General features: G+C 43.1%; 4 protein-coding genes across 6 annotated transcripts; 3 read left to right on the top strand and 1 right to left on the bottom strand.

The window, feature by feature from the left end:
• Nucleotides 1-36,551: 36,551 nt before the first annotated feature.
• LOC311129976 (CD276 antigen homolog) lies at nt 36,552-59,553 on the bottom strand. 2 transcript variants are annotated; one of them, XM_084162547.1, is made up of 6 exons: nt 59,468-59,553; nt 56,506-56,545; nt 53,799-54,155; nt 53,395-53,688; nt 53,178-53,276; nt 36,552-37,434 (listed from the first exon to the last, which is right to left on the bottom strand). In XM_084162547.1, exons 1-6 carry the CDS (start codon nt 59,522-59,524, stop codon nt 37,292-37,294), a joined length of 990 nt encoding a protein of 329 aa, XP_084018673.1. In that variant the 5' UTR covers nt 59,525-59,553; the 3' UTR covers nt 36,552-37,291. The 2 variants fall into 2 exon arrangements, with proteins under 2 accessions (XP_084018673.1, XP_084018674.1); XM_084162548.1 differs by having other exon boundaries at nt 36,559-37,434; nt 53,799-53,952.
• Nucleotides 59,554-89,762: 30,209 nt separating this feature from the next.
• LOC311129090 (exosomal polycystin-1-interacting protein-like) lies at nt 89,763-93,609 on the top strand. The gene is made up of 3 exons (XM_084161359.1): nt 89,763-89,879; nt 90,011-90,146; nt 91,770-93,609. The coding sequence occupies exon 3, from the start codon at nt 91,833-91,835 to the stop codon at nt 92,580-92,582; it is 750 nt and encodes a 249-aa protein (XP_084017485.1). The 5' UTR covers nt 89,763-89,879; nt 90,011-90,146; nt 91,770-91,832; the 3' UTR covers nt 92,583-93,609.
• Nucleotides 93,610-101,204: 7,595 nt separating this feature from the next.
• Nucleotides 101,205-112,271, top strand: LOC311128911 (uncharacterized protein). Of its 2 annotated transcripts, XM_084161146.1 has the most exons (8): nt 101,205-101,576; nt 101,971-102,080; nt 104,966-105,086; nt 109,667-109,827; nt 110,059-110,207; nt 110,335-110,494; nt 110,744-110,871; nt 111,172-112,271. In XM_084161146.1, the coding sequence occupies exons 2-8, from the start codon at nt 102,032-102,034 to the stop codon at nt 112,048-112,050; spliced, it is 1,647 nt and encodes a 548-aa protein (XP_084017272.1). In that variant the 5' UTR covers nt 101,205-101,576; nt 101,971-102,031; the 3' UTR covers nt 112,051-112,271. The 2 variants fall into 2 exon arrangements, with proteins under 2 accessions (XP_084017272.1, XP_084017271.1); XM_084161145.1 differs by lacking the exon at nt 101,971-102,080 and having other exon boundaries at nt 101,292-101,576.
• A 9,245-nt stretch (nt 112,272-121,516) lies between these two features.
• LOC311129481 (uncharacterized protein) lies at nt 121,517-135,209 on the top strand. The gene is made up of 6 exons (XM_084161771.1): nt 121,517-121,660; nt 123,464-123,656; nt 123,815-123,923; nt 126,687-126,799; nt 127,479-127,742; nt 133,516-135,209. The coding sequence occupies exons 4-6, from the start codon at nt 126,740-126,742 to the stop codon at nt 133,831-133,833; spliced, it is 642 nt and encodes a 213-aa protein (XP_084017897.1). The 5' UTR covers nt 121,517-121,660; nt 123,464-123,656; nt 123,815-123,923; nt 126,687-126,739; the 3' UTR covers nt 133,834-135,209.
• The last annotated feature ends 8,970 nt before the right edge of the window (nt 135,210-144,179 follow it).

Raw genomic sequence — 144,179 nt, forward strand, 5'->3', positions numbered from 1 at the left:
CGTAACCTGGCGGCCTCCTCTGCCAATCCGCTGGGCCGCTCTGCCGCGGTCTCCTGCTGGCCCGTCGTCCACGGCGTTAGCCCCCCCCTAAAAAATTTCTGGGCTTCACTCCTACCCGTGGCCAAGGTCTCCATGTCCCTCGCCAGCCGTTCGCCCTTCTGCCACAATGTCAAGCCCTTCTCTTCCTCACTCGGCTTGACCCAGTCGAGGAGGCGAAGGAGATCTGTTAGGGATCTCCCTGGCGATGGCTCCTGGACACGCTGCTTGGTCACATCTTGGTGGTTTCTTCTGTCACGCTCGTCTAAGGAGGACCAAGGCGCAGCGTTGAATGCGTACATATTTATTAATAGAATGATCACACGATCAAAACAACGGACGATAACGTGATGTCTACGGTTTAACACAAACCAAATAAGAACAAGAAACCACAAACACAAAGTGAAAGACAGACAGTTAAATATGGCTCCCAATCAGAGACAACCAGCTGACACTCGTTGCCTCTGATTGGGAGTCACTCAGGCCAACATAGAAATACAAACTAGACCCACAACCTACAACACAAAACATAGAAACTAACACCCTGGCTCAACATACGAGAGTCCCCCGAGCCAGGGCGTGACAATTTCTCTCAAATGTTGTGCACAAATTTGTTTACATCACTGTTAGTGAGCATTTCTCCTTTGCCAATCTAATCCATCCACCTAAAAAAGGTTTGGCATATCAAGAAGCGGATTAAACAGCATGGTCATTACACAGGTGCACCTTGGTGGACAATAAAATAAGTTTTGTCACACAACACAATGCCACAGATGTCTCAAGTTTTGAGGGAGCGTGCAATTGGCATGCTGACTGCAGGCCACAATCAACAACCTGATCAATTATGGGAAGGAGATGACACATGACACTGGCACTGCACACCAGATACTGACTGGTTTTCTGATCCACGCCCCTACCTTTTAAAAAAAGTTATCTGTGACCAACAGATGCATATCTGTGTTCCCGGTCATGTGAAATCCATTGATTAGAATTTATTTCAATTGACTGATTTCTGTATATGAACTGTAAGTCAGTTCAAGAAAAAAAAATGAAATTTGACAGTAAATTGAATATCTGAATTCCTATCGAAATCCTTGAACTCCAATAATTATTTGTCTGTGCCACAAAAAAAATGTACGTGCTATAATTCAGTCAATATCTGATGGATTATAAAAATTATACAAGTTTGGAGTATCTTCATCCATTGTCCAATTGTTGCATTTCTTAGATAAAAAAAAACAAACATGACCGTTGCTAATGGGCAAGCCTTGACCCCGAACCTGAGTCACTCTCTTTGTCTGACTGACACACACACACACACACACACACACACACACACACACACACACACACACACACACACACACACACACACACACACACACACACAGAGCAACAAACTTCAGACACACACGTGTCACACACGCACATACACACACAAACACACCATTGTTATGAAATTCTAAACTCAATCACCTCACCTCACAAAGTTTGACTTAGGGGTTTATTATGTTCTTTTATCAAACCAGTATTCAGCCCCCACCAACCGGACCATAAGTAGGTGAGAAACGTTGTGTTGTTTTCTCTTTTTCACCCCCAATTCAAACACACAAAGGTCTCTCACAATATCCTGTTTCCGTGGGCTACTGCTGCTTAATGTGGGATCCCCCTGTGCTCTGTAGGAGTTGGGGAATAACACACAGACATGTGAGAGACGCCTATGGAGGGTTTACATGGATACTCTCCCCTGCTGGCGTTAGGTCAACCTGAGCTGGTCCCAGTTCCTCTGACTGTCTGACTACCCTGCTGCTAGCTAGACACTCATGTGCTTGACAGAGAAGACCTGATGTATAGGTTTGATGAAATCTGTAAGGTAGTTTACAGTTGAAGTGTGTGTGTGTGTGTGTGTGTGTGTGTGTGTGTGTGTGTGTGTGTGTGTGTGTCGCATGTGCGCATGCATGTGCACGTGCGTTTGGTCTTGATTTTGCTCCTGGTCACAGGTTATCTGTGTTCAGTTCAAATAGCGCTAATGTACTGTGTTTGGGATTGAAAGTGTAATGCTAAATGACATATGAGTGCTATTCCACCAAAAGCCAATATCAACTCCTATTATGTAGGTACTGAGCTTATCAAATTCCACTTGGGTATCACTCCTTCAAAGGGTTTCCTTTTTTTATTTTACCCCATTCTTCTCCCCAATCACGATCTTGTCTCATCGCTGAAACTCCCCAACAGGCTCGGGAGGCGAAGGTCGAGTCATGCATCCTCCGAAACATGACCCGCCAAACCACACTTCTTAACACCTGCCCGCTTAACCAATGTGTTGTAGGAATCACCATTCACCTGACGACCGAGGTCAGCCTGCAGGCGCCCAGCACGCCACAACGAGTTGCTAGAGCGCGATGAGGCAAGTAAAGCCCCCACGACCAAACCCTCCCCTAACCCGGACGACGCTGGGCCAATTGTTCATCACCCTATGAGACTCCTGATCACAGCCTGTTGTGATACAGCCCGGGATTGAACCCGGGTCTGTAGTGACGCCTCTAGCACTGCCAAGCAGTGCCTTAGACCGCTGCGCCACTCGGAAGACCCAAACGGTTCACTTTCTAACATCAAATCTCCTCAGTACAGTGGGGAAAAAAAGTATTTAGTCAGCCACCAATTGTGCAAGTTCTCCCACTTAAAAAGATGAGAGAGGCCTGTAATTTTCATCATAGGTACACGTCAACTATGACAGACAAATTGAGGAAAAATTTTCCAGAAAATCACATTGTATGATTTTTTATGAATTTATTTGCAAATGATGGTGGAAAATAAGTATTTGGTCACCTACAAACAAGCAAGATTTCTGGCTCTCACAGACCTGTAACTTCTTCTTTAAGAGGCTCCTCTGTCCTCCACTCGTTACCTGTATTAATGGCACCTGTTTGAACTTGTTATCAGTATAAAAGACACCTATCCACAACCTCAAACAGTCACACTCCAAACTCCACTATGGCCAAGACCAAAGAGCTGTCAAAGGACACCAGAAACAAAATTGTAGACCTGCACCAGGCTGGAAAGACTGAATCTGCAATAGGTAAGCAGCTTGGTTTGAAGAAATCAACTGTGGGAGCAATTATTAGGAAATGGAAGACATACAAGACCACTGATAATCTCCCTCGATCTGGGGCTCCACGCAAGATCTCACCCCGTGGGGTCAAAATGATCACAAGAACGGAGAGCAAAAATCCAAGAACCACACGGGGGGACCTAGTGAATGACCTGCAGAGAGCTGGGACCAAAGTAACAAAGCCTACCATCAGTAACACACTACGCCGCCAGGGACTCAAATCCTGCAGTGCCAGACGTGTCCCCCTGCTTAAGCCAGTACATGTCCAGGCCCGTCTGAAGTTTGCTAGAATGCATTTGGATGATCCAGAAGAGGATTGGGAGAATGTCATATGGTCAGATGAAACCAAAATAGAACTTTTTGGTAAAAACTCAACTCGTCATGTTTGGAGGACAAAGAATGCTGAGTTGCATCCAAAGAACACCATACCTACTGTGAAGCATGGGGGTGGAAACATCATGCTTTGGGGCTGTTTTTCTGCAAAGGGACCAGGACGACTGATCCGTGTAAAGGAAAGAATGAATGGGGCCATGTATCGTGAGATTTTGAGTGAAAACCTCCTTCCATCAGCAAGGGCATTGAAGATGAAACGTGGCTGGGTCTTTCAGCATGACAATGATCCCAAACACACCGCCCGGGCAACGAAGGAGTGGCTTCGTAAGAAGCATTTCAAGGTCCTGGAGTGGCCTAGCCAGTCTCCAGATCTCAACCCCATAGAAAATCTTTGGAGGGAGTTGAAAGTCCATGTTGCCCAGCGACAGCCCCAAAACATCACTGCTCTAGAGGAGATCTGCATGGAGGAATGGGCCAAAATACCAGCAACAGTGTGTGAAAATCTTGTGAAGACTTACAGAAAACGTTTGACCTGTGTCATTGCCAACAAAGGGTATATAACAAAGTATTGAGAAACTTTTGTTATTGACCAAATACTTATTTTCCACCCTAATTTGCAATTAAATTCATAAAAAATCCTACAATGTTATTTTCTGGATTTTTTTTTCTCATTTTGTCTGTCATAGTTAACGTGTACCTATGATGAAAATTAAAGGCCTCTCTCATCTTTTTAAGTGGGAGAACTTGCACAATTGGTGGCTGACTAAATACTTTTTTTCCCCACTGTATGTCTTCAGTATCTTCACAATGGCAGGTTGTGACGCAAACAGCAGAAGGGCTGAAATGCATCAGCACAATATAGCCAGATCATTAATCAATAGACAGAGACCCAATGTTATCAGTGTTCCCTATGTGCTTGGAGCCAACATGGCATTGTAGCATCTGCCTCTGATGTTCCACTGGGATGGTTATTCAGCCTAAACGTAAACAGGGGTGTTTGTGGAGATGACTCTTTCACTGGTGACTCTGTGTCTTGTAACAGAAAGCAAAGAGGGGTTGGAGAAGGTGTGGTTGCACGTGTTAAGGGGAATCGTTAAACTGTTACAAATGTTACAATTGCTTTTACTGTTACTGTACGGGTGAGCAGGTGAGCAAATACCTTGTTTTACTGGAGAGTATTTCTGTCCTAGCTCTGAGAGAGAGAGAGAGAGAGAGAGAGAGAGAGAGAGAGAGAGAGAGAGAGAGAGAGAAGGACAGAGGGAGAGAGAAAGAGAGAAAGATGGAGATGGAGAGACACACACAGATATATATATATATAGTACCAGTCAAAAGTTTGGACACACCAACTCATTCAAGGGTTTTTCTTTATTTTTACTATTTTCTACATTGTAGAATAATAGTGAAGACATCAAAACTATGAAATAACACATATGGAATCATGTAGTAACCAAAAAAGTGTTAAACAAATCAAAATATATTTTATATTTGAGATTCATCAAATTGCCACCCTTCCAACAGTCTTGAAGGAGTTCCCACATATACTGAGCACTTGTTGGCTGCTTTTCCTTCACTCTGCCATCCGACTCATCCCAAACCATCTCAATTGCGTTGAGGTCGGGGGATTGTGGAGGCCAGGTCATCTGATGCAGCACTCCATCACTCTCCTTCTTGGTAAAATAGCCCTTACACAGCCTGGAGGTGTGTTGGGTCATTGTCCTGTTGAAAAACAAATGATAGTCCCACTAAGCCCAAATCAGATGGGGTGGCATATCGCTGCAGAATGTTGTGGTAGCCATGCTGGTTAAGTGGAATTCTAAATAAATCACAGTCAGTGTCAACAGCAAAGCACCCCCACACCATAACATATCCTCCTCCATGCTTTACGGTGGGAACTACACATGCGGAGATCATCCGTTCACCCACACCACGTTGTTTCTGTATGCTAAGTTGGATTAAGGAATAAAGACAGACACCAATGTTCAGTTCAATAGCCTTGTTAAGCCTTGTACAAATCCCTACGCGTGGAGTCTGGGGAACAGTCCAACTAGTCGATTACCTATCAACTAGACTCCGTAACATCATCCTTTTCAATAGAAAGTGCAAACATAACGGCATAACATTGCGTTCTTAACAGTCAAGTCATAACAATTGAAAAGCATGACATTTTCTTTTTACTTCAGCTGTCATCTTCCTTTTTTAAATTTTTTGAAATATTTTTTTTTTAAATTAACAGACAACAAGTTAAGTCTCTTGTTTACAGAGTAAGCCTGTCCGGTGGCTTGCACAGCCGACCCACCCGTGAGTACGTATTGGCTCTGACAGGGGTAGGATTAGGGCCACGAGCTGGAGAGTTTGGTGGGGTAGAAGCTTCACCTTCAGTTGGCTCATGTCTCAATTCTGCACCCCTTACCCTTAGGCCTGGACTGTGATCCAGCTCATCTAAGTGAGTGTATGGCATGTTCTGGTTTGTCTGCTCTGCTACGCGCAGATCCACCCGATTGCGACGATAGAGGGAGCCACCAACATCCAGCAGGTAAGAACGTGGTGCAACTCTCTGTAGGCATGTGCCCAGCCTCCAAAGTCCTGTGTGGTCTCCCGGCAGCGGTTTCATCCTTATAGTTTCACCCACCTCCAGCTCTGGTAGGTCTCGAGCAGTCCGGTCGTAGAAGCACTTAGCGAGCTGCTTTCTGTGACGCAGTTTGTCCGTGACGCCAACCATGACGCAGGGCTCAAGTAGCTTGTTAGCTACGGGGATAGTAGTCTTCAGACGTCTGGACAGAAGGCGTTGTGCTGGGCTGCTGTCCATGTTTTCGGTGGGTGTGTTCCTCCACTGTAAGATCGCTTTCCATGGGTCGTTGCTGTCGCGCAAGGCCCTGCTTAACAGGTTTTTTGCAATCTTGACAGCTGATTCTGCCTTGCCATTTGCTTTTGGGTGTCTTGGAGAGGAGGTCACGTGGTCAAACTCCCATTCTGAGGCGAAACGCTTGAACTGTGCAGTGAATTGTGGGCCATTGTCCGTGATTACCTTGTCAGGCTGACCTTGCCTTGCAAACTGCGCCTTGCAGCGCTTTATGACCGTCTCTGCGGACAAGTCAGGGAGCAGTTCAATTTCCCAAAAGTCAGAGTAATGATCAACGAGGAGAAGATAGTCCTTTTGTCTGTGGCTGAATAAGTCCATGCTGATGATTTGCCAGGCCCTTGTGGGCAGTTCGTGTGACATCATGGTTTCCTTTTGCTGTTCATGAGCGTACTCGTTGCATGTGGTACAGTTGCTGACAAAGTCTTTAATTTCTGCTTGCATGTTTGGCCAGTATAATGTTTCACGAGCCTGACGGTAGCATGCGTCACCTCCGACGTGACTGGAGTGTATGCGGGTAAGCATCTCTGGACGTAGTGATTTGGGAATAATGACCTTCTGACCTCTGAACAAGACGCCATTTTGCACACTGATCTCATCTCGAAAGGTCCAGTATTCTCTCACTGTGAAAGGTGTCTCCTCTTTCAGATATGGCCAACCTGCTAGAGCCATGGACTTCAGTGACTGTAGGTGTTCGTCCTTGTCAGTATGTTGCCTGATCTGGGCTAGGCGGTGATCTGTCACGTTTAAGTAGTCTGCCTGATTGATCTGTTGAACATCTTGTTGTTCCTGCTGTAGCGAACAGATGGCCTGCCGCTGATAGGCAGTGCCTCTACCTGTACATTGTGCTGTTGCCCTGCTCAGTGTGTCGCTGATGTACATCTCAGGTCCTGGCTTGTAAATGACCTTCAGGCTGTAGTTTTGCAGAGTCAGGAGCATACTTTGAAGCCTCTTGGGCGCGTTGAGGAGAGGTTTACTGAATATGGCAATGAGTGGTTTGTGGTCAGTTTCAGCGGTGACCAGCTCTCGACCATATAAGTAGTGATGGAATCGCTGGCAGGAGAAGACGATGCTGAGGCACTCTTTCTCAATTTGTGCATAGTTTTGTTCGGTGGGGGTGAGCGCTCTCGAGGCAAACGCAACGGGCTGGCCTTCCTGCATAAGGCAGCATCCAAGTCCCCTTTGGCTAGAGTCGCTCTGGATTGTGACAGGCTTCGTGACGTCGTAGTAGCGCAACACTGGCATGGATGAAGCCAGAGATTTCATCTCCTGCACTGCGGCCTCGTGCTTGGGTAGCCAGTGCCATGGTGTGTCTTTGTCCAGCAACCGGCGCAGAGGCTCACAGACTGCTGATAGGTGTGGCATGAACTTTGCAAGATAGTTTGCAAAGCCGATGAGACGCTGTACTCCTTTTGCATCAGACGGGTTTGGCATGTCGAGGATCGCTTGGACCTTGTCTGGGTCCGGCTTCAGGCCTTTTGCCGAGAGAATGTAGCCATGGAAGTGGACGTCTTTCACCTTGAACTGCAGCTTCTTCAGGCCAAGACGAAGCTTAACTGATCGGCAGCGCTCCATCAGTGCCAGGAGCTTCACATCGTGGTCGCGTTCTGCTTCTTCGTCTGTTTCACCACAGCCTACGATCAGGATATCATCGGCGAAGGGTTCAATGCCCTTGAGCCCAGCCAGTAACTCGTGCTGCTTGCGTTGGTATACCTCAGGCGCCACTGAGACACCAAACGGGAGCTTGAGCCAGCGTTTCCGACCCCAGGGGGTCCAGAAGGTAGTCATGAAGCTGCTTTCTTCGTCCAGCTTGCATTGAAGGAATGCATCTCGGGCATCCACCAAGGTGAAAATCCTGGCCTTGGGAAGCTTATAGAGGACATCCTCTAGTGTCGGCATGATGTAGTGGGATCGTTTCAGTGCTTGGTTCAGATGCTTTGGGTCGATGCAGACCCTCAGCTTCTCTGTTTTTTTCACTATGACCATATTGCTGATCCAGTCAGTTGGTTCAGTCACAGATGTCATGTGGCCATCGGCCTCATACTTGTCCAGCTGGGCCTTCACAGCCACTTTCATTGCAATGGGCACATTGCGAGGAGCACACTGGACTGGAGTAATGCTCTCATCCACTTCAAAGTGTACCTCCCCAGGCACTGATTCAACGGGCATGTTGAATACATCGTCATATCTGCTGAGTAGTTGTTCTTTGGACAGGGGTCCATGCTGGACATGATCCACAATGTGCAGGTCATTTGGTACAGTGAACTGCATCAGTCCCAGGCGTTCGCATGTAGAGCCTGAGAGGAGAGGATTTTGACTGGTTTTCACAATCTCGAACTCCAGCTTGTGTTTGCGTCCCCGAATAACACATTCGGTCTCAAAGGTGCCCATAGAGCTCATTAGTTCTCCTGAGTACAGCTTTAGTCTAGTATCGCTGGGAAATAGATGTGTGTCAGGTGCCAGATTGATTTTGTCTTTGTAGCTCATTACGTTGCATGTAGCACCCGAATCCAGTTGACATTGTTGTTGCTTGTTGTGTAATCGTAGTGTCACAAACCATTTCTTCCCTCTTGAGTGTACAGCCCCAATGGATTCATGCATGTAAATGTCACTTTCACTGTTCAGCTCTGAACATTGAGTAACATCATCAACACAGTGAATCTTGCCCTCACTCACCCTTCTTTTGCTTTTGAGACACACTTTTGCAAAGTGATTATTAGTTCCACAAGCTCTGCATGGTTTTCCATAGGCCGGGCAGTGCTCTTTGCCACGTGTGTGTGTATTCCCACAGTATTTACATGCTACGGAGCTCTCTGTGTTCACCGTTCGTGGTGAATTACTCTGCCTCGATTGGTTTTGTCTGAATGTCTGCCTAGCAACAGCGTGAACAGTATCAACGTCGGAGCGTGGGGTTTCCGTTTCCATTGCTCTCATTCTCATGTCAGTGACTTCAGCAGTGCGGCACATTTCGATGGCAGTTACTAATGTTAAGCCTCTCTCTCTCAGTAGACGCCGGCGCGTATTCTCATTTGCAATTCCCAGTACTATTTTGTCACGAATCAGTTCATCTTTCAATCCCCCGTATTCACAAGTGGCGGATTTCTCTCTCAAACGGGTTACAAAGTTGTGTACTGACTCACCCTCTTCCTGTTTGCAGCTTCCGAAAACGAACCGCTCGTAAATTACGTTTCTGGCGGGTTTGAAGTAATTCTCCAATGCATCCAATATAGCCTTTGCATCACACTGTTGTCGTGCCGTGAGGGTGAGATTGTGCCGGTAGATATGCCTGCATTCGCTGCCCATTAAACTCCTCAGAGTTGCCGCTTGTACCTCGTTGGGTTTCTCATGTAGACCGGTCGCCAGCGCATAGTCCTCGAATTCATCCCTGAAGTTGTCCCAATTAGTATTCCAGTCCCCTGTGAGAACCATGTGATTTGGTGGCGGAATGTTCGCTGCCATAGCAATGGAATAGGAGATTTCTTTGTCTTCAGTCATGGAGGTAGGTAGTGATGCTAGCTAGCCAGCTAACACGAGTTGATCAGTGTTGTGAGTAGGAAACGGCTTGTGTTCGCATATGGAACGTAACTGCGCCTATACTGTACTTAGCTACAAAAATAACAAACGTGTGTTTTCCGAGCCACTTCTGATACCATGTTTCTGTATGCTAAGTTGGATTAAGGAATAAAGACAGACACCAATGTTCAGTTCAATAGCCTTGTTAAGCCTTGTACAAATCCCTACGCGTGGAGTCTGGGGAACAGTCCAACTAGTCGATTACCTATCAACTAGACTCCGTAACACACGTCTCACAAAGACACGGCGGTTGGAACCAAAAATATCCAATTTGGACTCCAGACCAAAGGATACATTTCCACCAGTCTAATGTCTATTACTCGTGTTTCTTGGCCCAAGCAGGTCTCTTCTTATTATTGGTGTCCTTCAGTAGTGGTTTCTTTGCAGCAATTCGACCATGAAGAACTGATTCACACAGTCCCCTCTGAACAGTTGATGTTGAGATGTGTCTGTGACTTGAACTCTGTGAAGCATTTATTTGGGCTGCAATTTCTGAGGCTGGTAACTCTAATGAACTTATCCTCTGCAGCAGAGGTAACTCTGGGTCTTCCATTCCTGTGGCGGCCATTGTGAGAGCCAGTTTCATCATAGCGCTTGATAGCTTTTGCGACTGCACTTGAAGAAACTTTCAAAGTTCTTGAAATGTTCCGTATTGACTGACCTTCATGTCTTAAATTAATGATGGACTGTCGTTTCTCTTTGCTTATTTGAGCTGTTCTTGCCATAATATGGACTAGGTCTTTTACCAAATAGGGCTATCTTCTGTATACCTTGTCACAACACAACTGATTGGCTCAAATGCATTAACAAGGAAAGAAATTCCACAAATTAACTTTTAAGAAGGCACACCTGTTAATTGAAATGCATTCCAGGTGACTACCTCATGAAGCTGGTTAAGATAATGCCAAGAGTGTGCAAAGCTGAAATATAAAATATATTTTGATTTGTTTAACACTTTTTTGGTTACTACATGATTCCATATGTGTTATTTCATAGTTTTGATGTCTTCACTATTATTCTACAATGTAAAAAATAGTAAAAATAAAGAAAAATCCTTGAATGATGTGGTGTGTCCAAACAGACAGACAGACAGACAAACAGAAAGACAGACAGACAGACAGACATACAAAGAGAGAGAGAGAGAGAGAGAGAGAGAGAGAGAGAGAGAGAGAGAGAGAGAGAGAGAGAGAGAGAGAGAGAGAGAGAGAGAGAGAGAGAGCGAGAGAGAGTGAGAGAGAGAGAGAGAGAGAGAGAGAGCGCTGTTTATGTCATGGTCAGTAAAGGGCAGGCCCCTCACCAAGTCTGGTATTTACTACATCCTGGGTCCACAGCAGGTGCAGCGTACAAAGGCCTTGTTTTATTGATCCCTCGATCTGTCTGTGTGTGTGTGTGTGTGTGTGTGTGTGTGTGTGTGCTCCTGTATTTTCTCATCATTGCTATTATACTGACATAAGATATATATGATGATGTTAACTCTACAGACCTACTGTCAACCTATCATTTTAGAACACTGTTTAATTCTAGATAATAACATAAATCAAACAGGAACGGTAGCTTAAAACATTATCTCAAATTTAGAAGCTTCCGTATATACTAAACAAAAGTATAAACGCAACATGCAACAATTTCAATGATTTGACTGAGTTACTGTTCATATAAGGAAATCAGCCAATTGAAATAAATTCAATAGGCCCTAATCTATGGATTTCCTGGCAGGGGCACAGCCATGGGTGGGAGGGCATAGGCCCACCCACTTGGGAGCCAGGCCAACCTACTAATTTGAAGGCGTGTCCACATACTTTTGTATATATAGTGTATTTATATTCTCTTTCTTCTATCTGTAGCCTTTTAGATACTACACATCCTAGGATTGAACCTCCTTAGAGCTATCTGCTAATAACAACATTCTGATTGCTAAATCAACAGCTGTGTAGTCTTGTCATGTTTTATGTAGGTATCTATTTTCAGTACAACAGAGGATGTAAACAGAACACACACTCAGTGTCAGTGCACCGCTCATTAAGTAATCTGAGAGGTGTCGCTTCTCTAAAGACTTACATTATAGCTTTACTGGCCTCCACACCCTGGCCTGCTCATAAAACACCACTGTTCCTTAATGGCTAAGCCTGGAGTTAACATAAGCAGGCTGTAATATGTAAATCCGCACACACACACACACACACACACACACACACACACACACACACACACACACACACACACACACACACACACACACACACACACACACACACACACACACACACACACACAGCCAGGGGTAGAGAAGGAGCAGAGGGGAGAAAGGGGGGTGGGTTGCCCTCCAACCCCACACCTGGAGAGAGACACCTGCCTTCCCTCCTCGCTTTCACCTCAGTTTCACCTCCTGCATCTACAAAGTGACCGACAAAATACTTTCCTCAATCTCTTGGCCCCATCTCACACTTACTCTGCCACACAAACACATCAATACCCTCACACAATCATTTATTACATTCTTTAGAAACACATCAGTTCAGCCTCATGCATCTCTCTCTCTCTCGCTCTCGCTCTCTCTCTCGCTCTCACTCTCTCTCTCTCTCACACACACGCATACACACACAAACACACCTTACACACACACACACACAGTGCCCAAGCCAGCTTTAAAATGGCCTGTAAACTGTGGCTTTTCTTTCTTTGTTATTCATGGTTTCAGCCAAAGCCACAAACAGTAACAGTAACTGGGCTTGTGTTTAGACAGATGTGTCCCCAACAGAGCCAGTGGTGGACACCCAGCCTGCTTCTGTGAACCTTGAACCCTAAACTCAGAACCCAGGGTTAGCCACAGTCCAATGTCACATTACACAGCCCCCATACCTCACTATAACCTTGGTCCTGGGAAGAACTTACTAACTGGGCATTCCAATTGTATATGCCCTCCATGTCCTCTGTTTGTCTTTAAATGGGTTTCTCTGTTGGAGATAGTCCCCTACCTCTAAAATGAGTATATTCCCACACTACAGTACAATTAGTTGGACTCCATTGTGTGGATCCATTATTCTAGTTTCCTATTAGTTTCCTATTGTCCCAAGGCTATATTTCCCTCTTCTCATGGATCAGGTGGGAATAGAGTCAGTCTCTGCTCTCAGCTCTTCTCCACTGTGACCCATCCGTGAGAAAGTCCCCTGTGTCTTCATTTCCATAACTACAGGTTCTCACACACACACACCAACAGCTACACACACACACACACACGCACACACACACAGTATTGCGCAGCTAACCTTGTAGGGACATACAATTCAGTTCCATTCAAAATCATTTTTTCCCTAACCCCTAACCCCAAACCTAACCCTAACCCGTACCTTTACCCTAACCCTAACCTTAACCTTAACCTTAACCCTAACCATAACCTTAACCCAAAAACCTAACCTTTACCCTTACCCTTAACCTAACCCTAGCTCCTAACCCTAACCCTAAAACTAACCCCATCTCCTAACCCTAAGCCTAATTCCAACCCTAACACTAATTCTAACCTTAACCCTAAACCCCTTGGAAATAACGTTTGAACTTGTGGGGACAAACAAAATGTCCCCAGTTGGTCAAATTTTTCTTGGTTTACTATTCTTGTTTACTTCTGGTCCCCATATGTATAGTTAAACACGTCCACACACACACACACACACACACACACACACACACACACACACACACACACACACACACACACACACACACACACACACAGTCTTCCCAACTGTCACACAAAAGGCCACCCCCTGAGCCACAGGAAAGAGTCACTACATGAGGATAAGAGACCAGAAGAACCTTGTCTCTCTCACACACACACTCTGACACACACACTTCCCTTCTCCAGCCCTCTAACAGCCACTTTACTCTTTACGATGGGACGTCCCTGTCCTAGACCATCTTATACCCCCTGCTGCACACCCTTTCTCTCCACACACACACACAAACACTGCACCACCCCATCCCCGCAGCTTGTGAGTAAGCGTCAGGCCCAGGGGCAAGCTTTGTTTGTATATCGGCCGGACAAAAAGCTTCTCCTTCAAGTTTTTCTTTCTTTTGTAAAGGAAGGGTGAAAGTTCAACCGTGGAGGGGGGGTCAGTGCCATCATTTTGGCCTTGTGACATGGGGACCCCGGAGAAGCAGAGTGACCTCTCTCTGTCACTGTGGAGTTCTGTCACTTGGTAGTGCACTACATAAGGAATAGGGTGCCATTTGGGATTCAGCCTAACAGTGTTTACTGAAGGTCTGAGAAGAAGACTATCAGCTTACCCGTGCTAACCCGGCAGCTTCCCATTCAGCTAACTCTGTCAGTCAATATCTCTCCCATTCACAGAAAGGTCACTGGCTGAATCCTCGGGCCCCTGTCCACTGACTCAGTGGGGATTGACATGTTGTTTAGTTATACTATTGTAAAAGCACAGAGCTTGGAGTGTCCTCTTAAGTCCTTTTTAATCAACTAGCTCATAGCTAAACTGAACGAACCTGAAGTGTCTGTCTGTGTGTGTGTGTGCGTGCGTGACTCGTTCACACACACAGCGACACACTGATTCAACTTGCCCAGCTCTTACCCGTTGTGTTCACTGATGTATAACATGTGTCCTATGTCTGAGTTTGTGTGTGTGTGTGTGTGTGCGTGCACACGTGTGCATCCATGTGTGTGTGTGTGTGAAACTCAAGTTGACAGGCCAGCTGGGAGGATATATTAACACACAGAGCAGTAGTGTGTGAACTGTCCTCCCTAGCCTGGACCCCTAACGCTGATCATCCAGCCACTACAGGGCAAGGAGGGCAGTCAACACTGTCTCATGTCCACTAGTAGCCCACTGCATGGCTCCTCAGCCAAACAAATAGAGTCCAATAATTCCTTACTAATTAAACACAGTTCATAACAGTAGTGGGGAGTCTCTATCTTTAGACAGAAAGAGGCTGTGAGATGAACGTTATCTCAGCTGAAGAGAGCCATGGTGGTTGAGGTGGTGAGAATGTGGCCTTTGGATAGCTGTAGCTGTCTGGGGAAGGAAAAGGGGATTGCATGGGGTGTGCTGCCCCCTAATGGATATTGAAGTAAATGCAACTTCTTTAGTTGGATTTTCAAGGCCCTCTCTTACACATATACACACATAATACGCACATACAATATACACACATACATTACACACACACACACACACACACACACACACACACATACACATATGCGCACACACCATTGTTATCAGGAAGTGTTGTTTGTTTGTCTCCTCTGTGTCCTCTCGCATCCCTGGAGAGAAGCAAAAGTAATTCCACTCCCAAGAATACTGGCAAAAATAGCCGGCCAATAAGCCTGTTACCAACCCTTATTCAACTTTTGGAAAAAATTGTGTTTGACCAGATACAATGCTATTTTACTGTAAACAAATTGACAACAGACTTTCAGCACGCTTATAGGGAAGGACATTCAACAAGCACAGCACTTACACAAATTACTGATGATTGGCTGAGAGAAATTGATGATAAGAATATTGTGGGAGCTGTTTTGTTAGACTTCAGTGCAGCTTTTGACATGATCAATCATAGTCTGCTGATAGAAAAATATTATGGCTTTACACCCTCTGCTATATTGTGGATAAAGAGTTACCTGTCTAACAGAACACAGAGGGTGTTCTTTAATGGAAGCCTCTCCAACATAATCCAGGTAGAATCAGGAATTCCCCAGGGCAGTTGTCTAGGCCCCTTACTTTTTTCAATCTTTACTAATGACATGCCAATGGCCTTGAGTAAAGCCAGTGTGGCTACAGTTGAAGTCGGAAGTTTACATACACTTAGGTTGGAGTCATTAAAACTCGTTTTTCAACCACTCCACAAATGTCTTGTTAACAAACTATAGTTTTGGCAAGTCGGTTAGGACATCTACTTTGTGCATGACACAAGTAATTTTTCCAACTATTCTTTACCGACAGATTATTTCGCTTATAATTCACTGCATCACTGTGGTCCTCTATAGCTCAATTGGTAGAGCATGACGCTTGTAACGCCAGGGTAGTGGGTTCGATCCCTGGGACCACCCATACGTTAAAAAAATAAATAAAAATGTATGCACACATGAATGTAAGTCACTTTGAATAAAAGCGTCTGCTAAATGGCATATTATTATTATATTATATTATCACAATTCCAGTGGGTCAGAAGTTTACATACACTAAGTTGACTGTGCCTTTAAACAGCTTGGAAAATTCCAGAAAATGATGTCATGGCTTTAGAAGCTTCTGATAGGCTAATTGACATCATTTGAGTCAATTGGAGGTATACCTGTGGATGTATTTCAAGGCCTACCTTCAAAATCAGTGCCTCTTTGCTTGACATCATGGGAAAATCAAAAGAAATCATCCAAGACCTCAGAAAAAAATTGTAGACCTCCACAAGTCTGGTTCATCCTTGGGAGCAATTTCCAAATGACTGAAGGTACCACGTTCATCTATACAAACAATAGTACGCAAGTATAAACACCATTGGATCACGCAGCCGTCATACCGCTCAGGAAGGAGATGCGTTCTGTCTCCTGGAGATGAACGTACTTTGGTGCGAAAAGTGCAAATCAATCCCAGAACAACATCAAAGGACCTTGTGAAGATGCTGGAGGAAACAGGTACAAAAGTATCTATATCCACAGTAAAACGAGTCCTATATCGACATAACCTGAAAGGCCAATCAGCAAGGAAGAAGCCACTGCTCCAAAACCGCCATAAAAAGCCAGACTATGGTTTGCAACTGCACATGGGGACAAAGATCTTACTTTTTGGAGAAATGTCCTCTGGTCTGTTGAAACAAAAATAGAACTGTTTGGCCATAATGACCATCGTTATGTTTGGAGGAAAAAGGGGGTCGCTTGCAAGCCGAAGAATACCATTCCAACCGTGAAGCACGGGGGTGGGAGCATCAAAAATGGCTTAAAGACATCAAAGTCAAGGTATTTGAATGGCCATCACAAAGCCCTTACCTCAATCCTATAGTAAATTTGTGGGCAGAACTGAAAAAGCGTGTGCAAGCAAGGAGGCCTACAAACCTGACTCAGTTACACCAGCTCTGTCAGGAGGAATGGGCCAAAATTCACCCAACTTATTGTGGGAAGCTTGTGGAAGGCTAGCCAAAAAGTTTGACCCAAGTTAAACCATTTAAAGGCAATGCTACCAAATACTAATTTCTGACCCACTTGGAATGTGATGAAATAAATAAAAGCTGAAATAAATCATTCTCTCTACTATTATTCTGACATTTCACATTCTTAACATAAAGTGGTGATCCTAACTGACCTAAGACAATGAATTTTTACTAGGATTAAATGTCAGAAATTGTGAAAAACTGAGTTTAAATGTATTTGGCTACGGTATATGTAAACTTTCGTCTTCAACTGTATGTATGCGGATGACTCAACACTATACACGTCAGCTACTACAGCGAGTGAAATCACTGCAACACTTAACAAAGAGCTGCAGTTAGTTTCAGAATGGGTGGCAAGAAATAAGTTAGTCCTAAGTATTTCCAAAACTAAAAGCATTGTATTTGGGACAAATCATTCACTAAACCATAAACCTCAACTAAATCTTGTAATAAATAATGTGGAAATTGAGCAAGTTGAGGTGACTAAACTGCTTGGAGTAACCCTGGATTGTAAACTGTCATGGTCAAAACATGTTGATACCACAGTAGCTAAGATGGGTAGAAGTCTGTCCATAATAAAGCTCTGCTTTGCCTTTTTAACAACACTATCAACAAGGCAGGTCCTACAGGCTCTAGTTTTGTCGCACCCGGACTACTGTTCAGTCATGTGGTCAGGTGCCACAAAGAGGGACCTCGGAAAAATACAATTGGCTCAGAACAAGGCAGCACGGCTGGCCCTTAAATGTACACGGAGAGCTAACATTAATAATATGCATGTAAATACTCCTTTGGCTCAAAGTGGAGGAGAGATTGACTTCATCATTACTTGTTTTTGTAAGAAGTGTTGACATGCTGAATGCTCCGAGGTGTCTATTTAAACTACTAGCACACAGCTCGGACACCCATGCATACCCCACAAGACATGTCACCAAAGGTCTCTTCACAATCCCGAAGTCAAGAACAGACTATGGGAGGCACACAGTACAACATAGAGCCATGGCTACATGGAACTCTATTCCACATCAGGTAACTGATGCAAGCAGTAGAATCGGATAAAAAAAAAAACGGATATAAATACACCTTATGGAACAGCGGGGACTGTGAAGAGACACACACAGGCACAGACACACATACACATGATAAGACATGCACTCTACACACACGTGCACATGGATGTTGTATTGTAAATATGTGGTGGTGGCGTGGTGGCCTGAGGGAACACACAGAATGTGTTGGATAAGGTGTTATGAAATGTAATGTCATGTAGTATTTTAAACTGTATGTAACTGTCTTATGTTGCTGGACCCCAGGAAGAGTAGCTGCTGCCTTGGCAGCAGCTAATAGGGATCCATAATAAATACAAATACAAATACACACACAGGAGTGTGTGGTTCCAGTTATGTAACAGGCCTATAGACTGACACGACTCTCACTATCATATCACTTCCAGACTCAGCCCTGCCTGGGGTCAAACACACATACACACACACACACACATACCCACACACACACACATAAACACACATACAAACACACACACACACACACATCCACTCCCAGCCAACCAAGCAGGAAGGGCTAAACATAGTTACATAATCAGCCCTCTCACCTTTTCACTGTCAATACTGTTACTGTCATATAACCACTAAAGCAACCCACTAAAGGGGTCTACACACTATATTCATTGCTTATCTCATCTCTTATCCACGTTCTGGTACGTTATATGCTCACTGTCAAACAGTCAGTAGAGAGATGGTGTTCTGGATATCAATGTATGTTGAATGGACTTTATAGTACACTTAATATAATAATAATAATAATAATAATAGTAATAGTAATAGTAATAATATATGCCATCCTCTATTGAACTCCATTTTGTTCCTCCACACTAAATGGAAGTACATCAGTTTTACAGATTGTGAACTGTTTGATTTTATGTAGGAATGGACATTTGATACATCTTCTTAGTTTCCAAGCAGGTGCCATTGAAGCTCTCCATGGTAACTAGGAAAACCCACACCTCCTGACCATCTCACTTTTCATCATGTGAGATTTTATTTCTCCATCAGCAACAGTTGAACCAGATAAAGTGGCATGATATTGAATTTGACATTTTGGGGGGTTCCCCAGGGGTACGTATATGTCCCTCTGCATTTTGCAGTTGTTGTATTGTTATAATCTTTATTAACATTTTGACATTTACATTTTAGTCATGTAGCAGACGCTCTTATCCAAAGTGACTTACAGTTAGTGCATTAATCTTAAGGTAGCTAGGTAATACAATCACATATTACAGTCATGGTAAGTAAATAAAGCCGCTATCAGCAACATGTTGCTGACTCACGAGAGGCTCTTGTTCTATAGACTCCAGAGCAGTGAGTGTGCTGCTTTCCTGTGACTGATGGGCTGATTGTTGATGGATGGAGAGTGATGTAGGCACTGAGTGCTCCACTTGCACTTTTCTCACGCCGCTCTGGAGACGGCGCTGGGGCTGCCATGGGCCCCACATCCTGCCATTGAAATGGCCGCTGTGACGGCACGTAACCTCCTCCTCCTCCCTTTTCCCCTCTTTCCCTTTCCCCCGCTCCACTCTGCTCCCACCACTGTTTGTCAGTTGGTCCGTGTCGTTATGGCTAAGTGCAGTGGTGATGCGACTTCCTTCCTGCCCGCCCACTAGAGTGACACTTAGGTTATCCATGTCTCCCATTGGCTGCGCTGAGCTGTCGATCACACTGACCTCCAGGTCCACTGGTGTCCTATTAATATTCCACAGTGACCCTGATTCCTGCCACCAACAACCAGAGTAGTGGGCTGAAGTACAGACAGTTTGTGTTGTATGATTCTCTATAGACTTTTGATAGACATGTTTTGGAGTGAACCATGAGTCAGACAGATACTACCCCCATCCTCCACCCACACCCCAGACCTCTGCCCTATATTATGCGTGTACTCCCATTCCCTACTGTTTCTCTGGGCTGGGCCATGCTTGGTTTGTGGATTAAAGCGTAGCGCAGCTGTTGTCCCTGTGATCAAAGCGGATTGGGGCCCTGTCACTGTCAATCCCTGTGTTCAGCAGGGCCGTTCTGTTTGGGATTATCACACCTGTGGTTCAGGGATTAATCCCACCAGAGACATGGGAACCAGGGACAGGGGGCCCAGAGATCTGGGGGCAAGGGATTGAGGGGCGGACCACACCCCTAGGCCTTGCCCTTGTGGCCTGGGTGAATTTTAATGTGTGGGGGGCAAAGATGATAAAAGTGGGGTCCGGGTACCCCCAAAACACACACTAAGATAATTATTAGAGTATATGGAGAGAAAGTTAGTGAGTATGATAATAAAATGGGTCAGAAAGCAGTAAGATCTATCAAACAAAACATATATATATCAAAGATAAAAGCCAACATGGGCAAGTTAATTCAACATGTTGGAGATGAATGTAACAACTCGCGATCTTCAGTTGCATTCAGTAATGTACAGTACCCACATAGGCTACTGTAACATTTGATCCGTAGCATGGTACTTAAAGTGAAGAGCACACCCATGTGGTCATAAACAGAGCTGTTGTATCAACATCTGTATCAGTGACAGTTTGTGTCTCAATCCAGTGTTATATTTCTGAGTGGATCCCAGTTTCCTCTGATGCAGAGGATCATGATGCAGAAAATACCCTGTTGTTGTTTGTGTTTGATTCGCCTCTCATGTTTGCATCCCATTTGCTTTGGGCAGTTTGTCTTACAGCTTAACGTCGCTTCCCCCTTTTCCCCCGGAAAAAAAGAAAGAAAAGAAATCTCTTAAAAGCTGCTGTCCATCGAGCACTTCTCCATTTGCAAAGAGGCCAAATCCTTGCTGATGGTTTTAGTTCCCATCAGTCAGTCTTAGCCGCGGCCCTGACAGCCCCCAAACACATGAAATACCGCCGGAGCGCCAGCGTGGCTTGGGCGCCCATTCTCCCACTGTGTTTCATAAACACGGACTTAACCCAGCGCTCCCCTGAAAGATACACTCACTGTCACGGACACGGCACATCCCTAATGGAACTTGACACTGTAACATTCCTCTCTCTCTCTCTCTCTCTCTCTCCCTCCCTCCTCACAGAACGTGCCATTTGGAATCTGAAAAATATCCACTTCCACTATCTTGGCTCTGTCACAGGTGCAAAGTGTGTTATGTGGTGGTTGTATGTAATCAGGGATGGTCAAAAATTACAAAATACAGATACAAAATACCACAAAGATCAATGTATCAAAATAAACAACAAAAAACATGTATTTTGTAATGTTTGTATTTTAAAATCCCAAAATACATTTGCAAGTAGCTGGCCCGAACAGCAACATTATTCTCAGTAACGGTTACAAAAACATTTTACTTGCTATGACTGTGATATGTTGTTGTTTATCTACCTTAGTTGAGCAAGTCACTCTGGATAAGAGTGTGAAAATTAACATACCAAAATGAACTGCAAAGCACATTGGGTATTACTATTGGCCTTATTTCGGGGCAGAGCTCATTAGAATAATACTCACCATGCTTTACAATGGTTATTTTCATATACATGTACTGTATATTTAGTTCATTTAGCAGACGCTTTTATCACACCATAGTGCTATCAGACTTCTGATACCAATGCAGGGTGAAAGGAGGGCCACAAAATGTGAACCGCTATAAAACAAATGGTATAGAATGCTTTATTTTATTTTGAAAATACAAATTACATTGGAGAGTAGTTCAGCCCAGTGTTATTCAAATTACAAAGTACTCAGAAGTAATTGAAATACTGCCCATCTCTGCATGTAATACACAAGGACAAGTGTTATACACGGAGTTAAGATACATTAGTCAGTTGCATAAAAGATAGAACTTGGCTAGATGGTTACATATTGTGATGTATTACATTGACACATCCAGATTAATACAAAGATTAATTAGAGAAGCAGGTACAATGTTATTTTTCAAAGCAAGTAAAGATGTTTATACAATCTTTATTGACATGTTTGACATTACTATTATGTTTCATTTAGAGTAGACTGAAGGATGGAGATAATTATGCACTCATGTAAAGTTTAAGGGCTCGATTCATTCCGTATCCCGGAAGTTCAGCGCTACAGCCCAATTTAAATTTAAAGAAAATGTTCCCACATTCGCTGGAGACTGCATTCATATTCAACGGTGCTGCATATCGGCTTAATCGGACATTACCTTTACATTTCAATCGCGCTATAGCACTAACCAAAGAGGAAGAGGTGAAGAGAGGGATAACTGGACCCAAAATCTGTCTTCTCCAGCATGTGGCGGTAATTATCATTTTTTTTGCGTACCAAGCGAGAAGTTTTTTTATGGAGGTCAATGAGAGTATTGCATTTGGTTAATAAAAAATAACAAAAATGGCTTATTTGCTAGTTGTGGCTTATTTGATCTAATATAAGTTTTGTAATGATAGGTTGTTACGAGGTACGGTATTAGTAGGACATGTGCCATCCCGGCAACTTTGAGAAAAAACACTTTATATTGGAGTTGTGCCTGGTCGTCACTACTTACCGCAGCCACAAAATCATAAACCCCGCCTATTTCTACAATTTCTCTTCTTAAAATGTGATTTTAAACCTAACCTTAACCACACTGCTAACCTTATGCCTACACTAACCTTAACCACACTGCTAACCTTATGCCTACACTAACCTCAAATTAAAACCAAAAAGCACATTTTTGTTTTAACAGCTGTGGTAACTAGTGGAAACCTTTGTGCCTGCTGTTCACATACATATCTGCCCTTTAATTAAATGGTCCCACATAATCTTGCCTCCTCTCGACTGCCTTCCATTTATGAAGACGTTTATTTTCATTGATATAGCGGCCACTAGAGTATCTGGTCAATATAATGGATAATCTGTGCACTGTCACTCTGGGCACACAACTTCATTTCAACATGGAGAATCAATGAGATTCCAACCTATTTTCAACCACTCAAAAAGACAGCCAAAAGTATGTTGAATTCCCAATGTGTTATTACTATGCTTTCAACAATTTAAAAGCACCTCAAGTTCAAATGGGAATACAATGTCAAAAATTTTGTTTATTTATACAACATAATGTGTTATCACAGTGCTTGATCTAAATAAAATGTTATTTAAAGTGCATTTAGAATCGCAACACACTTTATATTAAAACAATAATAAAATAACATAGAAAGCAAAACAATCACTTGTTAAAAGCCTGGCTAAAAAGGTGAGGTTTTAAAAGTGATTTAAAAACCTCAATGGTTTTTAAATCATGTATTTAGATTGTAGTTAGGTATTGTAGGTAGTTTATCTAGGTAGTTATCGTAGGTTATCGTAGGTTATTGTAGGTAATTATTGTAGGTAAGTACTGTATTCGGCTGAGCCCGGTGAAGCACTAGGCTAGCTAACCCACTACCTGGACTAGCTAGCGGGTAGCTACTGGTAACTATTAGCAACTGTGGATAGTTGTTTCCAATGTTATTTCATGCTTAAGAGTACCTGTAATTATGCCAGCTAGCTGCCTACCATTCAGCTGTTTTTCTAACCTCATTATCTGAAGCGTTAACGTTAGGTAGTTAGTAGCTACTGTACTCGAAATGTAGCTAGCTTGTTGCTACCTGGATAGCTAACTAGACAATAGCTGGAACGACCTAGCGAACAGACGCGAACTGGCTGAATCAATTCAGTGGCTAGCTTTGCACTTAACTGGCTAACAGTAGCTACTAAGGGTAAGTTATAACTTACATTTGTGTTTGGTTTTTACATACTGGTAACCAGAGTCGTTCAAGGGAATTCGGGACATGGGTGACTAGTTAACGTTAGCTTGGCTCTCTCTGTGTGTTCGTGCCGTGGGAGGAGTGTTTTTTTCGTTGGCAGAGAGCAATGGCTAGCTAGTATGCTAACTATTCTAGCTAACTAACTGGCTGAATAAGTTGACGACGGACTCACTCAAACTGTCAAAACTAACCCAAAACGTTACACAACGTTAGACACGGACACTAATGATCTGCTTGGCGTGTTAACACACTGGTGGTTTGTTGTAACCGAGTATTGGTGCTAAACCGTGTTATTTGAGCCTGGCATGCTAGTTGGCTATGGCATCATAGGATTCTGTGCCCTGGACGGTTTTCACAGAAGAATACTGTACCAAGTTAGCTTCCTGAATAAACTAAGTTAGTCTATTCCTAGAAAACATTGAACCGCTGTAGTTTACAACAATTATAATTTCTAAAGTGGAAGTTGGGAGAGTTATATTTGAGTGTTTCAGTGAAACGTAAGTGAGGGAGGCCCCGCTCTCTCGCTTTCCCAGATGTTTAGTTCATTTCATTCCGATCTCCTTTGCATTATTGTAGCCATTTTCTGTAGCCTGTCAACTATGCGTCTGTCTATCCCTGTTCTCTCCTCTCCGCACAGGCTATACAAACGCCTCACACCGCATGGCTGCTGCCACTCTAACCTGGTGGTCCCTACACGCATGACCCACGTGGAGTTCCAGGTCACCGGCAGCCTCTGGAACTGCCGTTCTGCGGCCAACAAGGCAGAGTTAATCTCAGCCTATGCTACCCACCAGTCCCTCGACTTCTTGGCGCTGACGGAAACATGGATTACCACAGAAAACACTGCTACTCCTACTGCTCTCTCCTCGTCTGACCATGTGTTCTCGCATACCCCAAGAGCATCTGGTCAGTGGGGTGGTGGCACAGGAATCCTCATCTCTCCCAAGTGGACATTCTCTCTTTCTCCCCTGACCCATCTGTCTATCTCCTCATTTGAATTCCATGCTGTCACAGTCACTAGCCCATTCAAGCTTAACATCCTTATAATTTATTGCCCTCCAGGTTCCCTTGGAGAGTTCATCAATGAGCTTGACGCCTTGATAAGTTCCTTTCCTGAGGATGGCTCACCCCTCACAGTTCTGGGTGACTTTAACCTCCCTACGTCTACCTTTGACTAATTTCTCTCTGCCTCCTTCTTTCCACTCATCTCCACTTTTGACCTCACCCTCTCACCGTCCCCCCCTACTCACAAGGCAGGCAATGCGCTTGACCTCATCTTTACTAGATGCTGTTCTTCTACTAATCTCACTGCAACTCCCCTCCAAGTCTCCGACCACTACTTTGTATCCTTTTCTCTCTCGCTCTCCTCCAACACTACTCACTCTGCCCCTACTCAGATGGTAATGCACCGTCGCAAACTTCGCTCTCTCTCTCCTGCTACTCTCTCCTCTTCCATCCTATCATCTCTTCCCTCTGCTAAATCCTTCTCCCTCCAATCTCCTGATTCTGCCTCCTCAACCCTCCTCTCCTCCCTTTCTGCATCCTTTGACTCTCTATGTCCCCTATCCTCCCGGCCGGCTCGGTCCTCCCCTCCGGCTCCGTGGCTTGACGACTCATTGCGAGCTCACAGAACAGGGCTCCGGGCAGCCGAGCGGAAATGGAGGAAAACTAGACACCCTGCGGACCTGGCATCTTTTCACTCCCTCCTCTCTACATTTTCGTCCTCTGTTTCTGCTGCTAAAGCCACTTTCTACCACTCTAAATTCCACAAGCATCTGCCTCTAACCCTAGGAAGCTCTTTGCCACCTTCTCCTCCCTGCTGAATCCTCCTCCCCCTCCGCCTCCCCCCCCCCCCCCCCCCCTCCCTCTCTGTGAATGACTTCGTCAACCATTTTGAAAAGAAGGTTGACGACATCCGATCCTCGTTTGTTAAGTCAAATGACACCGCTGGTCCTGCTCACACTGCCCTACCCTATGCTTTGACTTCTTTTTCCCCTCTCTCTCCAAATGAAATCTTGCGACTTGTGACGGCCGGCCGCCCAACAACCTGCCCGCTTGACCCTATCCCCTCCTCTCTTCTCCAGACCATTTCCGGAGACCTTCTCCCTTACCTCACCTCGCTCATCAACTCATCCTTGACCACTGGCTATGTCCCTTCCGTCTTCAAGAGAGCGAGAGTTGCACCCCTTCTCAAAAAACCTACACTTGATCCCTCCGATGTCAACAACTACAGACCAGTATCCCTTCTTTCTTTTCTCTCCAAAACTCTTGAGCGTGCCGTCTTTAGCCAACTCTCTTGCTATCTCTCTCAGAATTACCTTCTTGATCCAAACCAGTCAGGTTTCAAGACTGGTCATTCAACTGAGACTGCTCTTCTCTGTGTCACGGAGGCTCTCTGCACTGCTAAAGCTAACTCTCTCTCCTCTGCTCTCGTCCTTCTAGACCTATCTGCTTCCTTTGATACCATCAGATCCTCCTCTCCACCCTCTCCGAGTTGGGCATCTCCGGCGCGGCTCACTCTTGGATTGCGTCCTACCTGACAGGTCGCTCCTACCAGGTGGTGTGGCGAAAATCTGTCTCCGCACCACGTGCTCTCACCACTGGTGTCCCCCAGGGCTCAGTTCTAGGCCCTCTCCTATTCTCGGTATACAACAAGTCACTTGGCTCTGTCATATCCTCACATGGCCTCTCCTATCATTGCTATGCAGACGACACACAATTAATCTTCTCCTTTCCCCCTTCTGATAACCAGGTGGCGAATCGCATCTCTGCATGTCTGGCAGACATATCAGTGTGGATGACGGATCACCACCTCAAGCTGAACCTCAGCAAGACGGAGCTGCTCTTCCTCCCGGGGAAGGACTGCCCGTTCCATGATCTCGCCATCACGGTTGACAACTCCGTTGTGTCCTCCTCCCAGAGTGCAAAGAGCCTTGGCGTGACCCTGGACAACACCCTGTCGTTCTCCGCTAACATCAAGGCGGTGACCCGATCCTGTAGGTTCATGCTCTACAGCATTCGCAGAGTACGACCCTGCCTTACACAGGAAGCGGCACAGGTCCTAATCCAGGCACTTGTCATCTCCCGTCTGGATTACTGCAACTCGCTGTTGGCTGGGCTCCCTGCCTGTGCCATTAAACCCCTACAACTCATCCAGAACGCCGCAGCCCGTCTGGTGTTCAACCTTCCCAAGTTCTCTCACGTCACCCCGCTCCTCCGCACACTCCACTGGCTTCCAGTTGAAGCTCGCATCTGCTACAAGACCATGGTGCTTGCCTACGGAGCTGTGAGGGGAACGGCACCTCCGTACCTTCAGGCTCTGATCAGTCCCTACACCCAAACGAGGGCATTGCGTTCATCCACCTCTGGCCTGCTGGCCCCCCTACCTCTGCGGAAGCACAGTTCCCACTCAGCCCAGTCAAAACTGTTCGCTGCTCTGGCACCCCAATGGTGGAACAAGCTCCCTCACGACGCCAGGACAGCGGAGTCACTCACCACCTTCCGGAGACACTTGAAACCCCACCTCTTTAAGGAATACCTGGGATAGTATAAAGTAATCCTTCTACCCCCCCTTACCCCACCCCCAAAAAATAAAAATAAAAATATACAAAAAATAAATATTGTAAAGTGGTTGTCCCACTGGCTATCATAAGGTGAATGCACCAATTTGTAAGTCGCTCTGGATAAGAGCATCTGCTAAAAGACGAAAATGTAAAATGTAAATGTGTCTGCCCCTCTTATCTGACAGGGCAAGCTGTTCCACAACTGCGGCGCTTTAAGAGAGAACGCTCCTCCACGTGCCTCGGTTCACCATCTTAGAACCGTAAGCCCAGACCATCTCCTTGAGAGCGGAGCATCCTGACTCGAATGTATGGAACGAGCACAACCTAATACCACAACCAAATGACCTAGATTGCGGCTAATTGAGTCCAAGTGATCAATGCCATTTGAGGGTGGCTATTTGAAGAATCTCAAATATAAAATATATTTAGGTTTGTTTAACACTATTTTGGTGACTACATGATTCCATATGTGTTATTTCATAGTTTTGATGTCTTCACTATTATTCTACAATGTAAACATTTTTTTACTAATAAAAAAAAAACCTTGAATGAGTAGGTGTGTCCAAACTTTTGGCGGGTAGTGTATATACATTTTGTTTACAGGCACTTACATTTTTCAAATTTCTTTAGTGAATAATGTCACCAAAGCATTGTCAGATACAGGACCTTTTCTTTGGATTTAACAGTGTTAAACAGTACTGTTAATGCCATTACTGATCTTCATTATTACAAAATCATCTTCTTACCTTTTTGTAATTTAGCAGACACTCTTATCCAGAGCGATTCAGAGGAGCAATTAAGGTTAAGTGCCTTGCTCAAATCGACCGATTTTTCAACTAGTTGATTTGGGGATTCAAACCAGCAACCTGTCAGTTATTGGCCCAATATTTTAACTGCTAGGCTACCTGCTGTAGCTGGTAACCATTAACTGTGTTAACCATGAACTATGACAGAGAAGATCCAGGTACTAACCGCTCCAGAACTTGTCCACCTTGGACTGAAACGCCTCCGGAAGCCTCTCCCAAACTTCCTCACTGTTCACCAGATATGTTTCTGGATCCAGGACCACACTGCCTGCTGGGACAAGCCTGGAACACTTCTGCACAGCCTGGTAAACCTGGAGATATTAAGGGTTTATCCTAAAACTGGACCAAAGTCTGACTCCTGGAGAGCCAAAGTGTATGCTGACATTTGTTCCAGACCAAAAAAAGTGCTATTAATCAGGTAAAATGTTGGTCTTTAGATTCACCTGGAGCAGCTGTTTCTGGTCTCTCTGCAATGCTAGCTCTATGCAGAACATTTCCTCCTCTAAGGCCATATGGACGTCCTCCATCTTCCCTATCTGACTCCTTGCTTGCTGCAGGATCCCTTTCTCCTTCTCGTCCATGGAGGCCATCACTCGCTTCTGCACCTCTGTGATGGCTGACATCAGCATGGTGAAATCTGTCAGCTGCTCTTCTTTTTGCAGCTTGACAGACGTCTGACAGCAAGAGGTGACGGAATGAATTCTAATTTCATACCAAAGAGCTTTTGTATGACAAATCATATTATTATTATTATTTTTGTTTATTTTTGACACAATATACACTACCGGTCAAATGTTTTAGAACACCTACTCATTCAAGTGTTTTTCTTTATTTATACTATTTTCTACATTGTAGAATAATAGTGAAGACATCAAAACTATGAAATAACACATAAAGTGTTAAACAAATCAAAATATATTTGAGATTTGAGATTCTTCAAATAGCCACCCTTTGCCTTTATGACAACTTTGCACAGTCTTGGCACTCGCTATACCAAACACTTATAAGTCTTATTGTCACGCCCTGACAAAGAGTTCGCTAGTTGGTTTGGTCAGGGTGTGAATATCTATGTATGTGTATTTCTATGTGGACATTCTATGTTTGGTATTTCTATGTTGGCCGGGTGTGGTTCCCAATCAGAGGCAGCTGTCGATCGTTGTCTCTGATTGGGGATCATACTTAGGTAGCCATTTTGCCTACCTATGTTGTGGGATCTTGACTCTTGTTTGGCTTGTTTGTGTGTAGCCATTGTGAGCGTCACGTTACGTTTGTTGTGTGTTTACTTCATAAATAAACATGTAGGCATTCCACGCTGCACCTTGGTCCAATCCTGTACTCAACGAACGTGACACTTATAAGTGTTTGGTATAGTGCCTTAGAGATGTATCAGTGATTTTGGTTGTCCGGTGATGTCATCAAACAGGTGTGTTGCCTGGAAAAGTATGCCAGTTGGCCTAATACTAGTGTCGTTAAGCTAACTGGTATGTGTATTTTGTTTGGGAGAAAACGTGGAGTTAGGGTTTTGATCAACTCTGTAGGTGCTTTGTTTGCATCTTTTGTTACAGCTTTTTTGATTTTCACTGTTTGGTAGGCCCAGTGTTGGTTGCCTTTGTTTGTTTTTCTGGTAAACATGCCACTGCGGTGGATAGTTGGTTGTGTGTTTCGTTGGAGAGAGGAACATTGGTTAGTTTCCAGGTCCCTGCCCAGGCTGGAAACTCTTGCTCTACTCGCTGTTGGGACATTGGTCCGAGGAGGTGAGTACAATCTGGTGTCTAGCTCAGTGGAAGATTTGGGTATGGGAGTGCCATTTGCTACCGGGAGCTATAGCCTTTCTTTTCCGCTGTTAGGCTTAGCGACATGTTCCACTTTGGAATACGTTGGGCATGGTTATTTTTGTGTGGTGTCCGTGGACAGAGCAGTTGTCTCGGGGCACTTCCGTGGCTCGGGGGGAATCTGCCAGCGTGCTGGGGGATTTTCCATGCCAGCGGGCTACAGTGCATAATTACCCACCGGGAATCCACACAAAGACTAGGGTTGAGCTATTGTAGGATTTGGGGAAGCTCCTTATATCTCATCTCTCTCCTGTGGTGTCCGGTGTAATTGGCGCTTCTCTTGTTGTGGTCCGGTCTGGTGTGCTCAGCAGAGGGGAAGAGCGAGATTTTTTGTTGTTGCTGCAGTTACTTGTGACTATGGCGTCTAATGTAGACGAGTTAATTCACGTTCCATCAGAGGAACTGTTAGTTATGTACTAAAGAACAGCCGTTGAAGATCGCTGAACACTACCAGGTTGAAATTAGTGACAAACATCTAAAATTCTGTTAGGTTGATATTGAAGGCCAATCTGATGGAGAGTGGTATGCTCGTAGTTACCACTGGGGCAGCCTCTGCCGAGGACTCGTCAACCCCCCAGCCGTCTCCCCGTTTTGATACAATGGCCGCTCCGTCTGTTAGCCATAGTGGTCTTCCTTTTTAACAGCAGAAATAACTGCTTCTGTTAAAGCTAGAGCATGATCGTGTTAAGAATGATAAGAAATTGGAATTTAAAAAGGATTTTGAGCGCGCCAAAATCAAGCTGCAACAAGAGTGGCTAGAATTGGTTAGGGATAGAAAGCTCTTGGGAGAGTTTGCTTAGGGAAGGTCGCTCCTCTCTGTCGTGCTCCGGACACATTTTATATTTTTGTAAACTTACGGCTGTTGCCAAAATTTAATGAGAAGGACCCTGAGACGTTATTTTCGTTGTTTGAGCGCGTTGCTGATGCTAGGAGTTGGCCTGATTCTGATCGCACTTTAATGTTGCAGTGTGTGTTGACTGGTAAAGCGCAGGAAGCATATTCAGCTCTTGGTGTAGCCGACAGTGTCAGCTATGCTAAGGTTAAAATGGCTGTTACAGATTTACGAATTGGTTCCTGAGGCTTACCGCCAATGATTTAGAACTTTAAAAAGGGCTGATAAAAAGACTAATGTTGAGTTTGAGAGAGTTATCTTCACAGTTTAATTGCTGGTGTTCCGCCTCTGTGGTTAAGACTTTCCAGGTGCTGTGTGATCTGATTATGCTAGAGCAATTTAAGGACACAATCCCTGATTGAATAGCCACGTACATTAACGAATGAAAAGTGAAGACGGTCTCTGAAGTTGCGGTTTTGGTGGACGAGTATGTTTTGACTCACAAAGGTGGCCCCGTATTCGGAGTGAGTGGGGGTGTTCGGAGAGATTTGGGCCTCACCCACCGAGACACTGGTTCACGGGCGGAGTTTCATTCATCTAGGGTTTAGCCTGGCTCCCGTGGTAAAGCTGACTTCAGTCAAGAGTGTCACTACTGTCAGGGTTCAGGTCACCGCAAAAACGAATGTCCTGTTCTCAGGGTTAAGGGTAAATTCAGTACTTGTGCTAACGTTAAACCTAAGCTTACTGCGTTAGCAGCACCTGTCTCACATCCGTTCACTCCTGTCACTTCGTCTCATGCCCAGGTGCATGTGAAAGTCCCAATTGACCCAGATTATTTACCTTACATTACGGAGGGTTTTGTGTCTCTGTTAGGAAGTAACGACCCGGTGCCAGTGACGATCCTGAGGGACACAGGTGCCTCTGAGTAATTTGTGTTAGAGTCTATGTTACCCTTCTCTGTTGAGACTGATTCTGGGAATAGTGTTTAATCAGGGGAATCGGATTGAACACTCTGTCAGTTCCATTGCATAAACTGATGTTGGATTCTGAACTGGTGAAAGGTGAGGTTGTTGTAGGGGTGCGTCCTTCATTGCCTGTTGAGGTTATCGACGTTATCCTTGGGAATAACTTGGCTGGTGAGCATGTATGGCCTGTCGTGTCTCCACCTCTAGTGGTTTCCGCTAAGCCGTCGTTTGTAGGGATTCCCGATGAGAGCGCGTGGAGTTTCCCAGAGGTGTTCTCTGCATGTGCGGTGATGCGTTCCATGAGCCGTGGCGACCTGGTCACTGCGCCGGCTAACGATAATGTTACAAAATCTGTCACTACTTTCCCTGTTATCCCGTTATCTGTGCCCCGCTCCGATCTAATCAAGGAGCAGTGGGCTGACCCCACATTAGAAGAGTTGCATAACCAAATTGTGCCTGTGGAATAGTTGGGAGATGTCACCAATGGCTATTTTAATAATTTAATTTAATATTTTCTCCAGGATGATGTCCTGATAAGAAAATGGGTGCCTCATAGTTGTTGTTTTGTGGGGGAGGCTATTAGTCAGGTTGTTGTACCAGTTACATTTCGTGAGTTGGTGTTGAAAACTTCCCACAACGATATTACTGGACATCTGGGCGTGAGGAAAACCTACAATCTCATACTAAGACATTTATTTTGGCCTAGGTTAAAGAGGGATGTTTCCGTGTTCATCAAAACCTGTCACACCTGTCAATTAATGGGTAAACCTAAACAAGCTATTAAGCCGGTACCGCTATTTCCTATTCACGTTGTCAGTCAGCCATTTGAGTGTCTGACTGTTGGCCCTCTGCCTCGCTCTAAGAATGGTAGTAGTTACCTGTTCACTGTGATGTCAGACCACTAGGTTTCCTGCTGCCTATCCTCTCCGGTCTATCACGACTAAGTCTGTGCTAAAAGCTTTGACTCAATTTCCCGCTGTTTGGAATCCCTACATTTATTCAGTGACCAAGGTTCTAATTTCACCTCTAATCTGTTTGGTCAGGTTCTCCAACAGCTCCATATTAAACACAATTTGGCTAGCGCCTATCACGCGCAGAGTCGAGGAGTGCTGGAACGTTTCCATCAAACACTTAAGTCTTTGTTGAGAGCTTATTGTACGGAGATGGATAAGGATTGGGAGGAGGGGTTGCCATGGTTACTGTTAGCCGCCAGGGAGATTTCACAGGAGAGCACAAGTTTCAGTCCAAATGACCTAGCATTCGGACATAGTGTGCATCGGCTTCTAGTGGTACTCCAGGATGACTGGAAGTCTCCCAAGCCACCTCAGTCCCTGTTATCTTATGTGTGTGATTTCCGGCGACGCCTGTACACTGCTGGTGAGATTGCTAAAGAGAAGCTGTCATCTTCACAGGGGAGGATGAAAGGAATATTTGATCGGCATGCACGTTGTCTCCGAGTGTTGTAATGTATGCGTGTCGTTCACATGACCGGCCACTGTTTATTTTTGTTGTTTTGTGTTGTCCTGTCGCTCCTGTCATCTGTTCCCTGCTGTCCTCGTTTTCTTCATTCCTCTTAAAGGTTGCTTCCTGTGCGCAAAGGTTGCTTAGGTCTGGGGAGGACAAGATTGGTTGGGGCAGCTTTAACCAGGGCAGTATGTTTGTTTATGTATATATTTTTGGCCTCCCTCCCTCCCTCCCTCCCTCCCTCCCTCCCTCCCTCCCTCCCTCCCTCCCTCCCTCTCTGTCTGCCCCTCCCTCTCTGTCTGCTGAATTCTTTCTCTGCTCTTGTTTTCCTTAATAGGATGTCGGTGGGCGGAGCTGGGAGGGTCGTCAGTGAAATGGGACACACCTGGGCTCGGGTTTTCCCAGGGATAAATACACCTTTCCCCATACAGAGGAGACTCCCTCCACACAGACACACTATTGTTTTTTTGTTATGGCATTTTGGGGCTTCTTTTGTTTGTTTATTTTGGCATCTCTCAACACACCTCATTATCACCATCTATGCATGCATCCACTCACTTACACTACTGACTACTCACACCATTGTTACTTGTATATAGTTTACTTTATTTAATACATATATTTTTGTTATTCCTTTATATCCGCGTTGTCTCCCTCTATGTTATGGGCTACGAGCCGGTTCGTAACATATGACAGTCATAGACTGTTTCGGCAACATGAAAGAGAGGAGGATATCATTGGCGTTTCTCTACAAGTAGGGTGAGTCAACATGTTTTTTCTTCTTGCACGACTGCACACACAAATCAGTACCATGGACAGCCACGACATATTTAGCTTACGTTGATTGCACTAAATCGTTTTTGGTATCTTTTAGTTGTCACTGTGTTAAACTAAGCATGGTTGTTTAGTAGTCCGAAAATGTCGGAAACATTAACTGTAGGTTATGTAACTGTTTGTTACATGCAAAATGCTTTGTAGACTTCAAGGTTTTGTGATGAAACAAAGGTGTGGTTGTATTTATTCTGCCACTGTCTTCTTATTGTCTCGGACTTTAGGCCTATATATCATGGTGGTAAGGCCTATAACTAACAGGATATAGAGCAAACAACGCATTTATCACAACACATAGGTTGCAATATGGCTTTTTTCTAGCTTGGCTTCCTCAGTGATTTTATCCACGCACTGCTACTGGATTGGATCTCTTAACTTTTGACCATTCATAAAACACATTCACTGACATTTCTGTTAAGTTAAAGATGCATCTATTATTAACATCATGTTAGTGTCTTTGGGCCACTGCACCTATCTGAAGTATACAACAAACAGTAAGTGTCACGCTACATGAATCCAGGAGAGGGGGCTCTCTACCACATCTCCACATCTAGGACGTTTCCAAACACAAATATAACATGATGGCCAAACTGAATTACATCTACTTTAAAGAAATCAATGTTTTGTGTATTCATTTCAGTATATATTATAAGAAAACAAAATGTACAAATGATGGATATGGTGTGGGTGAACGGACGATCTTCGCATGTGTATTTCCCACCGTAAAGCATGGTGGAGGAGGTGTTATGGTGTGGGGGAGCTTTGCTGGTGACAGTCTGTGATTTATTTAGAATTCAAAGCACACTTAACAAGCATGGCTACCACAGCATTCTGCAGCTATACGCCATCCCATCTGGTTTGGGCTTAGTGGGAGTATAATTTGTTTTCAACAGGACAATGACCCAACACACCCTCTAGGCTGTGTAAGGGCTATTTTACCAAGAAGGAGAGTGATGGAGTGTTGCATCACAATCTCCCGACCTCAACCGTATTGAGATGGTTTGGGATGAGTCGGACTGCAGCGTGAAGGAAAAGCAGCCAACAAGTCCTCAGCATATGTGGGAACTCCTTCAAGACTGTTGGGTAAGCATTCCAGGTGAAGCTGGTTGAGAGAATGCCAAGAGTGTGCAAAGCTGTCATCAAGGCAAAGGGTGGCTATTTGAAGAATCTCAAATATAACAAATATTTTAATTTGTTTAACACTTTTTTTTTTGGTTACTTGTGTATATACTTGCATACTATTGTTTGTACAGATGAACGTGGTACCTTCAGGCGTTTGGAAATTGCTCCCAAGGATGAACCAGACTTGTGGAGGTCTACAATTTCTTTTCTGAGGTCTTGGCTGATTTCCTTTAGATTGTCTCATGATGTTAAGTAAAGAGGCACTGAGTTTGAAGGCACAGTCAACTTTAGTGTATGTAAACTTTTGACCCACTGGAATTGTGATACATTGAATTATAAGTGAAATAATATGTCTGTAAACAAACAAACTTGTGTCATGCAGAAAGTAGATATCCTAACCGACTTGCCAAAACTATAGTTTGTTAACATGGAATTTGTGGAGTGGTTGAAAAACGAGTTTTAATGACTCCAACCTAAGTGTATGTAAACTTCCGACTTCAACTGTAAATACCCCAAAACTGTCAAATGCCTATTATGTCCAATTTCTTGGTTTCCACAGGGCAGGTCTGTCCACTGAACATGAGCACCAAATTAAGAGATTCCTTATACACAGTTACTCAATCACCACCTAATCACCCCTGGTTCATAATTAGCATAATTCCCTCCTTATCTCTTAACTGTGATCGCTGAGGTGTGGTGAGCTTCGGATGCAGAATAGCTGCCGTAGCATCACCCAGGTGGGTGCTACAAATTGCGGGTGAATGGGTAGATGAAACTTGGCTATGGTACTATATAGCTTTACTACTGTTCAGCATGTCTATCTCAACTATGTATACTGCTACCTCATTAACCTAAAGTAATATATGGTTATTGCTGTATTCATCTTCATTTACATGATGTAACTTCAAACAACAAGTCACAAGAAAGGTATTACAATAGTTTGTTCAACTAAACCCCTTAGCTAATTAAAAACAGAAATCTACATTTTAAGTGAGAATAGGCTTGGTCTGAAACCCGAAAAAGAAAGAATTCACATGAGCACCACAATGCCTATTCCACCCATGCTCTACCAAGGTTTTCCAGCACACAGCTTTTACCTACTACAGTAGCTTCATTGGTAATGTACTTCAAACTATGTGTAGGCAGGTTGCTTAGGATTCAAACCTGGTGCAGTGTGTGGAGCCCCCTGACTACGTTTTACTTGTGGATGGCGATTTCAGATTTTCTGTGAACACACAGTCATTTGACACTGTGTTGATCAGTCAGCACACATTTGGATTATAAATGTCAAGATGGCAGGAGAGGAAGTTTATGCTGGAGCTGGAATTTATTAGACATGTGAAACAGCGACGCTGTCAGTCTTAAGCAATAGCATACACAATTGTTTACATGTGCATTTGCGGTTCAACCATTTACTATATGCAGTTCAGGCCATCATTGTTAATAAGAATTTGTTCCTAACTGACTTGCCTAGTTAAATAAAAAAATTAATCAACATAGCTAACTTACTATTTCTTAACAAAGCAATTTGTTTTCTCGACTCTGGTTTGGGTTGTGGTCTTGGTTGTTCTTAGTCGAGAAAATGTAGCGTAGCTAACTGCAGTGTTTGTCCTGTCTGAAATCTGGCTACTTCATCTTAACGTTATCGTACATTGGTCTGTGCAATGCAAATGAACGTGATTAGCTTAGCAGTTTCCCAATGTTTGGTGGTTTTAAACTTAAAGTAACTGTAAACTAACTAGTTTTGTTTAAGAAAGTATGATATTGTGGTGCATGAACTGGCCATACATGTTAGCTAACATTACAGTCTTACGTTGGCTAAGGTTACTTAGCTAGCTAGAGTTAATTGGCTATCATAGCAGCCAATTAGTTAAGGCTAAGACCTGTCTGAAAGCACTATTGTCTCACCACTACCTTTGTCCAGTTGCATGGTTACCATGTCATCCACTGGTTCTGTAACATCTTTTGTGGCAGCACTGTTTGCTGTAGCACCATTAGTGTTAACTGTGGCTTCACCACCATTGATTGCTGTAGCTCCATCACCTTAAACAAAACTACTATTTTCCAGAGCCTGGCTTGTTGTGGAAGCCATTAGATTGCTGCGCTCCTCATCACCTCCTGTGGCAAACCCGCTGGATCCTGCAGCAACACCGTTTTCTGTATCTTCACCTCCACTGGTTCCACAACCTAGATCAACATGGATCAGTGTTTTAGTCATAATGAACAATACACTGCAGCCCATCAAACTAAGTACATAGGGAAAACAGATTGAGAGGCCAGGATATACAGTACATTTTTATATTTTAGTCATTTAGCAGACGCTCTTATCCAGAGCGACTTACAGTTAGTGAGTGCATACATTTTCATACGTAGTAATGTACATTCATCCAGACCTGGGCATAAAATAGTTGTATTTTATTTGAAAATACAAACTTTTTAATTACTCAAGGTAGTTGAATATACAGTACATTACATAGAGTTTCAACTAAAATACAACTTTATTTTTTTGTATTCAAATATGGGTAGAAGTATTTTGAATACCCCTCAGAAAACAAATAATATTTGAAGGTATTATGCAAGTTATTTGAAAACTAATGCCAAGGGTGTGCAAAGCTGTCATCAAGGCAATGGGTGATTCCATATGTATTATTTCATAGTTTTGATGTCTTCACTATATTATTCTACAAAGTAAAAATAAAGACAAACCCTTGTATGAGTAGGTGTCCAAACTTTTGACTGGTACTGTGTGTGTGTGTGTGTGTGTGTGTGTGTGTACATACACATACACAGTACCAGTCAAAAGTTTGGACACCTACTCATTCAAGGGTTTTTATATTTGACTGCCAAATATCTACAACAGTTGAGCACGTGGTTTGGAGGGCTTGTAGATAGGAATCTTAATATAGCCTATAGCTAGATGAACTACATTAGAATAGACCACTTTTGCAGCTTCAAAATGACGTAACATCTATTTTCATAATAAGTGAGACACAAGGTAATACAGTAACACTTGACATAAAGTTCTTACACATGTGGTAACGTTGATTATTACAATAGCAACATTTTTGTTACATAAAACTTTGGAAATTGCTTTATAATTCCATAATGGCGTTATTGCATAAGATGTGTGGATTATATTTACCTAAGGCATTTAAACTGGAACAGACATTTCAGTAACGGGTGCAAAATATCTAACTGATTGGATTATTTTAGGAAAATGTATGCATGTTATTTATCTTTGCGTAGCATAATATTAATCAATCAATATACAGTACATGCACAAACAGATATTGAAACTTTTTAAAAAGTATGTATGTATATCTCAACCTACGATAGAGCATGCTGGGAAATATAATGATAGACGTGGTTTTGGTTCAAATATGTATGAGTTTCAGGCCCCTGTATTAGGGTCAAACTAGGTGCTCAAAATAAGGCCTCATGAAATACGTATGGTATTGTGTTAAAGGTCATGAACAGTCAAAATCATGTTTTGTCATGAAATTGTATGATATTTGAAGGAAACCAGAAGTATGATAACCAAAGTATAAAAATGACAGTTGCTTCTACATTGATAAAGTTTGACCATAAAGCTACTGGTCCCCTCCCCCCTGTCAAACACTTGGATTCATTATTAATGGGACAAGGTGACATCACCTTAACTCATTTTAATACACCAATTGTATTCTCTTTCCTAAATTAAATAAGTACCACATTCTAACCAACATCGGAGAAGATGTGTATGCAGAGGGGCGTGGTTTATATAGTTAGATCGCTACTCTACTGGTGACAAAATTTGACTGTAGGGTGTCAGCAAATATAATTAAAAGTTTGCCCTATTCATCTATGGCAAATATACTTATTATATTAGGTTTTGAGCCAGCAATTAGTAATTTCGCAGTCAATACTCCATATAATGGAAGGACTGTTGGGTAAGCATTCCAGGTGAAGCTGGTTGAGAGAATGCCAAGAGTGTGCAAAGCTGTCATCAAGGCAAAGGGTGGCTATTTGAAGAATCTCAAATACTGTATAAAATATTTTGATTTGTCATTTGTGTCAGTGCAGTGCATGTTGAGTGCCCTTCCCTATAAGTATGCTGAAAGTCTGTTGTTAATTTGTTTGCAGAGAAATAGCATTGTATTTGGTCAAACACAATTTTTTCCAACAGTTTGCAAAGAGCTGGCAGCAAGTTTATAGGTCTGCTGTTAGAACGAGTAAAGGCAGCTTTACCATTCTTGGGTTGCGGAATTACATTGGCTTCCCTCCAGGCCTGAGGACAAATACTTTCCTCTAGGCTCAGATTAAATATATGAGAGATAGAAGTGGCTATAGTCAGCTACCATCCTCAGTAGCTTTCCATCTAAGTTGTCAATGCCAGGAGGTTTGTCATTATTGATCGATAACAGTAATTTCCACACTAACTTCACAAAATTCAAACTTGCAATGCTTTTCTTTCATTATTGTTTTTTTTTAAGCATGAATATGATGGCTAACTGTTCATTGTTGGCATTTCCTGCCTAAGTTTGCCCACCTTGCCAATGAAGTAATCATTAAAATAATTGGCAACATCAAATGGTTTTGTGATGAATAAGCCATCTGATTCGATTAAAGATGGAGTTGAATTTGTCTTTCTGCCCATCATTTCATTTAAAGTACTCAAGTTTTTTTTATATCATTGATCTAGGCTTCATAATGGAGTTTATTCTTCTTTTTGTTGAGTTTTGTCAGATAATTTCTCAATTTACAGTAAGTCAACCAGTCAGATGTGCAGCCAGACTTATTAGCCACTCCTTTTGTCTCTTTCAACCATACAGTTCTTCAATTCCTCATCAATCTATGGAGCCTTAATAGTTCTAACAGTCAGTTTCCTAACAGGTGCATATTTATCAATAATTGGAAGAAGCAATTTCATAAATTCATCAAGTGCAGCGTCTGGAGGCTCCTTATTAATCACATCAGACCAACAAATATTTTTTACATCATCCACATGTGAGTCACAGCAAAATATTTTGTATGATCTCTTATACACTATTTTAGGCCCAGCTGTTGGAACTTTGGCTTTCCTGGATATAGTCACTATATTGTGACCACTGCTTCCAATGGGTACGGATACAGCTTTAGATCAAAGTTCTACAGTATTAGTAAAAATGTGATCGATACATGTGGATGATCTTTTTCCTGTAATGTTTGTAAACACCCATGTAAATTGATTAATAACCTGAACCAGATTACAGGCACTGGTTACCATAAGAAGCTTCCTCCTGAGCGGACAGCTTGATGAAAACCAGTCAATATTCAGGTCCCCAAGCAAGTAGATCTCTCTGTTTACATCACATACACTATCAAGCATTTCACACACATTATTTAGATACTGACTGTTCGCACTTGGTGGCCTATAGCAACACCCAAAAAGAAAAGGCTTTAGATGTGGCAAGTGAACCTGCAACCACAACACTTCAATAACACTTGACATAAGATCTTCTCTAAGCATTACAGGGATATGGCTCTGAATATATATATATATATATGCAACACCTCCCCCATAAGCATTTCTGTCTCTTCTATAGATGTTATTTTCTTGTATTGCTACTGCTGTATCATCAAATGAATTATCTAAGTGAGTCTCAGAAATGGCTAATATATGAATGTTAGCAAGTTATTGATTTCATGAACCTTATTTCTAAGGCTACATAGAGTAATATGGGCTATTTTCAGCCCTTTCCTGGCTTGCCAACCAGATGTAATGATGAGTTCAATGTACAATGTCCTAGGCACAACCAAGCAAACACTACCTCTTCCTTCCTAATCTGACCTTTGAATCTTGGTCCACTGACATTTTTTAGGAAGGCATATAAATGCTGGCCCTTGGGTTCGCTTTCCCACCTCTTCTGCCACACATCTATCATTTACATTTAAGTCATTTAGCAGACGCTCTTATCCAGACTGGTGCATTCAACATAGGATAGCCAGTGGGACAACTACCCTTTTTGTTTTTTGGGGGGGGTGTAGAAGGATTACTGTTATACAGTACTATCCCGGTCGTACTGTCTGACCTAATTTCACTGTGTATCAGGATTATCCAAATGTTTACGTATTTATATCATTATATAGTTCATAAACTAGTTTATTTTTGAAAAGCAACCAGGCTGCGATGTTGTTCTATGCCATTTCAAATAGTTATAGTGCACAGTAATAATGTTTGGTGGCAGGATGTGTGCTATTATTAGACCTTCCTGGAAAAAACCCTGGAAATTAATACAAAAAACTACGATTTTAAGTTAAATATTAGCTTTTGTCTGAAGCTGAAAAAGACAGGAAATTCAAAAACGACTTTTACCTATGCACTAACAAAGCTTTTCAGCATAAGCAGCTTAACTACTGCAAGTGTACTGTAGCTTTATTGATCTACTGTACTTCAACAACAGATGTATTCACACTGGATGGGTTGATTAGGAGTCAAACCTTCGCTCAAAAAGCCTAATGCATACTCTTAGAGAAGTTTACCCCATTAATGTACACTCATGCAATCGGCCATCTGGGAATCTGTTCAATGTTCCTAGTGTTGATATAGACCCATTGGTTCTTAAAGGGGCAATCTGCAGTTCAAACAACAAAGTTGTCAACCCACCACTGTTTTGGTAAAAAGTTGAAGAATTGGGGGTGGAGAAATGTAACTACTCTCAAATTCGATAGAGCTTTGGATACAAAATGAAAATTGTAACCATATTCAGAGGCTAAACAGTGTTTCAAAATATGTACTTGTTCAACTCAATTGTTTGTAAAATTACATTGTTTACAAACAATTGAGTTGAACAAGTAAATATTTTGGGTTCTGATGGGGTATGACAATTGGACTAAGCTCATGAGGCATTTATTATATAAATTATATTCTTCAAGAATCAATGGGTGTGTGTAAATCATTAAAGTAAAAAAAAATTTGACGCAATCACCGATTGACCCTTTTAAATCAGAGCTGCCGAAAAACGTGTGGCAAGACCGCATTTGCCCAGTACTTCTCACCACTTTCAAAGAAAGCACCAGCACCGTCCGGGCCAGTTCTCAGCGCATTTTTGCATTCCAGTTCAACATTTACCTGCTCTGTCGAAGTCAACCATTGAAGACTACATGCAGAAAAGTTGTGCTATTTGTATTTGAGCAATATGATTGGCCATTCATTCAAGCACCACTACACTCCCGCGAGTGACAACTTCTCGAGCAGTACAGAAATTGATATGTTCACACAGCATGAGCAAAAAGAAGCGCCCATCAACCTACTCGCTGAGTTTATTTATTTTAGGGAAAGTGATTTATAAAAGGTTAGAGCATTGGGCCAGTAACCAAAAGGTTACTTATTTGAATCCACGAGCCGACAAGGTAAAAAATCTGATGTGCCCTTGAGCAAGGCACTTAACCCTAATTGGTCCAGGGTTGCTGTTAATAATGGTAGACCCTGGCTGTGACCGGACTCTCCGAGGGTATCTCAGGGAGAGATGGTATATGCAAAAAAACTCATGTTCAATTCACACGTGTATTAATACACATTTGTACATGTGTGAAATTGGACAAATATAAGCACCACCAATTGTTACATTTTTTGTTATTATAAATATAGCCTATTAATAGCTGCATATAGAGAGAGAACATGCCGACCTATAGGCCCTGCATGACCCCAACGCATTCAAAACTACAACATGTCCGGGCCAGTAGATTTTGGTCAACTGGCCCGGTCGTGACAGTGAGAACAAGTTCGCATTGGATCCTGTGATAGCCTACGAATAGGACCCAGAGTTTTACTTCACCAGGTCATGAGATCAGGAAAAACTCCAGGCCCCAGAAAAGACATGTACGAATTTTGCCACACCACTTTTGAACCTGTGTTGCCACCTCTACTTTAAATACTATAATTAATAAATGTCTCGAGCATAGCGAAACTGTCTTACGCTATCATAACCCAAAATATAAGGTTGCATTACTCCATTGTTTATAACAGGAATATAAACCATGTATAGCTCCAAAATATGTTCAAAAGATGTCAACTACCTTGTCCATTTCTCATCTGAGTAGGCTTATGTGTTAGGCTAGGTAAAATGTAGGGTTAAGGAGCGGTTTCGTGGACACAGATTACACCTAGTCGTGGATTATGAATCATTTTGGCTGGAGAATTTCTGATCTTGCTTTTTAGGCCAGGACTAGGCTCAATCTGTGTCTGGGAAATAATAATAATATAATAATATGCCATTTAGCAGACGCTTTTATCCAAAGCGACTTACAGTCATGCGTGCATACATTTTTTTTGTGTATGGGTGGTCCCGGGGATCGAACCCACTACCTTGGCGTTACAAGCGCCGTGCTCTACCAGCTGAGCTACAGAGGACCACATCCTCCCCATAATGGTGAAATGTGATGACGTCTTACATGAAAAAAACATGTATACTCTAAGAGTAAAATTTAGGCTGTTTCAGAGAAGGTTTGAATCCTAATCAACCGATACAATGTGAGAACATCTATTGTTGAAATACAGTAGATCAATAAAACTGCAGTAGTCTCTGCTGCTTATCCCGAAAAGCCTTGTTAGTGCATAGGTCAAATTTAGCTTTTGAATTTCCTGTCATTTTAGGCTTCAGCCGGAACACAAATTTCACTCAACACAGTTTTTTGTATTAATATGTTTCCCCTTTCATCCGTGTCTGGTGTTAGCTAGTTACTGGCTAGCTACGTCGTCAGCCAGTATGAAACAAAATGGGGGGAAGGGTCGTTCAAAACTCTGATGCAGTTGTCAAGTCAACACATCTGTCAGTGCTATTGTGAACTGCATTACAGGAGACATGCCAAACAAGAGGTGTGTGTGTGTGGTACCAGTCAAAAGATTGGACACACCTACTCATTCCAGCGTTTTTCTTCATTTGTACTATTTTCTACATTGTAGAATAATAGTGAAGACATCAAAACTATGAAATAACACATATGGAATCATGTAGTAACCAAACAAGTGTTAAACATATCAAAATATATATTATATTTGAGATTCTTCAAAGTAGCCGCCCTTTGCCTTGATGACAGCTTTGCACACTCGTGGCATTCTCTCAACCAGCTTCATGAGGTAGTCAACTGGAAAGCATTTCAATTAACAGGTGTGCCTTGTTAAAAGTTAATTTGTGGAATTTATTTCCTTCTTAATATGTTTGAGCCAATCAGTTGTGTTGTGACAAGGTAGGGGTGGTTTACAGAAGATAGCCCTATTTGGTAAAACACCAAGTCCATATTATGGCAAGAACAGCTCAAATAAGCAAAGAGAAACGACAGTCCATCATTACTTTAAGACATGAAGGTCAGTCAATGCGGAACATTTCAAGAACTTTGAAAGTTTCTTCAAGTGCAGTCGCAAAAACCATCAAGCGCTATGATGAAACTGGCTCTCATGAGGACCGCCACAGGAATGGAAGACCCAGAGTTACCTCTGCTGCAGAGGATGAGTTTATTAGAGTTACCAGCCTCAAATTGCAGCCCAAATAAATGCTTCAGAGTTCAAGTAACAGACACATCTCAAAATCTACTGTTCAGAGGAGACTGCGTGAATCAGGCCTTCATGGTCGATTTGCTGCAAAGAAACCACTACTAAAGGACACCAATAATAAGAAGAGACTTGCTTGGGCCAAGAAACACGAGCAATGGACTTTAGACCGGTGGAAATCTGTCCTTTGGTCTGATGAGTCCAAACGTGAGATTTTTGGTTCCAACCGCCATGTCTTTGTGAGACGCAGAGTAGGTGAATGGATGATCACGGCATGTGTGGTTCCCACCGTGAAGCATGGAGGTGTTATGGTGTGGGGGTGCTTTGCTGGTGACACTGTCAGTGATTTATTTAGAATTCAAGGCACACTTAACCAGCATGGCTTCCACAATATTCTGCAGCGATACGCCATCCCATCTGGTTTGGGCTTAGTGGGACTATCATTTGTTTTTCAATGGGACAATGGACCAAAACACACATCCAGGCTGTGTAAGGGCAATTTGACCAAGGAGAGTGATGGAGTGCTGCATCAGATGACCTGGCCGCCACAATCACCCAACCTCAACCCAATTTGAGATGGTTTGGGATGAGTCGGACCGCAGAGTTAAGGAAAAGCAGCCAACAAGTGCTCAGCATATGTGGGAAATCCTTCAAGACTGTTGGAAAAGCATTCCTCATGAAGCTGGTTGAGAGAATGCGAAGAGTGTGCAAAGCTGTCATCAATGCAAAGGGTGGCTACTTTGAAGAATCTAAAATATAAAATATATTTTGACTATTTTAACACTTTTTTTGGTTACTACTTGATTCCATATGTGTTATTTCATAGTTTTGTTGTCTTCACTATTATTCTACAATGTAGAAAATAGTCAAAATAAAGAAAAACCCTTGAATGAGTAGGTGTGTTCAAACCTTTGACTGGTACTGTATATATATTCTGACGTTAATTCAATTTCAATGTTTTAGTTGCTTTGTGTATCACCAAATTTGCTTGAGATTATTTTACTGCAGCACTGCATCCAAATTGATTGACATAGGCATTTCATGAACAGTACGCTTTAACTTGAAATGAAATCTACTTTCGGACAAAATTTGAAATATCTGAAAAGACTATCTTATCCGTATAGATGGATGGACCCTTCTCCCTCTCTCTCACGGATCCCATGGTTGCCAACATGCTGACCACACCGCTCGCGTTACGTGCGCGATTGTTGCAAAATAATTGTACACATACATGTTATTCAATCATTGCATCCACACGGCTCGTGCGCGTCAATGACCGTCTGCATAGCCAGGTGCTAAAATAGAACTTGGTTCTATTTGTGACGCTTGACGTGCTGCAAGTCCCGCCTCTCCCATCTCCTCATTTGGATTTTAGGAGCATATACCCACGTGGGTGATTGAAAGATGAACTGAGGTCCACACTCCAGTCCAGTTGGTGGTAATGCACCTTAAAGTTGGTTGCCAACCGCCATATAAAGTCCAAAGAAGAAGAAACCTGGAGGAGAGATTACTAGAAACGAACTCATTTTACCCTTTTATCTGTAGATGAATTGTCAGAGTAGAGGACCTTGTTCATTTCAGGTAAAATAACAACCCAATGTTTATATCCCAGGACAAATTAGCTAGCATCAGCAAGCTAGCTAGCTAAATTGCCATAAATGTTTTAATGATTTTCGACCTCTCCCCAAATTAATATAGTTGGTTCAGAGTTAGTTTTGATATTTCAACCAGCGTGTCCTGATCGCGTCTGGTGTGGGTGGACAAATCAACATACGCAGACGCACGCGCGCGCCTGGTCTAGTCAGCATGTTAGTTTGAAGATGTAATACGGAGACAGGTGTTTCATACAACACAACAGCCTTCTGTGTTCTCTTTTAGACTGCATATTTGCAATCAAACACCAGAATTGTCTCCTTAGCTATCATACTCTAATTCCACAGTGCATTCCACTGATTTCAAAACTCGGTCCTCCAGAAGTTCTACTACATGATCTCTTTTTTTTTTTTTAAAGCAGCGTTAGAAAGGATTACCTACACATACTGACAGCTCATGTTAAAGACAGAAGCGTCCCTGCCGCTGAAAAACATCCCCACAGCATGATGCTGCCACCATATTGCTTCACCATAGGGATGGTGCCAGGTTTCCTCCAGACGTGACGCTTGGTATTCAGGCCGAAGAGTTCAATCTTGGTTTCATTAGACCAGAGAATCTTGTTTCTCATGGTCTGAGAGTCCTTTAAGTGCCCTTTGGCAAACTCCAAGCGGGCTGTCATGTGCCTTTTACTGAGGAGTGGCTTCCGTCTGGCCACTCTACCATAAAGGCCTGATTGGTGGAGTGCTGCAGAGATGGTTGTCCTTCTGGAAGGTTCTCCCATCTCCACAGATTAACTCCGGAGCTCTGTCAGAGTGACCATTGGGTTCTTGGTCACCTCCCTGACGAAGGCCCTTCTCCCCCGATTGTCCCGGAACTCTACGGACAATTCCTTCGACCTCATGGCTTGGTTTTTGCTCTGACATGCACTGTCAACTGTCGGACCTTATCTAGGCCGGTGTGTGCCTTTCCAAATCATGTCCAGTCAATTGAATTTACCACAGATGGACTCCAATCAAGTTGTAGAAAAATCTTAAGGATGATCAATGGAAACAGGATGCACCTGAGCTCGATTTCTAGTCATAGCAAAGGGTCTGAATACTTATGTAAATAAGGTATTTCTGTTTTTGTTTTTTTATACATTTGCAAACATTTCTATTCTCTTTGTCATTATGGAGTATTGTGTATGTGTGTAGATTGATGAGGAATGATGAATCAATTTTAGAATAAGGCTATAACGTAACAAAATGTGGAAAAAGGGAAGGGGTCTGAATACTTTACAAATGCACTGTAAGCTCCCCACCCACACAGCCTGTCTTTTCAAACTTCCTAGTGGTTAGCCATGAGAGAAACTACTTTTCAAAATGACTGTTCAGGACCTTTAACACTGTTCCGGTGCACAGCAAATTCTCCACTGTTATTGTTTTTTAAATTAACATTGGAAGTGTCAAATCAACACTGAAAGTGTTGAGTCTGTGGATCCATGTAGAAACTGTAACAGTGTTAAATGAACACACTGCTTAGTGTAACGCCTTATTCAAATATTTCCCAGAGTGCCTTGCCTTTTGAGTAAATTATAGAGTTACCACACATGACTGTATGTGTTAGCGACCGAGACATGGTTGTTGTATTCATCCATGTTCGTTCCTGTGGACTTCACCAAGTGAGATCCTAAGTGAATGTGTTATCGTTAAACAGTTACATTCCTTAACACAATACCATATGTATTTCATAAGGCCTTATTTTGAGGACCTAGTTTTACTATAATACAGGGACCTGAAGCTCATACAAATGCCATTGAACCAAAACCATAGCCACCATTATCATATTTCCCAGTATGCTCTATTGCAGGTAAAACAAATTGAGTTGTTTGTTTCAATATCTATGTTTGTTCATGTACATTGATAAATCTTATTCTACATAAAGATAAATTACATCATTCAATTGTACCCGCAAAACACCAGTCTCAACTTCAACAGTGAAGAGGCGACTCTGGGATGCTGACCTTCTAGGCAGAGTTGCAAAGAAAAAGTCCAGTGTCTGTGTTCTTTTGCCCATCTTAATATTGTATTTTTATTGGCCAGTCTGAGATATGGGTTTTTCTTTGCAACTCTGCCTAGGTCAGCATCCCAGAGTCGCCTCTTCACTGTTGACGTTGAGACTGGTGTTTTGCGGGTACTATTTAATGAAGCTGCCAGTTGAGGACCTGTGAGGCGTCTGTTTCTCAAACTAGACACTTACACGTATTTTTCCTCTTGCTCAGTTGTGCTCCAGGGCTTCCCACTCCTCTTTCTATTCTGGTTAGAGCCAGTTTGCGCTGTTCTGTGAAGGGAGTAGTACACAGTGTTGTACGAGATCTTCAGTTTCTTGGCAATTTCTCGCATGTAATAGCCTTGATTTCTCAGAACAAGAATAGACTGACGAGTTTCAGAAGAAAGTTATTTGTTTCTGGCCATTTTGAGCCTGTAATCGAACCCACAATTGCTGATCATCCAAATACTCAACTAGTCTCAAGAAGGCCAGTTTTATTGCTTCTTTAATCAGCACAACAGTTTTCAGCTGTGCTAACATAATTGCAAAGGGTTTTCTGATTTATCAATTAGCCTTTTAAAATGATAAACTTGGATTAGCAAACACAACGTGCCATTGGAACACGGGACTGATGGTTGCTGATAATGGGCCTCTGTACGCCTATGTACATATTCCATAAAAAATCAGCCGTTTCCAGCTACAATAGCCATTTACAACATTAACAATGTCTACACTGTATTTTTGATCAATTTGATGTTATTTTAATGGACAAAAAAAGTGATTTTCTTTCGAAAACAAGGACATTTCTAAGTGACCCCAAAATGTAGAAAGGTAGTGTACATTTTTCTAATCTAATCAGTTAGACTTTCTGCACCCATTACTTAAATGTTTGTTCCAGTTTAAATGCCTTAGGTAGTCTCTTCACAACACACCTAACCCTGGCACTCATTATGAATGTAGGTTGTAGGTGAATAAACATTTCTAACTGCTGATTATCCTAACTCTGGATGGATTCCAATAGGAATTACACGTCACTTTACAAGCCGGCATAATGAGGCTAACAGGTAGGGTTACAAAATTCCTAGTTTTTCCAGAAGTCCTGGTTGGAACTTTCCTGGAAATTGAAAATGCAAAATCACTCAGGATTTTTTGGGAAAGTCACTGGAATCTGATGTGGCCTGAGGTATGAGCTGGGGATCAATTATGCACTTATAACTAAAGGTATGAAGGATGGCCTTATAGGGTACCACTGTAGTGCGGCCCAGCCCCCGAAGTGACTTCTTATCAACTGTATGCAAGGAATCCTTTGTGTTGTCTTAGGAATGAATCATTATCTTAACTTTACAGTAATACAATTGGTCAATAACTCAGATTTTGAATCCTAACAACTCAGATGCTTATAAAAGGTTATTAGATTCATTGTTCTTTCTGTTATGTTGCTGACTTGCTGTGGTGATATACCTACACTCTTTCTTTCCCCCTCCCATAGATTTTTTTATTTAACCAGGTAAGACAGTTGAGGACAAGTTCTCATTTACAACTGCGACCTGGCCAAGATAAAGCAAAGCAGTGCGATTTAAAAACAACAAAAACACAGAGTTACATATGCAATAAACAAAACGTACAGTCAATAACACAATAGAAAATCTATATACAGTGTGTGCAAATGTAGTAAGTTATGGAGGTAAAGCAATAAATAGGCCATAGTGCAAAATAATTACAATTTAGTATTAACACTTGAGTGATAGATGTGCAGAAGATGATGTGCAAATAGAGATACTGGGGTGCAAATCAGCAAAATAAATAACAATATGGGGATGAGGTAGTTGGATGGGCTAATTACAGATGGGCTGTGTACAGGTGCAGTGATTGGTAAGCTGCTCTGACAACTGATGCTTAAAGTTAGTGAGGGAGATAAGTGTCTCCAGCTTCAGAGATTTTTGCAGTTCGTTCCAGTCATTTGCAGCAGAGAACTGGAAGGAATGGCGCCCAAAGGAGGTGTTGGCTTTGGGGATGACCATTGAGATATACCTGCTGGAACGCATACTATGGGTGGGTGTTGCTATGGTGACCAATGATCTAAGATAAGATAAGGTGGGGATTTGCCTAGAAGTGATTTATAGATTACCTGGAGCCAGTGGGTTTGGCAACGAATATGTAGTGAGGGCCAGCCAACGAGAGCGTACAGGTCACAATGGTGGATAGTATATGGGGCTTTGGTGACAAAACGGATGGCACTGTGATAGACTACATCCAATTTGCTGAGTAGAGTGTTGGAGGCTATTTTGTAAATGACATCGCCGAAGTCAAGGATCGGTAGGATAGTCAATTTTACGAGGGCATGTTTAGCAGCATGAGTGAAGGAGGCTTTGTTGCAAAATAGCTAGCCAATTCTAGATTTCACTTTGGGTTGGAGATGCTTAATGTGAGTCGAAGGAGAGTTTACGGTATAACCAGACACCTAGGTATTTGTAGTTGTCCACATAATCTAAGTCAGACCCGCCAAGAGTAGTGATTCTAGTCGGGCGGGCGGGTACAAGCAGCGTTCGATTGAAGAGTATGCATTTAGTTTTACTAGCGTTTAAGAGCAGTTGAAGGCCACGGAAGGAGTGTTGTATGGCATTGAAGCTCGTTTGGAGGTTTGTTAACACAGTGTCCAGTGAAGGGCCAGATGTATACATGAGCTATGGGCCTTGGCACAAGCCATGGTTTCTTTGTCTCACTCTCTCTCTGACCATGCTTGGAATAATGCCTTGTGATTGCTTGTTAATGCTTTGCAACTTAAGCTTTATGCCTTGTGGTCCTCTGTAGCTCAATTGGTAGAGCATGGCGCTTGTAACGCCAAGGTAGTGGGTTCGATCCCCGGGACCACCCGTACGTAAAAATGTATGCACACATGACTGTAAGTTGCTTTGGATAAAAGCGTCTGCTAAATGGCTTATTATTATTATTATTATTGTATGTGAATCCATTCATTTTACAAAGTAATTAAATACACTTGTGTTTAGAATTCCATTCTCAGACATTTCTTCATTGCCTATTACTGTAGCTCAACTATAGTGTTCTAGCATATTGCTATTTAGCTTATGGAGTCCAATAATTCATTTAATGGGCTAACCGCTTAGTCTTATTATGAGTCCCATTTGAGGTAAATAAAATATACATATCAAATACTACACCAGTACAGTGACATGTTTGTACCCCTTTACAAACAAATGCAAGCCTTTTTTTCTGAGTGTAATACAACAACATTAAACTCATGGTTTACAGGCCACGTCTGCAAGTCACATTATGTTGGCTTGCAAGGTGATGTGTAATTCCTATTGGAATCCAGCCAGTGTGGGGACATCCAACATTTGGAATTTTTTATATCCTGCAACCTGTATTTAGAATGACTGCCAGGGTTGGAAAGAGTAGGCTGAGACTACCTAAAGCATCTAAACTGGAACAAACATTTCAGTAACGGGTGCAATAAATCCAAGTAACATATTGGATTAGTTTAGAAAATGTTTGTAACTTATATTTAAGTAGCATAAGATTAATTAATCAATCATGCGTAAACATTTAGATATTGAAACAATTCTAAAAATCGACCTGCAATAGAGCATGCTGGGAAATATGACCATGATGGGCGTAGTTTTTGGTTCAAAGTAATGTGTATCAGTTTCAGGCCCCTGCATTGGGGTAAAACTAGGCCCTCAAAATAAGGCCTTGTGAAATACGTATGATATTGTGTTAAAGAATACATTTAAAAAAAATATATCATCTTTGCTTAGGATCTCACTTGGTGAAGTCCATAGGACTGAAACTTGATTAATGCAACAACCAGTCCAACAATGTCTCTGTCACTAACAAATAGGTAATGGGTGGTAACTCTACAATTAACTCGAAAAGCACTCGGAAATATTTGAATAAGGCTTTACACTAAGCAGTGTGTTAATTTAACACTGTTTGTGCGTCTATATAGGTCCACAGACTCAACACTTTTTAAGTGTTGTTTTGAAATTCTGTGTTAATTTTGTACGTTTTTTTTTTACACTGGAGAATTTGCTGTGTAAATATCCAATTTGCAATGTTTGCAATTGGCTTTGAATTACTCTGCAGTATTAATTGCAGCTTTCAACCTTTTCAGTCACATTTTGAAAGACATAACTTATTTATACTTATTTATAAAATATAATTGGTTAAATGTTTTGACTTATGTACTCCTGGGGCAATAGACATATTACAGAATGTTTTAGATATAAATGTATTGTGTAGATCAAATACAGTATGACTGTCAGATTGGAATAGTATAGGAGATTGTGTGTGCTCTATTGATTCTATTTGTATCTTCAACATGCAGTTCCAGATGCAGCCCTGACATTAGTTGAAGGCAGCCAATCCAATAGTTTCAGAAAAGTAATCACTTCCTCAGACCTGTATTCAAAAATGTTTTTAAAGTAATTGCTTTCTCAGATCTGTATTCAAATTGTTTTCAGTAGTTACTTTCTGAGATCTGTATTCAAATAGTTTAAAAAAGTAATCATTTTTTGGGATCTTCATTCAAATAGTTGTAGTCACCTCCAAAGTAACTATTTGTGCCCCAGGAAAAACAGTTCTTTTACACAAAGCATGGTTATCTATAGTTATCTCAGGCTGCAGTCATCGTGTGATTGGTAGTTGGTAGCACTTCATTGAATGTAAATGGATATAATATCCTTAGATTTGGCACTAACAGAGTAATTACAGACAGGGCGTCTTTATACCGTACTGAATCTATTTTCATTATAGTAATACAAATCCTGAAATTGCAACTTACATTGTTTGTACACAGGAAAAATGATTCCCCCGACGCAAATCAGCATCAATAGTTTGATGCCTACAATAACACCGATAGAAAGGCCTTCCTGCACCTTACCTGTGGGGAAAAGACAAGACCAGTTTAATTACATTTTTAGTTAATAAAGATTAGGCAATGAGAGGTGGATGTAACACACTGTATCATGTCCCTGCAGGGTCTATGTGAATGCTCTTACTGGTGCAGATGATGGTTGTGTTGCTCACAGTCTCTCTCAGAATGGGGTTGAACACCTGGCAGGTCACAGACTGATTCTCTGTGAAATTCACTTGGCTCCAGACAGTGTACAGTCCACTTTCAGGATCAAGTGTAATGTTGGTCTGTACTTCCCTGGGGTCCAGAGTGCAGTTCTGAGGCTGTGAGAGATCCTGAATGGTCCATGTGACCTTTGGTTTAGGATATCCTCCCTGGGTCAAACACATTGCGTTCATCTCTTTGTAGTTCACAGTCAATTTGGGTGTCAGGAACCGTGCTGAAAGTGTACAAGGCAAAGACAAGAATTGAGAGAAAGGTGCCATGTATAAATGCTTTAATAATGTCCTTTATGATTTCCCACAAGGGCTATAAATAACTCTGCCATACCTGCCACAAGCAGGGTAGTCTGACACACTTTGGTGACATGGATATGTTGATCATTACTGTCGAACAGCGAAGCCAAGGCCCAGTAGGTGTTCTTGTTGTCTTGAGGTGTTACTTGGCTGAGTTTGATAGAGATATTCCCAGAACTCATCTCAACCTGAAAGGCATTAGTCCTGTTTGTGTAAAGTTTGTTCTGATATTCTTGCTCAACTCCTTTGTTGAACGAGTACAACACGACGTCTGAATGATCTTGCCAATGGAACCGGAGTCTTGCTGGGTTGATGGATAAATTCAGGTCACAGGGCAAGAGAATAGATGCTCCTATAATGCCAGTGACTAGATGTTCAGATGCAACTGGTGCTGAAAATGTCAAGATTCAACACACATAAATGTCGACCACTGTATTAGTGCATGATTGTGTTTGAATATGGGAGAATCTATGCATGTCTCAATTGGCTTGAGGTGTGAAACGGTGAAGAATTGTCACGTTGCCTTCATGTCATCAATGGTTCTCAAGCACAGGCTCATATGACGCCTGAGTTTCCTGCCCCTCCATGCCCACATCCTGACTGTAAGAGCTTATGCTAAATCTGACACAGTCCTTCAAACCAGGACTGAGGGGCCCAAAAACTAAGTCACATTGCTATTGTGACAGCAGGCTTCACTGGAGGAATGGCATGATGTGCTCATGTACTCACTCAAAGGAAAGTACATACAGTGAGGGAAAAAAGTATTTGATCCCCTGCTGATTTTGTACGTTTGCCCACTGACAAAGACATGATCAGTCTATAATTTTAATGGTAGGTTTATTTGAACAGTGAGAGACAGAATAACAACAAAAAAATCCAGAAAAACGCATGTCAAAAATGTTATAAATTGATTTGCAAAACATGACTTAGTACTTGGTGGCAAAACCCTTGTTGGCAATCACAGAGGTCAGACGTTTCTTGTAGTTGGCCACCAGGTTTGCACACATCTCAGGAGGGATTTTGTTCCACTCCTCTTTGCAGATCTTCTCCAAGTCATTAAGGTTTCGAGGCTGACGTTTGGCAACTCGAACCTTCAGCTCCCTCCACAGATTTTCCATGGGATTAAGGTCTGTAGACTGGCTAGGCCACTCCAGGACCTTAATGTGCTTCTTCTTGAGCCACTCCTTTGTTGCCTTGGCCATGTGTTTTGGGTCATTGTCATGCTGGAATACCCATCCACGACCCATTTTCAATGCCCTGGCTGAGTGAAGGAGGTTCTCACCCAAGATGTGACGGTACATGGCCCCGTCCATCGTCCCTTTGATGCGGTGAAGTTGTCCTGTCCCCTTAGCAGAAAAACACCACCAAAGCATAATGTTTCCACCTCCATGTTTGATGGTGGGGATGGCGTTCAAGGGGTCATAGGCAGCATTCCTCCTCCTCCAAACACGGCGAGTTGAGTTGATGCCAAAGAGCTCGATTTTGGTCTCATCTGAACACAACACTTTCACCCAGTTCTCTGAATCATTCAGATGTTCATTGGAAAACTTCAGATGGGCCTGTATATGTGCTTTCTTGAGCAGGGGGACCTTGCGGGCGCTGCAGGATTTCAGTCCTTCACAGCGTAGTGTGTTACCAATAGTTTTCTTGGTGACTATGGTCCCAGCTGCCTTGAGATCATTGATAAGATCCTCCCATGTAGTTCTGGGCTGATTCCTCACCATTCTCATGATCATTGCAACTCCACGAGGTGAGATCTAGCATGGAGCCCCAGGCCGAAGGAGATTGACAGTCTTTTGTGTTTCTTCCATTTGCGAATAATCGCACCAATCATTGTCACCTTCTCACCAAGCTGCTTAGCGATGGTCTTGTAGCCCATTCCTGCCTTGTGTAGGTCTACAATCTGACATCCTTGGAGAGCTCTTTGGTCTTGGCCATGGTGGAGAGTTTGGAATCTGATTGATTGCTTCTGTGGACAGGTGTCTTTTATACAGGTAACAAACTGAGATTAGGAGCACTCCCTTTAAGAGTGTGCTCCTAATCTCAGCTCGTTACCTGTATAAAAGACACCTGGGAGCCAGAAATCTTTCTGATTGAGAGGGGGTCAAATACTTATTTCCCTCATTAAAATGCAAATCAATTTATAACATTTTTGACATGTGTTTTTCTGGATTTTTTTGTTGTTATTCTGTCTCGCACTGTTCAAATAAACCTACTATTAAAATTAGACTGATTATTTCTTTGTCAGTGGGCAAACGTACAAAATCAGCAGGGGATCAAATACTTTTTTCCCTCACTGTACAGTAGTTAAAAGGAAGTGGTAGAAAGATCTTAACACATGCAGAGATAAAAGTCCCCTAAACAAACATGTTCCTGGAAAATTAAGAAACCTTTTCTCTTCCAAAAGCCATAAAATAACATTTGAAACTGGGTTGTTCATTTATCTGTCTACTTTTGTAGTGAATTCCAGCACTTACTTACGAATATGATGGGAAGGTGTATGACATCACCCGTTTCCTGACTACTCTGATGACAAATTTGGTTGAGTAATTTAGCTCTGTCATAAACCTTAGCTCTGTAACATTTGTCACCATGTGCTTTACAGTAACCAGACCTAGATCCTCAAAAGAGAATGAAGAACCATTTCCATGTGGAAGATGTGTAGACAAGCCAAAACCCTTTCTTTCTGTAAAGCAATTCATTAAATAGAAGTATTGAGCATTGAGATAGAGAAGACTTACCTAACAGCAAATATATGAATATCAGAGTAGATATTCCATGCTGCAAGAGAATCATTAGAGAAGAAATGAATAACCTCAAGCTTGAATATTGCCCCATCATTATGTGAACGCAAGCTAAAAATAAATATGAGAAACAAGACAGACGGGAGTGTGTAGAGTGTTTCTAAGTTAATTCGAGCTTCTGAGGTGAAGTAAAACATTGTTATCCCATATGAAAAAACATTAAAAAAATATATTTGTATATAAAATGTTTAGGATACATGTGAAATATTGAAAATTGGCCAAATAATGTATTGTAAAAAAAATCCACAGGTCCACAAACAGTCATTCTGATTCCCATGTAAATAGCCTTTTGAGTGACTAAGATATCACCCATAATATTTTTGGGGAATCAAAATTTGAGAAAAAGTAAATGTTCTCTCATGGCTAATTACCAGGGCCAGTTTCCACAAAGCATCTCAGAAAAAGGTCTTAGGAATCGTGTTAAAAAAATAAACTCCCAGCTCAGAGTAGGTTTTAGGATGATGTTAGGACACTGCCCAGACAAACTCTGAGCCAGCAGTAAAATCAACTCATAGCAGTTTATCAGCTGGTAATCACAGTTTGAGGTACCGCAAAGGAAAGATTGTGATGACGCTCATTGACATTGTTGCAAATGATGGGGAATAACCAATTGCTATGAGGCATCGCCAGCTGTGAACTCTATAGCACGCTTCAGACAACCACAGTGAATGTGATTGTAAATCAAATGTTGCACATTTAATATAATTTTCGCCTGACATGATCACTTTGCATGCTCTTAATTATTGCCTAATATGTAGCCTTTTTTTAAAAACAAATTCTGATGGTTGTTAAAAGCGGAATTTTGACAATTACCATTATATCAACACACTCATCACTCCCGTTTAACAACTCTAAATCGCTTTGGCACAGTAGGCATCAAGTCACTTGCCAATAATGTTTTAACCCACAAGGTCCCATAGTTTCTTGATATATGTATAGGCTGTGGGCTCCGCCCTGGTCACTCCCTAGACACACCCATTGTCACTTCCTGATTTAAGGTGATATAGAAAGTGGGTGTGTCAGGATATGGGGGGCCATTTTGACTGCATGTTGGTGGGAGAAAATGTTTGGGTACTAGGAAACTTTTGTTAGTTTTGAACATCTAGTTTCTCTCATGTTATGCAAGTGAGACATGTCTCACAGTATTGTATTTGAGCGTTTAGAATTTTCCTTTCGGTGGATTATCCGACACCGTCTAAAGGACTATGTTTTGGAAGGATATTTCTAAGGTCTACTTTACCTTTTGGGGTTTTTGCTTTGTGGATTTCCTTTGGACTAATTGTACTGAACTGTGAAACTTGAACTGTTAAGATCAATGTTTATTTTAATTTCTTCCCTTCTGGATTTATTGGAGTTTTTCTTGTTTTTGGGGATATCTTTCCTGGACTTGAAACTGAACTGTATTGACTTTCATTCTTATTTGTGTTTCAGAGACTGAGCCATACATTTGAGTTGATTTGGCGGGGGGGGGGTTTATTTCGGAAATACACATCTCCCTTTCATGACATACACTGAGTATACAAAACATTAAGGACACCTGCTCTTTCCATGACATAGACTGACCAGGTGAATCCAGGTGAACGCTATGTTCCCTTATTGATGTCACTTGTTCAATCCACTTCAATCAGTGTAGAGGAGACAAGTTAAAGAAGGATTTTCAAGATAATTGAGACATGGATTGTTTGTGTGCCATTCAGAGGGTGAATGGGCAAGAAAAAATATTTAAGTGCCTTTTGAACAAGGTATGGTAGTAGGTGCCAGGCGCACAGGTTTGTGTCAAGAACTGAAATGCTGCTGGGTTTTTCAAGCTCAACAGTTTCCTGTGTGTATCAAGAATGGTCCACCACCCAAAGGACATCCAGTCAACTTGACACAACTGTGGGAAGCATTGGAGTCAACATGGGCCAGCATCCCTGTGGAACGTTTTTGACACCTTTTAGTGTCCAGGCCCTGACAAATTGAGTCTGTTCCGAGGGCAAAAGGGCAGGGTGCAACTCTATATTAGGAAGGTGTTCCTAATATTTGGTATACTCAGTGTACGTGCCCTCCCTTATTCTTCTGTTAGCGGCGTTGGGTTTAGTGCTTACCGACATTATGTTGCGTACAACGTTTGAAAGGTCTATCATTTTTATCGAACACAAAGTTAGCATTATCCCTAGTTGCCTTCAATAGCCTTATAGGTTATTGTTATTGCTTGGATAACTTTATTATCATGTTAATATTATTTCATTATTGGTATGCCATGCGCAGTAAACTGGAGGAGTCAGTGTGTCAATTGATCCCTGTAAGGGATGAGTCGCCCACTGGTGAATGACATGAAAATAAAGTATTCAATAATTCATATAGGCAAGCCCAATTAAGACTTATTATAACAATGTGATGTTGCACTCCAAATGGATAACTTGAAATAACATGACGTAGGTAATTAGATAATCAAAAGAAAAATGTGTTTATTTATTAGTGGTTATACGTATTTAGGCATATCATGTGAAATAGACCTCGTGAAATCATTGTCAAAAGCACAAGAGATACTGTTGCATGTAGGTCTAGATTATTTATGGAGTAAATATATAGAAATATCAAAACATTATTTTAACAACTCCAAAGCAATTGCATGTGGCGCAGGAACCACTGACTCGCTGCATTTTTCTATTATCAAGCTGGTAACTATTTCCTACTCTGAGACGCTTTGTGGATACAGCCCCAGGAAGTTAACTTTTGAATTGTTTCATTTTGTCGTGCATATGGATGCAAACAGCACTTTCTCTTAGTAGCCGTATCTGATCATAGGGCATAAACAGTTGTTTGTATAGTATGTAGCTTCATGAGAAACAAATTATAATGTAAAGAATGCAACCTGCTTATTAAGCCATAAATTAGGGGTTAACCCAAATCTTACCAGACTGAAGATTGACTCCGAGATGATCCTGCTCCTTTCAATGACATGCATGTTCATTCCCTTTTACGTGTAATGTCATCAAGAATGGCAGATCTATTTTCATCATAACAGCTCCACCCTCTCACGTGATGTCAATGTCACTTAAGTCTGCCCATTCCAGGATATAATAATTGATTACATAATATATAGTAGAGATTACAATAATAAAGTTGCTAAAGTAATAAAAAACACCCTCACTATCTTTCTTACTTTCTCTTTCTGTCTCCCTCTCTCTCTCACACACACTCACACTATACCTGTTCGCAAGAACATACTTGTGGTATGTGATTTTCATAATCGCTTTATTGCATTTACACATTCATTGTGCAGACATTTGTATTTAGTGTATAAGTATTTAGCCTCAAGGATTTTTTACCAAATATGACACAAGGCAAGGGCAATACGTTTAGGTAAACATTGAAAGTTCATCATAAGCTCCCCATTGCTTTGGGTTTTAAGACACTGTGTATATTACCACTGTAAATAGCTTTCATTTCAGTACTTGACTGATGTCATTGTACAGAAAAGTTATCTTCCAAATCTACCTGTGGCTGTGTAATTCATAGACTACTAACAGCAAGCCCCTTATTATTTTGTTGTTTACATTATTATAAACTGGGTGGTTCGATCCCTGAATAATGATTAACTAACAGCTGTGGTATATCAGACCGTATACCACGGGTATGACAAAACATGTATTTTTACTGCTCTAATTACGTTGGTAACCAGTTCATAATAGCAATAAGGCACCTCGGGGGGTTTGTGGTATATGGCTAATATACCACGGCTAAGGGCTGTGCCTAAGAACAGCCCTTAGCCCTGGTATATTGGCCATATACCACAGCTCTCAGGCCTTATTGTTTAAATCAAACACTTGTATACCTAGCCAGGTAAGGTGCTGGCTATAAGACCTACAACTTACATGTGTGCTATCTTAATTTGATCACGCTGTTGTCGCAGAGAATTTTCCTGGTCAGCAGGAAATGCAAATTCTAGTATATTCAAGGTCAAACTTGATTTATTCCGACAAATTCTTTTTATCAACCCGTACAAAAAACATTGTTAGGCCTATACTTCACATTTCCTGTTGCTGTAGGATTATTTTCCTGCTGTGAGAAACTGGTCAAATTAAGATAGTACACCTGTATAGGCAACATGGTCTCTGGGCAATTCTTATTATTCAGTACATAAATTAGAAATATCATACGATTTATAGGATGTATAGTATCATCCATCTTAACCGGGACATACAATAGCATATGAAATAGATGACTTACCTTATGAAACCTCTTGGCTGACGTATAGTATTAAATGTCTTTCTCTGAGACCAAGTTGCTTGTTGCACCTTAACAACAAGAATTACGGGGAGAATTGACGTTTGTGGTTAGAGGAACTAACGACAAAGGTTAGGAGAAATTATTTAGCAGATTTGGTGAAATGGGCTAAGTTTAGAATAAAGGTTACAGGAAGGGTTAGCTAAAATGCTAAAGTTGTCTCCAACGCGACTCCCACATGCAACCTTTATAATTCACTGTATCACAATTCCAGTGGGTCAGAAGTTTACATACACTAAGTTGACTGTGCTTTTAAACAGCTTGGAAAAGGGGGGAGCTTGCAAGCTGAAGAACAACATCCCAACCGTGAAGCACAGGGGTGGCAGCATCATGCTGTGGGGGTGCTTTGCTGCAGGAGGGACTGGTGCACCTCACAACATAGATGGCATCATGAGGAAGGAAAATGATGTGGATATATTGAAGCAACATCTCAAGACATCAGTCAGGAAGTTAAAGCTTGGTCGCAAATGGGTCTTCCAAATGGACAATGACCCCAAGCATACTTCCAAAGTTGTGACAAAATGGCTTAAGGACAACAAAGTCAAGGTATTGGAGTGGCCATCACAAAGCCCTTACCTCAATCCTATAGAACATTTGTGGGCAGAACCTAAAAAGCGTGTGCGAGCAAGGAGGCCTACAAACCTGACTCAGTTACACCAGCTCTGTCAGGAGGAATGGGCCAAAATTCACCCAACTTATTGTGGGAAGCTTGTGGAAGGCTACCTGAAATGTTTGACCCAAGTTAAACAATTTAAAAGCAATTCTACCAAATACTAATTGAGTGTATGTAAACTTGGGAATGTGATGAAATAAATAAAAGCTGAAATAAATCATTCTCTCTACTATTATTCTGACATTTCACATTCTTAAAATAAAGTGGTGATCCTAACTGACCTAAGACAGGGAATTTTTACTATGATTAAATATCAGGAATTGTGAAAAACTGAGTTTAAATGTATTTGGCTAAGGTGTATGTAAACTTCCGACTTCAACTGTACGTAGCAGGTTAGGTAAAATGGACTAAGTTTAGAATAAGGGGAAGGGTTAGCTAAAATGCTACAGTTGTCCCCAACGCGACTCCAACACGCAACCTTTGGATTGACGGTCGCGGATTACAACCACCCATCCTCCCGACCAACCTCCCTACTTTCATTTCTGTCTAAAGTAACTAGACCATTAGGAAATATCGGACGGCTTTGAGGTAATCAGAAATATTTGAAGTATGTTACTTATGGCTCTGAGGCCAGGCAGGTATAGAAGCTTACTGACTATCTATGCGCAAATGGCTGTTCCGTCAGTAAAATGTTTGCACATGAGTTAAACAGTTAAGTATGATGTGATTTGCTTCAATTTGTGTCTGTTGTAAGGGGTGTGAAATATAATCAAAGTGAATGTGATATATTGATACACACTCAAAACAAATGGTTCTGTATAGTGTCAAATTTGGGTTCTTTGGCTTGGAACCTTAGCGGAACCCTTTTTGTTGCTATATAGAACCCTTTTTTTAACGTTATATAGAGAACAATGCTCAAAAAGTTCTCAATGGAACCTGTATAGTGATATAAATAGCACCTTCCTAAAGGTTCTATAACTAACCATTATATAGCACCAAAAAAGGGTTCTGCTATGTTCGCAATCCTTTTTGGGGCTGTATAGAACCCTTTTTTATGGTTCTTTATAGAACCTTCATGGAAAATGGTTCTATAAAGAACCTTTCTCAATCTCAAAGGATCTTTGTAGAACCATACAGGGTTTCTTATTCTGTTTTAATAGCCATGTTATATTGTTAAAATTCCATAGGTTTTATAATTGTGTTTATTAATACGTTTAATCAGGTGTGCTAGCTCTGGAATGGCTGCGGTCCCTGAGGAGAGAATTGCAAACTACTGACTTAATCAACCATTCTCAACTGACAAAAGGCAAGACACAAGGCCATACATGAGTCTTTCTCAAGACACCATCACTGACCATAATTATATATAATGTGTAGCATAACACATCCGATGAGAAGGGTGCAATTGCGGACTGCAATTCGGGGCGTTCCTGCATGTGGGCATTCCTGCATCTGCAGGAACTCCTCTTTATACTTCTATTGGTACATTTTTAAGCTAGGATAAACGTGGGCACTCCGGTACAGTAGGTGCACAATAACGTTTGATGCCAGCAGCCGATAAACAACACAGAAGAAGGGGCGGCGGTAACAATGGTAGCTAGCTAGCCATACACCGGTACACCGTATCCTTCGTCCCGTCTGTCTGACACTGTTTTCCAGCAGTTCTGTTAAAGACAGCGAGGACAGGTGTTCGGCATGTGGGAATGAAAAACACTGTGTGCTAGCTTAGCCAGCTAGTCCAGTACACATCAGTTAGGAGGCAGGTGCGACACTGTGTGCTATGCTAGCTAGCGCACGGTGTCCCTAACTAGCAAGCTAGTTAGTCATTGACACATGCATACGCACACATTGTGATATTGTTGTATGGTGGTATAAAACATGTTGTATTGTAGATAGGTAGTGGTGTAATAATGTTATAAGATGTACTGTTTTATATTTTGTTTTATACACTGCTCAAAAAAATAAAGGGAACACTTAAACAACACAATGTAACTCCAAGTCAATCACACTTCTGTGAAATCAAACTGTCCACTTAGGAAGCAACACTGATTGACAATACATTTCACATGCTGTTGTGCAAATGGAATAGACAACAGGTGGAAATTATAGGCAATTAGCAAGACACCCCCAATAAAGGACTGGTTCTGCAGGTGGTGACCACAGACCACTTCTCAGTTCCTATGCTTCCTGGCTGATGTTTTGGTCACTTTTGAATGCTGGCGGTGCTTTCACTCTAGTGGTAGCATGAGACGGAGTCTACAACCCACACAAGTGGCTCAGGTAGTGCAGCTCATCCAGGATGGCACATCAATGCGAGCTGTGGCAAGAAGGTTTGCTGTGTCTGTCAGCGTAGTGTCCAGAGCATGGAGGCGCTACCAGGAGACAGGCCAGTACATCAGGAGACGTGGAGGAGGCCGTAGGAGGGCAACAACCCAGCAGCAGGACTGCTACCTCCGCCTTTGTGCAAGGAGGAGCAGGAGGAGCACTGCCAGAGCCCTGCAAAATGACCACCAGCAGGCGACAAATGTGCATGTGTCTGCTCAAACGGTCAGAAACAGACTCCATGAGGGTGGTATGAGGGCCCGACGTCCACAGGTGGGGGTTGTGCTTACAGCCCAACACTGTGCAGGGCGTTTGGCATTTGCCAGAGAACACCAAGATTGGCAAATTCGCCACTGGCGCCCTGTGCTCTTCACAGATGAAAGCAGGTTCACACTGAGCACATGTGACAGACGTGACAGAGTCTGGAGACGCCGTGGAGAACGTTCTGCTGCCTGCAACATCCTCCAGCATGACTGGTTTGGCGGTGGGTCAGTCATGGTGTGGGGTGGCATTTCTTTGGGGGGGCCGCACAGCCCTCCATGTGCTCGCCAGAGGTAGCCTGACTGCCATTAGGTACCGAGATGAGATCCTCAGACCCCTTGTGAGACCATATGCTGGTGCGGTTGCCCCTGGGTTCTTCCTAATGCAAGACAATGCTAGACCTCATGTGGCTGGAGTGTGTCAGCAGTTCCTGCAAGAGGAAGGAATTGATGCTATGGACTGGCCCGCCCGTTCCCCAGACCTGAATCCAATTGAGCACATCTGGGACATCATGTCTCGCTCCATCCACCAACGCCACGTTGCACCACAGACTGTCCAGGAGTTGGCGGATGCTTTAGTCCAGGTCTGGGAGGAGACCCCTCAGGAGACCATCCGCCACCTCATCAGGAGCATGCCCAGGCGTTGTAGGGAGGTCATACAGGCACGTGGAGGCCACACACACTACTGAGCCTCATTTTGACTTGTTTTAAGGACATTACATCAAAGTTGGATCAGCCTGTAGTGTGGTTTTCCACTTTAATTTTGAGGGTGACTCCAAATCCAGACCTCCATGGGTTGATACATTTGATTTCCATTGATAATTTTTGTGTGATTTTGTTGTCAGCACATTCAACTATGTAAAGAAAAAAGTATTTAATAAGATTATTTCATTCATTCAGATCTAGGATGTGTTATTTTAGTGTTCCCTTTATTTTTTTGAGCAGTGTATGTAATGTAAGTATTTTAATATGTTTGGACCCCAGGAAGAGTAGCTGCTGCATGGGGATCCCTAATAAATACAAATACAAATGAGCCTAAAATGGTTGAATTTATTTTGGGGGGTGCCCTTTTTTTTTATTTTTACCTGCCCCCAAAAAGGTCTGCATGGCCCTGGCTGAGGGACTGTGTCCTGTAGTATAGACTGAGCGGGCTGGGCCTCAGGACTGTAAACGCACTATAAATCACAGCCACGCTCCTCCAGGCAGACGCCAGGGAACTGCTAGTAACACAGGATGCCCTCTCTACACAGGATGCCCTCTCTCTCTAGGTGTCTTTATTCAGTAATGTTGTGTATTTGTATTAATGCTACTGGTCCCTGTTTGTCATTTTGTCTCTGTTAAAGGCTGTGTTCAGTTGTCGTTCTAGTGTCTGGCTCCTTCAACACCCTCTGTCACTATGCTACTGTAAAAGCCTACTGTACAGCCTGTCACTATTCTACGGTAATAGCCTACAGTACTTTGAATAAAGTTTAAAGGTTAAAATCCAGGTCATGTGACATGATTGTCCAAAACAAAGGGCCCTAGTAATAACATATAGAATGCACCAAACATTCCAGATTAAAACAGGAAAATGTTCCATCTTAGAATTAACAGCTAGGTAAGTGGATGAGTGTCAGCTCGAGCTGCAAGCCCCTCCCACACTGCCTGGAATGTGGTAGCCTTTAGGAAATAATTAAGTTCTATGAGTGTCTCTATAACAGATTGAGTATGGGTGTGGGCTGTTAGCTCTCTGTAATGCTCTGGTCATGCTCAGTAGGTGAGAGCAAAGGTATGGCAGACAGGGAAATAGTTAACAATCATTTACCAACAATGACGTGTAGGAAAAAAATATTATGATTCACAACACTTTATTTTTTTATTTTTTTTATTTTTACTTAATGTTGAGTGTTAGAATAGGTGCAATTTAGACATTTGATTGTGAATCAGCAGTTTTTCTCTTATGTCAGTCACTAACCAGGTTTCCATCCAACCTTTTTATGCGAGTAAATACATGTCAGATAAAAATGTCATGACAGGTCTGATGGAAACAGAACATTTTTTCGGTAAACTTTCAAAACATTGACGAAACAAAATACGCTAGACACGTTCGGATCATTTTGTGTGTGTAAAATTAATGATGCGAGAAATGTCAGTGGAAATGCTTTTATAAGCATATATTGATATAATAAACATCATATTGAAGCAAAATGTTGTGGTCCTCCCACTACGACTCATCGGGAAAGCATGCAGTTTATTAGGCTACAGATTAAATAAATTATGCTGAACTTCACAGGGTGGTGAAAGTGCACCATGATGAGCTTGATGCTCCTTTCCTATAAATATTGAGGGTCTAATAATTATACAGTTTTTGTTGTTCTGAACCCACTGCCCGTACAGTGGGGGGGGGGGAAGTATTTAGTCAGCCACCAATTGTGCAAGTTCTCCCACTTAAAAAGATGAGAGGCCTGTATTTTCATCATAGGTACCCAGAAAATCACATTGTAGGATTTTTAATGAATTTATTTGCAAATTATGGTGGAAAATAAGTATTTGGTCAATAACAAAAGTTTCTCAATACTTTGTTATATACCCTTTGTTCGCAATGACACAGGTCAAACGTTTTCTGTAAGTCTTCACAAGGTTTTCACACACTGTTGCTGGTATTTTGGCCCATTCCTCCATGCAGATCTCCTCTAGAGCAGTGATGTTTTGGGGCTGTCGCTGGGCAACACGGACTTTCAACTCCCTCCAAAGATTTTCTATGGGGTTGAGATCTGGAGACTGGCTAGGCCACTCCAGGACCTTGAAATGCTTCTTACGAAGCCACTCCTTCGTTGCCCGGGCGGTGTGTTTGGGATCATTGTCATGCTGAAAGACCCAGCCACGTTTCATCTTCAATGCCCTTGCTGATGGAAGGAGGTTTTCACTCAAAATCTCACGATACATGGCCCCATTCATTCTTTCCTTTACACGGATCAGTCGTCCTGGTCCCTTTGCAGAAAAACAGCCCCAGAGCATGATGTTTCCACCCCCATGCTTCACAGTAGGTATGGTGTTCTTTGGATGCAACTCAGCATTCTTTGTCCTCCAAACACGACGAGTTGAGTTTACCAAAAAGTTCTATTTTGGTTTCATCTGACCATATGACATTCTCCCAATCCTCTTCTGGATCATCCAAACGCACTCTAGCAAACTTCAGACGGGCCTGGACATGTACTGGCTTAAGCAGGGGGACACGTCTGGCACTGCAGGATTTGAGTCCCTGGCGGCGTAGTGTGTTACTGATGGTAGGCTTTGTTACTTTGGTCCCATCTCTCTGCAGGTCATTCACTAGGACCCCCAATGTGGTTCTGGGATGTTTGCTCACCGTTCTTGTGATCATTTTGACCCCACGGGGTGAGATCTTGCGTGGAGCCCCAGATCGAGGGAGATTATCAGTGGTCTTGTATATCTTCCATTTCCTAATAATTGCTCCCACAGTTGATTTCTTCAAACCAAGCTGCTTACCTATTGCCGATTCAGTCTTCCCAGCCTTTGGAGTGTGACTGTTTGAGGTTGTGGACAGTTGTCTTTTATACTGATAACAAGTTCAAACAGGTGCCATTAATACAGGTAACGAGTGGAGGACAGAGGAGCCTCTTAAAGAAGAAGTTACAGGTCTGTGAGAGCCAGAAATCTTGCTTGTTTGTAGGTGACCAAATACTTATTTTCCACCATAATTTGCAAATAAATTCATTAAAAATCCTACAATGTGATTTTCTGGAGAAAACATTTCTCAATTTTTCTGTCATAGTTGACGTGTACCTATGATGAAAATTACAGGCCTCTCTCATCTTTTTAAGTGGGAGAACTTGCACAATTGGTGGCTGACTAAATACTTTTTTTCCCCACTCTAAATAAAGACGTGGCTGTGAGTAACAAGTTAAATGAGATTTGTATTTGTTGAGGATTCTAGTCAGAACCCTTCATTTATATTTTTAGGAATCCCCATTAGCGGCGGTTATACAATTTAAAATTTTACATTTCATAACACTTTTCACAACACATTAAGTGTGTTCCCTCAGGCCACTACTCTCCTATCACATATCAGACAGCTAGCTAGCTAGCTGACTAATTGGTAGCAGGTTTTGGCACAAACACTTATGAACAAAATAAAATTAATACTTTGGAAACAACAGGTCGAGGTGCAGGAAGTATCCGAGTTTGTGACAGGAGTTTGTGACATGAAGTTACGTATGCTCTGGCTTCTCAGATGTCACATGCCTATTTTCTGGTTTAGTGGGTGCAGTTTCTCAATTTCGGTATACAGATTAAATCAGTGAAGGAGTGCCTGCAATAGGCAGGTAAACAGGCATTCTGATACACTTATGAGATACTGTCACTTCAATGTATGAAGGATTATTTTTATCAATAACCACTGAAATACATGTACCACATTCAATTTCATATTTATGAGGGTTGATATTTAACATAGCATGGGCTATAATTTAAGTCAAACATGGGCAAAACCCAAGAGAACTGTCAGAAGAAACTTGGCTGCTAGGAGTACATTTATTGATGTGCCTAGTGTGAGCTGTCACACACACACTCGCAAACACACACACTACCCGCTTCCTCCTCCTCTGGCTCCAGGTTTTGGGTAAAGTGGGCCTCAGACTGTGCTGACACAGCCTGTTGACCGTTGGGTCCTGTAGTACAGAGGCAGTCAGAAGGCTGATGGGCTGGGTCACAGGGCTAAACACACTGTAAATCACAGCCACACCCCTCCATGCAGACACCAGGGAACCGCTAGGAGCCTCTACACAGGATGCCTTCTCCTTTATATGTGTCTTTATTCAGTAATGTTGTGTATTTGTACTAATGCTACTGTTCCATATTTGCCATTTTTCTCTGTTAAAGCCTGCGTTCAGTTGTGGTCTTGTTGTAGTTTCTGGTTCCTTCAACTGCCTCTGTCACTATTCTACTGTAATAGCCTACTGTAAAGCCTGTCACTATTCTACTGTAATAGCCTACTCATCTCTAGCCCAAAGCTCCATCCACCATTGTCCCGTCATTGTAGTTTGTTTGCAGAACTTATCAAAGAAACAGACTTCTGTGCACATTCTAATTGTTCAGCGAGAGTTGATAATGAGGAAAGGCTATTTGTTCAAGCGGTTGTGTGTGCAGTATTCAACCCTTCTAATCACCCCTTATCTTTCCAGTGCTGCTAATTTACTGTAAGAGCTTGGTTTGGCCCAGCTGCTTAGCATGCAGCCATATCAAAGTGTTTACAGTGACTGAAATGTAACAGGTCCACAGATCTATCTGCTTAATATTGTATGTTCACATATTTCTCCAACGTCAGCCATGAGGTAAAGTTAAACAAAGGTAACTTTACAAATAAAACTTTTTTTTTTAATCAAAGCATGTATATTGGAAGAAAACCACCGAGGGGTTTCAATTCCTTAAGTCAGGCGCTCCAAAGGAGAGTCAGTTATTCACTGGTGTAGATCAAGTGTAGAACAAATTGTCAGCGGTCCCCGTTTCAGCCGTTGAATTTCTGAATGGGCCCCATAGGTTTGTGAGAGAGAGGGTGGCCCTAGATATGCAGATAGCGTGAACCCAGAGCACATAGATTCCAAGGGAAGGAGAGGAAGACTGACAGATAGAGGGAGGTCTTTGTGTTTCTCTCCACTCTGTTTGAAGCCTATAGCCCGCTCTGCCACACTCGGGCCCAGGGGCTGGCCCGGACCCACTTGGTCCTCTGTTTGCTTTAGAACCCAACAGACAGCACACACACACACACTCCTGTGTACTTAGAAAGTATACTGAGGGAGACACACATACACTTAGTTTTGATCGTCCAGTTTCACTCATGCACATTTCCATACTTTTTCTACTTTTAACACACACACACACACACACACACTAATTAATAATTCAGTGGGTCTGCAGAAAGGGAGCCCTTGTCACGCTGGTTAAATAATGAAACAGGCTGGTCAGTGGCTTTGGCAGGGGTTGCTATGGGTACACTGTGGATAGAGAGAAAGTAGAGGGGTGGGTGAGAGGACTGGACTCAGAGAGAGAGAGACTCAAACATTCCAATCCTGATCCTTGCACATTTGAAGCAGAATTCACAAGGGATTGAAGAAGTGAAGGACTCCGTGAAAGGGAGATAATGTAGACAACTTAAAGACAAAGAGAAGAAGAGAGAGAAAGCTTGAAAGGGAAGGGAATGAATAAGAGGGAGCAGGGGAAGAGAAAAGGAATGGAAAGCTGAAGACTTCTCATTACCAAATAGGTAAGTCAAATAACATTTTATTAGTCACATGCTTCGTAAACAACAGGTTTAGACTAACAGTGAAATAAATGCTTACTTACGGGCCCTTCCCAACAATGCAGAGAGAGAATTTCTATGAAATTACGTTGAACCAACGTGGAATAGACATTGAATTGACGTCTGTGCCTAGTGGGTGGGTCTGTGTGTGTGTTATTTGTGTTTTTGTCTGGTGGGTGTGTCAGCTGTGCATAATTTTCCAGGGAAGGGGAGAACAAAACCCCCTTTTGTTAGCAGCAGTGGGTCTCTCTCTTTCTGTGTTTGTGCGTGCCTGTGTGGGTGTTTCTAAGAATGTTGAATACCACCACAGTAAAACACACTTTGTCACATGTTGTTCTTGACAACTAGCTCTTCATTTTCTACAACTGATGGGCTGCACCGCCTGCCTAAAAAGGACCCAGCGGGAGGGTGATAGAGGGGAGGTGGAGAAAGAGAAAGGCAGAGTATACATTGATTTCTAGAGATAAAGAAAGCACAGCAAATTCTCCAGTGTTAAATCAACACTGAAAGAGTAGGGCGATATACACACTGGAATCAGTGTTCAATGAATACACTGCTTAGTGTAAAACTTTATTCAAATATTTCCCAGAGTGCTTTACCTTTCGAGTGAATTGTAGAGTAACCACCCATGAAAAATAAAATGAAAGCAATTGTCTGAGGATGGTGCTGGACCATCTGACATAAACAGAAAAGGGGACAGTTTGATGAAAAAGCTTTAAATAAAGGTTAAAATCCAGGTCATGTGACAGGATTGTCCAAAACAAAGGGCCCTAATAATAACATATAGAATGCACCAAGCATTCCAGATTAAAACAGGAAAATGTTCCATTTTAGAATTAACAACTAGGTAAGTGGATGAGTGTCAGCTCGAGCTGCAAGCCCCTCCCACACTAACTGGAATGTGGTAGCCTTTAGGAAATAATTAAGCAGAGTTTTATGAGTGTCTCTATAACAGATTGAGTATGGTTGTGGGCTGTTAGCTCTCTGCAATGCTCTGGACATGGTAAGTATGTGTCACACCCTGGCCTTGAGAGGCCGGTTGTTTTTAGTTGGTTTGGTCAGGGCGTGAGAATCTATGCTGGAAATTCTATGTTTGTGATCTAGGTAGTGTATTTCTATGTTTGGCCGGGTGTGATTCCCAATCAGAGACAGCTGTCGCGTTGTCTCTGATTGGGGATCATACTTAAGTAGCCTGTTTGCCTACCTTAATGGTGGGATCTTGTTCCGTGTTAGGCTCGTATGTGTTTAGCCTGAGGCCTTCACGTTACGTTGTTTCTTGTTTTGTTTCATGTTTATTTGATTTAATAAACATGTTCGCATACCACGCTGCACCTTGGTCTGACCCGTCTCTCAATGATCGTGACAGTATGTGAGAGCAACAGTGTGGTAGATGGGGAGATGGCAGTCTTAGATAACAATAATTTAATAACATTGAGGTACAGGAAAAGAGAAAAAAATGCAAAATGCTGAAGTAAGTTAGAAACCATATAGAATAAGGAACCCTGTTCTACGGTACCACAAGAGTGGAACAATAATTCTGATTTACAACACACACTTTTTTTTACGTCCGAATTTACTGCTGAGAGTTAGAAAGGTAGAATACACAAGGTGCAATTGTGAAATTTGGTTGTGCATCAGAAGATTTTCTCTTGTTATGTCAGTCACTAACCAGGTTTCTATCCAACCTTTTTATGGGAGTAAAGTACATGTCGGATAAAAAATGTCATGACAAGCCTGATGGAAACAGACATTTTTTGGTAAACTTTCCAAACGTTGACAACAAAAGCTGACAAAACAAAATACGCTAGAAAATGTGGGATCTTTTTGAGTCGGTAAAATGTAGTTTGCGAGAAATTACGGTGGAACCGCTTTTATGCGCAAATATTGATATAATAACCATCATTTCGAAGTAAACTTGGAGTCACACGATGACATGTTGTGTGGTCCTCCCACTACGACTCGTTGGGAAAGCATGCTGTTTAATATAGAGTCCCAGAGCCAGGGTGTGACAATCCCAGAAGAAAAGTGCTCAAAATAGCCCATGTTAACATATGTAGCTTAAGAAACAAGGTTCATGAAATCAATAATTTGCTAGTAACAGATGACATTCATATTCTGACTACAGCCCTGTGTAGCTCAGTTGGTAGAGCATGGCGCTTGCAACGCCAGGGTTGTGGGTTCGTTTCCCACGGGGGGCCAGTATGAAAAAATGTATGCACTCACTAACTGTAAGTCGCTCTGGATAAGAGCGTCTGCTAAATGACTAAAATGTAAATGTAAATAGGCTACAGATGAAATAAATTATGATTAACTTCACAGGGTGGTGAAAGTGCACGGTGATGAGCTTGATGCTCCTTTCTGAGGGTCTTATTCTGGTGACATGTAAATCGATGCTTGGCTGCCATTTGACAAATAAAAATAATCTTGCTCTTTTGTCCATAATAATAATCTCATCATGTAGGCTATATGTGCGCTCTAGCCAACAGCGTGCAAATAGCTCTGTTGGCTAGAACGCACGTGCCAATACCAGAGTGGGCACACTCGCTATATAAAGCACTTTTTTTGTGAGAAAACCATCAGTAATTTTGAATGGATGGATGGATGCGATGGAAAACCATGTAACCTTTATTTTTTATTCAGTACATGGGAATTTAACTTCTAAAGGTATTGTTATGTGCACTATGTCATCACGCACAGCCTTTTATCTGCAACAAGTCCATTTGATGGAAACATCTCTGGTGGAAAAATGCACATTATTTGTATCCCCCTAGAGTCGATTGACGCACCAGTGTGTCAATTTAAGTAACATCATAAAAACATCCCCATCAAAATCCGTCAATTTAAACTAGAAATATCTCAACCCACCGCATCCGCCTATGTCGCACTTCCGCATCTGCGGTGAAAGGTGGCAGAGCTAGAGCTGTGTTTGTCAGACCATGAGACATTCCGAAAATTGGTCTAATCAGAAAAACGTCTGTAGTGTTCGAATGGTTTGGCCTATAAACTATTACCACTCTATGGATAGAGTGGTACCGTTTGGGCTACAAACTAATGTGACCCCACAAGTGTCACGGGACTTGTCTGTAGGTAACAAGTACCGGTAAAAAAAATAATATGAAGGTAGTTTTGTGCCTATCCCAAAAAAGGGGTTAAATATGTGTACAAAATATATATATATATATACAGTGGGGGAAAAAAGTATTTAGTCAGCCACCAATTGAGCAAGTTCTCCCACTTAAAAAGATGAGAAAGACCTGTCATTTTCATCATAGGTACACGTCAACTATGACAGACAAATTGAGAATTTTTTTCTCCAGAAAATCACATTGTAGGATTTTTTATGAATTTATTTGCAAATTATGGTGGAAAATAAGTATTTGGTCACCTACAAACAAGCAAGATTTCTGGCTCTCACAGACCTGTAACTTCTTTAAGAGGCTCCTCTGTCCTCCACTCGTTACCTATATTAATGGCACCTGTTTGAACTTGTTATCAGTAAAAAAGACACCTGTCCACAACCTCAAACAGTCAAACTCCAAAGGCTGGGAAGACTGAATCTGCAATAGGTAAGCAGCTTGGTTTGAAGAAATCAACTGTGGGAGCAATTATTAGGAAATGGAAGACATACAAGACCACTGATAATCTCCCTCGATCTGGGGCTCCACGCAAGATCTCACCCCGTGGGGTCAAAATGATCACAAGAACGGTGAGCAAAAATCCCAGAACCACATGGGGGGACCTAGTGAATGACCTGCAGAGAGCTGGGACCAAAGTAACAAAGCCTACCATCAGTAACACACTACGCCGCCAGGGACTCAAATCCTGCAGTGCCAGACGTATCCCCCTGCTTATGCCAGTACATGTCCAGGCCCGTCTGAAGTTTGCTAGAGTGCGTTTGGATGATCCAGAAGAGGATTTTGGAGAATGTCATATGGTCAGATGAAACCAAAATATAACTTTTTGGTAAACTCAACTCGTCGTGTTTGGAGGACAAAGAATGCTGAGTTGCATCCAAAGAACACCATACCTACTGTGAAGCATGGGGGTGGAAACATCATGCTCTGGGGCTGTTTTTCTGCAAAGGGACCAGGACGACTGATCCGTGTAAAGGAAAGAATGAATGGGGCCATGTATCGTGAGATTTTGAGTGAAAACCTCCTTCCATCAGCAAGGGCATTGAAGATGAAACGTGGCTGGGTCTTTCAGCATGACAATGATCCCAAACACACCGCCCGGGCAACGAAGGAGTGGCTTTGTAAGAAGCATTTCAAGGTCCTGGAGTGGCCTAGCCAGTCTCCAGATCTCAACCCCATAGAAAATCTTTGGAGGGAGTTGAAAGTCCATGTTGCCCAGCGACAGCCCCAAAACATCACTGTTCAAGAGGAGATCTGCATGGAGAAATGTGCCAAAATACCAGCAACAGTGTGTGAAAACCCCACGGGGTGAGATCTTGCGTGGAGCCCCAGATCGAGGGAGATTATCAGTGGTCTTGTATGTCTTCCATTTCCTAATAATTGCTCCCACAGTTGATTTCTTCAAACCAAGCTGCTTAACTATTGCAGATTCAGTCTTCCCAGCCTGGTGCAGTTCTACACAAAAATTTCTGGTGTCCTTTGACAGCTCTTTGGTCTTGGCCATAGTGGAGTTTGGAGTGTGACTGTTTGAGGTTGTGGACAGGTGTTTTTTATACTGATAACAAGTTCAAACAGGTGCCATTAATACAGGTAACGAGTGGAGGACAGAGGAGCCTCTTAAAGAAAAAGTTACAGGTCTGTGAGAGCCAGAAATCTTGCTTGTTTGTAGGTGACCAATTACTTATTTTCCACCATAATTTGCAAATAAATTCATAAAAAATCCTGGATTTTTTTTCTTCTAAATTTGTCTGTCATAGTTGACGTGTACCTATGATGAAAATTACAGGCCTCTCTCATCTTTTTAAGTGGGAGAACTTGCACAATTGGTGGCTGACTAAATACTTTTTTCCCCCACTGTGTGTGTATATATATATATATATATATATATATATATATATATATATATATATATATATATATATATATATACTGCTCAAAAAAATTAAGGGAATACTAAAATCACACATCCTAGATCTGAATGAATGAAATAATCTTATTAAATACTTTTTTCTTTACATAGTTGAATGTGCTGACAACAAAATCACACAAAAATTATCAATGGAAATCAAATTTATCAACCCATGGAGGTTTGGATTTGGAGTCACACTCAAAATTAAAGTGGAAAACCACACTACAGGCTGATCCAACTTTGATGTAATGTCCTTAAAACAAGTCAAAATGAGGCTCCGTAGTGTGTGTGGCCTCCACGTGCCTGTATGACCTCCCTACAACGCCTGGGCATGCTCCTGATGAGGTGGCAGATGGTCTCCTGAGGGATCTCCTCCCAGACCTGGACTAACGCATCCGCCAACTCCTGGACAGTCTGTGGTGCAACGTGGCGTTGGTGGATGGAGCGAGACATGATGTCCCAGATGTGCTCAATTGGATTCAGGACTGGGGAATGGGCGTGCCAGTCCATAGCATCAATGCCTTCCTCTTGCAGGAACTGCTGACACACTCCAGCCACATGAGGTCTAGCATTGTCTTGCATTAGGAGGAACCCAGGGGCAACCGCACCAGCATATGGTCTCACAAGGGGTCTGAGGATCTCATCTCGGTACCTAATGGCAGTCAGGCTACCTCTGGCGAGCACATGGAGGGCGGTGCGGCCCCCCAAAGAAATGCCACCCCACACCATGACTGACCCACCGCCAAACCGGTCATGCTGGAGGATGTTGCAGGCAGCAGAACGTTCTCCACGGCGTCTCCAGACTCTGTCACGTCTGTCACATGTGCTCAGTGTGAACCTGTGAAGAGCACAGGGCGCCAGTGGCGAATTTGCCAATCTTGGTGTTCTCTGGCAAATGCCAAACGTCCTGCATGGTGTTGGGCTGTAAGCACATCCCCACCTGTGGACGTCGGGCCCTTATACCACCCTCATGGAGTCTGTTTCTGACCGTTTGAGCAGACATATGCACATTTGTGGCCTGCTGGAGGTCATTTTGCAGGGCTCTGGCAGTGCTCCTCCTGCTCCTCCTTGCACAAAGGCGGAGGTAGCGGTCCTGCTGCTGGGTTGTTGCCCTCCTACGGCCTCCTCCACATCTCCTGATGTACTGGCCTGTCTCCTGGTAGCGCCTCCATGCTCTGGACACTACGCTGACAGACACAGCAAACCTTCTTGCCACAGCTCGCATTGATGTGCCATCCTGGATGAGCTGCACTACCTGAGCCACTTGTGTGGGTTGTAGACTCCGTCTCATGCTACCACTAGAGTGAAGGCACCGCCAGCATTCAAAAGTGACCAAAACATCAGCCAGGAAGCATAGGAACTGAGAAGTGGTCTGTGGTCACCACCTGCAGAACCAGTCCTTTATTGGGGGTGTCTTGCTAATTGCCAAAAAGTTCCACCTGTTGTCTATTCCATTTGCACAACAGCATGTGAAATGTATTGTCAATCAGTGTTGCTTCCTAAGTGGACAGTTTGATTTCACAGAAGTGTGATTGACTTGGAGTTACATTGTGTTGTTTAAGTGTTCCCTTTATTTATTTTTAGCAGTGTATTTCCTGAGCTTTCAATTATTTCCTAGATATAGGACAGACACTTCAAACCCTTATTTCTTATGATTAATTTTTTGACTGTCTTTTTCTGGGCTATAGTAGTAAAGGCTAAATTCAATATTTTATCAATTTCCCCCTTCCCCACATGAATATCTGTGGCCAATTGGATGGAAACCTAGCTATTGACAGTCACTCAATTAGTCCATTACAGCTAAAACTTTTTTGATTGGTAAGTTAGTTTGCTAGACTATCTAAACTTGTAGTAATCATGGTCGTATTACCAACCAGAGGGGGCCTATTGATTTAGTTAGTCACACTCTCACTCAGATATCATATTAAAAACTGCAAACATTTCTCTCCACCCTTTGATAAAATGTGTAGAATTGCACTAAACTTGATTTAAAACTGCAACATTTTCTCTACGCCCCATGGCAAAAAGTGTAGAATTCCAGAAAATTAAGTTCCACTTAGAAAATTAAGTTCCACTTAGGGTCCCCCAAAAGGCTTGGCTCTGACTGCATGTGTGGTTATGGATGTGGATATGCAGACCCGAGAGCCACTTATGATGAGTTCAGATTTTTTGGTGGCCCCCATCCCCATCAAAGTTGCCCATCCCTGGTCTAGAAGGTGCATTGTGTTAACTTCATTAAGGAGAGAGGCAGCCATGATGATACCCACAGACATACAGACAGGCAGAGAGGTAGAGAGAGATAGGTCACAAACAGGTAAGATGGTGAGAAGTGCCTCGTCAAGCTCATAGAGTTCCAGTATTCATACTCCTTGACTTATTTCACATTTTGTTGTGTTCCAGCCTGAATTCAAAATGGATTAAATAGATTTATTTTCTCACCCATCTACACACAATACCGCATAATGACAAAGTGAAAACATGTTTTTTGGAAATCTTTGCACATTTATTGAAAATGAAATACAGAAATATCTCACACTCCTGAGTCAACACTTTGTAGGAGTAACTACAATGTTGTTGATCCATCTTCAATTTTCTCCTATCACAGCCATTAAACTCTGTAACTGTTTTAAAGTCACCATTGGCCTCATGGTGAAATCCCTGAGCGGTTTCCTTCCTTTCCGGCAACTGAGTTAGAAAGACGCCTGTATCTTTGTAGTGATTGGGTGTATTAATAACTTCACAATGCTCAAAGGGATATTCAATGTCTGCTTTTTTTTTTATCTACCAATAGGCACCCTTCTTTGTAAGGCATTTAAAACTTCCCTGGTCTTTTTGGTTGGATCTGAGTTTGAAATTCACTGTTAGACTGAGTGACCTTACAGATAATTGTATGTGTGGGGTACAGAGATGAGGTAGTCATTCAAAAATCATGTTAAACACTATTGCACACAGAGGGAGTCCATGCAACTTATTATGTGACTTCTTAAGCAAATTGTTACTCCTGAACTTATTTAGGCTTGCGATAACCAAGGGTTTGAATACTTATTGTCTCAAGACATTTCAGATTTTCATTTCATTTTCATTTCATTATAAATAAAATAAATAAATAATATGCCATTTAGCAGACGCTTTTATCCAAAGCGACTTACAGTCATGCGTGCATAAATTTTTGTGTATGGGTGGTCCCAGGGATCGAACCCACTACCTTGGCGTTACAAGCGCCGTGCTCTACCAGCTGAGCTACAGAGGACCACGTAGTAGACCATTAGTATGCCAATGACAAAAATCTTGATTTAATCCATTTTAAATTCAGGCTGTAACACAACAAAATGTGGAAAAAGTCAAGGGTTTCCCGAACTCGGTCCTGGGGCCCCTCTTGGGTGCACGTTTTGGTTTTTGCCCTAGCACTACACAGCGGATTCAAGTAATCAAAGCTTGGTGATGAGTTGGTTTGGGAAACACTGCTGTGTATGATCTCTGATGAAATTATAGCGTCTTAAGTCTAGAGCACGTGTCAAACTCATTCCACGGAGGGCCGTGTCTGCAGGGTTTATTACTTCCTCGTATTTGATTCATTAATTAAGGTCACTAAGTAGTAAGGAACTCCTCTCACCTGGTTGTCTAGGTCTTAATTGAAAGGAAAAACCAAAAACCAGCAGACACTAGGCCCTCCATGGAATTAGTTTGACACCCCTGGTCTGGAGGGTGTATTGCATGCATTAACTTAACGCAGGAGAGTGGCAGCCATGATATTTTATTTTGGATCATGGTGGAGATTGAAAGGTCAAACTGAAATTAATCAAATAGTTTTTAACTGTGTATGTTGCTGGTTATTATTACAGTATAATAACTGTATTATAAGCAGAAAATATTCTGTTACGTTTCAAACCATACAGTATGTAGAGCCGCAGTAGTAACAATCTGACATAGAGCAAGTGAGAACAATACTAGGAAATGAATCATACAGTAGCAGAGGGAGTACAAAATGGTTGTTTATTGAATATATCCACATTAACAGTCACACTGCTATTCAGTACAGTATAAATGGCCATGGCCCTAAGACTGATTGGACTGTACCAGAGCACCACAATGTCAGAGTCGCTCCTACGCCCCTGATTATCCGTAACAGGTCTTACAGTTCCAGCTCCCTGCACACACGCCCTTGACAAAACATTTTCTGATGATGACTCATTTTGACCATACGTTTTACCAGTAGTACACTTTATGGACAAAAATGGAATAGTGCCCAATATGAATGTGACCATGAAGTCAGAATATGACCTGTAAATTACGGTCATTTTGGTAATTTACTGGTAGCTTTGCAACCCTACACAGAACTAAATAAGGACTGACTTGTGCAGAATAGCAATTGTTACCAATCATCTGGATTAGTTGGAAGAGTTTACAGTAATTCCTGGACAGGTTATGTAACTGCCTTGAATGTCTAACATTTGTGCCATGTCGAGGTGGTGAGGTGTGTGTGTGTGTGTGTGTGTGTGTGTGTGTTTGGTCTTGATTTTGCTCCTGGTCACAGGTTTTTTATTTTATTTTATTTAACCAGGTAAGCCAGTTGAGAACAAGTTCTCATTTACAACTGCGACCTGGCCAAGATAAAGCAAAGCAGTGCGATTTAAAAACAACAACACAGAGTTACATATGGGGTAAAACAAAACATAAAGTCAAAAATACAACAGAAAATATATATACAGTGTGTGCAAATGTAGCAAGTTATGGAGGTAAGGCAATAAATAGGCCACATTGCAAAATAATTACAATTAGTATTAACACTGGAATGATAGATGTGCAAGAGATGATGTGCAAATAGAGATACTGGGGTGCAAATGAGCAAAATAAATAACAATATGGGGATGAGGTAGTTGGGTGGTCTAATTTCAGATGGGCTGTGTACAGGTGCAGTGATCGGTAAGGTGCTCTGACAACTGATGCTTAAAGTTAGTGAGGGAGATAAGTGTCTCCAGCTTCAGAGATTTTTGCAGTTCGTTCCAGTCATTGGCAGCAGAGAACTGGAAGGAATGGCAGCCAAAGGAGGTGTTGGCTTTGGGGATGACCAGTGAGATATACCTGCTGGAGCGCATACTACGGGTGGGTGTTGCTATGGTGAGCAATGAGCTAAGATAAGGCGGAGATTTGCCTAGCAGTGATTTATAGATGGCCTGGAGCCAGTGGGTTTGGCGACAAATATGTAGTGAGGACCAGCCTACAAGAGCATACAGGTCACAGTGGTGGGTAGTATATGGGGCTTTGGTGACAAAACGGATGGCACTGTGATAGACTACATCCAATTTGCTGAGTAGAGCGTTGGAGGCTATTTTGTAAATGACATTGCCGAAGCAAAGGATCGGTAGGATAGTCAGTTTTACGAGGGCATATTTGGCAGCATGAGTGAAGGAGGCTTTGTTGCGAAATAGGAAGCCGATTCTAGATTTCACTTTGGATTGGAGATGCTTAATGTGAGTCTGGAAGGAGAGTTTACAGTCTACCAGACACCTAGGTATTTGTAGTTGTCCACATACTCTAGGTCAGACCCGTCGAGAGTAGTGATTCTAGTCGGGTGGGCGGGTGCCAGCAGCGTTCGATTGAAGAGCATGCATTTAGTTTTACTAGTGTTTTAAGAGCAGTTGGAGGCTACGGAAGGAGTGTTGTATGGCATTGAAGCTTGTTTGGAGGTTTGTTAACACATTGTCCAATGAAGGGCCAGATGTTTACAAAATGGTGTCGTCTGCGTAGAGGTGGATCTGAGAGTCACCAGCAGCAAGAGCGACATCATTGATATACACGGAGAAAAGAGTCAGCCCAAGAATTGAACCCTGTGGCACCCCCATAGAGACTGCCATAGGTCCAGACAACAGGCCCTCCAATTTTAACACATTGAACTCTATCTGAGAAGTAGTTGGTGAACCAGGCGAGGCAGTCATTTAAGAAACCAAGGCTATTTAGTCTGCCAATAAGAATGCGGGTGGCTGAGGTGCAACCATGACCAGCTCGGAAACTGGATTGCATTGCGGAGAAGGTACGGTGGGATTCGAAATGGTTGGTGATCTGTTTGTTAACTTGGCTTTCAAAAAACGTTCGAAAGGCAGGGCAGGATGGATATAGGTCTGTAACAGTTTGGATCTAGAGTGTCACCCCCTTTGAAGAGGGGGATGACCGCGGCAGCTTTCCAATCTCTGGGGATCTCAGACGTTACGAAAGAGAGGTTGAACAGGCTAGTAATAGGGGTTGCGACAATTTCGGCGGCTATTTTTAGAAAGAAAGGGTCCGGATTGTCTAGCCCAGATGATTTGTAGGGGTCCAGATTTTGCAGCTCTTTCAGAACATCAGCTGTCTGAATGAGAAGCGGGGGTGGCATGGGCAAGTTGCAGCGGAGGGTGCAGAGCTGGTGGCCGGTGTAGTGGTAGCCAGGTGGAAAGCATGGTTGTTGAAATTCTCGATTATTGTAGATTTATCGGTGGTGATAGTGTTTCCTAGCCTCAGTGCAGTGGGCAGCTGGGAGGAGGTGCTCTTATTCTCCATGGACTTTACAGTGTCCCAAAACTTTTTGGAGTTAGTGCTACGGGATGCAGATTTCTGTTTGAAAAAGCTAGCCTTTGCTTTCCTAACTGCTTGTGTATATTGGTTCCTAACTTCCCTGAAAAGCTGCATATCGCGGGGGCTATTCGATGCTAATGCAGTACGCCACAGTATGTTTTTGTGCTGGTCAAGGGCAGTCAAGTCTGAGGAGAACCAGGGGCTATATCTGTTCTTAGTTATGAATTTTTTGAATGGGGCATGCTTATTTAAGATTGAGAGGAAAGCACTTTTAAAGAACAACCAGGCATCCTCTACTGACGGAATGAGATCGATATCCATCCAGGATACCTGGGCCAGGTCAATTAGGAAGGCCTGCTCGCTAAAGTGTTTTAGGGAGCATTTGACAGTGATGAGGGGTGGTCGTTTGACCGCAGACCCGTTACGGACGCAGGCAATAAGGCAGTGATCGCTGAGATCCTGGTTGAAGACAGCGGAGGTGTATTTAGAGGGTAAGTTAGTCAGGATGATATCTATGAGGGTGCCCATGTTTACGGATTTAGGGTTGTACCTGGTAGGTTCCTTGATAATTTGTGTGAGATTGAGGGCATCTAGTTTGGATTGTAGGATGGCCGGGGTGTTAAGCATATCTCAGTTTAGGTCACCAAGCAGTACAAACTCTGAGGATAGATGGGGGGCAATCAATTCACATATGGTGTCCAGGGCACAGCTGGGAACTGAGGGGGGTCTGTAGCAAGCGGCAACAGTGAGAGACTTATTTCTGGAAAGGTGGATTTTTAGAAGTAGGAGCTCAAACTGTTTGGGCACAGACCTGGATAGTATGATAGAGCTCTGCAGGCTATCTCTACAGTAGATTGCAACTCCACCCCCTTTGGCAGTTCTATCTAGACGGAAAATGTTGTAGTTGGGAATGGACATTTCTGAATTTTTGGTGGCCTTCCTAAGCCAGAATTCAGACATTGCTAGAACATCAGGGTTGGCGGAGTGTGCTAACGCAGTGAATAACTCAAACTTAGGAAGGAGGCTTCTGATGTTAACGTGCAGAAAACCAAGGCTTTTACGGTTACAGAAGTCAACAAATGATAACTCCTGGGGAGTAGGAGTGATACTGGGGGCTGCAGGGCCTGGGTTAGCCTCTACATCACCAGAGGAACAGAGGAGGACTAGAATAAGGATACAGCTAAAGGCTTTAAGAACTGGTCTTCTAGTGCGTTGGGTACAGAGAATAAAGGGGGCAGATTTCCGGGCGTTGTAGAATAGATTCAGGGCATTATGTACAGACAAGGATATGGAAGGATATGAGTACAGTGGAGGTAAACCTAAGCGTTGGGTAACAATGAAAGCGAGAGCATCACTGGAGGCACCGATTTGAGCCGGTCTCGGCGTGTATGGGGGGTGGAACAAAGGAGCTATTTGAGGCAGTTTGAGAATGACTTTGGGTTCTATATTGAAATTGTATAATAAGAACTAACTGGAACAGCAATAGGCTAGGCATATTGACATGGGAGAGAGGCATAAAGCAATCACAGGTGTTATTAGAGAGAGCTAAGACAACAACTGGTAATGGCAATGAAAGTTTGGGCTGAGGCTAAACAGATAAACTGGACAGGGTACCGTGTAAAGGAACAGTCCAGCAGGCATCAGCTGTGCAGCTGAGTGATCATAAGGTCCAGTGAACAGTAATATGTGAGTCCGAGAGCAGTTAGAATTGGTGCTAAAGCACAGCGAGCAGGAAGCACGGCTGTTGTTTGCGTGTGCTAGCGGGCCGGGGCTAGCAGATGGATCTTCATGGGAAGCCTGTTGAAACCACAGACGATTACGTCGGCAGACCAGTCATGATGGATCGGCGGGGCTCCGTGTCGACTCTAGGAGGTCCTGTCCGGTTGACAGAGAGGTAGATAGCCGGGAGATGTGCCTAACTCGAGGCAAGCTCAAGGCTGATTAGCCAACAACAACATCCATTTGGTTGCAGCTAGCTAGTTGCGATGATCAGGTGTGAAAGGTCCAGTAATTTAGTTGATTCCGGCAGAAAATCCGATATGTTCTGGGTTGATAACGCGCTGTGCAGACAGTGCAGACTGGCCGATAATAGTCCAGGCTATAGATGGCTGGTAGGTAGTGCAGGCCACGGACAATGGTGAAAAACCGCTAACGGTGGCTAATAGCAAGTAGCTAGTTAGCTGGCTACTCCCGTCCGGTAGACAAAGAGGTAGAAAGCTGGGATATGGGCCTGGCTCAAGGCTAGCTGATGCTTGCTTCGGGGGCAGTGGTGATTAGCCTACAGCAACATCCATTCGGTTGCGGCTAGCTAGTTGCGATCCGGTGTTAGGGTCCAGTGGTTCAGTTATTCCGGCAGAAAATCCGATGTTCTGGGTGAAAACCGCTAACGGTGGCTAATAGCAAGTAGCTAGTTAGCTGGCTAACTAGTTTCAACTGGAGATTCTAGATAAAGGTGAGTAAATAATAGAATCCGTTCCACATTGAGTGAGGCGGGTTGCAGGAAAGTATATTTAGTAGAAGGATTATCTCCCGAGTGGCGCAGTGGTCTAAGGCTGTGCCACTAGATGTCCTGGTTCGAATCCAGGCTCTGTCGTAGCCGGCCGCGACCGGGAGACCCATGGGGCGGCGCACAATTGGCCCAGCGTCGTCCAGGGTAGGGGAGGGAATGGCCGGCAGGGATGTAGCTCAGTTGGTAGAGCATGGCGTTTGCAACGCCAGGGTTGTGGGTTTGATTCCCACGGGGGGCCAGTATGAAAAAAAAAAAAATGTATGCACTCACTAACTGTAAGTCGCTCTGGATAAGAGCGTCTGCTAAATGACTAAAATGTAAATGTAAAAATGATGAAAAGTGTGATAGTGAAATATATACAAAAAAATACAAACAGGCTATTTACAGGGACACACAACAAAGAACACGACCGCACTGCTACGCCATCTTGGATATCATTCTGTGTTCAGTTCAAATAGCGCTGATGTACTGTGTTTATGGTTGAACGTGTAATGTTATACGACATATAAGTGCTATTCCACCAAAATCCAATATCCATTCTTATTATGTAGGTAAATCAAAGTATCCAACTGTGTGTGTGTGTGTGTGTGTGTGTGTGTGTGTGTGTGTGTGTGTGTGAATTAGTAACAGAGGGAGTAGGGAGATTTATGGATGTTTTCATGTTATCCAACAAATGTAAATGCCTGGAGTTTGCTAAACTGCATTGGCACTTGGATTGGAACCGGTGCTATGGTCAGATGACATGAAAATATTGCTTTTTGGCCACACACACCAGTGGTGGGATTTGCATCAAAAGAAAGATGCATATGCAGAAAAGAACGCCAACCTACTGTAAAATATGGTGGTGGATCTTTGATGTTATTGGGCTATTTTGCTTCCACTAATCCTGGAGCCCTTGTTACGGTCAACGGCATCATGAACCTTACCCAATACCAGAGTATTTTAGCCAATAACCTGGTTAACTTTGCCAGGAGACTGAAACGTGACCGCAAGGGGATCTTCCAACAAGACAATAACCCCAAGCACACATCTAAATCCACAAAGAACTAGTTAATTGACCACAAAATCAACATTTTGCAATGGCCATATCCGTCTCCGGACTTGAACCCCATTTAAAACCTGTGGTTTGAATTGAAGAGGGCAGTCCATAAGGGCAGACAAAGGATATCAAGGATTAGGATATAAATAGGATATAAAATAATTAGGGCTGTCAAATGATTAACATTTTTAATCAAATTAATCAGAATTTTTAGTGGATTAATCATGATTAATCACTATTTGCAATTACACCTGAATCCTAACCATTTTTTTTCTGAAATGCATACCAAAAGATAAATAACAGGACACAGATACATAATTTTCATATTATGTCTGTTTATTAACACAGCCAAATAATGGTGTTTTAAATCAAGCTGAAACATACTACACACCATAATATTTGTCTTTGTAATGTTCCATCACTTCCTCTTTGGCATTCCTCTTAACCAGGATGTACAATTTACAGTATTCAATTGAACAGAAAGCAATAAATGTAGTCAAATCATAACAGTGACCTACCACATTTTTGCACAATTTGAGTCATCTGTGGAAAAAAACATTTTCAATAAAACTTTTAAATCAAACCAAAGAACAATCTTTTACCTTTTCCTCCATTCTTTAATCCAGTTGCTCAAAAATCCAGTTGCTAACTACTATAACATGTTGCACTGAAACTGGTCTTTTTGTTTGAACATCACCTTTCAAATCTACTGAGCTTCATCATCTTTCAGCCAGTTGCTGAGGCAAACTAACTTGTTCACATTTTCTGAAAGTAAAGCTGACCTTTTCTTGTTCACAATGTGACCTGCAACTGAGAAAAGTCGTTCACAGGGAACAGTGGTTGCAGGAGTGGCTAGATATTTGTGAGCTAGTGAGGCCAGCTTCTCATGGGCTCCTGAATGAGATGCCCACCACCTCAAGGGGCAGTCCTCCAATTTAATGGTGGGCTCTGCTCTGTACCTCTGTATGGCAGGTTGGACCTCTTCATCTTCTGATTCTGAATCTGAGCCCATTTGCAGAAGGCTGATTTTCTTCCTGGGTGGCCCATCATCATGTGTCTGTGAAGACCTTCTGGGTGATTCTTGTTGCAGCATCCCTTCAAGTGTGGTCCACACCTCTTCCCTGTCTGTCTTGGGCAGGCATTTCAAGTATTTGAAACGAGGATCCAAAACTGTAGCAATCTGGAGCCATGCATTGTTGAGCTGTTCTTGACGGGATGCTAGGTCCTCCTTGAACTTGGTCTTGAATCTCACCACATATGCAGGGTCCTCATCACAGGCTTCCATCTTGAGACGCAAGTGGCAGAGAGAAGGTAGTACCACAGAACAGGAGACATAGGCCTCTCCACCCAGGAGCTCAGTTACATACCTACGCACACAAACACACACATGCACACAGAGAGTGTATTATTAGAACAGTGGTTATCAACATATTATTATTATTATTATTATTATTATTATTATTATTATCATCATCATTATTTTTTACATAGATACATGTTATTGATATTTGACTTGGTTTAATTCATTCCAGAAAATAATCAAAGCGATGTTATTTGATAAGTTACAGACTGATTTACCTGCATGGCTCTAGAAGTGTCTCCAGCCTCTGCAGTTTATCCCACTCTGCTGCGGTCGGCAAAACGAGTTTGTGCTCCTGATTGTCCAGGGCTGCGATGACAGAATCTGACGGCCCAGCAAACGCATGTTTGGCGTTGACATGGTACTTCAAGCTTGAACAGCTCCGGTGAAATTGAAACTCCTTCTTACAAATCTTGCAAATAACCTTGTACTTGTTAACTGTACCATCATCATTCTTTTTATATTTGAATCCGTCAATAGGCCCACTTTGCTCACCTTGCTCCATCTCGCCTCTAGCTCCCAACCACTTTCCTGACCTGAATAATTTGTCACACTGCGCATGCGTGAAATGCGTTAAAAAAATTGACGTAATTAACAGCAAACAACTAATTAACGTCGTTAACGCGCTATTTTTGACAGCCCTAAAAATAATATAATAATTAAATAAAAATTGGAGCATCCAGCCACATTACCCACTAGGCCTAGGGATTGTGTGTGTGTGTGTGTGTGTGTACGTTTTGGAGAGGCCCAGCGACCCGCCCATGGCCTTTTTTACATGGCAGGCAGGGTCCTAGTGTGTTCCACTGTCCTGGCGACCACGTTGGCATCTCATCTCCTCTCTCGCCCAGACACTTACTGGAACCACACAGCCAGGAAGTGATCTCACTTAAGCCCTGGACCTCGGTGGAAAAGCCAAAGTTTCCATCTGTTTTGTCTTCCCTGCAGTGGACAGTTTTCTTGGTTGCTAGCAACACAGCCGCCACACAAACACAAACATGAACGAATGTGCCCATACTCTCAATGAGGCAAACATGCTCATATACTAGTCAGTAAACACAGTGTATTAGCGTGTTTTGGTGAGTGAGTCATGACTGAGAGTGTTTGAATAGTACAAATCATGCATGGTGCTGCACACTGACGTATCTGTTCAGTGGAACAAGCCTGTGAGACATTGATATTTACCCATAAGCCCCTCTGTCACAACGTTCCTAGGAAGACAAACGGGAAGGGGGGGGTAGTTATGTTGTGGTTTGTTTGACCTTTGCTGTTTTCGACATGTCTTTTTTTTATGTCTGCATTCTTTTCACACCTCAGTTTCACAATGTTAGTAGTTTCCGGCTTCCACCTCACAGCAAACTCTCCTAGTGTTAAATTAACACAAAGTGTGGACCTGTATAGACACTGGAACAGTGTCAAAGGTCATGATGAACAGTCAAAATCATGTTTGGATGAAACCAGATCAAAGTATGATGACCAAAGTATGAAAAATGACTGTTGCTTCTACATTGGTAAAGTTTGATCTTAAAGTTACTTGTCCCCTCCCCCATGTCAAACTTGGGATTAATTATTAAGGGGACACCTTAACTCTCATTTTAATACACCAATGGTAACATGATATTTGCTTACCTAATTTAAATAAGTACCGCCTTGTAACCAACATCATAGAAGCAGTTGTCAAGTCAACACATCCATCAGTGCTGCTGTGAACCGCATCACAAGAGACCTGCAATTTCAATGTTGTTTGAGTTGCTTTGTGGATCACCAAATTAGCTTGAGCTGATTTAACTGCAACACTGCTGGTAGTTAGCCATGAGAGAAAAAGTACTTTTCAGAATGACTGTTCAGGACCTTTAAAATATAAAATGTTAATTATGACATTTTATTATTTTATTTAGTTTTTTTTTTTTTTTTTAAATCAAAATCTTTTGTATAAATTTTTTATCATAATTTTTTTTTTTTTTTTTTTTGTCATTTAGCAGACGCTTTTATCCAAAGCGACTTACAGTCATGCGTGCATACATTTTTGTGTATGGGTGGTCCCGGGGATCGAACCCACTACCTTGGCGTTACAAGCGCCGTGCTCTACCAGTTGAGCTACAGAGGACCACATATTCACTTAGGATCTCACTTGGTGAAGTCCATAGGACTGAACATTGATGAATGAAACAAGCATGTCTCTGTCACTAACAAATTAAATCATTGGTGGTAACGCTACAATTCACTTGAACAGCAAAGCACTCTGGGAAATATGCAAATCAAGCTTTACACTAAGCAGTGTGTTAATTCAACACTGTTCAGTGTCTCTTCGGGTCCACACTTTTAGTGTTAATTTAACACTGGGTATTTTTGCTGTTTATCAGCTGTTGATTCATAGAGAGACATAAGTATGCATATGAGTATAATTATATGTATTGTGGGCATGTTTTTTTTTGTATATATTTTTTTACATATGCATGTGTTTCTCTGGGAGAGAATGTGTTTTGTGTACTAGTTGGTACACATACACACAAACACAATCAGTAAAGGCAGTAACATTAATGAGTACCATCAGGCCATATGTCATCTCCCTCTAGTGTATGACCTAAAGAGACCACTGTGTACTGCCATTACCCTGTCACAGGCCAACATACTCCTATTTCAAATCCAAGTCTTCATAGTTTTTCAAAGGACAAGAACATAATGCACATTGGCTATATTGTCTCCTTTTTTGCAGCTTGTATTAATTGAAAAAAAGTCAGATTAAATGTATGGTAGTCAGATAACATGATTAGATAGAAATGCTATTTTAATAATTAAAGTGGTCTCGATTAGTCTGAATGGCGTGATAAAAATGTTTTTAGTAGTACCATATTCTAACAGCAGGTGGAAGCTGGAGATGCATCACTGACATGGAGAGGAAGGTGCAGCCAGTAGAAGAGGAGAGAGAGAGAGAGAGGGAGGAAATAAGGGAGGGAGGGAGTGAAAGCGAGTGACATGAGGAGAAAATGGGCAGAGAATTTGTCTGTCATGTCATCACTGAAGACTGTCCATGGTGTCCCATGTTCAGAGCGTAAGCCTAAGTCCTCTCTAACTTTCTTTCTTTCTCCTCTCCTTCTCTCTCTCTCCTCCCTGCTCTCTGTCTCTCCCCCTCTCTGCCTCTCTCTCTCTGGGCTGACCGTTTCTCACCCTTGCGTCTGCTAGACAGGGGTGCGGAGTTCCAGCGGGTCTTCCAACAGATGTGGAAGGCTAAGTTGCTGCGTCAGGAGCAGAGCTAAAAGCCTAACATCAGAGAAGACGACAACAACATGCCTCCCTGACCACCGCCAGCGCAATCCCTGTAAGTAGCCATACATTTAATAGTCAAGCCACTTCTTGCGTCATTTATCCTATGGGAATCTGTTAAAGTGCCTGCCTTATGTCTGTGTGTGCATGTGTGTATACGTGACAGACATAGAAAACGAGAGAGAAGGAGAGAGAGGATTTGGAGAGAGGATTTGGAGAGCGAGAGGGAGAGGGGGGAATGGGTGGCTGCTTGCGGCCGCATGTGGAACATGATGTCAGAGGAATGCTCTGTGCTTCTGCTCATAGCTGTCTGGAACAGCAGCCTCCCTCCCTCCCTCCCTCTCCTTCAGCATCCGGCCCTGCAGCTGGAGCCTGCAGCAAGGGAGGGAAAGGAGGGAGAGAGAGAGGGAGACAGTAGGACTGGTGTGACATAAGACGGAGAGAGGGATGAGTGGGACTTGGACAGTAACGGAGTGGAAATTAGGAGGAAGATAACTAAACAGGAGTTTATAGAGCTGCATAGGCTTCTAGTATTGCAGACCTGTGAGTCAGGGCTGTGGTCTGGAGGATGAAGGGAACAGTAGTCTATTAGAGCTTGGGCTCTGGTAATGCAGACTGGGCTGTGGTTCTGTGTACTTAGTAGGGGTCAGGTGACTGAAGGATACAGTGTCTGCAGGCAGAGGGAGTTAGAAGCAGCCAGACACTTAGCACAGAATGGGAGTAAGTTAACATAGTGTTGTATGAAGCCACAGCTGCTGAGATTTTAGTTTAGATTTAAGGCCAGTGGCATATTCTGTTTAAAGTTATTTTGTGCTGTGTAATGCATACAACCTGTTGATGCAAAGCTGAGCATTGGGATTGACATAGCCAATCCTCTGTAAATCTGGATTTTCAACCAAATATATCCTCTTAGATTAGAGAGAGAATATAGTCTGAATATGCCAGCCTGGCACTGTTTTGGCAACTGAAGCCCTGATCAGCGCTATACGCAGTTTATATAAGAGATAAATAATAAGGATTCTTTGTGACCAGATCCATCCTTATTTATTTCCATCTAAGTACATTTTGTCCAACCGTGATGCGAATCACAGCATTGGAAAGTCCTCTCCTTGTTAAAAAAAAAATACTTATTGAAGTCAAGACGGCTTATTCATCCCACTTTTCCTTTGCTCCACAATGGGGAAAGAAAGAGGCAGTGTTTTATTTTTCCTGCCAGTTTTAATGTGACTGACCACTGCCTTTACCGCAGCGCAGCACGGCGCAGGCACTTTTATAGACAGCCAAATGCCATCCGCAGTAGCCCAGGGCCTGGAAGGACCTTGCCCTGCGGTAGCCTGGGTTGTCCTAGAAATGAAGACCTGAATTCAGCTGGCTGTCTCTCACAGCCCTCATACCAATAAACTGGAGATGTTAATCAGAAGCAGCTAGGTTACTGTAGGACAGAACAGCGATGGATCATGTGCTATTCTAAGCAAGGGAGAGTCTGTATAATTGTGTGTTATTTTGTGACAAAGAGGCAGAGAGCAATCTGACTCATTTTTCCCACTGGTATGATTTGTCTTGCTTTCGATTTAGCTTTATGAATTGGTCTTTGTGTCTACGTTGTGATTTCAACCTAATATACACCCAAAGCTCCTTAAAAACATGTACTTACATAACTTTCCCTCCTATCATACAGATTTACATACAGCCGTCAGGATATCCACTCGGTGAAGATGTTGTCCAATTGGTTGCCTTGGAGATGTCTCTAAACAGGGCCTCCTCTTGGCGCCGTCCCCCTGCCCTGTTGCCGTGGCTGCTGTGGACTCTGTGGGTTCTACTCCTCCCCTCAACTGTCACCCCGACCACAGGCCCAGGCAACAGCACCCTGCTCTTCGACAGCACAGAAAACAGCAACAGCCTGCGGAACTGCAGCTGCTCCGCCCACATCCAGGACTGTGACGAGGCGCTGGCAAACCTGCTGTGCAGCTGCCACACTGTGCTGCGCTCCAAGCTGACTCCCGGTGGCCTGAGGGAGCAGGGCGGACTGACCGTGTGGCTCAGAGAGCCCTGGGTCCTCACAGAGCTGCTGAACGGCAGCGTGGTGCCCGACCTCCACCTGTCCTTCTGTGGCACCAGCACCCTGGCCATCCCCACCCAGTACCTGGCCCTGTTCGGCCTCCGTAGGCTGAGGGTGCACAGTGCTGCCCAGGGCGCCCCACACCTGGAGCAGGTCCTCACCATCGCCTCTAGGAGTAGGGATATGGAGGGGATGGGGTGCCTCTCCTCCACTGACCCCGCCTCCCCCTCCTCCTCCGTTCTCCATGTATCCTTCCTGGATGTGTCAGTGCTAAACGGGCTGTCGTCCCTGAAGGCCTACAGTGTGAGCGCCCCTCCTTTGTCCACCCTCTTCCAACACTTCCCCCACCTGCCCCTGCCCCTGTACCCCTCCACCACCCTGGATCAGCCCCCGGAGCCCCAACAGGACTGCCTCCTCACCTTCATATACTAGACCTATAGACTCTGAGCTCAGAGCTAGATCTGTGGAAACAAGACTGGGCTGGATGGATGACACTGAGGTGCCTACAAGAGCTCCATCCACCCAGATGTTACTGGATGGGCTTGGTGTGCAGAGAGCTGTGCTGCTTTTCAATGTTTGTCTATATGGTGCGTTTCTACGGTGCAGGAAGAAGAAAAAAAACACTATTCTATGTCCTCAAGAGGCCTCTGAACAAGACAACACAACCATCTCTGAGAAGAAGATGGAGTCATATTTCAATATCATTGCAAGAGAGAGGGAGGGGAAGGGTTGGGGAGAGAGTAAGACGAGCACGGCATCCATAAACTGACAGAGCTTCTAGACCTGCTGTTATGAATGCTATCTGACAGTTAAATTTGCCAGCTGCTCTTTTCTCTCAGTTATTGCGTCCAGATGGCCTATTAAAACATGTTGTTTTGAAACAGGTTACGATGGCTGCCTTATAAATGGGCCAGCCTGGTTAGAATCCTGTTGGATCATCAGGCGATGGACTTCACTCTTCGTGACTGTACAGTTCTGAACCCACCTTAATTAAGCTGGACTTGGTTGGGGTTTTATTCAAGATTAAGCTAAAAGCGTTCTGGACTGGTTTGATCTGGATAATGGTCCGGCCCATGCTGGATTGATTACGTCACTCTGTTTCTGGTGTTCTATAATTCAGGGTTGTCCTGGAACGACCTTGGAGTAGAGTGTTCTCATCCCTATGTTCCACAATGTGTTCTTCTGCTCATGTTCTAGAACAGGGGTAGGCAAACTTTTTGGCTCGAGGGTCACATTGGGATTTTGAAAGGAGGGCCGCAAATTTTTTTTTATTACCCCCCCCAAAAAAAAATTTAACCTCCCGCGGGCCGGATTGAATGGGCTCGTGGGCCAGATTGAATGTAGTTTGCCCAATCCTGTTCTAGAAGGACCATGTCTGTACTCTTGTATTTTTACAGTAGTACCTTGACCAGGGACCTAGATCAGCCTAGTAAGGGTTAATAAATTGTACTCATGGTGTAAAAAAAAGGACCTTGCAAAGAGGTGTTAGGAACTCAAAAAGAAGTTCTCTACTCAGAAAACGAATGGCACCAATATGCTCTTCATTTCCATCTCACATCCAGAGAGAGACTTAAACATATCATTAATCTAAAATCACTCTCACAAACAAAGACTGCAGCCAACACTTCTGTTCTGTAGATCCTCCAGAGTCTTTGAGCGTGTGCATGTGTGCATGTGATTGTGTGTGTCTGGGCGATGTGTGCATATGTACAGTGCATTCAGAAAGTATTCAGACCCCTTCACTTTTCCGACATTTTGTTACGTTACAGCCTTATTCTAAAATGGATTACATTATTATTTTTCCTCATCAATCTACATTGTAGAATAATAGTGAAGACATCGAAACTATGAAATAACACATATGGAATCATGTAGTAACCAAAAAAGTGTTAAACAAATCAAAATATATTTTATATTTGAGATTCTTCAAATAGCCACCCTTTGCCTTGATGACAGCTTTGCACACTCTTGGCATTCTCTCAACCAGCTTCATGAGGTTGTCACCTAGAATGCATTTCAATGAACAGGTGTGCCTTGTTAATTTGTGGAATTTCTTTCTTAATGCGTTTGAGCCAATCAGTTGTGTTGTGACAAGGAAGGAGGGGTATACAGAAGATAGCCCTATTTAGTAAAATACCAAAGAGAAACGACAGTCCATCATTACTTTAAGACATGAAGGTCAGTCACTCCGGAAAACTTTGAAAGTTCCTTCAAGTGCAGTCGCAAAAACCATCAAGCACTATGATGAAACTGGCTCTCATGAGGACTGCTACAGGAATGGAAGACCCAGAGTTACCTCTGCTGCAGAGGATAAGTTCATTAGAGTTACCAGCCTCAGAAATTGCAGCCCAAATAAATGCTTCACAGAGTTCAAGTAACAGACACATCTCAACATCAACTGTTCAGAGGAGACTGTGTGAATCAGGCCTTCATGGTTGAATTGCTGCAAATAAACCAATACTAAAGGACACCATTAAGAAGAAGAGACTTGCTTGGGCCAAGAAACACAAGCAAAGGACATTGGACCGGTGGAAATGTGTCCTTTGGTCTGGAGTCCAAATTTGAGATTTTTGGTTCCAACCTCTGTGTCTTTGTGAGCCGCGGTGTCGGTGAACGAATGATCTCCGCATCTGTATTTCCCACAGTAAAGCATGGAGGAGGAAGTGTTATGGTGTGGGGGGTGCTTTGCTGGTGACACTGCCTGTGATTTATTTAGAATTCAAGGTACACTTAACCAGCAAGGCTACCACAGCCTTCTGCAGTGATATGCCATCCCAAAATATCAAACATCAAAATATATGTTATATTTGAGATTCTTCAAATAGCCACCCTTTGCCTTGATGACAGCTTTGCACATTCTTGGCATTCTCTCAACCAGCTTCATGAGGTAGTCACCTGGAATGCATTTAAATTAACAGGTGTGCCTTCTTAAAAGTTAATTTGTGGAATTTCTTCCCTTCTTAATGCGTTTGAGCCTATCAGTTGTGTTGTGACAAGGTATACAGAAGATAGCCCTATTTGGTAAAAGACATGAAGGTCAGTCAATATGGAACATTTCAAGAACTTTTAAAGTTTCTTCAAGTGCAGTCGCAAAAACCACCAAGCGCTATGATGAAACTAGCTCTCATGAGGACCACCACAGGAATGGAAGACTCAGAGTTACCTCTGCTGCAGAGGATAAGTTCATTAGTTACCAGCCTCAGAAATTGCAGCCCAAATAAATGCTTCACAGAGTTCAAGTAACAGACACATCTCAACATCAGCTGTTCAGAGGAGACTGTGTGAATCAGGCCTTCATGGTCGAATTGCTGCAAAGAAACCACTACTAAAGGACACCAATAAGAAGAAGAGACTTGCTTGGGCCAAGAAACACGAGCAATGGACATTAGACCGGTGGAAATGTCAAGAGTATGCAAAGCTGTCATCAAGGCTATTTGAAGAATCTGAAATATAAAATATATTTTGATTAGTTTAACACTTTTTTGGTTACTACATGATTCCATATGTGTTATTTCATAGTTTTGATGTCTTCACCATTATTCTACAATGAAGAAAATAGTAAAAATATAGAAACACCCTTGAATGAGTAGGTTCTAAAACTTTTGACCGGTAGTGTATATACTGTATATGAATGGGACAAACCTATCGATCACGTGACACCATTAATTCCAATGTGAAGACTCAATAGTGCATTGAAGCCAAATGAAGTCAGTAATTTGAAGGGGTGTCCACATACGTTTGTGTATATAGTGTATGACTACACAACCTGTGAGCTAACATTAACTAGCTGGCTAGCTCACGAAAGACTTGTCAATAAAAAGGTCACAACATTAATTATGCTAGCCTATGCTGGTTTTCTTTTGACTTGTAAGCAAGGTAACGTGCGTTGTACACATAACTACAATCGGTGGTTATCTAGCTAATTTTCATTAGCACCTAGCTAACCACAGATCTTTGACCAAACCAAAATAGCTTGTTAGCAGCTAGTCTCTCGATTACGGAGGTCGGAAAATGATCAAATTCACGTATGCTTATTGGAGCAGTGGTTACAATCCAGTACATAGCACTGAACCATCCTTGCTTCTTATTGACAGAGAGACCTAAGGTTAGCTAGTTAGTTAGCTACAAAGGCCAGTGTAATTCAAATAATTCTAGAAATAAACAAATGCTAAGGTAGGTAATTGGAAAGATGCTATACAACAATACATACGAGAAATACACAATATCAATTATTTAAACAAGAATCTACAAAAACACTATAATCTACTATTTATTCTATTTGACTTTACTTGCTAGGTTCCTTGCTACTTTTTTTTTTCTTTTCTTTTTAACAGTAACATGTAAAACACAAACAACAGAATAGCCAGAGGGATTACACAGAAATTGAGAAGAAAAAAAATATATATATATATATTTTAAAAAACACAAATCCACTTTATATCAAATCAAATACAGACATGTAACGAATAATATTTTTTGACATTTTGTTTTGTATATACGTTTTAATTGTGCTAAATAGTTTTCCAAATCTGATTTTAAAAAATAAAAAAGGGGCTTTTTCTTCATAAATGTTGATTTGTGTATGAAATATTTTCCTAATAAAATAAAGAGATTTATGACATACTGACGTTCAATTGTGGAATCAGTGTAGTAGAATAATATGTCAAACTTAGATATTTCAATGGTTGTATGCATTTTGTTGCCAAGATATAGTTGTACATCAGTCCAGAACACCTCACTATGTAAACAATTACAAAATAAGTCTTCAATAGATTCAGTTTCTAGTTCACAAAAACTGCATTCACTAGTAACATCAGGTACAGTGAGGGAAAAAAGTATTTGATCCCCTGCTGATTTTGTACATTTGGCCACTGACTAAGACATGATCAGTCTATCATTTTAATGGTAGGTTTATTTGAACAGTGAGAGACAGAATAACAACAAAAAACGCATGTCAAAAATGTTATAAATTGATTTGCATTTTAATGAGGGAAATAAGTATTTGACCCCTCTGCAAAACATTACTTAGTACTTGGTGGCAAAACCCTTGTTGGCAATCACAGAGGTCAGACATTTCTTGTAGTTGGCAACCAGGTTTGCACACATCTCAGGAGGGATTTTGTCCCACTCCTCTTTGCAGATCTTCTCCAAGTCATTAAGGTTTCGAGGCTGACGTTTGGCAACTCGAACCTTCAGCTCCCTCCACAGATTTTCTATGGGATTAAGTTCTGGAGCCTGGCTGCCTTGAGATCATTGACAAAATCCTCCGGTGTAGTTCTGGGCTGATTCCTCACCGTTCTCATGATCATTGCAACTCCACGAGGTGAGATCTTGCATGGAGCCCCAGGCCGAGAGAGATTGACAGTTCTTTTGTGTTTCTTCCATACCTATTTCCATAATCGCACCAACTGTTGTCACCTTCTCACCAAGCCTTCTTAGCGATGGTCTTGTAGCCCATTCCTGCCTTGTGTAGGTCTACAATCTTGTCCCTGACATCCTTGGAGAGCTCTTTGGTCTTGGCCATGGTGGAGAGTTTGGAATCTGATTGATTGCTTCTGTGGACAGGTGTCTTTTATACAGGTAACAAACTGAGATTAGGAGCACTCCCTTTAAGAGTGTGCTCCTAATCTCAGCTCGTTACCTGTATAAAAGACACCTGGGAGCCAGAAATCTTTCTGATTGAGAGGGGGTCAAATACTTATTTCCCTCATTAAAATGCAAATCAATTTATAACATTTTTGACATGCGTTTTTCTGGATGTTTTTGTTGTTATTCTGTCTCTCACTGTTCAAATAAATATAGACTGATCATTTCTTTGTCAGTGGGCAAATGTACAAAATCAGCAGGGGATCAAATACTTTTTTCCCTCACTGTATATATTTAGAAATCAGGCTATTACACGGGTAGAATCTATGGATAATCTTAAAGGAGATCTCCTTTACTTTATTGGTCACCATAAATTTGTGTGGAGTGAGCCAAGCACGGCGCCAGTTTACATCAAATGATGAAGCCCAATAAAATATAGCAGAAGGAACATAATTACTGTAGAAAATATCCCTTAAAAAACGATTATTGAATTTCTTATCTAGTAAACCTATGCCATTCACTTGGATATCGCTTACAATAGGAGATGTTCCAAAATATGCATTATTCTGAAGTAAAGGTTTTATCCCACTAGGTATAGCTTTTATAACAGTGTCATATTCCTTGCTTGAAACCTCAAAGTATTGTATCTTTCAATAAATTCTCTCCATGTAAATAGATTCCCACTAATACTAACTAATTGGCTGACAAGGACAATGTCACGTCTCCTCCCGTTGCTCCCCTCAAGCGCTCTGATTCGTCGGTCTACTGAGCCACCGGTCTGAGCGCACCACCTCGGCTACACAGGTATGGAAACCCAAAGCACCCTAATCATCTCCAGCGCACCTGCACCTCATCATCTCATCACCACCCCTATTTAGCCCTGGACTGTTTTGGATGATGTTGTGTGTGATTGTTTAGCTTCGTGTCGTTTTCTCTATCTTTGTTATTTCTCTTTATCATTGTTAAGTAAACCTTGACATTGTTAATTCCTGCGTCTGCCTCTTCGTATACTCAGTACGCGTCACAGACAATGTTATTCGAGAACCAGTTACAGTAAAATAACATCTTGTTTCTATGTAATATCGACCCATTATTCCATATAAAACATTTATGTGTTGAAAAGTTGTTTACACAGCAAAGCCCAGCACATTAAAGCCTGCTTGTGAAAAGCCGCCAATTTCACAGGAAGTTTACCCACAATATAGGGACATTGTAGTAAAAAATTAAGCCCTCCGAGCTTTTGAAAAACTAAATGAGGTATAATATTCCAGAAACTATTAGGATTTTTTAAAGTACCTTTTCTCCCAGTTGACTTTTGATATGTGATTAGAGAGAGTGAAGTCTAAGACATTTAGACCGCCATCACAAACCCTGTTGGTGATAACATCTCTTTTTATCTTTTGTGGCTTGTTTTTTCCATATGAAGTTGTACAATAGCCTATCTAAGGTACAGCAAGTGGATTTGGGGATGTCAATAGATGAAAAAATATAGGATGCACGAGACAGCCCCTCAGCTTTGGATAAAAGCACCCTCCCTTGAAGACTTAAATCCCTCCCTAACCACGAGGAACATTTATTTTTGAAAGATTGTTACAGGATTCAAATTAAGATCATTCAAAGCCTTAAGATTTTTGGTGATCTTTACACCGAGGTAGGTTACAGTATCTTTTTCAGAGATGTTACCCCGCCCTGTGCTACTGGGTCCTGGACTTCCTGACGGGCCGCCCCCAGGTGGTGAAGGTAGGAAACAACATCTCCACTTCGCTGATCCTCAACACTGGGGCCCCACAAGGGTGCATGCTCAGCCCCCTCCTGTACTCCCTGTTCACTCATGACTGCGTCCCCCAATTCAATCATCAAGTTTGCAGACGACACAACAGTAGTAGGCTTGATTACCAACAATGACGAGACCGCCTACAGGGAGGAGGTGAGGGCTCTGGGAGTGTGGTGCCAGGAAAATAACCTCTCACTCAACATCAACAAAACAAAGGAGATGATTGTGGACTTCAGGAAACGGCTATCCACATCGACGGGACTGCAGTGGAGAAGGTGGAAAGCTTCAAGTTCCTTGGCGTACACATCACTGACAAACTGAAATGGTCCACCCACGCAGACAGTGTGGTGAAGAAGGTGCAACAGAGCCTCTTCAACCTCAGGAGGCTGAAGAAATTTGGCTTGGCACCTAAAACCCTCACAAACCTTTACAGATGCACAATTGAGAGCATCCTGACTGACTGTATCACCGCCTGGTACGGCAACTGCACCACCCGCAACCGCAGGGCTCTCCAGAGGGTGGTGCGGTCTGCCGAACGCATTACCGGGGGCAAACTACCCACCCTCCAAGACACATACAGCACCCGATGTCACAGGAAGGCCAAAAAGATCATCAAGGACATCAACCACCTGAGCCACTGCCAGTTCACCCCGCTATCATCCAGAAGGCGAGGTCAGTACAGGTGCATCAAAGCTGGGACCGAGAGAATGAAAAACAGCTTATATCTCAAGGCCATCAGACTGTTAAATAGACATCACTAGCACATTAGAGGCTGCTGCTGCCTATTGAAATCACTGGCCACTTTAAGAAATGGAACACTAGTCACTTTAATAATGTTTACATATCTTGCACTACTTATCTCATATGTATATACTGTATTCTATTCTATAATATTCTACTGTATCTTAGTCCATGCCGCTCTGTCATTGCTTGTCCATATGTATATATTCTTAAATTCCATTCCTTAATAGATTTGTGTGTATTGGGTATATGTTGTGAAATTGCTAGATATTACTTATTAGATATTACTGCACTGTCAGAGCTAGAAGCACAAGCATTTCGCTACACCCACAATAACATCTGCTAAACACGCATGTGACAAATAACATTTTATTTGATTTGATTTACAATCTGCTGGATTGACAGCTCCTTTCAGAACAAACATCTCACATTTTGGAAAGATTTAATACTAAACCTGAGATTTTGGAGAACTGCTTCACAATATCCAATGCTAATCTAGCTTGTGACACATTTTCCAAGCGTTTGCTTGGAGAAATTTAGAGGTTTTTCCCACCATGCAACACTGCCTTGAGTGATGACATCAAAGCATGTGACAGGGTGTGCAGTTCTGTATGATAGCCACATTAGCGGCTAATTAGCATTTCCGTTTTTTTTGGGGGGGGGGGGGGGGGTGTAATTACCTGCAAATATCTTGATAAAAGTTACCTTGTCGAAGAGAGATTTGTGCAGTTATCAAAACGTCTCGCTGGGGTAAGCCTACACAAAACACAGACCTTATATGAAGTAGTTCTAAAATCCCCTTTTGAAAAATGAATGGTGGAAAAACGATTGGAACCATGTCCGGGTTTTATGAGTATTATGACTGGTACTCAATTGATCCTTGAAGGAGAGCTCTCCATGTTCCAGAATCGTCCAGAATGCATCGCGCGGCCCATCGACGAAACATGGGCGAAGTACACAATGGGCGTTATTACGATGCCAATGGAGTTTCCCATCACCTCAAAAGTATAACTGGTTGCGCCTCTGGGTTTAGAAACTCTGTGTTATCGCCTCTGTCTGTGCATGAGAGTTTAGTTTCCCTCCCAGAAAACACGTGATACCGTAAAGTGTTGTGTATTCAGGAGGCGCCTGAAGCGCGGATGGTTTCACTCCTTTTTGCGAGTTTCGGCTGACTTGACCGCAGTCCTTCAGGCCGTCTATGTCTTTGTTTTTACATGTATATTTTCGCTTTAGTTTTTACATGTATATTTTCCCATCTGCTTTTACAAACAGGGAAACATCACTTTCATCCGAATGGGATTCCTCTTGGAACGCAAGGTCTTCAGGTACAATTATTTATTAATGTCAACATTTAGTTCATATCAAGAAACGGTGTAGCATGTATCATTTTACTATAGAAACACTGTGGGCTTTCATTACTACAGATCTGTTTGTTTTTTATATCATAAAAAGGGTTTGTTGTGTTGAATGATTTCAAGACTTATAGACGGGTTATAGACACCAGATTTGTATAAACACATAAATAACAGTAGCCTAAATGTCAAGTGTTGTCCTCCTGTCCCAATATTGGAACATGCAATCTGATCTTCATGTTTGATGCAATACAAACCTCACAATAGGTCTGTACAGGATCGGATCGTAGTGTCAACCTTTCCTATTGTGTGAGCAGGACAAGTTTATTTTCACTTCTGTATTCAATATCTTTTTTTTGTTTTTCAGGTCAATGACCAAACATGAGATAGAAGACTTAGGCTATGTGATGTTTAATAAATAAGAAGATATGAAACATTTCCTTCTAACTATTTATTTGATGTTGCAGTGTTCATATGGTAAGTTGCCAACACCAATCATTGTTTAAGAACAGGTTCAACATCTGACTGTACTGTTTTTGTCACTATCATATATGTTGTTGTAGTATGCCTTATTTAAGCAATAAGGCACGAGGGGGTGTGGTACGTGGCCAATATACCATGGCTAAGGGCTGTTGTTATGCACGACAGAACGCGGAGAGCCTGGATACAGCCCTTAGCCGTGGTATATTGGCCATAGACCACAAACCCCCGAAGTGCCTTATTGCTATTATAAACTGGTTACCAATGTAATTAGGGCAGTCAAAATAAATGTTTTGTCATACCATGATATACCACAGCTTTCAGCCAATCAGCATTCAGGGCTCTACCACCCAGTTTATAGTAAGCATTGTGATCTGGGTGGTTCGAGCCCTGAATGCTGATTGGCTGGTATATCGTGCCTAAGAACAGCCCTTAGCCATGGTATATTGGCCATGGTATATTGGCCATATACCACACCCCCTCTGGCCTTATTGCTTAAATATTCCACTTTATATTTCTGGCAGCTGTTTGTGTTTTTGTATTGAACTGGATAATAAAACATTTACAAATAAAATATATTTTGAAAAAATAACCGGTTCGGGGCCTCCCGAGTGACGCAGCGGTCTAAGGCACTGCAGTGCTTGAGGCGTCGCTACAGATCCGGGTTCGATCCAGGGCTGTGTCGCAGCTGGCCATGACTGGGAGACCCATGAGGCGACGCACAATTGGCCCAGTGTCGTCCGGGTTAGGGGAGGGTTTTGCCAGCCGGGATGTCCTTGTCCCATCGCGCTCTAGCGACTCCTGTGGCGGGCCGGGCGCATGCACGCTGACATGGTCGCCAGTTGTACGACGTTTCCTCTGACACATTGGTGTGGCTGGCTTCCGGGTTAAATGAACAGTGTGTAAGAAGCAGTGCGGCTTGGCAGAGTCGTGTTTCGGAGGACGCCTCTCCCGAGTCCGTACGGGAGTTGCAGCGTTGGGACAAGACTGTAACTACCAATTGGATATCACGAAATTGGGGAGAAACAGGGGTTAAAAAATTGGTTCAATATAGCATTCCAGTTTTACTGGCAGCTAGGCAGCAAGTGGTGTGAAAAAGTGTTTGCCCCTTTCCTGATTTCTTATTTGTATGCATGTTTGTCACACTTAAATGTTTCAGATCAAACAAATGTAAATATTAGTCAAAGATAACACAAGTAAACACAAAATGTAGTTTTTAAATGAAGGTTGTTATTATTAAGGGAAAACAAAATCCAAACCCACATGGCCCTGTGTGAAAAAGTGATTGCCCCCTACAACCTAATAACTGGTTGGGCCACCCTTAGCAGCAACAACTGCAATCAAGCGTTTGCGATAACTTGCAATGAGTCTTTTACAGCGCTGTGGAGGAATTTTGGCCCACTCATCTTTGCAGAATTGTTGTAATTCAGCCACATTGGAGGGTTTTCGAGCATGAACTGCCTTTTTAAGGTCATGCCACAGCATCTCAATAGGATTCAGGTCAGGACTTGACTAGGCCACTCCAAAGTCTTCATTTTGTTTTTCTTCAGCCATTCAGAGGTGGACTTGCTGGTGTGTTTTGGATCATTGTCCTGCTGCAGAACCCAAGTTTGCTTCAGCTTGAGGTCACAAACAGATGGCCGGACATTCTCCTTCAGAATTTTTTGGTAGACAGCAGAATTCATGGTTCAATTTATCACAGCAAGTGTTCCAGGTCCTGAAGCAGCAAAACAGGCCCAGACCATCAAACTACCACCAGCATATTTTACTGTTGGTATGATGTTCTTTTTCTGAAATGCGGTGTTACTTTTACGCCAGATGTAATGGGACACACACCTTCCAAAAAGTTCAACTTTTGTCTCGTCAGTCCACAGAGTATTTTCCCAAAGGTCTTGGGGATCATCAAGATGTTTTCTGGCAAAAATGAGACGAGCCTTAATGTTCTTTTTGCTCAGCAGTGGTTTTCGTCTTGGAACTCTGCCATGCAGGCCATTTTTGCCCAGTCTCTTTCTTATGGTGAAGTCATGAACACTGACCTTAACTGAGGCAAGTGAGGCCTGCAGCTCTTTGGATGTTGTTGTGGGGTCTTTTGTGACCTCTTGGATGAGTCGTCGCTGCGCTCTTGAGGTAATTTTGGTCAGCCGGCCACTCCTGGGAAGGTTCACCACTGTTCCATGTTTTCGCCATTTGTGGATAATGGCTCTCACTGTGGTTCGCTGGTGTCCCAAAGCTTTAGAAATGGCTTTATAACCTTTTCCAGACTGATGGATCTCAATTACTTTCTTTCTCATTTGTTCCTGAATTTCTTTGGATCTCGGCATGATGTCTAGCTTTTGAGGATCTTTTGGTCTACTTCACTTTGTCAGGAAGGTCCTATTTAATTGATTTCTTGATTGAGAACAGGTGTGGCAGTAATCAGGCCTGGGTGTGGCTAGAGGAATTGAACTTAGGTGTGATAAACCACAGTTGAGTTGTGTTATAACAGGGGGGGGGGCAAACACTTTTTCACACAGGGCCATGTAGGTTTGGATTTTGTTTTCCCTTAATAATAACAACCTTAATTTCAAAACTGCATTTTGTGTTTACTTGTGTTATCTTTGACTAATATTTAAATTTGTTTGATGATCTGAAACATTTAAGTGTGACAAACATGCAAACAAATAACAAATCAGGAAGGGGGCACTTTTTCACACCACTGTATGTACTGTTCCTGCCTACCTGGGCTCGGATAAGATACTGCAATCTCCATTTGCTCTCACACATATACCCACCCACAAACAGTCTGTGTCTGTGGGCAGTATAGTGGTACCATATACTGTATGTTATCTTTATTTATGAGTTTGATGGTAATGGCCCTCACTGTATCCTCTTGTTCCTCCTAGCCCTGTACACCCTCCCTGCTCCAGTCAATGTTTCCATAGAGTCCCTCAACTTCCACCATGTTCTACGCTGGAGCCCTGGTCCAGGCACACCTCCCGGGACTATGTACAAGATCACCTGCAGGTTGTCACCCACACCCCACACACCCACCTCTGTGGCTGCTTTGCGTGATGTATTGTTGTCACTACCTTTTTGCCCTTCATGCTGTTGTCTTTGCCTAACAATGTTTGTACCATGTTTGTGCTGCTACCATGTTGTGCTGCTGCCATGTTGTGTTGCTACTGTGTTGTGTTGTCATGTTGTGTTGCTGCCATGTTGTGTTGTTGTCTTAGGTCTCTCTTTATGTAGTGTTGTGGTGTCTCTCCTACATTTTTATTCGTAATCCCAGCCCCTGTTCCCACAGGAGGTCTTTTGCCTCTTGGTAGGCCGTCATTGTAAATAAGAATTTGTTCTTAATTGACTTGCCTAGTTAAATAAAGGTTCAATATACACTACCGGTCAAAAGTTTTAGAACACCTACTCATTCAAGGGTTTTTCTTTATTTTTACTATATTCTACATTGTAGAATAATAGTGAAGACATCAAAACTATGAAATAACACATCATGTGAATCATGTAGTAACCAAAAAAAGTGTTAAACAAATACAAATATATTTTTAATTTGAGATTCTTCAAATAGCCACCCTTTGTCTTGATGATAGCTTTGCACACTCTTGTCATTCTCTCAACCAGCTTCACCTGGAATGCTTTTCCAACAGTCTTGAAGGAGTTCCCACATATGCTGAGCACTTGTTGGCTGCTTTTCCTTCACTCTGCGGTCCGACTCATCCCAAACCATCTCAATTGGGTTGAGGTCGGGGGATTGTGGAGGCCAGGTCATCTGATGCAGCACTCTATCACTCTGCTTCTTGGTCAAATAGCCCTTACACAGCCTGGAGGTGTGTGTTAGGTCATTGTCCTGTTGAAAAACAAATGATAGTCCCACTAAGCCCAAACCAGCTGGGATGGCATATCACTGCAGAAGGCTGTGGTAGCCTTGCTGGTTAAGTGTACCTTGAATTCTAAATAAATCACAGGCAGTGTCACCAGCAAAGCACCCCCCACACCATAACACTTCCTCCTCCATGCTTTACGGTGGGAAATACAGATGCGGAGATCATTCGTTCACCGACACCGCGGCTCACAAAGACACAGAGGTTAGAACCAAAAATCTCAAATTTGGACTCCAGACCAAAGGACACATTTCCACCGGTCTAATGTCCTTTGCTTGTGTTTCTTGGCCCAAGCAAGTCTCTTCTTCTTAATGGTGTCCTTTAGTATTGGTTTATTTGCAGCAATTCAACCATGAAGGCCTGATTCACACAGTCTCCTCTGAACAGTTGATGTTGAGATGTGTCTGTTACTTGAACTCTGTGAAGCATTTATTTGGGCTGCAATTTCTGAGGCTGGTAACTCTAATGAACTTATCCTCTGCAGCAGAGGTAACTCTGGGTCTTCCATTCCTGTAGCAGTCCTCATGAGAGCCAGTTTCATCATAGTGCTTGATGGTTTTTGCGACTGCGCTTGAAGGAACTTTCAAAGTTTTCCGGAGTGACTGACCTTCATGTCTTAAAGTAATGATGGACTGTCGTTTCTCATTGGTATTTTACTAAATAGGGCTATCTTCTGTATACCCCTCCTTCCTTGTCACAACACAACTGATTGGCTCAAACGCATTAAGAAAGAAAGAAATTCCACAAATTAACAAGGCACACCTGTTCATTGAAATGCATTCCAGGTGACTACCTCATGAAGCTGGTTGAGAGAATGCCAAGAGTGTGCAAAGCTGTCATCAAGGCAAAGGGTGGCTATTTGAAGAATCTCAAATATAAAATATATTTTGATTTGTTTAACACTTTTTTGGTTACTACAGGATTCCATATCTGTTATTTCATAGTTTTGTCTTCACTATGATTCTACAATGTAGAAAATAGTAAAAAATAAAGAAAAACCCTTGAATGAGTAGGTGTTCTAAAACGTTTGACCGGTAGTGTATATACAGTGGGGGAAAAAAGTATTTAGTCAGCCACCAATTGTGCAAGTTCTCCCACTTAAAAAGATGAGAGGCCTGTAATTTTCATCATAGGTACACGTCAACTATGACAGACAAAATGAGAAAAAAATTCCCGAAAATCACATTGTAGGATTTTTAATGAATTTATTTGCAAATTATGGTGGAAAATAAGTATTTGGTCAATAACAAAAGTTTCTCAATACTTTGTTATATACCCTTTGTTGGCAATGACACAGGTCAAACGTTTTCTGTAAGTCTTCACAAGGTTTTCACACACTGTTGCTGGTATTTTGGCCCATTCCTCCATGCAGATCTCCTCTAGAGCAGTGATGTTTTGGGGCTGTCGCTGGGCAACACAGACTTTCAACTCCCTCCAAAGAATTTCTATGGGGTTGAGATCTGGAGACTGGCTAGGCCACTCCAGGACCTTGAAATGCTTCTTACGAAGCCACACCTTCGTTGCCCGGGCGGTGTGTTTGGGATCATTGTCATGCTGAAAGACCCAGCCACGTTTCATCTTCAATGCCCTTGCTGATGGAAGGAGGTTTTCACTCAAAATCTCACGATACATGGCCCCATTCATTCTTTCCTTTACACGGATCAGTCGTCCTGATCCCTTTGCAGAAAAACAGCCCCGAAGCATGATGTTTCCACCCCCATGCTTCACAGTAGGTATGGTGTTCTTTGGATGCAACTCAGCATTCTTTGTCCTCCAAACACGACGAGTTGAGTTTTTACCAAAAAGTTATATTTTGGTTTCATCTGACCATATGACATTCTCCCAATCCTCTTCTGGATCATCCAAATGCACTCTAGCAAACTTCAGACGGGCCTGGACATGTACTGGCTTAAGCAGGGGGACACGTCTGGCACTGCAGGATTAGAGTCCCTGGCGGCGTAGTGTGTTACTGATGGTAGGCTTTGTTACTTTGGTCCCAGCTCTCTGCAGGTCATTCACTAGGTCCCCCCACGTGGTTCTGGGATTTTTGCTCACCGTTCTTGTAATCATTTTGACCCCACGGGGTGAGATCTTGCGTGGAGCCCCAGATCGAGGGAGTCTTCCATTTCCTAATAATTGCTCCCACAGTTGATTTCTTCAAACCAAGCTGCTTACCTATTGCAGATTCAGTCTTCCCAGCCTTGTGCAGGTCCACAATTTTGTTTCTGGTGTCCTTTGACAGCTCTTTGGTCTTGGCCATAGTGGAGTTTGGAGTGTGACTGTTTGAGGTTGTGGACAGGTGTCTTTTATACTGATACCAAGTTCAAACAGGTGCCATTAATACAGGTAACGAGTGGAGGACAGAGGAGCCTCTTAAAGAAGAAGTTACAGGTCTGTGAGAGCCAGAAATCTTGCTTGTTTGTAGGTGACCAAATACTTATTTTCCACCATAATTTGCAAATAAATTCATAAAAAATCCTACAATGGGATTTTCTGGAGAAAAAAATTCTCAATTTGTCTGTCATAGTTGACGTGTACCTATGATGAAAATTACAGGCCTCTCTCATCTTTTTAAGTGGGAGAACTTGCACAATTGGTGGCTGACTAAATACTTTTTTCCCCCACTGTATATTTTTTAAACATGTCATGTTGGATCATTGGCTGAGCTGGCCAATCAGCGGTCTACTCACATGAATATCTTTAATGACCGGTTTACGTCCACACCATTCTGTTGTTGAGGTACGCCCAAACCCAGTGCTTTGCCTATATGCATTTAGCAGTGGCGGAAATCTGGAAACACTGGACAGTTACTTTGAATGATAACTGAGTATAATATCACCCATCATCATGATTTTGTTTGTGTTAATCTCGTTGAATAATTATTCTACTGCATTGTGGATAGGTTTTTGGACTTTAGACGAATGATGGTGATCGTATTGCCATGACACACTTGATATGACTGGGTTGTGGATTGTCTCAGAGGTTAGATGTAATAACACTATATTTACAGTAGTAAATCATTGCTTTTCAGAGAGACAGTCATTGGAAAGTTCAGACTTCAGTCAGAGCATTTTGGGTTTCACTTGTGGAGAAAAGCATTGGTTTTGGACATAAGCTAAAACCTTTACCTTTAACCAGGATTAGCCTATTCAGCGTCATTTGCCTGTCTTGCAAAGTGTGTTGTGGCTGGAAGATGTGACTGCAGTGTGAAGTGTTTTTTAAAAGTATTGCTTTCACTTGACCATAGATACAGTTTTGTGTCATCGTGGTCATTGTTTCCACCCTCATAGTATCTGCTCTAGACTCTAGAGACAGTACTCTGTTATGCAGGTGTTACCACTTTAAAAAATCTGTGAATTTCAAGGGAATTCAATATAATCAACCACATTCCCTTCTGCTGGGGTATACAAAACAACACTCTGAGACAATGAGATTTAACCAAACTTACTGTATTTTGTCAATAAAGTTATTCAACTAGGCCTACTCCTTGTTTTATTTGCTAATATTCGGCGCCGCACATTTTACATTTACATTTTAGTCATTTAGCAGACGCTCTTATCCAGAGTGAGTGCATACATAAAAATAAAAAAACTTTATACTGGCCCCCCGTGGGAATCAAATCCACAACCCTGGCATTGCAAGCGCCATGCTCTACCAACTGAGCTACACGGGGCTACACAGAAATTACCCTCCATGTTTCTGTGTCAACAGAAGAAACCACAAGAAGCTATTGCTACGACCTCAACCCAACATGACAAGTCATAGGCTGGATCTAAAGTTCCACAAAGAAGAGTATAAATTCTATGTTTGTGCCTCCCGCAACCGCTCAGAGTCGCCCTTGGTGGAGACCACCTTCACCCCCTACTTACAGAGTATGTCTGCTCTCCATTTTGTCTTGCTAATAGGAATGTTAAGATATTTGTTTGCTAGAGATTTTGAATAGGAGGTGTTTGTGTGAGTGCAATTATTTACATTAGCTAAGTTGACATGAAATTACACAATCTAGTCATGTATTTGTGTGTGAAGGTGTCTGTTGTAATGTTTTTGTAAATTTGTTTATCTGTGTGTGAAATGATGCTACAGTACCATTATATCTTACATAGCTGTTATTGGGTCTCCAACATTGTCTTTGGATGGATGTGGCAACTGCCTGGAAATCAACATCACACTGCTTGAGATAGAAACTATTAAAGATATCTATGGGAAATCCTTATCTTTTGACATCTACTGGAAGAGAGCAGGAGATACACAGGTACAAACAACTATGCCTATTCTTTCCTTGTCTTCATTTTAGTATCAAATTGTACTCTTTCTTTATGATGTGAAATATAGAGGACCATTTAGTCTAAATCTTACTCTTAGTTCATGTTCATTTCCAGCCCAAAAAGACCCAAACAACTAATTTAAGTTACACGCTGGAGAACTTGGAGGTGGGTGTGGAGTACTGTGTGAGGGTGTACACAAAGATCACCACCAACCCCCACACACTGCCCTCTGGGTGGAAGTGTGCTTACACCAGCATTCTGGAGCCCAACAGAGGTGAATATTGTTTATAGTTATAAGTCAGTGTTTCATCCCAATTGCACAGAGCTCATATTTTATCATGATTCTCTCTCTCTCTCTCTCTCTCTCTCTCTCTCTCTCTCTCTCTCTCTCTCTCTCTCTCTCTCTCTCTCTCTCTCTCTCTCTCTCTCTCTCTCTCTCTCTCTCTCTCTCTCTCTCTCTCTCTCTCTCTCTCTCTCTCTCTCTCTCTCTCTCTCTCTCTCTCTCTCTCTCTCTCTCTCTCAGTCCCTGCTGTTGTAGCTGGGCTGTCTGTTGTCCTCATTGTGAGTGGGATAGGTCTTATGGTTCTCATGTTTGGCCTGTTCTACATGGGGTTCCTGTGCAAGCTGAAGACCCAACAACCCAGAGGACTGGTGAGAAATGGCTACATCTGTAACTAACTACACAATCTCACTTTTTCACTGTTCGTCTGTGATCCTTTATGTTTGTCTTTGTCATTGTTTCAATGTGGATCTAGAATGTGAATTTGTGGAGCTTAAGAAATGCAAAGCCAATGCAAATTCCTATAGGAAAATACTGTAAGTTGAACTCTATCACCCACGTAGTCTACATAAAGTGGTGTACATACCATCTATAGCCATAAGATTCAGGCAATAACGTCACTGTACCTTTCTCCGTGTTTAACACAGCCTCTCTCTCCTCCCCCCATGCAGACTGCCCTGGTGGAGAGCTACTTCCTCATCCCAGAGAGGACGATCCCTGACTTGGTCTCTATATCTTCTGAGACAGAGGAACAAGGGAAGGCCCTCAGACCAAAAACACACCATGACAGACAGAACTCGAACCATGCGGGGGAGGAGGAGGATGATGAAGAGGAAGAGGGGGGAAACGACGACTACGTGGACCGCGCTGCGGGGCTGTCCTTTGACAGCAGCTCCAGCACCACACAGTCCCAGGATGCATCAGGGGCTAATGTGACCCTCCTTGACACAGCAGGGCATTCTGTGGGGTTGAGTTCTGAGGTAGCTGCTACTGAGGAGGAAAGGGAAGCTCCTGTGGGTGTGATTGTGCTAGGATGTCAGGCTCAGGGAGGGGTCAATGGTGAACAGGTGAGTGTCATTTCCAGCTTTGACGGAGACCGACCCAGACCTCTGGGACTTGGAGGGTTGGGTGGAGAGGAGGAGAAAGAGAGAGAGGTGGAGGAGAAGGAGACCTCTGGTAACGTCAATCTGTTCTCTGTGACTCTGGGGGCATTAAAGAGGGATGATGAGGAGGAGTATGAAGAGGAGACAGACTTTCTATTAGAATTTTCAAAACAGGAGCAGAAGCCTCAACTTCCCATAGACTCCTTACAGAGGACCTTACGACCGGGCAGCATGAGATCTCAGAGTGAGATACAGGAAGATACAGGCCTAGTACTGACACTGCCACAGACAGTCTGCACACGGATATACTCTGAATATTCAAATAGACATGCTGACAGCAGCACAGAGCCACACTCTGGCTACCTTGTAACGAACACAGGCACTGTGCAGGCTGACAATGCGACAGAAGGAGAGGAGGAAGACTTCTCAGGGTACATGGGGCGTTGATTATTGTGTGTGTGTGTGAGGCTCTGTGAGCGCGGGCGCAGTGTAGGTCTACAGTGTAATAGTGTGCCTTAGCCGATAACTGCACAGATATTCCACTTGGTTGGTTATGCCGTCTCACCTAGGCCTACATTCCTTCCCAATTATTTGCTTCTGTTGAGTATGTGAGAGTATGTGAATGTGTATGTAAAATAACAAGTTCCATAAATTGCCATGCACTTGTTTTTCTATGTCTGTTTTATTCATTGTAATGTAAGTGCAATTTCATGAATAAGAGCTCAGATCAAATCGTCACGCCATCTTAACTGACTTCATTTGGCCGACTTCATTTGGCTTCAATGCGCTATTGACTCTTCACCAATGACTGTATACACTACAAGACCAAAAGTATGTGGACACATGCTCGTCGAATGTCTCATTCAAAAATCATGTGCATTAATATGGAGTTGGTCCCCCCTTTGCTGCTATAACAGCCTCTACTCTTCTGGGAAGGCTTTCCACTAGATGTTGGAACATTGCTGCAGGGGGATTTGCTTCCATTCAGCCACAAGAGCATTAGTGAGGTCAGGCACTGATGTTGGGCGATTAGGCCTGGCTCGCGGTCGGTGTTCCAATTCCTCCCAAAGGTGTTCGATGGGGATGAGGTCAGGGCTCTGTGCAGGCCAGTCAAGTTCTTCCACACCGATCTCGACAAACCATTGCTGTATGGTCCTCGTTTTGTGCACGGGGACATTGTCATGCTGAAACAGGAAAGGGCCTTCACCAAACTGTTGCCACAAAGTTGGAAGCACAGAATCGTCTAGAATATCATTGTATGCTGTAGCGTTAAGCTATCACTTCACTGGAACTAAGGGGCCTAACCCAAACCATGAAAAACAGCCCCAGACCATTATTCCTTCTCCACCAAACTTTACAGTTGGAACTATGTATTGGGCAGGTAGCGCTCTCCTGGCATCCTCCAAACCCAGATTAGTTTGTCAGACTGCCAGATGGTGAAGCGTGATTCATCACTCCAGAGAAGGTGTTTCCACTGCTCCAGAGTCCAATGGCGATGAGCTTTACACAACTCCAGCCGACGCTTGGCATTGCGCATGGTGATCTTAGGCTTGTGTGCAGCTGCTTGGCCATGGAAACCCACTTCATGAAGCTCCTGACGAACAGTTATTGTGCTGACGTTGCTTCCAGAGGCAGTTTGGAACTCTGTAGTGAGTGTTGCAACCGAGGACACAATTTTTACACGCTTCAGCACTTGGCGGTCCTGTTCTGTGAGCTTTTGTGGCCTACCACTTTGCGGCTGAACCGTTGTTGCTCCTAGACGTTTCTACTTCACAATAACAGCACTTACAGTTGACCGGGGCAGCTCTAGCAGGGCAGAAATTTTACAAACTGACTTGTTGGAAAGGTGGCATCCTATGACAGTGCCATGTTGAAAGTCACTGAGCTCTTCAGTAAGGCCATTCTACTGACAATGTTTGTCTATGGAGATTGCATGGCGGTGTGCTCGATTTTATACACCTGTCAGCAACGGGTGTGGCTAAAATAGCCGAATCCACTCATTTGAAGGGGTGTCCACATACTTTTGTATATGTAGTGTATATGAATGGACAAACCCATCGAATGAATGAATGGTGTCACGTGATCGATGGCTTTGTCCATAGACGTAACATAGTAAATGTAAATCCTGGACACTCCTATTAGTATGATATGTTACATTTCGTATGATATGTATTAGTTTGTGGATGGTCGTCATCCATTTCGTATGGTATGTTACGAATTGCAATTCGTACAATATGTTACAAATTTGCAAAACGTATCATATGTTACGAATTCCAATTTGTTGTGGCTAATGTTAGCTAGGTGGCTAATGCTAGTATTAGCTAGGTGGCTAACGTTAGCTAGGCTAGTGGTTAGGGGTTAAGGTTAGGAGTTGAAGGGTTAGGGCAGGGGTGTCAAACTCATTCCATGGAGGGCCAAGGGTCTGCTGGTGTTTGGTTTTTCCTTTCAATTAAGACCTAGACAACCAGGTGAGGGGAGTTCTTTACTAATTCGTTACCTTAATTCATCAATCAAGTACAAGCGTGGAGCAGAAACCTGCAGACACTCGGCCCTCCGTGGAATGAGTTTGACACGTGGGTTATGGGAAGGGTTAGCTAACATGCTAAGATGTTGCAAAGTAGTAAGGAGTTGCAAAGTTGCTAAAACGCTAAAGTTGTCCATGATGAAATTCAAACGCGCAACCTTTGGGGTGCACCCCCTTATCCACATCGACGGGATTGCAGTGGAGAAGGTGGAAAGCTTCAAGTTCCTTGGCGTACACATCAACGACAAACTGAAATGGTCCACCCACGCAGACAGTGTGGTGAATAAGGCGCAACAGAGCCTCTTCAACCTCAGGTGGCTGAAGAAATTCGTCTTGGCACCTAAAACCCTCACAAACTTTTACAGATGCACAATTGAGAGCATCCTGTCGGGCTGTATCACCGCCTGGTACGGCAACTGCACTGCCAACAACCGCAGGGCTCTCCAGAGGGTGGTGCGGTCTGTCGAACGCATTACCGGGGGCAAACTACCCGCCCTCCAAGACACATACAGCACCCGATGTCACAGGAAGACCAAAAAGATCATCAAGGACATCAACCACCCGAGCCACTGCCTGTTCACCCCACTATCATCCAGAAGGCGAGGTCAGTACAGGTGCATCAAAGCTGGGACCGAGAGAATGAAAAACAGCTTCTATCTCAAGGCCATCAGACTGTTAAATAGCCATCACTAGCACATTAGAGGCTGCTGCTGCCTATTGGATGGAATGGAACACTAGTCACTTTAATAATGTTTACATATCTTGCACTACTCATCTCATATGTATATACTGCATTCTATTCTATAATATTGTACTGTATCTTAGTCCATGCCGCTCTGTCATTGCTTGTCCATATATGTATATATTCTTAAATCCCATTCCTTACTAGTTTTGTGTGTATTAGGTACAGTGGGGAAAAAAAGTATTTAGTCAGCCACCAATTGTGCATGTTCTCCCACTTAAAAAGATGAGAGAGGCCTGTAATTTTCATCATAGGTACACGTCAACTATGACAGACAAATTGAGAAAAAAAAATCCAGAAAATCCCATTGTAGGATTTTTAATGAATTTATTTGCAAATTATGGTGGAAAATAAGTATTTGGTCACCTACAAACAAGCAAGATTTCTGGCTCTCACAGACCTGTAACTTCTTCTTTAAGAGGCTCTTCTGTCCTCCACTCGTTACCTGTATTAATGGCACCTGTTTGAACTTGTTATCAGTATAAAAGACACCTGTCCACAACCTCAAACAGTCACACTCCAAACTTTACAATGGCCAAGACCAAAGAGCTGTCAAAGGACACCAAAAACAAAATTGTAGACCTGCACCAGGCTGGGAAGACTGAATCTGCAATAGGTAAGCAGCTTGGTTTGAAGAAATCAACTGTGGGAGCAATTATTAGGAAATGGAAGACATACAAGACCACTGATAATCTCCCTCGATCTGGGGCTCCACGCAAGATCTCACCCCGTGGGGTCAAAATGATCACAAGAACGGTGAGCAAAAATCCCAGAACCACACGGGGAGACCTAGTGAATGACCTACAGAGAGCTGGGACCAAAGTAACAAAGCCTACCATCAGTAACACACTACGCCGCCAGGGACTCAAATCCTGCAGTGCCAGACGTGTCCCCCTGCTTAAGCCAGTACATGTCCAGGCCCGTCTGAAGTGCATTTGGATGATCCAGAAGAGGATTGGGAGAATGTCATATGGTCAGATGAAACCAAAATATAACTTTTTGGTAAAAACTCAACTCGTCATGTTTGGAGGACAAAGAATGCTGAGTTGCATCCGAAGAACACCATACCTACTGTGAAGCATGGGGTTGGAAACATCATGCTTTGGGGCTGTTTTTCTGCAAAGGGACCAGGACGACTGATCCGTGTAAAGGAAAGAATGAATGGGGCCATGTATCGTGAGATTTTGAGTGAAACCCTCCTTCCATCAGCAAGGGCATTGAAGATGATACGTGGCTGGGTCTTTCAGCATGACAATGATCCCAAACACACCGCCCGGGCAACGAAGGAGTGGCTTCGTAAGAAGCATTTCAAGGTCCTGGAGTGGCCTAGCCAGTCTCCAGATCTCAACCCCATAGAAAATCTTTGGAGGGAGTTGAAAGTCCGTGTTGCCCAGCGACAGCCCCAAAACATCACTGCTCTAGAGGAGATCTGCATGGAGGAATGGGCCAAAATACCAGCAACAGTGTGTGAAAACCTTGTGAAGACTTACAGAAACCGTTTGACCTGTGTCATTGCCAACAAAGGGTATATAACAAAGTAATGAGAAACTTTTGTTATTGACCAAATACTTATTTTCCACCATCATATGCCAATAAATTCATAAAAAATCCTACAATGTGATTTTCTGGATTTTTTTTTCTCATTTTGTCTGTCATAGTTGACGTGTACCTATGATGAAAATTACAGGCCTCTCTCATCTTTTTAAGTGGGAGAACTTGCACAATTGGTGGCTGACTAAATACTTTTTTGCCCCACTGTATATGTTGTGAAACTGTTAGATATTACTGCACGGTCGGAGCTAGAAGCACAAGCATTTCGCTACACCCGCTATAACATCTGCTAACCACGTGTATGTGACAAATACAATATGATTTGATTTGAGATGTTCGCGTCAACCATCCTCCCTACTTAGTTTTTTGCCTTAAGTAACCTTCTGTCTTATGCAACCATACCAAACATAACCTATTGTAATGACAAGCATTTCGCTACACCCGCAATAACATCTGCTAAACACGTGTGTGTATGTGACAAATATTTTATTTATTTATTTGATAATAAATGTAATAAATCATAAATGAGCAAATGTCCACAACCGTTCTTGAGTTCTCGAATGAAAGCGGTTTATTGAACTGAACTCTCACAGGCTACTGTCTGGCCGTAGCCCATGCCAAACAAAACCCTAAAGAAACTGCAAACAACTAAACGCACTGTCAGGTCAAGAAAAGAGAGAGAACAATGATAAAACCTGGTCTTGTAACTTGCGGTGCCCGACCCCCACAATGTACACACATGGTCATGGGGTGCCCGACCCCCTGCCCATGTGTGTACATTTGACTATCAATTGGGGAGAGAGAGACTCAAATATCACATTCATTTGTACATATCAGGCTCGTTTGTGTCATAAGGCGAAAGAAACCGACTGTAGACGAAAGTCGGGGGAGGTGCATCTGCAACAGCCGAAAGTCGGACACTGATGTGGTTTTCCAACAGCAAGGCTCAGTGCAACATGGTAGTGTTGCCATTGTTTATAAAAGTTTTTCTTTGGAATGTCAAAATAAACAACCCCCATATCACACACTAACAAACTGTAAATATACTGTGTGTGTGCCTGCCCTCCGGGATATCTACAGCACCTGGTGTCACAGGAAGACCAAGAAGATAATCAAGGACCTCAGTCCCCCGAGCCACGGCCTGTTCAACCCACTACCATCTAGAAGGCGGAGACAGTATAGGTGCATTAAAGCTGCGACCGAAAGACTGAAAAACAGCTTCTATCTCCAAGCAATCAGGCTGTTAAATAGTCACCAATAGACGGTCTCCGCCCAGTACCGTGCCCTGAACTTTAGTTACTGTTACTAGCCGGCTACCACTCGGTACTCAACCCTGCACCTTAGGGACTGCTGCCATATTTACATAGTCACTTCAATAATGTTTACATACTGTTTTACCCATTTCACATGTACAAAAATAAAAACGCAACATGCAACAATTTCTAAGATTTTACTGAGTTACAGTTCATTTAAGGAAAATCAGTCAATTTAAATAAATTCATTAGGCCCAAATCTATGGATTTCACATGACTGGGAATACAGATATTAATCTGTTGGTCACCGATACAGTGGATTCGGAAAGTATTCAGACCCCTTGACCTTTTCCACATTTCGTTACATTACAGCCTTATTCTAAAATTGATTAAATAAATAATAATATAATATAAATAATCCTCATCAATCTACACACAATACCCCATAATGACAAAGTGAAAACAGTTTTTTAGAAATGTTTGCTAATTTATCAAAAATAAAAAACAGAAATACCTTATTTACATGTTAGTCATTTAGCAGACGCTCTTATCCAGAGCGACTTACAGGAGCAATTATGGTTAAGTGCCTTGCTCAAGGGCACATCGACAGATTTTTCACCTAGTCGGCTCGGGGATTAGAACTAGCGACCTTTCGGTTACTGGCACAACGCTCTTAACCACTAAGCTACCTGCCGCCCCATATTCAGACCCTATGCTATGAGACTTGAAATTGAGCTCAGGTGCATCCTGTTTCCATTGATCATCCTTGAGATGTTTCTACAACTTGATTGGAGTCCACCTGTGGTAAATTCAATTGATTGGACATGATTTGGAAAGGCACACACCTGTCTATATAAGGTCCCACCGTTGACAGTGCATGTCAGAGCAAAACCAAGCCATGAGGACGAAGGAATTGTCTGTAGAGCTCCGAGACAGGATTGTGTCGAGGCACAGATCTCGGGAAGGGTACCAAAAACTGTCTGCAGCATTGAAGGTCCCCAAGAACACAGTGGCCTCCATCAATCTTAAATGGACACCAAGTAACTAGAGCTGGCTGCCCGGCCAAACTGAGCAATCGGGGGAGAAGGGCCTTGGTCAGAGAGGTGACCAAGAAACCAATGGTCACTCTAACAGAGCTCAAGAGTTCCTCTGTGGAGATGGGAGTACCTTCCAGAAGGACAACCATATCTGCAGCACTCCACCAATCAGGCGTTTATGGTAGAGTGGCCAGACGGAAGCCACTCTTCAGTAAAAGGCACGACAGTCCGCTTGGAGTTTGACAAAAGGCCCCTAAAGGACTCTCAGACCATGAGAAACAAGATTCTCTGGTCTGATGAAACCAAGATTGAACTCTTTGGCCTGAATGCCAAGAGTCATGTCTGGAGGAAACCTGGCACCATCCCTACAGTGAAGCATGGTGGTGGCAGCATCATGCTGTGCAGATGTTTTTCAGCAGCAGGGACTGGGAGACTAGTCAGGATCGAGGGATAGATGAACGGAGCAAAGTACAGAGAGATCCTTGATGAAAACCTGCTCCAGAGCGCTCAGGAACTCAGACTGGGGCGAAGGTTCACCTTCCAACAGGACAACGACCCTAAGCACACAGCCAAGACAACGCAGGAGTGGCTTCGGGACAAGTCTCTGAATGTCCTTGAGTGGCCCAGCCAGAGCCCGGACTTGAACCCGATCGAACATCTCTGGAGAGACCTGAAAATAGCTGTGCGGTGACGTTGCCCATCCAACCTGACAGAGCTTGAGAGGATCTGCAGAAAATAATCGGAGAAACTCCCCAAATACAGGTGTGCCAAGCTTGTAGCGTCATACCCAAGAAGACTCGAGGCTGTAATCGCTGCCAAAGGTGCTTCAACAAAGCACTGAGTAAAGGGTCTGAATACTAACGTAAATGTAATATTTCCATTTTAGAATAAGGCTGTAACGTAACAAAATGTGGAAAAAGTAAAGGGGTCTGAATACTTTCCGAATTATCCAGAGCATCTCAAACATGCCCAATTGGTGACATGTCTGGTGAGTATGCAGGCCATCGAAGAACTGGGACATTTTCAGCTTCCAGGAATTGTGTACAGATCCTGACATGGGACCATGCATTATCATGCTGAAACTTGAGATGATGGTGGAAGACGAATGTCACGACAATGGGCCTCAGGATCTCGTCACGGTATCTCTGCGTTCAAATTGCCACCGATAAAATGCAATTGTGTTCGTTGTCTGTAGCTTATGCCTGCCAATACCATAACCCTACCGCCACCATGGGACACTCTGTTCACAACATTGACATCAGCAAACCACTCTCTCACACAACGCCATACACGCTGTCTGCCATCTGCCTGGTACAGTTGAAACCGAGATTAATCTGTTAAGAGCACACTTCTCCAGCGTGCCAGTGGCTATCGAAGGTGAGCATTTGCCCGCTGAAGTTGGTTATGAAGCCGAACTTAAGTCAGGTCAAGACCCTGGTGAGTACGACGAGCACGCAGATGATCTTCCCTGAGACGGTTTCTGACAGTTTGAGCAGAAATTATTTGTTTGTGCAAACCCAGAGTTTCATCAGCTGTACGGGTGGCTGGTCTCAGACGATCCCGCAGTTGAAGAAGCGGAGGTCCTGGGCTGTTGTGGTTACATGTGGTCTGCGGTTGTGAGGCCGGTTGGACGTACTGCCAAATTCTCTAAAACGATGTTGGAGGCACCTTATGGTAGAGAAATTAACATTACATTCTCTGGCAACAGCTCTGGTAGACATTCCTGCAGTCAGCATGCCAATTGCACGCTCCCTCAAAACCTGAGACATCTAAGGCATTGTGTTGTGTGACAAAACTGTACATTTTAGTGGCCTTTTATTGTCCCCAGCACAAGGTGCACCTGTGTAATCATGCTGTTTAATCAGCTTCTTGATATGCCACAGCTGTCTGGTGGATGGATTATTTTAGCAAAGGAGAAATGCTCACTAAAAGGGGTGTAAACTAATTTGTGCACAAAATTTGAGAGATGGAACATTTCTGGGATGTTTAATTTCAGCTCATGGAACATGGGACCAACACTTTACATGTTGCGTTTATATTTTTGTTCAGTATACGTTCTACTTTTTTCCTTGTCCGTCATCTTCTTTCGTCCACCCAATGAGATTCTCTGACTCCGAGAAAACGTTCTAAACGGATGCTTCAGCTTTATAGCCCCTGTGAAGTGTCTGGGTTAGCCCTTCTGTCTGTGTTCACTGTTACCGCGTTCAGAACAACTGGGAACTTGGAAAATACTAGGTCAAATCATGACGTTAGGGATCTTCAGGTCGAAAAGTCTGAGCTGTAGAAAGAGGCCTGAGTTCCCGAGTTGGATGACCGTTCAAATCGATTTTTTACCAGTCGGAGCTAGTCTTCTTCCGAGTTCCCAGTTGTTCTGAATGCACTGATGTCGGAAGTCGGAGATTTCGAGTTCCCAGTTATTTAAACACAGCATGTATACATGAATCGCAGCAAATTTGGTTCCTGATATTTACATCTTTGGTCACGTTCGCATGGGTCAAAAAACAGCAACTAATGACTGGTTGACAACAGACCCTTCCACAATGCAGGTGATGGCTGCAGGATGAAATTGGTTAAGAGCAACTGCAGAAATTTGGAGTCGACTGCAGTAAAAACGTAATGACCTTTGATCACAAGGTATTTGTAAAGTTCATTCAATCATCATGTAGGCGCAAACCGGACAATTATTTTATCCCATAAAATGCATCACGCTTTGGAAGACTACAAAGTGATGCACTTGTACGCGCCCATCGGTGCACCTCCCCAGACTTCACTCACCCGCTTTTGTCTACCCGGGCTTCTCTTACTCAGTCACGTGATTTCCAGCAAAAACGCTTGACTGTTAGACAACAACATGGCAGCAAAAGTGGAAATCACCGTCGAAATGGTTGAATAACTGACTTTTTCATGTTTTTCACTTTACCAGCCAGGGAAATGTGAACATCTAATATTGGTATGCGTTATTTTTCTTTCATTATGCGTGGCGTTATCAAAGGATAGCTAACTGTTTTGGTATTGGCTTTGTTTAGCAAGAAGCTAACGAAATCATGGTATTAACTACTGAAGTTCTGTTGCACACTGGCTTGTTTTGGCAATGGTGGGTTAACTATCTAGCTACAGCTAACAGAAACTGGTGAGAATTATAGTGTAACTACAGTGTTATCAACTATGCCACCTTCTACAAATGTATCCAGTTCACGTGCTACAAATGTTGCTTTCCATTTTCATTATTATCACGAGGCAGTAGATTTCTGTTAAAAATATAAAGGAAAAGTAACACGTTTTTTTGACGGTTTCACTGACCAACACAATGTAACCCACCCCAGGTTGCAATAGCCTAATGTAGGTTACCAAATTTGGCAGTTTTCATTTTTTTCTCCCCAATTCCAGTTCAATACTGACTTGAGTTGTGTGAAATGCCAATTGTATCCAAGACCCCTCAGCCATATTATGAACACTGTTTACAGCCACATCTCAAAATCATGTACAGTCAACACCACACCCAAAGAGACCATGTACAGTCGTGGTCAAAAAAAATAATTTTCGCAAAGTCTGCTGCCTCAGTTCTTATGATGGCTATTTGCATATACTCCAGAATGTTATGAAGAGTGATCAGATGAATTGCAATTAATTGCAAAGTCCCTCTTTGCCATGAAAATGAACTTAATCCCCCAAAAACATTTCCACTGCATTTCAGCCCTGCCACAAAAGGACCAGCTGACATCATGTCAGTGATTCTCTCATTAACACAGGTGAGAGTGTTGACAAGGACAAGGCTGGAGATCACTCTGTCATGCTGATTGAGTTAGAATAACAGACTGGAAGCTTTAAAAGGAGGGTGGTGTTTGAAATCATTGTTCTTCCTCTGTTAACCATGGTTACCTGCAAGGAAACACGTGCCGTCATCATTGCTTTGCACAAAAAGGGCTTCACAGGCAAGGATATTGCTGCTAGTAAGATTGCACCTAAATCAACCATTTATCGGATCATCAAGAACTTCAAGGAGAGAGGTTCAATTGTTGTGAAGAAGGCTTCAGGGCGCCCAAGAAAGTCCAGCAAGCGCCAGGACCATCTCCTAAAGTTGATTCAGCTGCGGGATCGGGGCACCACCAGTGCAGAGCTTGCTCAGGAAAGGCAGCAGGCAGCTGTGAGTGCATCTCCACGCACAGTGAGGCGAAGACTTTTGGAGGATGGCCTGGTGTCAAGAAGGGCAGCGAGGAAGCCACTTCTCTCCAGGAAAAACATCAGGGACAGCCTGATATTGTGCAAAAGGTACAGGGATTGGACTGCTGAGGACTTGTGTAAAGTCATTTTCTCTGATGAATCCCCTTTCCGATTGTTTGGGGCATCCGGAAAAAAGCTTGTCTGGAGAAGACAAGGTGAGCGCTACCATCAGTCCTGTGTCATGCCAACAGTAAAGCATCCTGAGACCATTCATGTGTGGGGTTGCTTCTCAGCCAAGGGAGTGGGCTCACTCACAATTTTGGCCCAGATGTTAATTGACAGCATGCCAGGGCGGATTGCAAAGGTCTTGAAAAAGAAGGGTCAACACTGCAAATATTGACTCTGCATAAACTTAATGTAATTGTCAATAAAAGCCTTTGACACTTAATATATTTGACACGTAATTATACTTCAGTATACCATAGTAACATCTGACAAAAATATCTAAAAACACTGAAGCAGCAAACTTTGTGAAGACCAATACTTGTGTCATGCTCAAAACTTTTGACCACAACTGTATCTGTCCTTTCAGCTAGAAGAGGATGGACATGACAGCGGCTGCACAGTGGAGTCAGGATGGAGGAGTCCGCTTGATTGACATGAACACTGAGAGCGTTGTGGATGGAGGAGGCAGCTTAATTGAGATGACCACTGAGAGTATTGTGGCAATAGTGACATGACTCTACTGATATGGATGTTCACCTGGTTACTGCAGGAATATTCAGGTAAGACATTGGGTGAGGAGGACTGTAGCTTGTCCTGCCTCTGCCTCTTGTACAATATTTTTTCCACAAGGCCTACTGCTTCATTGAGGTCATTACTGTATTTCTGAGGTAGAACACTGTTTTTGAAATACCGTAATATAATTCTCTGTCTCTCTCAGCAATGTGTGATCTGCCTGCTTCAGTCAATGTGACTCTCCAGCCATTTTGTCCACATCCTGACGTGGTATCCAGGGGTGTGTACTACCTCTTGAAGGTTCGCTCTCACAGGTATGTGTAGGTGTGTCATTCTGTGATCTGTATGAGTATCTCTCTCGCTCCCTAATCCCTAAATATCTTAATCAAACAGCCAAAACTGGCTTCCCTTGAGGCGTTTGCTCTTTGGGAGATTCAATATTGTAATTACACCATATAGTTGAAGATAGACTTGTCAGAACAGGACTGGGAGTGTCTTCCTGCATTTAAGCGCAATAATACACACTCATAGTTACTACAGTGTAATATTTAGCCAACAAGTAAGCAGATTAGTTAAAGGTAACTGAAGTTCAATACACCTCAGCTAGTCTTCAACTGGTCTTTCCCTCTCTCTATCGCTCTCTTATTCCCTGTGTTCTGACCCAAGATGGCTTTAAACTCATTAACGACAGTGAGTATCAGCATTTCCTCAGGGTTAAAGTTAAAATACTTTGGAGTTGTGTTCAGTAGCACTAACAGAGCATGCACATATACGTTCTCCATTTTAAAAACATGTGCTCCCCTTTGGAGAGACTTTAAAGATGTAGTAAGTGATGTCAGAACCTAGCAGATTCATTACTTACCAACAACAGCTGCAAATTCCAATAAAACTAGGCTACATCACGTTTTGAAGTTCACTTTCCTTGCTTTGTCTAACAACACTATGATGAATCTAGCAAATACGTTTTGTGGGTCTATTTTTTTAGTTTCATAGCACGTTTCTCACACTGGCTTTAGCCACGGAGGGAGCAGGCCTGCCCCGGCAGTGCAGGGGCGTTGCCTAGCAACACGTGCCTCAGAGGGAGTCAACGTCTATCAACGTCTACATTGCGTGTCAAATTACCATGATTTGTGAATCTGTTCAGACCGAACAGCTAGCGCGATAGCAAAAATGGCTTTAAAAAATATACAGTTGAAGTCGGAAGTTTACATTTAAACTCAGTTTTTCACAATTCCTGACATTTAATCCTAGTAAAAATACCCTGTCTTAGGTCAGTTAGGATCACCACTTTATTTTAAGAATGTGAAATGTCAGAATAATAGTAGAGAGAATGATTTATTTCAGCTTTTATTTATTTAATCACATTCCCAGTGGGTCAGAAGTTTACATACACTCAATTAGTATTTGGTAGATTGATTAACTTGGGTCAAACGTTTCGGGTAGCCTTCCACAAGCTTCCCACAATAAGTTGGGTGAATTTTGGCCCATTCCTCCTGACAGAGCTGGTGTAACTGAGTCAGGTTTGTAGGCCTCCTTGCTCGCACACGCTTTTTCAGTTCTGCCCACACATTTTCTATAGGATTGAGGTCAGGGCTTTGTGATGGCCACTCCAATACCTTGACTTTGTTGTCCTTAAGCCATTTTGCCACAACTTTGGAAGTATGCTTGGGGTCATTGTCCATTTGGAAGACCCATTTGCGACCAAGCTTTAACTTCCTGACTGATGTCTTGATGTTGCTTCAATATATCCACATAATTTTCCTTCCTCATGATGCCATCTATTTTGTGAAGTGCACCAGTCCCTCCTGCAGCAAAGCACCCCCACAGCATGATGCTGCCACCCCCGTGCTTCAGGGTTGGGATGGTGTTCTTCGGCTTGCAAGCATTCCACTTTTTCCTCCAAACATAACGATGGTCATTATGCCCAAACAGTTCTATTTTTGTTTCATCAGACCAGAGGACATTTCTCCAAAAAGTACGATCTTTGTCCCCATGTGCAGTTGCAAACCGTAGTCTGGCTTTTTTATGGCGGTTTTGGAGCAGTGGCTTCTTCCTTGCTGAGCAGCCTTTCAGGTAATGTCAATATAGGACTTGTTTTACTGTGGATATAGATACTTTTGTACCTGTTTCCTCCAGCATCTTCACAAGGTCCTTTGCTGTTGTTCTGGGATTGATTTGCACTTTTCACACCAAAGTACGTTCATCTCTAGGAGACAGAACACGTCTCCTTCCTGAGCGGTATGACGGCTGTGTGGTCCCATGGTGTTTATACTTGCATACTATTGTTTGTACAGATGAACGTGGTACCTTCAGGCGTTTGGAAATTGCTCCCAAGGATGAACCAGACTTGTGGAGGTCTACCATTTTTTTTCTGAGGTCTTGGCTGATTTCTTTTGATTTTCCCATGATGTCAAGCAAAGAGGCACTGAGTTTGAAGGTAGGCCTTTAAATACATCCACAGGAACACCTCCAATTGACTCAAATGATGTCAATTAGCCTATCAGAAGCTTCTAAAGCCATGACATAATTTTCTGGAATTTCCCAAGCTGTTTAAAGGCACAGTCAACTTAGTGTATTTAAACTTCTGACCCACTGGAATTGTGATACAGTGAATTATAAGTGAAATAATCTGTCTGTAAACAATTGTTGGAAAAATATTTGTGTCATGCACAAAGTAGATGTCTTAACCGACAAACTATAGTTTGTTAACAGGAAATTTGTGGAGTGGTTGAAAAACGAGTTTGAATGACTCCAACCTAAGTGTATGTAAACTTCCGACTTCAACTGTAGGTCCATTATCTTTTCTACATACTTTATATCTGTTTTTCCATCCTATGTTTTTCCATCCTGAAAAGTATTTATTTTATTTTACTGTTTGGCCCGCCCAATACTTTTCTATGCAGAAAACACTCTGGCATGGTTTTGATGGTGTCTGTTGTGTCCACTTCTTTGTGGACATACCTTCACTACTTCCAAATACACCGCAGGCAGGTGTGTGTGCTCCCGCGCCTATGGGTGTACACAAATGTATCCATGTTAGTGGTCTTTGTGCCCTGACTGTTTATCTCTCTTCACAGACACACAGGTCTCAGTGGTTTTGTGTCTGCTTGTGGTGCTGTCTGGGATCTGTATGGCCCTACTGGTTCACACTGGATTCATCTGTCTGAATAAACCTCTTCCAGAAATACTGGTAAGCTATAGACTGATACAGATATTCTAGCCCTGGCTTCAATCAATCAAATGTATTTTATAAAGCCCTTTTTACATCCGCAGTTGTCTAAAAGTGTTTTACAGATACCTCGCCTAAAACCCCAAAGAGCAAGAAATGCTGATGCAGAAGCACAGTGGCTAGGCAAAACTCCCTAGATAGCAGGGATACTCAATCAGCAGGGGTTTGGGACAAGGTAACACTGTCTGAAGAGTGTTGGGTAACTCATAGCATAACGTCACGTCACAAACTTTAGCTTTAGGCCTTGGTAAAATTTCAACCTGAGGCTCACACAGTGGAGACACAACACAGGAAAGAGCTGCAGGTATCGCACATGCCACCATTCTGTTGTCACACACACATGCCACCACTGTGATACATGTGGTTGTGCTGTGGTCACAAAGACAGAAAGGGCAGAGTGTTTACCAGACAGCTGCAGCCCCCACCTTCTGCATCTCTCTCTTGTTTGGTTAAAGCTGAGATACAGTGCCTTCGGAAAGTATTCAGACCCCTTGACTTTTCCCACATTTTGTTACGTTACAGCCTTATTCTAAAACGGATTAAATCGCACTTAACCAGCATGGCTACCACAGCATTCTGCAGCGATACACTATCCTATCTGGTTTGCGCTTAGTGGGACTATCATTTTGTTTTTCAACAGGACAATGACCCAAAACACACCTCCAGGCTGTGTAAGGGCTATTTGACCAAGGAGAGGGATGGAGTGCTGCATCAGATGACCTGGCCTCCACAATCACCCGACCTCAACCCAATTGAGATGGTTTGGGATGAGTTGGACCGCAGAGGGAAGGAAAAGCAGCCAACAAGTGCTCAGCATATGTGGGAACTCTTTCAAGACTGTTGGAAAGCATTCCTCATGAAGCTGGTTGAGAAAATGCCAAGTGTGTGCAAAGCTGTCATGAAGGTAAAGGGTGGCTACTTTGAAGAATCTAAAATATATTTTGATTTGTTTAACACTTTTTTGGTTACTTCATGATTCCATATGTGTTATCTCATAGTTTTGATGTCTTCACTATTATTCTACAATGTAGAAAATAGTAGAAATAAAGAACAACCCTTGAAATTAATGTCCACACTTTTGACTGGTACTGTATATATACACTGCTCAAAAAAATAAAGGGAACACTTAAACAACACAATGTAACTCCAAGTCAATCACACTTCTGTGAAATCAAACTGTCCACTTAGGAAGCAACACTGATTGACAATAAATTTCACATGCTGTTGTGCAAATGGAATAGACAACAGGTGGAAATTATAGGCAATTAGCAAGACACCCCCAATAAAGGACTGGTTTTGCAGGTGGTGACCACAGACCACTTCTCAGTTCCTATGCTTCCTGGCTGATGTTTTGGTCACTTTTGAATGCTGGCGGTGCTTTCACTCTAGTGGTAGCATGAGACGGAGTCTACAACCCACACAAGTGGCTCAGGTAGTGCAGCTCATCCAGGATGGCACATCAATGCGAGCTGTGGCAAGAAGGTGTGCTGTGTCTGTCAGCGTAGTGTCCAGAGCATGGAGGCGCTACCAGGAGACAGGCCAGTACATCAGGAGACGTGGAGGAGGCCAACAACCCAGCAGCAGGACTGCTACCTCCGCCTTTGTGCAAGGAGGAGCAGGAGCACTGCCAGAGCCCTTCACAATGACCTCCAGCAGGCCACAAATGTGCATGTGTCTGCTCAAACGGTCAGAAACAGTCTCCATGAGGGTGGTATGAGGGCCCGACGTCCACAGGTGGGGGTTTGCTTACAGCCCAACACCGTGCAGGACATTTGGCATTTGCCAGAGAACACCAAGATTGGCAAATTCGCCACTGGCACCCTGTGCTCTTCACAGATGAAAGCAGGTTCACACTGAGCACGTGACAGAGTCTGGAGATGCCGTGGAGAACGTTCTGCTGCCTGCAACAGCCTCCAGCATGACCGGTTTGGCGGTGGGTCAGTCATGGTGTGGGGTGGCATTTCTTTGGGGGGCCACACAGCCCTCCATGTGCTCGCCAGAGGTAGCCTGACTGCCATTAGGTACTGAGATGAGATCCTCAGACCCCTTGTGAGACCATATGCTGGTGCGGTTGGCCCTGGGTTCCTCCTAATGCAAGACAATGCTAGACCTCATGTGGCTGGAGTGTGTCAGCAGTTCCTGCAAGAGGAAGGCATTGATGCTATGGACTGGCCCGCCCGTTCCCCAGACCTGAATCCAATTGAGCACATCTGGGACATCATGTCTCGCTCCATCCACCAACGCCACGTTGCACCACAGACTGTCCAAGAGTTGGCGGATGCTTTAGTCCAGGTCTGGGAGGAGATCACTCAAGAGACCATCCGCCACCTCATCAGGAGCATGCCCAGGCGTTGTAGGGAGGTCATACAGGCACGTGGAGGCCACACACACTACTGAGCCTCATTTTGACTTGTTTTAAGGACATTACATCAAAGTTGGATCAGCCTGTAGTGTGGTTTTCCACTTTAATTTTGAGGGTGACTCCAAATCCAGACCTCCATGGGTTGATAAATTTGATTTCCATTGATAATTTTTGTGATTTTGTTGTCAGCACATTCAACTATGTAAAGAAACAAGTATTTAATAAGATTATTTCATTCATTCAGATCTAGGATGTGTTATTTTAGTGTTCCCTTTATTTTTTTGAGCAGTGTATATATATTTATTTGTTTTGGGGGGGGGGGGCCCGTGCAGTGAACCACTGCTCTAATGGGCTGCCTGTCTTTTACTTTGTCTATAATGTAAAAATGTTCTCTTGCATAGGTTTTATTAATATAATATATGCGATTTAGCAGACGCTTTTATCCAAAGCGACTTACAGTCAGGCATGCATACATTTTACGTATGGGTGGTCCCGGAAATCGAACCCCCTATCCTGGCATTGCAAGCACCATGCTCTACCAACTGAGCTACGGAGAACCACATTAACTGGTATTAATGGAACATTTATTTATTTATTTATTTAGGGGGTAGATCAGCTTTAATAATGCAGATAGATTGTGGGTTCTATCAATGTAATTGTCTGCATCATTTCCAATCCCCCATATATTTTTTGCAAATATTTTCCCCTAACCCTACCACCAGTGTAGGCTCCTCAGAGGAGGAAGGGGAGGACCATCCTCCTCAGGGAATTTCATAAAAATAGAAATAGTGAAACATTAAAGAAGTTAACCGTTTTCGATAAAACGCTACTAAATATATTCACGTCACCAAATAATTTAGTAAAACACACTGTTTGAGTTTGGATCCCGCGACGCGGTTGACAACAGTTGCTGGGACCGCTGCTACAGTATCTGTCCAGGCATCCTGCCGACCAAGGGTCTGATGAGCTGCTTGGTATAGCAGCTAGCCTAGCTGCCACTGTTAGCTGCCTTTAAAGCTAGCAGGGTTTCCTTGAGGGCTTGATCGCTGCCCGTGACGTGCTTAGCCCTTGTGGCTGGAACCGTGGATTGTCCTGGGCTTGTGACTGTATAGATCCCTGCTGTTTGTTGCTGTTTCCGTCTTCCCTACGACCTGCCCTGTCTGGAACTGTGAGGAATAACAGCGTAGCCTACGTTGCTACCATGACAAAGACAAAAGCCGATGGGAGTACTGTTGAGGACAGTGGTGTCTCTCTATCACAGGTGAGGGATCTTTTAAACGAACAAAAATAGTTCTACAAGCAGTTGTTACAACAACAAGAAAATAGCTTCAAGTGTTGCGTCCAAATACTGGTGGTCAACTAATAAAAGAATAGATGACCTGACCAGAGAGGTCCAGGACCTGAAGAAGAGTTTGCAGTTCTCCCAGGGTCTGCTCGATGAGTTTAAACAGGAAAACGGCAAGATGGCAGCAATCTGTAAGTCACTGAGAGAGGACATCAGTTCTGTACGTGAATACATGATAACAATGACAGAGAAATCAGATTATCTAGAGGGACAATCAAGGTGGAACAACATTGTTGTGGACGGAATTGCAGAATCTCTGCATGGGACTTGGACGGAGTCTGAGGACAAAGTGATGGAAATGATCTCTGAGAAACTGAAGCTGGACCACAGGAAGATTGAGGTGGAGCACGCCCACAGGATTGGAAAACTGGCCCAGGTGACAGGCCCGATAGTGGTCAAGTTCCTGAGGTTCAAGGACAAGGTAGCTGTTCTCGAAAGAGCCAAGAACCTAAAAGGAACGTACATCTTCCTCAACGAGGACTAACCTGAAGCGGTGCGCCAGAAGAGAAAATAACATCCCGGCCATGAAAGCTGCCAGAGCGCGTGAGGACATTGCTTACATCCGCTATGACAGGCTCATTGTCCACCCTCCCTCCCAAAAGTCTGGACGGGATGAGAGAGCCAAGCCTATGGGTTCGTAGCTTCAATCCCGCATTAGACACACACAGTTGCATTTACCAAATGATTAATGGACTGCTGATTTTTTATTTTATTTTTCTCTTGCTTTGTTTGCTCTTTTCCATATTATTTCTATCTCTGAGAAGCTACCCAGGAAAGGGATGAAAATAGCCCATATTAATACATGTAACCTTAGAAATAAGGTTCATGTAATCAATAACTTGCTAACATCAGATAACATTCATATATTTGCCATTTCTGAGACTCACTTAGATTATTCCTTGGATGATACAGCAGTAGCAATACAAGGATATAACATCTATAGAAGATGCTTTGAAAATATCTCATGTCAGGTGTTATTGAAGTGCTGTGGTTGCAGGTTCACCTGTCTCATCTAAAGCCTATTATTTTGGGGTGTTGCTATAGGCTACCAAGTGCTAACAGGCAGTATCTAAATAATGTGTGTGAAATGCTTGATAGTGTATGTGATGTAAACAGAGAGCTCTACTTTCTTTGGGGTCCTGAATATTGACTGACTTTCATTAAGCTGTCTGCTCAAGAGGAAGCTTCTCACTGTAACCAGTGCCTGTAATCTGGTTCAGGTTATTAATCAATTTACATGGGTGTTTACAAACACTACAGGAACAAGATCATCCATATGTATTGATCACATTTTTACTAATTCTGTAGCACTTCATTCTAAAGCTTTATCCGTACCCATTGGAAGCAGTGGTCACAATATAGTGGCTATATCCAGGAAAGGCAAAGTTCCAAAAGTTGGCCTAAAATAGTGGATAAGAGATCATACAAAAGATGTTGCTGTGACTCTTATGTGGATGATGTTCAAAATATTTGTTGGTCTGATGTTATTAATAAGGAGCATCCAGACACTGCACTTGATGAATTTATGAAATTGCTTCTTCCAATTATTGATAAACATGCACCTGTTGAGGAACTGTTGAAAATTGAACTGAATTGAAAAGCTGTGTGGTTGAAAGAGAAGGGCGAAAGGAGTGGCTAATAAGTTTGGTTGCACATCTGACTTACTGCAAATTGAGAAATTATGTGACTAAACTCAACAAAAAGAAGAAACTGTATTATGAAGCCAAGATCAATGATAGTGTATAAAGAATGATGGGGGGGGGGGGGGGGGGGGGGGGATTGGAGTACTTTTAAATGAAATTATGGGCAGAAAGCCATCATTCATCGAATCAGATGGCTTATTCATCACAAAACCATTTGATGTTGCCAATTACTTTACATTGGCAAAGTGGGCAAACTTAGGCAGGAAATGGCAGCAAGAACAGTGAGCCATCATGCATAAAAAACAGATAATGAAAGAAAAGCATTGTAAGTTTGAATTTTGTAAAGTTAGTGTGGGAGAGGTGGGAAAATTATTGTTATTTATCAATAATGACAAACCTCCTGGCATTGACAACTTAGATGGAAAGCTACTGAGGGTGGTAGCTGGCTTTCTGGCCACTACTATCTGTCATATCTTTAATCTAAGTCTAGAGGAAGGTGTTTGTCCTCAGGCATGGAGGGAAGCCAAAGTCATTCCGCTACCCAATTCTGAACCTTTCTATTCTCATAGTTTCTACTGATTGTAAATTAAAGATGAACATTTTTACTAAGAGTATTATTATATTATTGATCGATTGACTATGGCTTTTCAAGTCACCCAGCAGTGCTATTTGCACAGTTATCTCCAGGTAAATATTGCAATTCTTCAGCCATTCCTGAACCTGCGACCAAAAACAAGCTACATACCAAGCAGTACCAAAACATGTGATCTAATGATTCTGTCTCTTCGCAGCTAAATCTGCAGAGCTGGGATGGTTCTATCCCCCATATACATAACATTCTATTGTTTGCAAGAATTTTGTATAATCATTTAAATTGAAAAACTCTTAAGTTTTGACTCTGGCGTTGTTTTGTGTATCAGTTTGTGAACCATGTGCCATGGAAACATGATTGTTATTACTGTACACATAGTCATAACGATGAGAAAGAAGGAAACGTTAATAGCGTGGGCATGACTCAAACCACATAGCTGAATTAACATCAATGTGTCAAGTAGAGGAAGGTGAATCTAGGGTAACACTCTGCTAATGAAAGCTAGGATGTTTCCAGTCCGCTCGCTATTTGATTTGTTCCATTATGGAGCGTTGACCACAGCAATGGTTTAGTGTTGAGGGGTTTTCCCTTATGGGGGATCGTATGAGGGGACCTCAGTCACAGGTTCACACATGGTGTCAGAAGAGGCGCAATGCTCTCTTGATTTAAGACTGTTTTTTTTTATCAACATATTTAATTTAAAACACATTGACACTGTCTGACTCTTCTTTGCAGAGCTCAATACAACACCAGGAGAACCTGCCTCCAGTGCCCTACGATGAGGAACGGTTTCCTTCAGTGCATGTAGTGCCACCATTGCAACCTTCGGGAAGCAGTGGAAAGGATGGAGAGAGTAAGGACGACAGTGAGGCAGTGATCAAGACGGAGGAGAAGAGAAATAGTGAGGGAGGAGGAGGGTACACGACACGAGGGGCCGCTGCCGATCTGTCCTCTCATAACCCCCTCTCCTCTTCCTCTAAAACAGAGGTGCTCCTACACCCTTATCCAAAAACACTCTCCGGCCTATCCCACTGTCCCGTCCACAGAGCTTAAGACCACCTCTGAGACTGTGTCCAACCGCCCTCAATTTCCTCATAACCAACGACCAACAACCTGAATCTCTGCTCAGACCTGACTGCCTCTCAATGTCCATATCAAAAACTGTCCACAATCTGTGTCCTCACAAACCAGTCAACTTCCAGAGCCAGCCCAGTGTGGTTCATTGGGACAGGACTTGAGCTTCAGTCTCTTCTTAGAGAGAGACACATGGACCGTAGAGGAATTACGGCCGATGAAAGAGGAGGGGAGCTGTCACGTGATGATGTGGATTTTCATATGTGAAAACATGTTTTTGGAACACTTCACGTGACATTTCAAAACACTTCATATGTTCCAAAACACGTTTTCACATGATTTCACATGTGAAATGTCACGTGAAGTGTTCCAAAAACACGTTTTCACATGATTTCACATGTGAAATGTCACATGTGAAACGTTCCAAAAACATGTTTTTACATGAGCAACGTGATAACATGAAACTACACTATTGCTGTTAATTTAGTGTTCAATTTTACAGTCGTTATGCGGTACATTTCAACAGTAATAGAATACTGTGTTAGTGTTCTGCTATATATTTACTGTCAATCGCAATGCACTTGGGTACTTTTTGGCCCGTCCTGCAAATTAAGTTGGCATGCCTCACTTGCAATTGCATTTAAACTTATAGGGTAGCCTTCTTTTGATGCACATATGGCAGAAAACTGTTCAGAAAAAGTAGCAGTGCTCAGGGACACTTGACATTATGGCCTAGATTCAATCAGATCAAGTGTAAACACGCGATAGCCGACACCCACATAGCTGGTGTTTTGGCAGTGAGCTGTCAAATCGGTGAGCGGCTGCTCGTGTGTTCATTGTCACAAAGCCACACCCGTCCTTCTCGCGTTAGAAGTTCAGAATGAGAAAGTGTAGGCTATAGGCCTATAGAAATAATGAAAAACAAATTGAAAATCTTTAAAGGAAATAATGAGGATTTCTATCAGCCTTATCGAGGTGTAGATTCAATATCACATTCCGGTGTTCCAACTTGTGAACAAGGCTGCATGGGATTTCTCTTAATGCAGCTCTGTGCATTAAGAGAAATCCACTTTGGGGATAGGGGCGGCAGATAGCCTAGAGGTTAAAGCATTGGGCCAGTAAACAAAAGGTCGCTGGTTCAAATACCTGAGCCGACAAGGTGAAAAATCTGTCAATATGCCCTTGAGCAAGGCACTTAACCCTAAGTTGCTCCATTGGCGCCGTACTACTATGGCTGACCCTGTAAAACAGGTGTCAAACTCATTCCACAGAGGGCCAAGTGTCTGCAGGTTTTTGGCTTTTCCTTTCAATTAAGACCCTGACTTGCCTAGTTAAATAAAGGTTAAATAAATGTGTGTATGCGTGTGTCTCTCTTCACAGTCCCCGCTGTTCCATATAGCCGGGTGTACACTACACAATTTTGGCCCCGATTTCGGTGTCCCAGACAAGTTTTTTGAGATCGGAGACAAAATCCCCATGTCGCTGCCTACTCGGTGCGCAGCCGTCACCAACACTTGTTTAATGTGAGCGGGTCAGAGACGCATTCTGAGGGCTACCGATCTCGTCTTTGAGCACTCCCAGACATCCTGATATTTTCAAACGTTTGATTTTATCGGCACAAAATCTGCTATGCTCTTGTAGTGTGAGATGTGCAACGACAAGTTTTGAGAACAGTGATCAGCAATAGCCAATGAGAGCTCGCCAGAGAGGAAGCCAGTGAGATGATGACGTTGTTTCACATCACCCAGAATGTGTAGGCTCAAGCAGGAGCGATGTAGTGTGTGACCCCCGTCTGTGCCACTACGTTGACAACACAAAAAACTACAGGAAAGAATGTGAGAGAATGTGGTTGTTTAATGTGAGAGGCTCAGCGATGTTAGGATTTTGAAAGTCGTGTTTAAGGTGTATTTTTATCTGTTTTCTAAATCAGATTTTTTTTCTGCTTGCATGAGTTACTTGGTGTGGAATAGAGTAGTCATGGCTCTGTGTAGTACTGTGCGACTCCCATAGTCTCCATCTTAGCTACTGTTGCATCAATATGTTTTGACCATGACAGTTATTTTTTATTTTATTTTTTCTGAAAGGGGTAGATCAGTTTAATATTGCAGATAGATTGTAGCTTCCATCGATGTAATTGTCTGCATCACTTCCAATCCCCCATATATATTTTTGCATATATATACACTACTGTTCTGAGGAGGCTTTTTATAGAGTTGGTAGAGGTGGTGGTATCGCGATTTATGTAAAATGCTGCTTAAATGTTTCTGTGTCCATATCAACCTCTGTCCCAAAGCAATATGAATGTCTAGTTTTAAATGTGGTACTTGGTAATAATGCTCATTTAACTCTAGCAGGGGTATATCGCCCCCCCCTCAGCTCCTCCTTGTACTCTATGCAAATTATCTGATATACTGTCTAATTATGCAAACTCTGAATTACTGATTTTGGGAGATTTTAACCTGGATTGGCTTTCACCAGTATCCGATAAATTAAAAGATATTTGTACTGAGCTAAATCTAACTCTGATAACTAAACCAACCCGTCCCAACTTTAAAAATCCAGTAAAATCTACTCTACTAGACATTATTCTAACAAATACCCCCCATAAATACACAGCCAGTGGGGTTTTTTCAAATGATATCAGTGACCACTGCTCTATTGCTTATATTAGAGATACCAGGCTGAAACACTCTGATCCCTGTATAATCTCTAAGAGAAATTATAAACATTTCTCACAGCAAGCTTTTATCCTTGACTTATATCACTCTGAGCTTTTATCCACTTGCTGCTTTCTGGACCCGGTTTCAGCCCTTGCTTTTTTCTCTTCTATTGTTACCTCTATGTCTGATAAACATGCCCCGCTTAAGAATCACAGAGTAAGAAACCGAACCAGTTCTTGGTTCTCTCCTGAATTGTCAGGTCTTTTTCTGCAAAAGACTCGGGCCTGGGCCTTGGCGAGGAAAACGGGTACTGCAGCTGATTGGCTGTTTTTTAGGCAATTGAGAAATAAATGTACTGCAGCTTGTCACGAGGTGAGGTGTATGTGTAGTGAAAGTCAGGCGCAGGACACCGAGGCTCAGTCCAACAGAGTTTACTCAAAAATCCAAAAGGAAGCGGTAAACAAAAACCTCAACAATAAGAGGCGAGCATTTACGCAACATGCGTAAAACACTAAAATAACAAACAAGAAGCAAAACACGCAGCACAACGACAGGCGAACAACAACACACAATCCTACTAAGCAAAAGGACAGAACTTATAGGACAGGTGATCAATACACAATTGGACACAGGTGTGACAGACAGACAAAAGCAATCACACACAGAAACATAGATCGGTGGCAGCTAGTACTCCGGGGACGGCGACCGCCGACGCCTGCTCGTACCAGGAGGGGAAGCAGCCTCGGCAGAATCCGTGACAGTACCCCCCCCTTGACGCGCGGCTCCAGCCGTGCGCTGACCCCGGCCTCGGGGACGGCCAGGAGGACGCGGACCCGGGCGCGTGGGATGCCCATGGTGAAACTCAGTCAGGAGGGATGGATCGAGTATGTCCCTCCTGGGCACCCAGCACCGTTCCTCCGGACCGTACCCCTCCCACTCCACGAGATACTGGAGACCACTCATCCGGCGCCTTGAGTCCAAGATGGTCCGGACCCTGTACGCCGGGGCCCCCTCGATGTCCAAAGGGGGCGGAGGGGTCTCTCCTATCTCATCCTCTTGGAGTGGGCCAGCTACCACCGGCCTGAGAAGAGACACATGGAACGAGGGGTTAATATTTTTATACTCTATAGGCAGTTGTAACCTGTAACACACCTCGTTCAATCTTCTCAGGACTTTGAAGGGCCCCACAAACCGCCGACCCAGCTTCCGGCAGGGCAGGCGGAGGGGCAGGTTTCGAGTCGAGAGCCAGACTCGATCTCCCGGTGCGTACACCGGTGCCTCACTGCGGTGACGGTCGGCGCTCGCCTTTTGGTGACGGATGGCACGCTGCAGATGGACATGGGCCGCGTCCCACGTCTCCTCCGAGCGCCGAATCCACTCGTCCACCGCAGGGGCCTCGGTCTGGCTCTCGTGCCACGGTGCCAGGACCGGCTGATACCCTAAAATACACTGGAAAGGTGTTAATCCGGTGGAGGAGTGGCGGAGAGAGTTCTGGGCCATCTCTGCCCAGGGGATATACCTCGACCACTCCTCCGGCCGGTCCCGGCAGTAGGACCTCAAAAACCTACCCACATCCTGGTTCACACGTTCAACCTGCCCATTGCTCTCTGGGTGGTACCCCGAGGTAAGGCTCACCGAGACCCCCAACCGTTCCATAAACGCCCCCCAAACTCTGGAGGTGAACTGGGGACCTCGGTCAGACACTATATCCTCGGGGACCCCATAGTGCCGGAACACATGGGTGAACAGGGCCTCAGCGGTTTGTAGGGCAGAAGGGAGACCCGGCATAGGAAGGAGACGACAGGCCTTAGAAAACCGATCCACAACGACCAAAATGGTGGTATTCCCCTGGGAGGGGGGTAGATCGGTAACGAAATCTACCGAGAGGTGGGACCATGGTCGTTGTGGAACGGGCAGGGGATGTAGCTTACCCCTGGGCAAATGTCTAGGCGCCTTACACTGGGCACATACCGAGCAGGAGGAGACATAAACCCTCACATCCCTAGCTAACGTTGGCCACCAGTATTTCATGCTAAGACAGTGCACGGTCCGGCCAATACCTGGATGTCCAGAGGAGGGTGATGTATGAGCCCAATAAATAAGTCGATCACGAACCTCGAGCGGAACGTACGTCCGCCCCACAGGACACTCGGGGGGAGTAGGGTCGGTACGCAGTGCCCGCTCGACTTCCGCATCGACCTCCCAAACCACCGGAGCCACCAAACAAGACTCCGGCAATATGGAAGTAGGCTCGTTAGACCTCTCCTCTGTGTCATACCGCCGGGACAGGGCGTCTGCCTTAGCATTCTGGGACCCTGGGATGTATGTGATCTTGAAAACAAATCGGGTTAGGAACATGTTCCACCTAGCCTGACGAGGGTTCAATCTCCTAGCTGCCCGGATGTATTCCAGGTTACGGTGATCTGTCAGAATGAGGAAAGGGTGTTGAGCCCCCTCAAGCCAATGCCTCCACACCTTTAGAGCTTGAACAACGGCTAACAGCTCCCTGTCCCCAACGTCATAGTTGCGCTCCGCCGAGCTGAGCTTCTTAGAGTAGAAGGCACAGGGGCGGAGTTTAGGTGGCGCGCCGGACCGTTGTGACAGGACTGCCCCAATACCGGTCTCAGACGCGTCCACCTCTACTTGGAAGGGTAAAGAGGGATCCGGGTGCGCCAGCACGGGAGCCGAGGTAAACAGGTTCTTAAGTTTAACAAATGCCCTGTCCGCCTCAGCCGACCACTGCAAACGAACCGGACCCCCCTTTAGTAGAGATGTAATGGGAGCTGCAACCTGTCCAAAACCCCGAATAAACCTCCGGTAGTAATTAGCAAACCCCAAGAACCGCTGCACCTCTTTTACAGTAGTTGGAGTTTGCCAATTACGCACGGCCGATACCCGGTCTACCTCTATCTCCACACCAGACGCGGACAACCGATAACCCAAAAAGGAGACGGACTCCTGGAAGAACAGGCATTTCTCTGCCTTGACATACAAGTCATGCTCCAACAGTCTTCTCAACACTTGGCGCACCTGGGCTACATGCTCGGCTCGTGTAGCAGAGTACACTAGGATGTCATCGATGTAAACTACTACACCCTGCCTATGCATGTCCCGGAAAATCTCGTCAACAAAGGATTGGAAGACTGAAGGAGCATTCATTAACCCGTATGGCATGACGAGATACTCGTAATGACCCGAGGTTGTGCTAAATGCTGTCTTCCATTCATCCCCCTCCCTAATGCGCACCAGATTATACGCGCTCCTGAGATCTAACTTTGTGAAGAAGCGCGCGCCGCGTAATGACTCCGTCATCGTCGCAATCAGTGGAAGTGGGTAGCTGTATTTAACTGTAATCTGATTGAGACTACGGTAGTCAATACACGGACGCAATCCCCCATCCTTCTTCTTCACAAAGAAGAAACTCGAGGAGACCGGGGAAGTAGAAGGCCGTATGTATCCCTGTGCCAAGGACTCGGCTATGTACGTCTCCATAGCCGCTGTCTCCTCTTGGGACAGGGGATACACATGACTCCGTGGCAGAGCCGCTCCTGTTTGGAGATTTATCGCACAGTCCCCCTGTCTATGAGGAGGTAGCCGCGCTGCCCTCGATTTACTAAACGCAAGTGCTAAATCCTCATACTCGGGGGGAATGCGCAGTGCGGGCACTTGGTTCGGACTCTCTACCGAGGTCGCCCCTAAGGAAACACCTAGACATCTCCCTACACACTGGGCAGACCACTCCATAAGAGCCCTCTGTTGCCACGCTATGGTAGGATCATGGGTGCTTAACCAGGGAAGTCCCAACACCACGGGATACGCAGGAGAGTCAATCAGATAAAACTGAATGATCTCCTCGTGACCCCCCTGCGTTGTCATCGTCAGTGGTGCTGTGACCTCCCTGATCAGACCCGACCCCAACGGCCGGCTGTCTAAGGTGTGGACAGGAAACGGAGGTTCTACCGGCCGAAGGGGAATCCCTAACCTACCACAAAATGCCCGATCAATAAAGTTCCCAGCTGCGCCTGAATCTACTAGCGCCTTATGCTGGGAATGAGGTGCCACCTGTGGAAATCTCACAGGAATATTCATGTGACCAACAGAAAGCTCTGGGTAAGTGGGGCGCCTGCTCACCTGAAATGACTCCCCAGTGCGCGGCCTGCTGTCACCTCTCCCAAGAGACCCTCCCCAGCACCTGGCCGCGGTGTGCCCTCCACGACCGCAGGTGGTGCAGGGGATGGCTCCCCTCGGGTTCCCTCTCCTCCTCTCTCTAGCGCCAGCACCCCCGATCTCCATAGGAATAGGCTCGGGGGTGCTGGAGGGCGAAATGGACGACCCCCACTCGGGACGTCCGCGGGTGGCCAGCAGGGTGTCTAGACGGATGGAAATGTCCACCAACTGGTCAAATGACAAGTTGGTGTCCCTGCAGGCCAGCTCACGACGAACGTCCTCTCGTAGGCTACACCTGTAGTGGTCGCTGAGGGCCCTCTCATTCCACCCCGCATCCGCTGCTAGTGTCCGGAACTCCAGTGCGAACTCCTGGGCGCTCCTCTTCTCCTGTCGGAGGTGGAACAGACGCTCTCCCGCCGCTTTACCCTCCGGTGGATGATCAAAGACAGTCCTGAAGCGGCGGGAGAACTCCGCGTAGGTGATGGTTGCGGCGTCTATTCCCCTCCATTCGGCGTTGGCCCATTCCAACGCCTTGCCGGATAGACAGGAGATGAGGGCGGAGACGCTCTCGTATCCCGAGGGCGCCGGGTGTACAGTGGCCAGGTACAGTTCCACCTGTAGCAGAAATCCCTGACACCCGGCTGCAGAACCGTCATATGCCCCCGGGAGCGAGAGCCGAATACCACTGGGTTCCGGTGCTGAGAGAGGAGGACTGGCCGTTGGTGCTGGGATGGTGTGAGAAGGCGTGGGCACCTCCCGATTCATCAACCGGCGCAGTCTGTTGGACACCTCGTCCATGGCGACCCCGAGTTGCCGGATCATGGCGTCCTGGTAATTAAACCGGTCTTCCAGGGAATCGGGTATCGCCGCTGTTCCTGCTGACTTCATGGAGATGGTGTGTTGTTCTGTCACGAGGTGAGGTGTATGTGTAGTGAAAGTCAGGCGCAGGACACCGAGGCTCAGTCCAACAGAGTTTACTCAAAAATCCAAAAGGAAGCGGTAAACAAAAACCTCAACAATAAGAGGCGAGCATTTACGCAACATGCGTAAAACACTAAAATAACAAACAAGAAGCAAAACACGCAGCACAACGACAGGCGAACAACAACACACAATCCTACTAAGCAAAAGGACAGAACTTATAGGACAGGTGATCAATACACAATTGGACACAGGTGTGACAGACAGACAAAAGCAATCACACACAGAAACATAGATCGGTGGCAGCTAGTACTCCGGGGACGGCGACCGCCGACGCCTGCTCGTACCAGGAGGGGAAGCAGCCTCGGCAGAATCCGTGACACAGCTGTCAAAAAGGCAAAATCAAATTACTTCCTTAATGCTATGACAGATTCTGCAGGAGATCCTGCAAAATTCTGGAAAACCGTTAATTCACTGAAACGGGGGAATTCTGCTGTTTCTCTTCCTAAGCAAATTATCTCAGACTCCTGTATTCTAAGTGAAAAAAATGATATTTGTGATGCTTTTAATAAGCATTTCATCTCTGCTGGTTTTTTATTTGAAAAGAAAAGTGGCCATTGTGGTACTGGCCAGTTAGTTGATTTTTCGTCTTGCTTTTCAACCGTTACTCTGAAAAATGGTAACCCTGTTTTTAGTTTCCAGAAAATAACTGAAGCAGAGGTTCTAGCTGCCCTGTGTGCCATTTATACTAAGAAATCCTTAGGTGCTTACAATTTAGACCCATACTTACTTAAGTGTGCTGCACCTATCATTGCTGGTTCAGTGACACACATTTTTTATCTAACATTAAGCACAGGAAATATCCCTAAGGTGTGGAAAGCAGCTTTTGTTCTGCCATTACATAAGGGAGGTGACTGTAGTGATTTGGATAACTATCGACCCATCTCTAGGCTCCCTTGTCTGGCAAAGATCCTAGAATCTATAGTCAACAAACAGTTACAATCTTTTCTTTCTGTTAACAGTATTTTTAGCCCCAATCAATCTGGTTTTAGATCTAAACACAGTACCACATCGGCCACTATGCTTGTTGTAAATGATATTGCAAATGCCTTAGATGATAGAAAGCACTGTGCTGCGTTGTTTGTAGATTTGTCAAAAGCTTTTGACACTGTAGACCATGCTATCCTTTGAGTAAGCTGTCATCTATAGGACTGGGCACTGATGCCTGTCGATGGTTTTATGACTATTTTAAAGATAGAACTCAGGCCGTCATGGTCGACGGGGTCAAGTCTGACCCCTTACAGTTACTTAAAGGGGTCCCTCAGGGTTCAATAATTGGCCCACTATTGTTCTCACTTTATATAAACAACATTGGTGATGATGTCAGATATTGTAAATTCCATTTATATGCAGATGACACAGTGATGTACTCTATTGCTCCAACAGCGGACCAAGCTTTAATGCAGTTGGAGTCTGATTTTAGGATACTACAGGGGTCTCTTTTACAGCTTAAACTTGTTTTAAACGCTAAGAAAACAAATGTCATGTTTTTTTCTAGGTCTAAACTCTCAATTAGAAACACTTTTGTAATCACTAGCTTGGATGGTACTCAAATCAAACAGGTCTCTGCATATAAATACTTAGGGGTATGGTTAGATGATAGGCTTTCTTTTAAAAAACATGTTACTGAATTGGGAAAAAAGCTCAAATTCAAGATAGGGTTCCTTTACAGAAACACGGCTTGTCTGTCCTCCGTAAATAGAAAACAAATTGTGCAGGCTACTTTTATGTCTGTTTTAGATTATGGTGATATTATCTATATGCATGCATCGGCAAACACATTAAAACCACTGGATGCTATTTACCATTGTGCACTCAGGTTTATCACGGGTGATAGTTACAAAACTCATCACTGTTTCCTATATCAACATGTGGGTTGGGCCTCTCTATCTGTGAGGCGAGAGCAACATGCTCTCTTGTTTATTTATAAAGCACTTCTTTTAAAACAACCTCCATATATATCATCATTAATTTCCACTAGATATACTAATTTTAAAACCAGATCACAGATGTGGATTACATTAGACACTTCTGTGGTCTCCACAGAGTTGGGTAGGACTGCATTCAGTTCCTTTGCACCTTATTTATGGAACAAACTGCAGATCCAACTTAAGTTAGACACTCTGGTGTCACTTGCCCATTTTAAAAATGTTATGGAGGATCAATATGATGTTGTCTGTGATTGTTTCTGTTGAATTGTGTTTTTGTTTTGTATGTTTGAAATGTTCTTGTCTGTACAGTGGGGAAAAAAAGTATTTAGTCAGCCACCAATTGTGCAAGTTCTCCCACTTAAAAAGATGAGAGAGGCCTGTAATTTTCATCATAGGTACACGTCAACTATGACAGACAAATTGAGGAAAGAAATCCAGAAAATCACATTGTAGGATTTTTAATGAATTTATTTGCAAATTATGGTGGAAAATAAGTATTTGGTCACCTACAAACAAGCAAGATTTCTGGCTCTCACCGACCTGTAACTTCTTCTTTAAGAGGCTCCTCTGTCCTCCACTCGTTACC

This window comes from Coregonus lavaretus (assembly GCF_964263955.1).
Source record: "Coregonus lavaretus genome assembly, chromosome: 5".
NCBI lineage: Eukaryota > Metazoa > Chordata > Actinopteri > Salmoniformes > Salmonidae > Coregonus > Coregonus lavaretus.

Excerpts from the sequence above, each read along its gene's own strand:
- LOC311129976 (XM_084162547.1), bottom strand. The coding sequence starts at position 59,524 with ATGAACATGCATGTCATTGAAAGGAGCAGGATCATCTCGGAGTCAATC. Across the intron at positions 53,277-53,394 it reads CACAACCATCATCTGCACCA|GTAAGGTGCAGGAAGGCCTT; the intron begins GTAAGAGCATTC and ends TTTTCCCCACAG. Across the intron at positions 37,435-53,177 it reads TTTTCCTGTGTACAAACAAT|GTTGTGGAACCAGTGGAGGT; the intron begins GTAAGTTGCAAT and ends ATGTTGATCTAG.
- LOC311128911 (XM_084161145.1), top strand. The coding sequence starts at position 101,450 with ATGTCTTTGTTTTTACATGTATATTTTCGCTTTAGTTTTTACATGTAT. Across the intron at positions 105,087-109,666 it reads ATGTACAAGATCACCTGCAG|AAGAAACCACAAGAAGCTAT; the intron begins GTTGTCACCCAC and ends CTGTGTCAACAG. Across the intron at positions 109,828-110,058 it reads CTTCACCCCCTACTTACAGA|CTGTTATTGGGTCTCCAACA; the intron begins GTATGTCTGCTC and ends TATCTTACATAG.
- LOC311129090 (XM_084161359.1), top strand. The coding sequence starts at position 91,833 with ATGTCTCTAAACAGGGCCTCCTCTTGGCGCCGTCCCCCTGCCCTGTTG.
- LOC311129481 (XM_084161771.1), top strand. The coding sequence starts at position 126,740 with ATGGCCCTACTGGTTCACACTGGATTCATCTGTCTGAATAAACCTCTT. Across the intron at positions 126,800-127,478 it reads AACCTCTTCCAGAAATACTG|GACAATGACCCAAAACACAC; the intron begins GTAAGCTATAGA and ends GTTTTTCAACAG. Across the intron at positions 127,743-133,515 it reads TGTGCAAAGCTGTCATGAAG|AGCTCAATACAACACCAGGA; the intron begins GTAAAGGGTGGC and ends TCTTCTTTGCAG.